Raw genomic sequence first — 144,179 nt, 5'->3', positions numbered from 1 at the left:
TAGGTAGTATGGACATTTTAACAAAATTAATTCTTCCAATCCAAGAGCACTGTGTATCTTTCCTTTTATTTGTGTCATCTTCAATTTCTTTTGTCAGCGTCATAGTTTTCGGTGTACAGGTCTTTCACCTCCTTGATTAAATTTATTTCTAGGTATTTTTTATGCAATTGTAAATGAGATTTTTTTCCATTTCTCTTTCTGATAGTTTGTTATTAGTGTAGAGAAATACAACAGATTACTGTATACTAGTCATGTATCCTGCAAATTTATTGAATTCATTTCTTAGTTCTAATAGCTTTTTGGTGGAGTCTTTAGGGTTTTTTATATATTGTATCAAGACACTGAACAAATTTCTTACAATTGGAGATGATAGTATCTCCTCCTGGAATTGTTGTGATAATTAAATAAAATAAAGCAAGTGACATGCTTACCAAAAATTCCTGGCACAAAGGAAGCATTTGATAAAAGTTAGTTTTCATTATCACTTTTTCCAGGAATTTGATTTGTGCTAATAAAATCATCATGCTGTAAATCACAGCAAGATCCTTTTTGACTCACCTCCTAGAGAAATGGAAATAAAAACAAAGATAAACAAATGGGACCTAATGAAACTTCAAAGCTTTTGCACAGCAAAGGAAACCATAAACAAGACCAAAAGACAACCCTCAGAATGGAAGAAAATATTTGCAAATGAAGCAACTGACAAAGGATTAATCTCCAAAATTTATAAGCAGCACATGCACCTCAATAACAAAAAAACAAACAACCCAATCCAAAACTGGGCAGAAGACCTAAATAGACGTTTCTCCACAGAAGATATACAGACTGCCAACAAACACATGAAAGAATGCTCAACATCATTAATCATTAGAGAAATGCAAATCAAAACTACAATGAGATATCATCTCACACCGGTCAGAATGGCCATCATCAAAAAATCTAGAAACAATAAATGCTGGAGAGGGTGTGGAGAAAAGGGAACACTCTTGCACTGCTGGTGGGAATGTGAATTGGTACAGCCACTATGGAGAACAGTATGGAGGTTCCTTAAAAATCTACAAATAGAATTACCATATGACCCAGCAATCCCACTACTAGGCATATACCCATAGTTCAAAAAGAATCATGTACCAAAATGTTCATTGCAGCTCGATTTACAATAGCCAGGAGATGGAAACAACCTAAGTGTCCATCATCGGATAAATGGATAAAGAAGATGTGGCACATATATACAATGGAATATTACTCAGCCATAAAAAGAAACAAAATTGAGTTATATGTAGTGAGGTGGATGGACCTGGAGTCTGTCATACAGAGTGAAGTAAGTCAGAAAGAGAAAGACAAATACCCTATGCTAACACATATATATGGAATCTGAGAAAAAAAATGTCATGAAGAACCTAGGAGTAAGACAGGAATAAAACACAGACCTACTAGAGAATGGACTTGAGGATATGAGGAGAGGAAGGGTAAGCTGTGACAAAGTGAGAGAGTGGCATGGACATATATACACTACCAAATGTAAAATAGATAGCTAGTGGGAAGCAGCCGCATAGCATAGGGAGATCAGCTCGGTGCTTTGTGACCATCTAGAGGGGTGGGATAGGGAGGGTGGGAGGGAGGGAGATGCAAGAGGGAAGAGATATGGGAACATATGTATAACTGATTCACTTTGTTATAAAGCAAAAACTAACACACAATTGTAAAGCAATTATACTCCAATAAAGATAAAAAAAATCATCATGCTGCTATTTCAAAGTATAACCACCTCTTCACAGATCATTACCTGAACTTCTGGTTTGTGTTTTTTTTTTTTACAGTAATAGCAATGATTTAATAATGCATTGGGAATTTTTCTCTTAAATTTGTATTTGTCTATTTATCCATCACTTCCGATCTTAGTTTTATCCATCTATTTTATTTCTTTCTCCCCTAAATCTGTTTATCCCATCTGAAAAATGAGTATTTAAATCATAATATGCCAAAAATGCAATCCGTTATAGCTTATTGTGTTAAAATAATAAATGATAATTTCATGATCTGAACTGATATTAATGTGGATGAGTTCAAATCTTAATTGTGTATGGCTGACCTTTGCACTAAGATTAAACAAAACTGAATTTTGAATCATGAACACGTGAACAGAACTGATCCACATAGAAATGCTGGAGTAGAACTCTGTTTGATAATTCTAGCTTCCGCACAACCTGCACAGCTATATGGGTGGCCATGGGTCCAAGATACTTCATTTCTCTCCTGGACCATTTCAGTAGCCTCCTGCCTCCACTCTTGCCTCCCTCGAGTCTATTCAAACAACAGCCAGATAAATCTTTTAAAAACAGCAATTAAAACCCTCAGTGTCTTCCCTTCATGTTTAGAATAGAATTCAATATTCCTACTGGGACCAGCAAGGTCTCCCATGATCTGGTTCTTTCCAACTCTCCCAGACACATGTCCCCTTCTCTCTCCTCTTTCACTTTTTCCCAGATGAGTTTATCCTCCAACACACCAACTCTTCCCCTTTACATTGTCTTCACACTTTCTGACCCTTTGTCCAGAATCTTCTTCCCCCAGCTCATCACATAACTAATTATTTCCTATCATTCAAATCTCCTCAAATATCACCTGCCCAGACACACTGGGTCTAACCCCTACCTAAAACAGCACCCCCAACCCTAATGTCTTATCTTGCTTTATTTTTCTCCTTTCTATTACAACCTGACCTCGCATTTATTTACTGTCTGTCTCCCCTCCTAGAATGTAATCTCCATGAAGGTAAGCATTTTGTTTTGCACCTCTCTACATCCCCAACTCCTAGACATGTGTCTGTCACATAGTAGACACTCACTTAATGAATTCATACCACAGTGGTGAAAGCTGGTCACAACACAATCACTGTGATGTTTTGTAGAGAGTTGGGAACCATCCTTATTTACTTATAATGTTTGCAATATAATGTCTGTTATATAGATGATGTTATTATTCTTAAAACCCTTTCAAAAGTACCACTGAAATTTCCAGTGTTCAAAACAAACACAAACGGTTTCTAAGTCAATCTAAAATATCAAAGAAATTATTGAGCAAAAGAGTTAGACAACCTGATACATTGAAAATAAATACATGTTAGATATACCGTGCTTTTACATCAACTTAATCAGTATTAAAAATATACTTTATTTTTTACATTCATGGGAATAGCCTGTGGAAATAAATGACCATTAATGGCCACCAATGAAAATCAGAGAAGCACTCGTGTTGTAAGATTTATGAATGTTTTCAAGTCATGAAAAGGAAAAACGTCAGCTTTCAGCTCCTAGCTTTCCAGTAAAAGGATATAAAACAGCAGAGTAATTATGTTCTGCAGATGTTGTGCTAATAAGTTTCCCGTTGCATATTAACTCAACTGGGTGCTGGGGGGCAGGGGGCAAGGAGGGAATTGATATATTCCCATATTCAGTGGTATTAGTTCTTAAAGAAGGGTAAAACATGTTCTGCTATACTGCATGTACTCCCAGAGTTAATTCCCAATGAAAGCAGAAATGCATGGTCTTTATAGCCAGAAATATAATAAGTGACAAATTCCTTCAAACTGTTCACCATACCTGATTTGAACGTTTTTTCTTCTTTTTCTGTCCATAACTTAAAATAACACAATCCAAAACATTCCATTACAGATGTCCCATGATGAATTAGTGGCATGTTAATAGTGACTTATAAAAAGAGAGAAAGCCATTATAAGTTATGCTGCTTCTTGAAAACTCTTTTGCAAATAAATCAGCTTTTTAGAAAGTCGGTCTTTTTTGTATGTTTAGGCAATAATTTGGCTTTTCAGGCTGGAATTAGCTGCATAAGGTGTCTACGTTCCCCCTGCGATAGGAGCCTTCTACTAGTATTTAGCACAGTATCCTTGTTTCAGTGTTCAAAGAAGACTTTCGTCTTCAAAGTAATAGTTCTCCGCCATGGAAGGGTCACATTCTTGTTTCAATGCTCACTCTCATTGAACTCCTGGTAAAGATCTTTCTTTGAAATGGCTTTCTTGGAGCAACTATAACCCAAAAAGACAGTTAATGCCAGGAAAGAGTAAAACAACATGACAAAGAAAATGAAGAAATAGGCGTTGTCATATGGTTTGGATTTTGGATTTTTTTCTCTTCTGTAGCATTTTTTACTTTGCTTTCCAGTTTTCTTTCCAGTAGTTGAAAAACACTGAGAGATGCAAGAATCCAGTTCTCTTGATTCATGCTGTAGCTTTTCTCAAAAATGAAAAATGGTAACATCAACTTGAGATCAAACTAGTATCCTGTACGTTTACTCCTTGGAAGATAGCAACTTCCTTACTTGCTGAATTCTGGCTGATTGACTGTGCATGATTTGCCCTAAAACCCTAACTACACTGAAAAGAAATCTCAGTTTTAAAACTGAAACTAAAATGCACTTACAGACTGAATACAAATGTAAATATTCATTGCAACTTTAATTAAAACAAGTTTTACCATTAGGGTAACATGCAGACTTGACTTCCCTTTTTTTTCCCAAGAAAAATAAATTGAAGTGGAAAAGGACACATCGGTTTTCTATATAGTTCTTTCAAACAAAAATCTGAGTCATACTTTTTATTTCATACATTTGCCCTTGAAAAAAATAAGAGATAGAAAAAGCAAATTCTAAAATCTTCAAGATAGACCCAAATTTTAATATTTTCACTTCAGTTCCTTTACAAACAAAACCATGTTCTAACTTCACTCCCAAGAAAAGGAAATGCTTTCATAAATTTCTAAGAAAATGAAATCCTTAACTGTCCTGAGCAAGGCAACCGCAGGGGGACGTTTCAGATATCTTTTTGGTGTGGTTTGTCCTAGATCAAGTCCCCTTGCTTGATATTAGTGACCTGGGCTTCTGTGGACACTAACTTCCTATTGTGTTTCACCAGCACAGCCACCTAAAGTAAATTGTTGTTTTACAAAGTAGTGAAACCCAATCTCAGCTACAAACATGCTCAAACACACACAAACCTTCCATCTCTGGACAAACGACAATCCCAGCTGTTTCTGCCTGGGATCTAAATTCTCGTGGCCAAGCACGCCCCCTTTGAAGTGGAGAGCACCTCTGCCGACCTGCATTTTGCAAACTTTGCACTGTTTCTCTAAGCCTGACCCCTGAACTGATTGTCTGATGACTAATTCACATGCTAAGCTCGCGGTATATCAGTATCACTGGCCTGCCTGCGTTTGTCATTAAGGGTTTGTAGTGAAAAGAAAGATGAAAGAGAAAGGTGTAATATTAGACCAGCAGCCAAACATCTTATGAGTGTGTTTTGAAAATGTGACTTATAAGAGAAATAGGCAACTCATTTTAAATAAGTCTTTCAAGTTAGGTGAAAGGCCTGTATATTTTTATTTGTAACTTCCCAAACTTTCATTCCTTTCTTTCCAAACTATTGGCTACTGTTAAAAGTATACCTTATACATGAACAACTTCACTGCTATGTGAGTTTCAAAATTGCATAAGAAAGTAAAGATTAATTCAACAGTGCTCGCATCTGAAACTAAACTGCCTTTCTGCGACCGTCGTTGTCACCAACGTAGTCTAACAGAAATTAAAAATGTATATGGATGCTCCTGATTGAAAAAGCTAAGTGGCTTGTTAAATCAATTACCAATTTTTCTGAGTTGTTAGGATAACCTTTTGTCTTACACGTATATACAGAAGATGAAAAATCTAAAGTATTTTAATTTTTTGTCACAAAAAGTAATTTCACTGAGCATCATTTTGTCCACAAGATTTATGTGCTATTAATACTGTGAAAGATAGTCTGTTGGGACAGCTTGGCAAGTGCTGCAATGAAATTCTTTAGAGAAATAGTAGGGCCTCTAACTGTGGATAATGGCTCTTTGAACACCCTTTAAAGACCCATTTCCATAGACTGGACCAATTCTTTGAAAGGAATACATAACGAGAAGTCAAATAAAAGGGGTGGGGCAAAATGAGAAGATTAAAAAGAGTAAAAGATTAAAAGAGAGAAAGAATATAAGGAAAATTCAAAAGGAAAAAAGATCAAAAAGAGGATTAACCATGTTACTTGTTGTTTTTCAGAAATTAAAAAAGTATGGAGGATAAGGAATTTGTTTCCTTTTGGCCCAAGAAAAATGCCAATTATGGTAGCTAAACTGCCCGGATCACATATCAGCATGCTTTGGAAATGTGAGAAATGGATGGGAAATATAAACACGGAGCAATAGCTTACAGTTATGTTATGAATTAAGCCAGAAAAATATCAAGATTTAGTCACTGAATAAGCTGCCAAGGTTAATTTTCCCTGATGAACTTGAGCAAGATCAGAATAGAAGCGATAGCACTGTAGTTGCATGTTTTGTGCAACAGCCCCGCTGCCTTCTAGATTCAAATTCTCCATTTTTTCATTTAAAAAAAACAAAAACCTCGGGCTAAGAGAACATAGCCAACAATAATGAAGTCATGAAATCCCTTTTCATTTCTTGATTTTTATTTGATCAGTGTCCTAAGTTCTGAGTTGAGATCTCTGATATAGTGAAACCAGCTAGCCAACACTGCCATGCAGAATCATTTAATAATGGTCTTTGTATATGACTACCTTTTCGCTTTTTTATTACATCATTTTGGTATCAGGAATTAATCCTTTAAATTCACTTTAAAATATAGAAAGTGTTTCAGGATGTATATATTAATCAACTTGATAAAATTAATTTGAACATCTTAAAATGCAGTATTTACTTTATCATTGAATATGTGTATGTGTCAGACTATTTAGTTTATGTATGTGTCAGACTATTTAGTTTATTTTAGTCCTGGTGAATTTATAGCACTTTTTTCATTATGTTTTTTCCGGTTCACATATTTCTTTTGGGTTTGACTTTTTTGGTTGTTGTTGTTGCCTTTACTTCAGTTAACCTAAAACTAAAGATTTTTTTAACCACAAATTCTTTTAATTGCCAAATATTAATTGCTTGAAAAATACAAAAAAAATAAATAAATAACTTAGAAGCTCTAAAAGATAAAGCAGAGAACTAGGAAATCATGAAAAAGAAGCTAGGATGAAGAGAAAAAAATCAAAAACCTGTTCTATTACACTAATGCCAAATGAATTCTAATAAAAATACAGATTTAAATTCTAAACCATGTCGTGAATTTATCTAAAAATCTGTTTATTGCATTAGGTACTCTAATGATACGGTTAATATCGTCTTTCTTAAACTCTCAGGGGTGTATAAACCAGCAACACAATTAAATGGGACTTTGAATAGTAGCATCATTATTCCCTCCTCTTTTATGAACTATGTAAAATTTTTCCAAACTCCCCGATGTGTGTAGCTTCATTCAAAGTCCTCTTAAAGGCAGGTAGTACAGAATACAATCCAGAAAAGGGCATGAATTTTACATTAATTACTCCCTTTGTCAGTGGTCAAAAGGAGCAGACTGCCTGCTTCTGAGGTGGGGGTCACTATAAACAAACAACTTAGGTCAGGAGCCACAACAGCTACTTTACCTCCCATGGTCGCCATCTTGTGTGCACTTTGGTGGGATGGTTGGGGGTGGGAGCCATGAGCGAGCTAAGGCAAGAAGGGTGCTAGGTTGCTGAAGGGCTGGGAAGTTGACTGAAAATGAAATAGCTTACACAGCAGTCCCACTTCTGGAAATCCATCCTGTAGAAGCAAAATTGCCAACATGGAAAGAGATACGAATAGAGAGAGAGATAGAGACAGAGACAGGGACAGAGATAGAGATATATAAATAAATTTACCCCAGCATATTTACTAGCAGGAAAAATCTGAATGTTGGTCCTTCCATCAGAAAACGGTGTAATGAATTAAGACAGATCCACCCTCTGCAGCATTATGTAGCAACACAAAAAAATAAAGCACAGTAATGTGCAAAAAGCAAACTAAAAACAACTCCATGTGTGCAAATATAGGTTTATATATTTGTATAAGCATAAAGAATAAGTGGAGAGATACTGTTAATTTGGGGAGTTGGAGGGAGATACACAGATTCTTAACTTTTTATATATATGCCTCATTCTAGTTTGGTTATGAAAAGTATAGAATTTTATATACATATACTAATAAAGGATCTTAAGGAGAAAAAATACATGGGTTTTGCCCCACATCCATTTTCTTTGGATCCTTTGCCCTAGAATCTGATTTTTTGAACCAACCTTTAGGCCTCTGAAAGTGACAAAGAAAATGGGGAGAGGGTGTCTAAGTAGGTAAAGGAAACTGAAGTTGCAGAATATCTGGATGATCAATGTTTCAGCATGAATAAATATAAAGTGCAAAGGTCCTGAGGTAATGGGTGCTTGGAGTGCTAAGAAACAGCAAGGAAGCCAGTGTGGTTAGAGCTGAATAAACAAGAGGATTACAACAAAGGAAGCTGTAAAGGGATCCAGGAGCCAGATTATCAAATAGATTTGCAATTTTTTTTTTTTTTGCTGCAACTCAAAGTAAGAAAAACACTTTTGCATCACAAACCAGCACATGCTTGCATACATGTACACACACAGAGACAGACAGATCACAAACCACGGTTGAAAAACATTGATTGCATTTTATTCTAGGTGTGAGAAAACATCACTAGAAGATTTGATCTACATTTAAAATAATCACTGTGACTGCTGCATGGAAAACAGACTTGGTGGGGTGCTAAGAGTGGAAACAAAGATCACATTTGTAGAGTACTGAGGTAGTGGTCTAGGTATTGAGAGAGAGCAATGACTACATTAAATTGTTAGCAACAGAAATACTAAGAGGTGATTGGATATGAGATATATTTTTAAAGCTACTACGATGTGCTGGTAATTTGGATGTGCAGCATGAAAGAAAAAGAAGAGTCAAAATGACTCCCAATTTGGGGGCATGATCAACTGGGTGAATAGTGATGCAACTTACTGAGATGAGGGGCAGCATGGTTGAATCAGACTGTGATAGAAGGGGAATGAGTGGTTCTACTTGGGATACATTAAGTCTGAAGTGAGAAGGACCATGTGGTTTGCTTTGGCCAATGAAATATGAGCAGAAGTGAAGTGTGTCACTCTGTTGAATATGTAAATTTGGGTGGCATCACAATCTAGATCTAGACGGCTAGCTAGTAAACAAAAGGAAACAAATGGAAGACTTTGAGGGCAGGATTTTTCAAACTGTTAATCTTGGCCATGAAATTAATGTAGGGATCAAGACCAGAATTATTTTCATGAACTGGAATAAAATGAAATTAATAGAATAGGACAGGACAGGATAAAATAAGATAGAGCTGAATCGAACCACATAGGACAGGAGAGGATAGGATAGAATAGATCAAAGGACACCATATGTACACTTGGCAAAAAACTGTAGCTTTTGTGATGAGCCATGTAAGAGAGACAGTTTGTAAGAAAAATGTAATGAATGCTTGTATCAGAAAACAGTGTTTTATCTTTTGCTCACCTGCATCTCATTTAACTTTCCAGTAGGTAATGATTTACCATAACAGGATAGTTAACATTGTACCTATTTTCAGTTAGGACATAGGAAGTCAGTAGAGAAAATCCTGAGGTCATAACCTAATGCTAGACCTTCCCTCACTGACCCTTTTCTGCCTTGTTCTCTTTCTTTATAGCAGTTTATAAATTATATGAGATACATAATATTAAAAGGACTGAAGGGCCCAGTCACGACCACCCCTTCCATGGTTATTTCTGTGTGTAGTCAAGGATCTTGATGATGGTGTCATTTTCCTTGTTAATGTCCAAACCTCTATTTGTATTTGTGTGTCTTGGAAATTTAAGATCTTAAAATTAATAAATCGCAGTTTCCTTTCTGTTCTTAAAAATTCAGGTTTTATACAATAGAATAGAGAAAAAAATGAGAGAATCTCCATGGCATCTATACATATGAGTGCTTACTAATGGTTACCTACTATTATAGTAAAATTCAGCATGAATAATCCCTTCAATTCAAGTTCAGTGACTTGTAACACTCACCCACCAATTTTTATTGAAAGGCCATTAGGTCACAGGAAAATTACCCCATTTATTTCTCATGACAGTGCCGTAAGGGATGCGTTAATATCTCCATTTCATAGCTGAGAAAACCAAGACTTATGAGGCTTGGATGAGTTGCCTATTCAGCTAATCAGTGGGATTTAGGATTACAAACCAGATCTTTCTGAAGCCAAGCCAGGTTGGTTCTTACTACCCTACACCACAGCAGCTTCATCGAAGTGTGCTGCTAGCATTGCTGTCAAAGGAGGAGATTGGAAACACCCTACCATCAAAAAGGAAGTGGTTAAGTAAAGTATGGTGCATACAGCAATGGCCACTAATGCAGGAGAGCTATATGATAGATAGAGAAAGGTTTTTTTAAATATATTATGTAGAAATAATCCAACAACCAAGAATAAAAGACAGAAGAGTGTTATTGAATATTCTTATTTGAGTACCAAAAAAGGGATGTATGCATACATCCATATACACACCACATGTATTTTCATATGAAGAGAAAATTTTGAGTATGATATACCAGAGCCTGTTAGTAGTGGAGAGGCTGGAGAGAAGGATTGGGAATCTAGGTTAAGAAACAGAATTACTTTTCATCATTTACCAAGTGTGCTATTAACCCACATAGTCATCACAAGAGCTCTAGTTGGAATAATTCTAGATCTCTTTCTAAGCACAAGGTGGGAACGCATATCCTTCACCTTTTTTGACGTTAGCCTGTGTGGCTTGCTTTGGTCAATACAATGTGAACAGATATAAAATGTGTCTCATCTGGGCAGAATTTTTTTGTTTGTTTGTTTTGTGGTACGCGGCCTCTCACTGTTGTGGCCTCTCCCAGTTGTGGCCTACTCCCGTTGCGGAGCACAGGCTCCAGACGCGCAGTCTCAGTGGCCATGGCTCACGGGACCAGCCGCTCTGCGGCATGTAGGATCCTCCTGGACCGGGGCACGAACCCGTATCCCCTGCATCGGTAGGCAGACTCTCAACCACTGCGCCACCAAGGAAGCCCTGAGCAGAAGTTTTAAGAGCCAATGTTCAACTCATCTATTCCCTTCTCCTGTCCCAGTCTTGCTGAAAGCATGTGCAAAAATAAAACCTCCATCAGCCAGGGTTCCTGAGTGACCACGATAAGCAGAGCTCATTAGACATGTAGAGAAAGTTAGAAGTAAATCTTCATTGTCTTAAGCCACTAAGATTTGAGGCTGTTAAGGCAGTGTTGCCCAGCTTATCCTGGCTGACACAATATCAAAAGAAATGCTGATGTAAAGAAAAACATAAACCTGGTAATTATGATAGAACTTTTTAGTATTTTTAGATGTTTAAGAGGAAAAAAAAAGATGTGTTTTAAAATATAAGCCAGTTCATTCATTAAATTAGGCAAATATTTATTGAGGACCAAATATATCCTAGGCCATTATAGGCGCAGGAGAAGTACCATTAAGTAGGACAGACAAGATCCTTACTGTCACAATTAACACAAATAAGTGAGCAAGAAAATATCAGGTAATGATATGCCCTCTGATGAAAATAAACTGCATAACGTTATTGACAGGGAACGGGTAACTAGCTTGAGAGGTCGGAGAGGCCTCTGGGAAAAAAATCACTTCAGCTGATGGCTGCCATTGTGATGAGAGTTCTAAATCCACAAGGAAGTTTTCTTTTAAACTTCTTTGTAGTCTCCAAATTTTTTCTATATTTCATTTCAAATCAGAATAACACCATAAAATAAATAAATAACAGTGAATAAAAGGATGGGGTGATAGAGCCCTCAGTTAGAAAACCCAGGAAGTCCAGCCTTCCTTGGGAAAGCGAAGGACCATATTCAGTTACACCTGCAGATGGAACTGATAGAGTCCTAAGTGGATGCAGAAGCCAATGTTGGCACCTCTCTAAGTGGAGGAGGCCACCAATTGAAAATTTATCCCATAAAACATCAATCAAGATAGCAGTAAAAGGGATGAAATGTGTACACACGTAAAAACAATTGAAAACATATTTGCCTAATTATATAGACAAAGATATCAAGATGAGTGCTGAAAGGGGATGAAAACCTAGGAGATGCAGAATCTCTGCTCTGATGGAACCCAATTCCAGGGCTAGTAACATGGCCTCAGGGACAAATGCCACCAATTACAAAAACATTAAAGAGTTAATAAAGCCTGTGAAGTGTTTCCAAAGAAAGGAGGATCTGAAAGAAGGAGGCCACAGTTCCGCTTTTATCAGCAATTACTCTTTCATATTTTTGTATCAAGCTAACTTTATTAAATCATTCTGCAAAGGTCAAGTGGGATGTGTCTTTCCTGAACTATTTTCATATTTCATGACACAGACTGAGTAACTGGATAATATACACTGTATTTCCAAAGACTGAAAGACATTTATGCCCAAGTGCTGATTTCCTGTGGTGTGATATTGGTCACTTAGACAATGGGGATTTATATGATGTTGTGTGTGTGTAGTAACTCAGCCAATTCCTTTTTTGTGCATGAAAATCTTCCAGTTACCAGCTGTCAGAAATACAATTTAATTGCTTATTATTAGAATAATGAATTAATTCCAATTCATCTCTTCAGCAATAGGGCATCATATCCTCAGTTTGCCATAGTCAACACGTTTTCTTAAATGAAATAAATTACTTACAAGGCATAAAATCCATTTAGCTGCTAGGATAATAATTTATGAGATACCAAAGTTACCTTCCTCAAGATGTCTTCTTTTCCCTAATATTGGGGAAATGCTTGAGACTGTGAAACGCTAATCAGTCCAAAAGAGGACCCCAATATTTAAATCTTTACAATCATTTTGAAAGTGACAATGAAACAACAGTGCACTATATTTATATAGTATCCTTTGTCCAAAATTTTTTAAATTTTCATGGATACCTCGTCTTTCTTTCAGCACTGCTAACAAGTAGACATTGTCTGCTGTGTTATCCTCGGTGCAAAGAGGCTAAGAAAACCAAACTATTACCCGTGGTTATGTTTGGGTTGTGTCTCTTTAAATGAGTTTTTGTTTGTTTGTTTTAATCTTTCTAGTTTTCTATGGTTTCTAATTTTTCTTTAATGGACCTTTAGTATTTTTACAATGAAAACAGAATTTTTAATGTTGTGAAGTAAATACTAACAGACATCACTACCCTTATAATAGACCCCATAGGGCAAGGATTAACATCTTTTCTCTGTCTTACTTTCACCAACCCATTGGCCTCTATGCAGCACACACGTCTTCATTAAGAAGTAGAGATCAGGGCTTCCCTGGTGGCGCAGTGGTTAAGAATCCACCTGCCGGGCTTCCCTGGTGGCGCAGTGGTTGAGAGTCCACCTGCCGATGCAGGGGACATGGGTTCGTGCCCCGGTCCAGGAAGATCCCACATGCCACGGAGCGGCTGGGCCCGTGAGCCATGGCCGCTGAGCCTGCGCGTCCGGAGCCTGTGCTCCGCAACGGGAGAGGCCACAACAGTGAGAAGCCCGCGTACCGCAAAAAACAAAACAAAACAAAACAAAAAGAATCCACCTGCCAATTCAGGGGACACGGGTTCGAGCCCTGGCCTGGGAAGATCCCACATGCCGCACAGCAACTAACGCATTACACGCACCACAGCTACTGAGCCTGCGCTCTAGAGCCCACAAGCCACAGCTACTGAGCCCGTGCACCACAACTACTGAAGCCCGCGCGCCTAGAGCCTGTGCTCCGCAACAAGAGAAGGCACCGCAATGAGAAGCCCGCTCACCGCAACGAAGAGCAGCCCCCGCTTGCAGCAACTAGACAAAGCCAGCGCACGACAATGAAGACCCAACGCAGCCAAAAATAAATAAATAATATTTTTTTAATTTCAAAAAAAGAAAAAAAGAAGGAGAGTATCAGGTCTTTTATCTACTCCCAGTGGGGAGGGAAAGAAAAATTAATGTTTCTTGCAGTTCACAATATGCACCAAACCTGTGTTGACACATAAAATTAACTCAGTTAATCTCACCACCCTATGAATTATTACTCACTTAATTTTGAAAACGGCAGCTCCGAGAAACTACTGCCTGGAAAGCATAAGTAATTAATCATAGGAGATTGAATGAGGGTCCAAATCCACATCTGAGTGATTCCACAGCCATCCTCCCTCCAGGAAGACACATGCAGGTCAAGTCTCATCATGTTACTGCCCAGGATTTCCAGTCCTGTCTCCCTCCAACACAACCTTCACGGAGGAAGGAAATTAGATAATGTCCCTCCTCTGCTTGAAAGTCCTCAGTCACTTCTCCTTGCATAGAGAATCAAATCCAAACTCCTTACTGTGGCCTACAGGGGGCCGGGCATGACCCAGCCCAGGCCAGCCTCATCTTATGCCATAGTCCGCCTCTGCAAAACAGATGCAAGGACCTAATTTCAGTACCCCAAACAAGCAAAGCTCTTTCTCAAATCCAGGCCATCACACATTCTATTCCCTCTGCTTAGAAAACTTCTCTGTTCACTTCCCAAGACTCATTTTTTCTCATTCCCTGTCAGACCTTCCCTACAGACTCAATCTAGGTAGGACCCATTAATCTCCCTTTGCATCTCATTCTGTTCCTTTCCAACATTCAGCACTATTTCTAATTATACGTTTGCTTCTTTACTCCTGTAGATCTATCTTCCCTACATGAGCTTCCAAAGTCAGGAACCAAGTCTATTTGTTGAACAAAACATCAAAGACACTAAAACAATTTCTGGCTAGCAGAAGATTCTCAAAAAGGTGTTTACCAAATAAATGAATAAAAGGCTTGGAACTCAGTTCTCAATGACTCCCAATTCACGTTCTAATTGTTAGCATAATATTGAGTATGTTGGGGAGAGTGGGAGGGAGGGAGAGGCAAGAGGGAGGGGATATGGGAACAGATGTATGTGTATAACTGATTCACTTTGTTATAAAGCAGAAACTAACCATTGTGAAGCAATTATACTCCAATAAAGTCGTAAAAAAAAAAGAAGTGGAAAAAAAAATATTGAGTATGTGCCTCACTCTCATCTTCAAGAGTGTGCTGGAACACAGTTCTTCCTTCCCTCCCCATCTACACCTTGGATTTCACTGGTTTCACCTGATCCAAGGACATGACTGCAACAAAACGGAACAAAGTTGGGGCTCTTTCAGCAAAGAAGACATATAGGAATCACCATTTAGGTAGTCAAACACTAGACCACCTTCTGCCCTGGACCATGAGGTTAAAAGCCCCTGGACTTGTGCCTGCAAAACTCTACTCACACTTTCTCCTCTCCCCCCACAAATACACATTCCTATAAAATCCAACCCAAAAAGAACTAGAAATGGTCCTCTCCAGCAGTGAGACATTCCTCTGTGTGTCAGCACAGGGGGTGGGGTGTTGGAGACCACTGCCTCAGACTGACCCTTACTGTATTTCCTTTGCATCTTAGCAACAGACCTGTTTCCATGACAAAAGTTGCCTTGATAAATAAGCCATCATCAGTAAGGATTCTTTGGGGCAGAGGTCAGGTTATTATTTTGTTTGTGACTTCAGTCCCATTATTCTGGGAATTCTCAGTGGTAAGAGAGAATCATTTAAAAACTATGACTATGTATGGCAAAGGAAAAAAAGAAACTATGAATACATCTGCTCAATAAGTTATATTCACATAAAAGAGCTATTTTTTGACTTCTCCATTCATGGTCATTAAAAATAATTCCTCCATCATTTTAGTAACTGGGATAGCTTAATGTGCAAGTTTAAAAGCCCAGGAGTAGGTTTTACAGTCTGAATATTATGACCAATGTGATTAAATAATAATATTTTTTTATTAATTAATTTATTTATTTTTGGCTGTGTTGGGTCTTCATTTCTGTGCGAGGGCTTTCTCTAGTTGTGGCAAGTGGGGGCCACTCTTCATCGCAGCGCACGGGCCTCTCACTGTTGCGGCCTCTCTTGTTGTGGAGCACAGGCTCCGGACGCACAGGCTCAGCGGCCATGGCTTACTAGGCCCAGCCGTTCCGCGGCATGTGGGATCCCCCCAGGCCAGGGCTCGAACCCGTGTCCCCTGCATTAGCAGGCAGATTCTCAACCACTGCGCCACCAGGGAAGCCCCAAATAATAATATTAATAGCTAAAATTTATTGATTGCCCACCTTTAGCCAGGCATATGCAAGATAACATTTAACCCTCAATAGAGTCCAATAAGGAAACCATCACCATTTTTCTTTCTTTACAGTATTTCAAATTAGTTTAGAGAAATTAGTACAAATTTTTAAACTGCCCATGGAGAATTTAAAACCTAGGTCTAGAGTCCTTAAAATCTATAGCATTAGGCTACACTGCCTTCAGAAAATTACTTTCAGAGCAATACGTCATTCTTAAGGATGTGACAATGTAAAGGCGTGGGAAGAGGTTTGTCTCAGAAGAATGTCCCCTACACTTTATAACCCTGTCAAGTCCAGGAGCTTGGGGTCCATTTTCAATGTCTCTCTGGAATCCCTAGGCAGAGATGATGTCGTCTCTTCTCTGGTGTGCAGTGAATCCCATCTCAGCTCTTGTCCCCAGCACCAAACAGCAGCTCTCCAAAATGATCTTTCCAACAATGTATGTCAGGTTGTGTTTCTCCCTCCTTTAAAACCTTAGTCTACCAGCCTCATAGGTACTTAGAAGGAAACTCTTACAATGGCCTTCAAGGCCCTGCAAGACTCAGCCCCTTCCATCCCCTCCAGTAGCCTTTCCACCACTCACACCTAGCTGGCGATGCTGCAAATCTCCCCAAAAGAATCAATCCAGTCTCCAGTCCACTCAATCCCTTTGCGTGAGCCACGAAGCACAGCTAAAAGAAGTCATCCTGCCCTCTCCTGGTGCTCAAGGCTGCTCCACATCCTCTCCGTGTCCCAAGACAGATCCCTCACTGCTCCCCTGAGGCCATTTTATTTATTTTATTTTTTTAAATCTTTATTGGAATATAATTGCTTTACAATGGTGTGTTAGTTTCTGCTTTATAACAAAGTGAATCAGTTATACATATACATATGTTCCCATATCTCTTCCCTCTTGCGTCTCCCTCTCCCCCCCATCCCACCCCTCTAGGTGGTCACAAAGCACCGAGCTGATCTCCCTGTGCTATGCGGCTGCTTCCCACTAGCTATCTATTTTACGTTTGGTATTGTATATATGTCCATGCCTCTCTCTTTGTCACAGCTTACCCTTCCCCCTCCCCATATCCTCAAGTCCATTCTCTAGTAGGTCTGTCTTTATTCCTGTTTTACCCCTACGTTCTTCATGACATTTTTCCCCCTAAATTCCATATATATGTGTTAGCATACGGTATTTGTCTTTCTCTTTCTGACTTACTTCACTCTGTATGACAGACTCTAGGTCTATCCACCTCATTACAAATAGCTCAATTTCTTTTCTTTTTATGGCTGAGTAATAATGGATAAAGAAAATGTGGCACATATATACAATGGAATATTACTAAGCCCTGAGGCCATTTTAAATGCTTGTCTCCTTCCCTTGCACTCAGCTTCAGAGAAAACAGAGGCAGCAGAGGTGGACTCCTGCAACTTCGTGGCCTCCTCATCCACCTGCCAATACATCTGTGTTCTTCCTTACTTCCCTTACTTAAGTAGAAAATGTTTTAAAAGCTGCTCATTTTCCTGGATAAAGCCGGTACCTCCAAATACTTGCTTCATCTTATTCCCTTCCAACTACAATTCACACACCCTTCAGGTGGAGATCCTTCTTCAGAAGAGCACATTAGGACAGTCTGAGTCACTCTTCACTCATTTATTTATTCAACAGGCAGGCACTGAGTACTCATTTTGGGTCACACCTGCGACTAGATACTTGGGTTACAATGCTCTGCAATACAAAAGAGTAGGTCTACGAAAAAGACAGAACTAACGTATATCACTGGCATTTGGCAACAACCCTAAATTGAGTTCCTTATTCCTATAGTCTCATGTATCATCTAACACTGATTCCAAATCCATGAGGCTCGTCTCTGGATCTCTTTGCATAAGTACTGCCACTTGTCACTTGTTCTGCTTCTTGATGTTTGACACCAGCTCTCCTTACCCATAAGTGATTAAACACCAAAACATCGTTTACTCAGAATGGTTGAGGCCCTAGTCTTCATCCCCCAAATAGATTTCCTCCTATAGAGATCTTGGTTCTGGTTCCATGTGGCAATGATGTAGTTTGAGGAAGGATTCTTCCATGGCATGTCCACACAAAGGGCATTAATTAATCCATCCCTCCCCCATTTAAGTCTCTTTCTTTTTTTCTTTTTTTTTTTTTTTTGCGGTACGCGGGCCTCTCACCATTGTGGCCTCTCCCGTTGTGGAGCACTGGCTCCGGACGCGCAGGCTCAGCGGCCATGACTCAACGGGCCCAGCCGCTCCGCGGCATGTGGGATCTTCCCGGACCGGGGCACGAACCCCTGTCCCCTGCATCGGCAGGCGGACTCTCAACCACTGCGCCACCAGGGAAGCCCTTAAGTCTCTTTCTAAACTCACAACCATAAGCCAGTGACCTGGTCCATTACACTGGTTCCATATGCCAAGGTTAATGAATGTCCCTCCTAACATGGAACGGTTCCCCAAGTATCCAAGTGTGTGTGAAAACGCATTTCCAAACTGGGCTACTTAAAATCCTAAATCAATATGTTTGTTTCCATCACAGATGTATAATACACCTATTTCTAGGAAAATTGCTGTCAAGGTATGACTCAGCAGCTGACATTCGTACATGCACTATTCAATAATTTTAAGCTCTAATTTTCAGTTTTTACGTTTAAAGTTTTCGAATTAAATTCTATAAGGGGCCTCCCTGGTGGCGCAAGTGGTTGAGAGTCCGCCTGCCGATGCAGGGGATACGGGTTCGTGCCCCGGTCTGGGAGGATCCCATATGCCGCGGAGCGGCTGGGCCCGTGAGCCATGGCCGCTGGGCCTGCGCGTCCGGAGCCTGCGCGTCCGGAGCCTGTGCTCCGCAACGGGGGAGGCCACAACAGTGAGAGGCCCGCATACCGCAAAAAAAAAAAAAAAAAAAAAAAAAAAAAAAATTCTATAAGTACACGAACAAAAGGGAAGCCCTTCACACACAATCAGGTTTGAACACAGTTGAATGCCAAGAATTCAAAGTCCTGAGGGATGCCTGTTCCAGGGGGTAAGACTAGGGACCCCGACTAGGGTTAGGACTGGGGAAGTCAGATCCCCACTCCCCTGGGGATGGATTAGATACCCAAAAGAAAGTCAGGGGAAAAAATGATCTACAGAGAGTTTCAACATAAGAAATATGAGCAGAGCAACAGATCTCAGAGACAGGTAGAAATAAGAGAAGGGTATAAAGAAGTATATCAAAAAGAGGTATGAGCCACACATGGCAAGTTCTGAGATCAGGAGGGGAGGGAAAGTGATATGTAAGATCAGTTTCTACTGAGTAATGCCACATCCTGGTAGCATTTCTCTCATGTGTTGAGAGTGAATGATTTTTCTTTTAAATGCTTGTTTTCAACTTGAGTTTGGCATGAGGACAGCTTGACATAATGAAGTGACACAGGCAGGATTTGCAGAGGTAAAGCAGTGAGTTCCACCATCAGGCTGAACAGAAGTCAAAGCCTGCTTCTGCTATTTCTGACAGGGTGTGACCTTGCCCAAACTAATGAACAACTCTGGACCTCAGTCTGTTTATCTGTAAATTGGGGCTAATAATGTCCAGCTCACAGGATTTTGTGAAGATTAAGCAAGATAACAAGAGTCAAAATTCAGTAAGGATTACCTTCCTTTCCTCTTCTTATTTTTGGAATAGATAATTGTCAGAAAAGGGGCAACATATTTGACTAGAAGGATGAGTGTATTGCTAAAAAGACCTTAAGGCATTTAAAGAATTTGGACATTTTTATCTACTGCACTTCGAGTCCTTGGAGTTTTTAAAAGATGAGCTCAGGTGCTTTAGATCAGCGCTGAACAATAGAACTTTCCATGATGATGGGAATGTTCTTTATCACTGCCCAGTATGGTAGCTTCTGGCCACATGTGACCCTTGCACACTGGGGATGTGGCTAGTGCAACTAGGATCTGACTTTTAAATTTTATTTACTTTCAATAACTTATTTAAGTAGCCATACATGACTAGTTGCTACAAATTAGACGGAACTCCTTTATTATAAGGTTCTCTCATACCAGTCTGGGAAAGCAGAGAGAGTTTAAGCTCACCGGCTCTGAAATTGGACCTCCTGGGTTCAAATCTCAGCTCTGCCCTTGGGTGATCTCTCGTAAAAGAAGTATGCTAAAGACATCACCTGCCTCATGTAAGATATTGAGAGGAATAAACAAGGTAATACAAGTAAGACCTTGAAAGAGCATCATGATCATTTCCCCAATAAAGTGTCCTCATGCTTTACTGTAGCCATGTATTTGCTTCCCTGTCTTACCCACTACATTATAATCACCGCTGTAACACCAGGGCCAAGCACCATGCTTGGCACATTTAGACTCTCACTAAATAAGTGTTGAAGGAACAGAGGGAGGGAAAAGAAGAGGAAAGGAAGGAGAGAGGATGGAAGAAAAGGAGGAAGGGAGAGGCGGAAGAAGAATGAATAAAATAGGCAGTAGGGCTTCCCTGGCGCAGTGGTTGAGAGTCGACCTGCCGATGCAGGGGACGTGGGTTCGTGCCCCGGTCTGGGAAGATCCCATATGCCGCGGAGTGGCTGGGCCCGTGAGCCATGGCCGCTGAGCCTGCACGTCTGGAGTCTGTGCTCCACAACGGGAGAGGCCACAACGGTGAGAGGCCCGTGTACCGCAAAAAAAAAAAAAAGGGGGCAGTAATGCCTTTTCATGAAGTGTAAAGAAAGCTTCTAAAACAAAATATGAGAGCTTTCAATAAAAACTTCAGTGGATATGACTGTTGGCGCTGAAGATGGAATTAAGTACTCTGAGGGAAAACACACTTCCAGGTGACAATGAAGAGAGCTGACAGCTCTGTGAAAACCAGGGAGATAGGACGGTAGGCTTGAAGGGCTTTTCTAGATTCCACATCTATGAAAACACAAGCTGCAATCCTTAAATGTATGTTCAGCCAAGCTTCTTCATGAGAACACAAGTGTGGGTTGTGTAACCTTATTCATCCATGTGACAGTCTAATCTAAAAGGCCAATAAAAATTAATTTTAAAAATATGTATCTATAGTTGTGAGGCAACCTTTGTTATATTACTATTACTGAGTTATGCAGATGAACAAGGTGAACATGAGGTTGATTTGGTCATTGGAACATCCTGATAATTGGTGGATGAATTTTGAGATTGTCTTTCCTTCTTATTCCAGAATAACCTTTTGTGATAATGATAAAGTATATACCAATATTTGATGTAGAATTATTTCTAGGTAAAGAAATAAAAGAAATTTAATATTTAAAAAAATAAGTTAAAAAAACAGGGCTTCCCTGGTGGCGCAGTGGTTGAGAGTCTACCTGCCGATGCAGGGGACACGGGTTCGTGCCCCGGTCCGGGAAGATCCCACATGCCGTGGAGCGGCTTGGCCCGTGAGCCACAACTACTGAGCCTGCGCGTCCGGAGCCTGTGCTCCGCAACGGGAGAGGCCACAACAGTGAGAGGCCCGCGTACCGCAAAAATAAATAAATAAATAAATAAATAAAAGACATTAGATTAGAAGTGAAGTATATGCTTTGTTGGTTCCCCATTTCCAAGTTTTTATTAATACTGTGTTCACCAGTTCCCCCAAAAAAGCAGTGTTGGGCAAGTTTTCATAACTGTTTATTCATTATAAATAGTAAATATTTACTGCACTTTTTACAGGAAAGACATTTTTACAACACATTGTTGTTGGCTGAGGCTGCAACACGAAGATAGCACTTCTCTTGATCCACCACCCCCTAAGACCAACGTAGGAACTAAACTCAGTACTATGTCTAGTCTCACTAACTCACTATGTCATAGTTCTTAACTCTAAAAGGAATGTACTTGTGCCTACCTCGTTCATGGTTCCAAGAATAGAAAGAAATAAATAACACTGCATTCCACCTTCCTGTTCCTCTTAACATCTCAAAAAACAAATTTATTGACATTCTAAAATGTCACCACACAAACGTATGTAAACCTCAGTTCCTATCATCTTTCAATTTCAGGTATTATTGTATAATTTAAAAGTACATGACAGCCACATGGACATTTCTGGTGTTGCCCTGCCTCTCATAGAAAAGAGAAGAATGTAAACGAAGTCATTTTAAAAGCATTATTCTCAAACATGGTCTCTAATCAAAAGGAGCAAGCCGGGTATTGGTTGTCCAGCAAATGGCAAACATCACTGCATTCTACCACAATGAATCATGGGCTGCGAAAATAAAGCACCTGCAAAAATATAGTTCTGATTCTGTTTCTATGGCCCTGGCCAATGCCAAAGCATCCATGAGGTACACAGTATTGCACACTGATAAGCAACTGTGGGAATGCACATCACTTCTCCACCATGCCCTCCCCCCGCCCAGGTTGGCTTCCAAATGAAAGTAAATTGGGCAAATGTCACACACCTCTCCCACACTGAGAAAGAAAACAAGCTTTTCTTCTGGTTCCCCCATATCCTGTTAGCAAGACGTGTCCATCCAGGACATGTATTGACAACTGAATTACAGATGAGGATAAGATAACAAATAATTTATTTGGGAGGTCCTTTACATCTAGTCTAACTTCCTAAAAATGGTGGCATTTATTTTTATATCCATTTCCAGTGTGTAAAAGTCAAGGATTCCTCCGTTCCTGCTTCATGGCGTGAGCAGTTTTAAGGTTATAGAAGTGTCAGCATTGGACATCAAACTTGTTATACTTTATTCTCCGACTATATTTTCAGAACATTCTGCTTGCCCAAACTAGTCAAGATAAATCACACACACACACACACACACACACACACACACACGCATGCACACAAATGGAATGTTTTAGCTCCTTGATCATCAGCACTAGAGAGTTGGGATATTTGATATGTAGCCATGTTAAATCATTGCCTTAAAATGTTGCATTTGTCTTTTATTGTTCCGGATCTTCCTTTTCTCCACTGCTTTTGTCCAACACGTTCAAAAGAATTTGAAACCAACTACTGGAGAAAGAAAAGCAATCATTCTCCTTTGTCTCCTGTCAAGACTGCCCCCCAAGAGGGTGATTTTTTTTTTTTTCTGAGAAGATTCTTCACGTCTAGGCTGTGGAGACCGGAAACAGGGCCAGTTTAAGCTCCAAGTGGACAGTTCACTTATGCGATATCTGGCTTGAGATAATGAAAGGCACCTGTAAGGAAACACATGCAGCTTTTCAGGTCAGGCTGGGACAATTCACAGCAAGGGGCAAAATCAGCTACAGGCCGACAATGTCATATTTAATACCAAGGTATCAAAGGATCGAGACGAATATTTTTATTCCTAAGACAAGTTTGACAGAACTCTGTGTCCTTGGGATTATACCCCATATGATCCTTGAGCTGACCTCATTAAGAACATGTGTTTCTAATGCCAGAGGTTATTTCATTTTGGCCAACCCTTGTGTTTTACCTAGTGGCAATCAGCTTTCACGTCTCAGCAATTAATAACCGCAAGATGTTGCTGACATTGGTTAAGAAAATAATTATACTGGGAAGCCCTTGCTGGAACAACCAGCTGGCTTTGCCACAAAATTGATACCAGGATGGAAGGCTTAATCATGCTGGCAGCTCCCCTTTCTCAAGGAAGAGTTAAAGTGTTTCACCCTTCCAGGAGTAATTACCCCCTAGAAAGTCCAAGGCTTACTTTGTCCATACTGCCCATATTGGTAGCCTGTGACAGGGTCCATACTGTAGCCCGTGGTGCTATAGGTGGGTGGACAATAAGACTGAGAGGTTGGCAGACTGTCCAAGCTCTTCATATGGTCTAGTCTCTGACTGCAGCTGGCCGACACCGTTGTGGTAGGTTCCAGGCCCCCAGTGAGAGGCGAAAGCGCATAGTCGGTCTGGGGCTGATGGGGTACCCCACCGTGGTTGGTCAGGAGTCCCATTACCTAAAATAAACAGGCAGATTAGGAAGAAGTGAGAATGCAGGGAGGACCAGACCCTAGCCTGTAGCTGAAAGGATAACTGAAAAAGGCCAAGTTTTACTTCTTTGGAAATCTACTGTTAAAGAGCTGTCCCGAAGACGGTGACCTCCATTCAAAGTGGCAGAGATATTACATCATGCCCAGTGATAACATCTGACTGCAGTTTCAGAAAGAAGGAGAGGGGGAAAGGGGAAGGAGGGTGGGGGAAGAAGGGAAAAGAAAAAGAAGGAAGGAGAGAGGGTGGGAGAGAGAGGACACCGTGCCCCTAGTGATAAAATCATAGTGGAAATTCAAAGGAGGGACACAGGGACAGACGGTTGGAAGGAGGAAGAAATTCTATCTGTTTGTATTGAATAATGTTTAACCATGTATCACAACTGGGAGTTTCACATGTCATTTTAAACAGGCATTTGCTTAAATTGTTTTTAAGTTGAATCCAAATCAAATTCTTTTTGTGTATTTTGAGATCTCTGTGTCTTTTTTCATAGAGTTCCCTCTCACAAAATCTCCACTCCCCATCTTGGCCATCCTTCAGTAATTAGAAATTAGTACACCCTCCCTGATATTCCCTTGCGTTTTCCTCATCCCTCTTACTGTGTAATTAGTACTTGGTCACCTACTTTGAATTATGAGAGCTCTGAGGGGAGTCATCTACCGATTTTCATATCATCAGCACCTAACAGAGGGCTGGCACATATTAGGTACTGAATGAATGAATGAATGGTAAATGATTCTCCAAATAACTGCCTCCATTACCTAATCCTTTCATTTCTTCTCTAAACTAACATTTTCATAAGAAGTGTTTAAAAAAAAAGCCTGAAATACAAACATGTTATAAAAAGTCTACTCGGTTTTTTAAATAACCCTGGAGAGCAAGCAAACTTTTACAAAAACAAAACTGTGATAACAGAACAACTTTCCGATTAGCACGGTGACAAGTTTCACAAACACAGGCTCACTGACCCTTACAACACCTTGTGATGGAAGCAAGTAGATAATTAATTTTGCATCTGGAAAACTGCCACCCAAGAGAGGAAGTGATTTTTCTCAACTTCATGCAAGTCAGTGGCAGGACTCAAAAAGCAATTGCAGGGCCTCCCTGGTGGCGCAGTGGTTGAGAGTCCGCCTGCCGATGCAGGGGATACGGGTTCGTGCCCCGGTCTGGGAGGATCCCATATGCCGCGGAGCGGCTGGGCCCGTGAGCCATGGCCGCTGGGCCTGCGCATCTGGAGCCTGTGCTCCGCAACGGGAGAGGCCACAACAGTGAGAGGCCCGCATACCGCAAAAAGAAAAAAAAAAAAAAAAAAAGCAATCACAGAAGAAATCGACTGCTGAGTGAAGAGCTTCCAGAAAACATCACCTGCTTACAAAGCATTTCAATGCAGGGACCCACCACAGCACAATATTTCCATCCTAGTCCTGTTGTATTTTAAGACGTTTGAAGCATATGGAGATTAAAGTGTACAAATAAGAGCAAGATGAGAGGGCAGTCATGAAACTCAACCCTGATTGTAGGTCTTGGGTTATCCACCAAGGTAATTCAGGCCACAGAATCCTGGATGGAGGCGTACCAGCAAGGCAGGAGGGAGGGATGAATCTCGCATTCCAGAAAGCTTCCTAAATTAGATTCCAAAACCAGTGAGGCCACAATCCCCTTTGGGAAGGGTTTGCATAATCCTCATAACTAAACAAAATCTTCTTGAAATAAAGCTTTAAACTGATCCATCTTCAATTAACCCCAAAAGACCAAAAGAAAAAAGAAAAAGAGAAAACAGAAGAGAATCTGTTCACCACCTTCTATGGATTACCCTTTCTTCCTCCATTTTAACAAGCCATGATTCTCCTCACCATCCCACCCCGGCAAGTCTCTATTCTCCATTTCCTTGTCTCCCTTTCACTTGAGTTCTTCTCTGTGTGAGCAGATGGGAAGGCGGGCTGGTGTGGGGAAAGCAACACAGTCTTACTCACATTTTTAAAGACATTCCAAGGGATCAAAATTTTCTTGAGCTTGAGATTTTTCAAAATCTCTAAAAATTACTTATATTCCAAAAAAAAAAATCGTATGTTTCAGAGCATACTTTTGTTTTATTGGGGATTAGGGGAAAGTGAGGAGTCACAGAGTAAAGTAAGAATAGGAGTCACAGCTAAAGGAGGATGAAAAGTCACCAGAACGTGGGGCTCTCATACGCTGCTGATTACAGTAAGTTAATTACTTCATTTTCTCATTTAAAAAACCTGAACATAGCCCCAAATGCATTTATTTCCTGAATGTTCTTCCATATATATTTTTTTTCTTTTTTGCCTTTCTTTGAGTTCATGTAGATGATTTTGCAGTATATACTTGGAAAATTCATAAATGTCAATTGATATACTAATTTATTAAATATTTTCTTTCAGCCCAAATTACGAATGTCTATTAGAAGAGAAGTCTTTAAAGTAGGGGTTGTTCAGTGCCAAACGCAGTCCTTTCAAATCAGGAGTACCTCTCTGTGTACTGGTCTAATGGGCAAGAATGGACAAGGAAAATTAAAATATTAAAAATGTGATATTTTTAATGAAAGGGGTATTATGGCACAGGGCACAAATATTTTACTGTGTAAATAATCTGTGCTAAGTTTTTTTTAAAAGTACTTAGAGGGCTTCCCTGGTGGCGCAGTGGTTGAGAGTCCGCCTGCCGATGCAGGGGACGCAGGTTCGTGCCCCGGTCCAGGAAGATCCCACATGCCGCGGAGCGGCTGGGCCCGTGAGCCATGGCCGCTGAGCCTGTGTGTCCGGAGTCTGTGCTCCGCAATGGGAGAGGCCACAACATTGAGAGGCCCGCGTACCGCAAAAAAAAAAAAAAAAAAAAAAAAAGTACTTAGAAAAAGCAACTTTGTAACTGTATAAATTCAAAGAAAAATATCCAGTGGTACTGGATAAAAAGGAAATATATTTTTAATAGTATCCTTCATGAAGATACTTACTTGAAATTCTGTTAATGGTATACCTCTTTAAGGAAGAAATGGAATACTCTATACACAGTCACAGTTGAAGAGTAATAGTAGAATTCTATTCAAAACATGAGCACTCTCCCATGAGCTATATGTACATTTTTGTGATAAACTTTTTTTAATCCTCTGCCATATATTTCTTGTTTGCATAACTTTGAAGGCTGCAATAATTCTGTCCATGGGAGGAAAAAAACATGAAGATCCTAAAAGAGAAGAAACGAGTCCTTCCTATAAGCAAAATTCAGCTGATGATGTTCACGTAGCAACTTTTTGCAGCTGTTGAATTAGAAAATACCTTAGGACAGGAAGACCTTGAAATATATTTGTTGGAGGATGGAGAACATACAGTACCATCTGCCAAGGCTATATTCTAGGGCAAGAGAAAGATAGCTCCTTAAAGGTGCCAGGACACAGTGTCCTAAAGACATCCCAGCTCATGATCCAGTCAGGAGGGATGGCTGCTGTGTGAATGGAATAAGAGGGATGCTTGATGGATCTTTGTGTCACTATTATGACTGTCACACACCGGAAGCTCGTGACAGCTCCTGCTTTAGCAATTGCCCTTAGCTCAGCAGCCCAATACTTGCGGAAGCTAATGTGAGGAAATAAAGAGGACCAGAGGCCCATTATCTTGCTTAGAGACAGATATTCTCCCACGAGTTTTTCTTTCCACTGTGATGGTCACACATTGTAATCATGACTTCTTTCTCAAGAATTGGATGAGGATGGGAAAAGAGGCACTAATACTTCCCTACATTTGCTCTGAAATGGCACTGAATGAATAATGACAACTAACGCAATTTATTTCAATATTTCACACTGAGAAAACTTGAGAAATGTACATCATTGTAACAGCTTCTTATTTAAAAATTAAAAAGGAAATTTGTGTTGGAAAAGAAAAATAACTATATCAATACAAAATGCATTACTTTCCCCTAACATAATTTAAAACCTCAAATCTCTATGGAAGGGTCCCATTACATTTTTATGTACATTTCTTTAAAAGCAATTTTGCTATTTAATGTGGTTCAAGGGAAGCTATGGAAATTTCTTTCTGCTGCACAAAGTTGGTAAACAGACTTCTTAGAACTCCCCCAATATGGTCATGGAATGTCTTCCAGTCATATTTTCTTTTTAAGAATATTGTCAGGATCTCTTTCATATAAGCTTTTCCTACAGCAATTTGTAATCCAAAGCCTAAAATAAAATCTCCATTGGTTGCAAAGTGGGGGATTTTTCCTCATAAGCCATTAATAAGCTATTTCTATTACAGGGCTGACATTTTTGCCTGATTTTATTTTATTTTTTAATTTGAGGTAGGAGAAACACAATTGCCTGGTTTTCACAAACAATTTCACAGGAAAAGAAATAGACTCAGGGCTAATCAGTTCTGTCTACTGAACATCAATCACATTCTTATTAAATGTCAGATGAGTCCAGGAACTACAATGAACCAGAAAAGTTTTCCTTTTATAAAGATCTCTGTCCTGTCTCCTTGGGAATGGAGGTGGGAGGAGGATTTTTTTTTTTTAACTTTTTTTTTTTTTTAATTATTTATTTATTCATTTATTTATTTTTGGCTGTGTTGGGTCTTCGTTTCTGTGCGAGGGCTTTCTCTAGTTGCGGTGAGCAGGGGCCACTCTTCATCGCGGTGCGCAGGCCTCTCACTGTCGTGGCCTCTCTTGTTGCGGAGCACAAGCTCCAGACGCGCAAGCTCAGTAGTTGTGGCACACGGGCCTAGTTGCTCCACGGCATGTGGGATCTTCCCAGACCAGGGCTTGAACCCGTGTCCCCTGCATTAGCAGGCAGATTCTCAACCACTGCACCACCAGGGAAGCCCTTTTTTAACTTTTAGTTGAGTACAACTCTTAGGTGAGGCATCTGGAAAAAAATCTATTAAGTATATCAGTAAATTGTTACCTCCAAAACATTTCCCAGACACCGTTTCTAAATTGTTTTATGGCTAACCTTTAAAAACAAATTCAAGCCTTAGAATCGTGAACTGGGACTTCTGCTGGTTCCTCAGTCATTCCCTTTATTAGAGACTTGATTGAAGATCTTTTTAAGCTCATTCTCAAGTTTCAGAATTCCAAATAAGTTGTTTATATCTTGATTGGAAGATTATATGGTTCAGGAAAAACTAACTCTTTACAATTGCTTCATGCCATATTTCTCTTGAATTAATTTTCCTATTGTAAGATTAAATATAAAAGATAAAAAACTATGAGTCAAGTTAAGATTTACATTTAAAACAATGTGTCTGGAAAATATCCGTCTTGGCTTAAGTGTTATGATTTTGCCATCAGTTGAAAGTACTCAGAGCTTATCAGAAATCTAAAATGATTTAGCAAATTATGGTGTACGTCTAGGCGCTTCTTTTTTTTCCTTAGCAGGAATCCTGGTTCATGTCTTTATTTACGTTTTTGCTCTTAAGTAATCAGATGTTTTTCTGATTTAACATTTAATAATACACATTTAGTTGCATTTTAGAAAACCACTGTGAATTACAGCTTTGTATGACATAAAGGGGGTTTTTTATAGCTTCTACAAAAGGCTAATGATTATACACTTTTAAAATTTGGATATAATTTATTCCCACAACCAAACAAAAAATTCAAATGTTTATGCAAGTGTTTTTTTCCGATACGGGTACTACTGGAGTTACGTTATGCTTAAATATCAGCGACTGTATCTTTGAGGCTGTAACTAACCCTAAACTTGAACAGCAGAGATTTTCCTGAAAATGTTGTCTTCAGATTCAAATGCCTTGGGAATTATCCTGCAGTTGATTAGCATCTAAATAATTAGATTTTTTGGCCCTGTCTGTTTGAAAGCTGTAAGAGGGAAGTTGCCTGAAGGCAGAAGTTTCTAGCAAGGTAAGGATGGTGACCTTCTCACCCACCCAGAGTTACGGGAAGGGCATGGCTGACCTTTACCTAACCAGATAGAAAACCAGTGCATGTAAAGTGTCCAGCTTATTTTTTATTTTAAACCTTAGCTAACATTTTAAAGTAGCTATGTTTCACACATGATGAAAAAGTATGCGTGTCAGACAAGTGTGGTTCATATGGTACATATATTTCCAAGTTTTATTTGTAAAGAGCACAGTCAGTACCTTCTCAGTTAAACTCTAAGTGTTATATGTGCTTTAATCTCCAGCTCTGTGACAAGTTACAGAATGACTTTTACTTTATTGATTCTTTAGAATACCTATTTCTCAATAGACCTAAGCTGTCAAATGGATAGCAATATTCTTTAGAGACTGATGACTAAAATATAAATCTAGGCAAAAAAATTAGCATAGAAATGGCTTGCAAGAGACATATATACATATACACATACAGAGTTTACTTCTAGACAATGATGAACAATCATATTGTGTCCATCTATTATCAATAAAATAAAGCCCATTAAGAAAAAGCTCATTTCACCTAAATGAAAAAGTATGGTTAATACAGTTTGTATTTGACTATGTTGGACCCACCATGGGCTGTAATAAAATTCTCATATGTTTTAATTCATTTACGCATGCCTGCATTTAATATGCTTTGTGACCATGTCTACAATTAATATGATTTATGAGAAAAGAACATGTGTGATATTGGGGGGGTAGGGTGTAGCATACATATTTTTTCTTCTATGAATGAAAAATATAGCAAAACGGCTCAAGGAAAATTGTTGGCTGTTAGCATATTAAGATGGACTGACAGAGCCCTGAGTAAACTTGGGGGAGTTAATGATATCCTCTTATCTGACCCTGACACATTTGCAGCATGTAATTTACAGAAGCTCTGTCCAGGGAATCTTGACAAATGCTCCTAACGATGTCAGGGCAATGTTCCATTCTAATGTAAAACAGATGTGGGTCAGATACCCTCATTCATCACTTAACACAGAGAGTCTCAAACTCTTTCTGAGAGGAATGACATTACCTGCTGTTAACTCTTCTCATTTCAGGAAACAACAGCAGCCCTCTAAAAAGTAAGCACTCAAACCTATCACCATTTCAAAAACATGACTGTAGAAAATTAAGCATATATCTCGGTTTAATTTTATGACTACTTCTGGACCCGTTTGCTAAATATTAATTGACCTCTTGAGACCTAGGATTCCAAATATAGAAAGGGAAAAGCTCTACACTTGGTCATCCCACAGTACTTCAGTGAGATGGTGTTTAAAACTTTTATCTCTAATTGCCCATAAGCTAAGCCTGCATTCAAGAAAATCCAGGGCTGATTCACCTAATAACCATTCGTAAATGCACACCTTGCTGAATCTTAACTGCCCAGTTCTGTCTGAGATTCACGCAGAACTTTACCTAGGTGTCCACGTTACCTTTTAGAAAGAAGGACCTCCACACTGCCCCTCTGAAGCATAGGGGTGCTGGGCTACACTGTATCTTCACTCCCCAAAAACTTCCCCTTCCACCCAGTACTACAACTGTGTGGAGGGCAGACATTCCAGGCTACTGAGGGAGGAAAAATTTGCCCGGCTCAACAGTGAAATTTCTTCTTTCTTCCAGATCATGTGTGATGCATGTGTGATTCATGTGTGATGCAGGCAAATATTTCTGTGGCTGCCCGAAGTCCATGGCATAAGACTCCATCTACTAAACGCCTGAAGATTACAGAAGAGAAACTTCCCTACACTTCTCTTCATGTGAAGGAAGATAAGTTCTTAGGACAGAGAAAAGAGCCAACTGAAAAGATCAAGTGGTACTGATTTAACGAGTAGATATCAGGAAAATTGTTTCTATTAACTATGGGAAAGCAGTGCACAGCCTTGCAAAAGTCTGAGAATGAACTTACCCTTCAGGAAGTGTTTTCTGCCCTGTTTCACAGGTTTTGTGTTAAGGCAGAATAAGCTTTCATTTAAGATGCATGGAAATTTGTAACAACTCTATACATATGGGACAACATCTCAGAATGCAGCCTTCTAAGAACCAGAAGCTACTATTCCAGTAAGCTAAAGTCCTACCTACTTTAATTCCCCACCTTCCCGACTCCAGGGACACTGGACCAATAAAGATGTTGCAGTGCTTTTCCACCTGAAAACTTACTTGTGTTCTTGATCATAAATTGGGCAGTGGCTATGTCTCCTATTCCCAGGCAACTTGAAGTAGCTGGCAACATCCAGGACCCACAGTGAGGCCATATACATAGTTCTTTGACCTACAGAAATTAAATCTGCTCCTACAGATCTTGACAAAATAGAGTCTTTGTAATTTAGTGATAAAAGGAATACTCCCCAATCAGTTAAATCAAAATTACTTAGATTGCCCCTTACTTTCTAAAAACTTGCTATTGCACCTGTTGTTTTAGCTACCTTTCTCTTTTGCTGGTGAGAGAGAAGTATAGCGTTCATAAGGTTCTCCTGCCTTTGAGGTATCTAGTATCATAAAAGCTAGACTGTAGATTTTTTAAAAATGAGTTCATGTCAATATTTTATTTCGAGGGGCTTCCCTGGTGGTACACTGATTAAGAATCTGCCTGCAATGCAGGGGACATGGGTTCGAGCCCTGGTCCGGGAAGATCCCACATGCCGCGGAGCAACTAAGCCCGTGAGCCACAACTACTGAAGCCTGTGTGCCACACTACTGAAGCCCGTGCGCCACACTACTGAAGCCCGTGCGCCACACTACTGAAGCCCGTGCGCCACACTACTGAAGCCCGTGCGCCTAGAGCCCGTGCTCTGCAACAAGAGAAGCCACTGCAGTGAGAAGCCCGCACACCGCAACGAAGAGTAGCCCCCCGCTCACCACAACTAGAGAAAGCCCGCGTACAGCAACGAAGACCCAATGCAGCCATAAATAAATAAATAAATAAATAAATAAATAAATAAATAAATAATTTTTAAAAATTGCATTTCAATAAATCAAAACAAGAACAAGAATAGGAAACAATAGGACAACCCTGTCCCCTCCCTACTCTTAGCCCCATGGAATGAAGGATGGTTGCCTCTTCTTTTCGTTGTAGTGGGTTCTCATGTTATTGTGATCTGAATTACTCAAACAAAACCAATTTTTGTACATTGTATTTCTGGGGAGTATCATATCCCAAGAGCATTACAATGACTGCATTCTGAATGGACACCAATATGTGTCCTTAGGTCTTTAAACTGTCTGAGTAGAATACCTTAAAATACTCCAATCCACCAAGAAACTGCTTTTCCTTTGATGGTATTCAGCTTCCACATTTGTCTTATTCATCAGGGACAAAGAAAAGTATGTTTTTTTGTCAGACGCCTGCGTGATATTTTTCAGCAAACAATAATGAGAGCTCTGTTGCAACAAACAGTATTATCACTTTATCAAAATGAGTTTAATCCAAAAAAATGCATTTAATCCTTTTAAGTACTGTGTTTCTCTGCGTAGCTCTATAGGGTGACTCTTTTTCAATATCTCCCAAGTTTAACAGGAGGATGAAACAGAAGCTGAGATAGTTTAAGCACCTTGCCTGAAGACACACAGCTAGTGAGTGGCTGTTAAGTACTGGAATCTAGTGCTTTTGACTTTGGGGATCCTGCTTAGATCAATAAGTTATACCCACATGGCCGTCAGTTCACTAAACAGGAATTCTCTCTGTTTTTACTCCCTTTTTCTGCCTATCTTAACATTATTAAGCAGTTTATAGCTTCTTCTTTAAAATTACTCTTTTTCCTGCTAAGGTCACTTGTAGAGGGTGACAATGTATTGAAGCAGTAGATAACATCAGACATTAAATAGAAGAAACATTCACTAGTGAAAAAAAATTAAAGAACAATTCTAGAAATGGACAAATCATGAGTTGGGTCTCTACCCATTTTTTTCATTCAGCACTTCCTAGGAAATGTTCCTCAAAACTTGGTAGTCTGATACTCAACAAAAGGGATCCCCAGTTAAATTAGAGAACACTGAGTTAAACAAACATGTTTCTATACTGCAAGACTTGTCAGAGCCTTTAGTAGGCTAATGTGCACTGGGACTCTGAAAGGTAAAGGGATATAATTTGAAATATTTACCAAATTGTTGACTCAAAATCCTTTTTCTCCAAACCACTATTCCAAAGAGCCCACTTTGGGGAACAAGTCTTTATTATGAGACACTGTTTGGTTTCTGGGTGTTCAAGGCTGATTATGACCTAGTATCATGCCTCTAGAAGCTCATGGTCCAAAGGGGGATGGATATGCTATAATACAGTGTGGTATGTATTTTAACAAGGTATAAACACACTAATGTGGCATCAATAGAGACTAAAACAAGAAATATTGCCTACAAGTGTCATAGAAGGGTTCATACTGAACTAGAAATTTTCCCTTGGCATCTTATATATAGAGGGTCAGCTCTTTAGAGGGTTTTTACACTTGATCTTAGCCAAAAGGCCAAGAAGTGATATAGAGGGTTTTTTTAATCGGCAACTGTTTAATTAGATTTTGTGATGCAAGCTGCCCAAAATGAGACATCAGTATTTTGTGGAGGGGGAAAAGATGGTTATTTCTTTAAATAATGCCTGCATCCTTCATTAGTTCAGTGTTGAGGACAGCCTGCCCAGTCATCTCACAGCTCCGAAATATTCCCTGCAAGGTAGAAACACAACCCTTTGATTCTACAAAATGCACTATCTCAAAGGGTCTCCCAATTTACCATCTTTTCCATTGATCAGCAGAGACAATACAATCACTAAACTCAGAAACTCTAGTTTACTGAACTCTAGCTAAATGTCAAGAGGAATTTTTAAATATTACACTATACATTGAAAAATATACACCTCTGATGAGACCCAGACTGTTTTGCAGAGACAGATTCTTTAAAAAAAAAAAAAAAAGTGTACAACTAATGACTGAATCCAGTCTTCTGTGTCTGCAGTACAAAGCACACATTCAGCCTCTAATTGAATAAATATGCAAGTATTGAGATTTCTATAGATATTGCCATTTTGCAAATGCAGTAATAAATTAAAAGCTTTACATTGCATTCCAACCACATATAAAGGGTTGATTCAGACCATTGGCCTCACACTAGAATTCAGCACGGCTTTCCTGACTGACGAAAAAGAAAAACTTTTTATTCCGGTAGCTTAGTTATGGACCAAGCAATCACACTCAATTTTTTCTCTTCAATGGCTAAAGGAATTCAAATGGGCCTAAATACCTTGGGGTTGTTACATTTTTTGTCCAATGTACAAGAGAAAGTAGCTGATGGAATTTCTACTTAAATCAATTTAATTCACAAAAAAATTTTAATTCAGCAAGAAAGGTTTTCTTGCGGCTCAATTCAGTGACGTGATGTAAGATTCAGTCACTGGTGGCTGCTGCTCCCTCCTTTTCTTTAAAAAAGAGATTTTGGCCAAGTACTTGTTTCTCTCACAATTCTCCAACTAACCCAAGAGGCTGTGGCTAGAGCTGACATAAACCAGGGCTCTCCTCAAGCTCTTTAAGGGTAGCAACCACAGCCTTCGGAGAAAAACCAAAGGCACCAGGTCAATTACAGCCTGCACTGATTCAACAAATGGATTAGCAGCAATGTTTTCACCACCAAGCAGAATATCTTGAAAACCTAATATGGCGGAATGGAAACATGCAAATGGCCAGTGGTTACTCTGGTGTAGCTGAAATGGGCTTATTTATGATCATAAACATCCTTGAGCCTTCATAAACATGTAAAAGGCTTCTGCAGCCCTGGTTTTGAGCTCATGAATTGCTTTAGAAATGAAACAGAAAGAGGCTGAAGCTTTGGAGAGGCTGCCACTTTTGTACAGAATGTCTCTCTGTCCAAGCTTTGTTTGACACCCAATCAATCTCTTTAATCAAAAGCACTCCTTTTTCTTCCACAGATGAATTTCTGGAAATTGTAAAGACGTAGTGCCTTTGTTTGGAAATGAGTTGGTGGCAGGCCACCTGTTTGTCTGGTTCTTCACGATGATAAAGATAGGTTGAGGGCACAGGATCTGCAACCTGTGTGTGAAATGGCCAAAACAAATGGCCTGGCATCAAGTAGCTTCTGGATGTGTGCCCAAAATGTCCAGAAAAATAGCCCTCCTGAAACAGGAGCTGGCCCTGCCATCAGGGTAAATCTTACTGCTTTTACATGTATCAACAGTACTAAAGAAGACCAAGGAATTGCTATACCACAGTGAAAAGGATATTCTCTCTATACAAAACAGAAAAGTACCCATCACAACCATTCTTAATGACTATACCCCATTCGCATAACAAACTGATGTGTAGTAAACCGCACACCTTCGATGGACAAAGATCATCATTCATCTTGCCTTGCAGCTAAGGAATTTGAGATAATTGTGAACACTGTGGTCCAGGAAATGACAAGCAAAATCAAAAGCAGTCTTGAGTTCTGTGTACACATATTAATGCTTAAATGCTTCTCCCTAGTAAGTTTCAGGAGTAACAAATGTTTGTCAAAAGAAACTGTGCTGAGCAATTGAAATCTGATTTGAAATGGAACCACGACAGTCTAATACATATATGCATGAAATGGAGAAGCTGCCTAATAAGCGTAGCTGACACCAAATATGCAATTTACATACATTACACACTGATAATCTCAATTTTAATATAATTCTTTAAAAGTAACTGGATGGGTGATGGAGTTAAAATTTTTCTTTTATAAAATGTGAATAAGAACAAAAGACGTCTTCCACCATTAACCACAATCTCCTTAGTGTAAAGATATATCTGCTCTTTCTTGGGTCTGTTTCAGAGGCAGTATCTCATCCCCACAAAGCTGTGATGATTCAACCAGACTTAACAGATGAATGGCCGATAAACTTGATGAGATCTGCAGACCTGCTCTTTGTTCCTGAGGTGCTGAGTGGTGAGCAAACATTCAGGCATGTTTAAGCCTGGTACACAAATCTTTATGAGAATTTTTTCTTTCCTCAGTACATTATCCATGAAATAGGACAGGTGTACTGGTTATTCAATTACATCTTACACAAGACCTGGCCAAAATTTGAAATGAGGCCTCTGAGCATAGATCTTACTGTGGGGATTTATTAATAACAGTTAAAAGTTGTCTATAACAAAACTTTTTTTTGCAATTTAAGCCTATTTTCTTATTTTATCATTGGTTTCACCCATAAACCAGAAACGAAAATCTGCCCATCTGTCCTAAACATAAAATGTGTTCATAATAATCCAGATTTATACCAAATGTATTTTTAAGTATTGCTGAATTGAGAGAGTACTCAAAATTTATAGCCTCTGAGGTTACAAAGAGGACTTCCTCTTTTTAAGGAGGAAAATGCTTAAAATGAACGTAGGAAAGGCTCAGAAAGCTTCTTGGATATCAAATGGCTCCGTAGGAAAAAAAAATGTCAATGATATAAGAGTAAATGAATCAAAACCATATGGATCAAATTTTCCCTAAAATACACAGTTTGAAAAATTAAGGAGGAAAAGTGCTTGGCAAAATGTGTTTTAGGTTTTACCAAACCCAAAACATTCCAAGAATCATTTGCAATGGCTGATGAACCCTAAATGCAGCCAAGTTGGCCCATTTTTGTATACTACATAATAATAAAAAAAAGCTTCCTAGATAACTTCCTAGTGTAACCCACTGATACTGTACTTCACTCAAAAAATCATTAGAAGCTGTCACCAGAAACCATGGCGTTTGTAGGAGTAGGGGGGTGTTGAAATGATATAAGTTTGTTCATTTAATTGGCCTTGTTTTGGGGGTTTGGCTCTGCGTGTTTTGGAGGTGGGGGGAGCAGTGAGGGTAATGTTTCTTGCAAAGGAAAGTTAATTAGAAGAACATGGGCCAAACATTAATTAGTCTCACGTCTTGAGCATGAGCATATGGTAGTATTTCCTTGGCACTCCGTATTCCAAGTCGGCATTCCTTTTTTTCTCCTGCACATGCAGGAAGGTGCTGGGAACACACCAGCTGGGTTTGGAGGGGAAATACGTGGTCTCTATTTCCCTTTGCTCTTTCTGTGGTGTTCCCACACCAAGAAAACACAACTTTTCAAAAGAGGGTGCTACTGCAGGGTAGAGGGAGTTGAATGGTTTTCTTCTCAGATCGTGTTTTGTCATTCATTATAAAAGCCTCATCTCCTGAAAGGGTTATATAGTTCAAATGGTCCTAGAAATTCAGAGACAGTAGAAGATTTCAAGGGAATTAGCCTATTCCCAACCCACCCATCCCTGAGAATCTCAAGTTCCCTGACAAATCCAGCTTTTGAGGGAGTGTGAAGCCCAGCCCTCCATCTGTGAAGGCTTTTGATGGTTCCTGCAGGAAAATCGAGCTGAATATCACTGCCGGAGCCCATGGAAAACTTTCTGCAACATTAGGCTTCTTCAGCAAGTGAAATGTGTAATTTGGTTTATTAAAGAACTAGTAATAACTGCAAGAGAGGTAGACTTGGATTTTAACTCTGCCAGTGACTCTAGCTGTGTTGCACTGGCCTCAGCTTTTCCATAAATAAAATGGGAATATTCCCCAGATACAGTTATGGATTCCCTCAGAACAAGATACACTTTTCCAACGATTCAGTAACACACAGATGCTTTTAGCAATTTGAGGAAGGATACGACCAAAGCTTCTAAAAGTTTTCATCAGGATTCTGAGATTTAGAATGTCATAGATGCCTGTCAGTCTACTACTACTCTAATCCCACCAGCTGGACAGTGTAACCTTTTCCTGATTCACTGCTTCACACCCATCCCTCCCGAAGCTGAGAATTTCTCTGGGAAAAGCACTGAGGGAATCTAAGAAACACCATTTGACTAATGGCTCTGATTCCAAGCTTTTTTTTTTTTTTTTTTTTTTTTTAGGCCGCAGGTCATGAGAGATTTTAGTTTCCCGAACCCACGGCCCGGGCAGTGAAGCATGGAGCCTTGCCCACTGGACCACCAAGGAAGTCCCTGATTCCAAGTTTTAAAAGAATCTTTGCTCAAGGGAGCAGATATGTTAGAGACCCCAAAGGAAAATCAACTACCTCCCTCACACAAACAGAGAAACAATTTGCTTATCATAATGGTGTCTATTAATTGTTTGACAAGAAACTAGAAAGCCGATTTTACAACAGTTCACATACATTCTAACTCATGCAAGTCTGAATGGCAAACAATACATCAATTTCAATGACACTAAGAAAATAGTCAAATAAAATGCACAAATAAAATAGCATCCACTAAAGAGATTTACAATGAATTGATCATAATGACTCAAAAAACTTTAGCTCCAATTCAATTTAAATTAATAGGTATGGGGCTTCCCTGGTGGCGCAGTGGTTGAGAGTCCGCCTGCCGTTTCAGGGGACACGGGTTCATGACCCGGTCCGGGAGGATCCCACATGCCGCGGAGCGGCTGGGCCTGTGAGTCATGGCCACTGAGCCTGCACGTCCGGAGCCTGTGCTCCACAACAGGAGAGGCCACAACAGTGAGAGGCCCGCGTATCGCAAAAAAAAAAAAAAAATTAATAGGTAGGTAAAGACCTATGATGAAGGGTAAAGGCAGGGAATACGTAAGATGCAAAGTTACATATTATATAATATAGAACATGCATACTATCTCAATTATATATATATGTGTGTGTGTGTATATGTATGTATATATATATATATATATATATATATATATATATATATATATTTTTTAAGCATAAGACCCAAAAAGAGCTGAAAGGCAATATGCAAAAATATTAACAGTGACTCCCCAGGGGAATTCTTTTCCTACTCTAGAGATACCTTTTTAAAATTTTTTCCGTTTTCTACAATAACCATGAAGTACTTTTTATTATTGGGGGAAGTTAAAAGATTGATAAGAAAAATGTGTAAAGCAAAAAAGCATGTAAAGAGTGCATTAGCAAAAAGAGTGTTAATTAACCCAAATCCAAAGTTTAGAAAACTAGTTTCTATAAAATGATTTTAAAATATGAATAAGACCCCCGCCTCTATTTTTTATGAAACCTGTCTCCTCTTCACCCAACTGGGTGCTATCATGAAGGAGATTCGAGAGTAGGAGCTGGGAATCCTCTGTCCAGTCCCAGCTCTCTCACTATTAGTGCTGTGACCACAAGCTCTCTGAGCCTCAGTTGATTTGTCTGTATATTAGACATCCAGATAGAGACAGAGGAAGTGGAAAAGTTGGAGAAGAGGAGAAATGGCAGTCGCAGGTTTAGTTCCATTTTTAATATTATATGATCCAGTATATTAATAAGCACTTCTCTATAGCAAGCAAAAAGACTAAGCCATGACCACCCTTTCTTTACTCTCTTCTTTAGTTAACAGGTAAACCAGCTGTTAGACGTGGACTCTTTTCTTCAAATTGTCTTTACAATATTTTTAATAAAGCCAAACAATCAAAACCAGGGTAGTGCACACCTCCCCACCTTGCTTAAATAGAGGCATTCCTGAGAAATGGTCAATCTTAAAGGCTATAGAAATCTGAGTTTTAATTCCCAACTCTCCTAATGTTCCTGTTCCATCTTTTTGTAAATATGTCGGGCAAGATATTGATTCACTCAGCCTTTTTTCCTCCAACTTTGCCTAAGGAAATAAGGAGGAGCTTCATATTATTTGTTTCTTTTCTAACTCACTGGAGATGCTAGAAGAACTAAGACAACATGGGTTCCTAGTGGTAGGTTGAGGAGGAAATATATGGTAGAAATACAAAATGTCCTAGATATTTGCAATTTAATAAGTGAGGAGTTAACATAATGTGTAAGAGCATAGTAAAGAAATACAGAAGAAGCTGCCTGTGGAATTTTCCATGGCTTGATATTGGAATGATTCCCACCCTACCGCCAACTCTGGAATCATAGCCAGGCTTCTTGAAATCAAGGATTAACAGTTTCAAGGTCAAGTGCTAGTACCTCCACTTATACAACACTGTATAATACACTTACACTTCCTATAACATACAAGAGCAGACATCTATATAATACAAGAAACTAGGAGCTTCACTTAGAGAATACAGGTTTGTGTCATCATTTTTATTATGCTCGAACACTAAGAAATGCCAAGAGAATCCTGGGTCTCACCTTACAGAAGTGGTTCGAGTTGAAGTTTACTTTTATGCAAACTTTCAACTAAATCATGTTCATAAAAAGCTCTTCTATGGCCCCAAATGACTTATAAAACTGCAGAGATAACTACTTCTGATGTTACTTCTAAACTGTGGAAGAAGCTTCTATGCTATAGATCCAGACATTTAAAGATGAATCTATTAATATAAATCCATGATTTTCATGCAAAATCACATTCACAGATGCCAGCACTTGGAAATTAAATGTATTAAAGTCCTGTAGGAAGCACGTCCATTGTTTTCATGTTGTTATTTTTCAGCTGAGGCTTAAAGCCACCTCTTATTTTTTATCCCAGGATGTGCTATAGGAATCTATGAAACTTAATTACATTCACTGTTACAAAAAAGGATTTATGAACTTTTGCCTTTAGGCAGAAATGTTTATTTCATTGCCTTTGCTATTCATTCTTTTCAACTCCAACGGCTTTGAACTTCTCAGCTGCTCGGAGTTATCACCGTTGTGCAGAGCCCAGGAACTCCACTCCCAAGACGCAGACCACAAGTTGAAGAAAACGAAGCAGGCGAAGATATACGAGTCGTTATTTTGGCCACCCTTTGTGCCATTAAAATCTCATTTTCTGCCTATTAGAATGCCCTCTTGGTGTTTAGGCAGCAGTGATAGTCAGTGATTAGTGTGTAATTGAGTATAATTGTCTTTTCACTTTTCATTTGTGTCATTCTGAGCTTCTCTCTGTTTTTCTAACCACCAAGAGGAAAAAGGGGGTTAAGAAAAGATAAAGCTGTTAAAACTCTCACTCTCAGCCCTGAAGAGATGCTCGATTGCAATTATAGATTGCAACCCCTTCGTGACATTTCTCCAAATTCAGCGGGCAGCTCTCCTCGCCACCTGGGCCAAGTGCTCTCTAATAAAATCAAGTGATCTGTATTTAAACAACTGCTAATAATGTCAACCTCAGACAGATGCCACATGTAGGAAATTTAACCAACCCTCTGACATGCAATTATCAAGGCAATTTATTAATATAATCTCTCAAGAAAAGCTCATAGTCCAATGCAAATTAGAAAAACAATTACAACATTCAAATATCTATATATTCCCAAAGAGCAGTAATTCTCCTAATCTGTGCGTTTATAACTCATTTATCCTAGAGTTCTGTAGTCATCAGCTGGGTCTCTCTCCACACAACTTGTTAACCTCTTCTCCAAATATCGTATAAAAGCTTTGGTGTTTTCTTATTAAGTGTTCTTGCTCACAACCCTATCAGCTGACCAGATACCATTAAAAAAAAGAAATGTGTGTGAACCTCTTACCCAAAACCCTGAACAAGGAGTGCAGAAGATGAATGCCTTGACAACTAAGTATAACATAAAATCTCTGTGATTACATTAAAAGTCACTTGGATTTTAAGTCTAAGCTACAACTTTTGATACAGCCCGTAGGAAGGGTGGAGAGAAAGGAAACTAGAAAACTGAAATCATGTGGCTTGTATAAAGAATACATTATGGTTTAAATTTGGCAATTCATTATATGACTGCCTCGGGGAATTGACTATTTGGTTCTGGTATACAGCAAATCGTCTGTCTGGAAACACGGGACTGACCTGAGGTGAAAGGCCATTGCCAATGGCGGGGTTCATGGGGTTGGAGGGCCCGGACGGAGGCACAAAGCTGTCTGTATAGCTGGAAAATCCATGCCTGGTGCTGGAGAGGCAGTAGGCAGAGCTGCTGTCCGGGGTGGAAGGGATAGTGCTTTGGTGTACAGTGCTTGGAGGAAGCGGCTGAGGTCTGTGGACCGTGCTGCTGGGATCCGACACGGCTGCAAGGAAGAAAGTCATCAGCCATAAATCTCCTTTGGAGGCCAGCAGAGAAAGTTCAGTACAAAGGTTCACAGTCACCAAGCCATCAGCAGTATATCCTGGTCAGCCACATGTACATTTCAAGCTGTCCTTCTTGACACTCAGGTCTAGAACCACTCATAACAAATACAGCCACATCTCTGCACATATGTGCAAGTACATAATTTATCTACATACTTTCAACACACACTCACCCAGAAGAGAAATTCAGAAATCACATCAACAGTGCGAACAAACCTATTTTGGTAGTGAATGTTATTAATCAACGTGAGGATTAACCCATGTAAGAATTGCAAGTCTCAAGATTCTGATCAAATATCCTTCCAAAGCACTTGAACATTAGTGTGATAGTATAGTTTCGAATGCCTGCAATGCTATCTTTCATAACGCAAACTAATTTAGTTTTATCATGTATCCCATTCACCTCTATGCATTAAGACAGAGGGACTTTTTATCAAAGCTTACCTTCCCTCTATTCCTACTGCAGTTAGGAGCCATCACAGAACTTCAGTTAATGGCAGACTGGAGTATAAATGTAAAGTTTTAACAAATGAAAAGCAAATTGCATGCTTATTTAGGGAGGCTGTTATTTTGTTTTAAAATACTGAAACAGTATTATATTACAACACATTTATCTAGAGAGATTCAGACAGGTCACAGAACAAACTATGTTTCTGAAATGTGACAGGTATCAGTACTTTCAGGACAACCTCATGTAATGTAATGAACATACAAACAGCCACAAGGACACCGCAGAAGATTTCACTGCATAAATTAAGCAGCAAGGAACAAGATTGGGAGTTGCATCTTAACCCCCGACTCCATTCCTCCATACCTTGCGGAATAGCTGTGGGCTGGTAAGAGGTCTCGGACAGCTGGTATGTTGGCAGAGTCGGCATGGCCGTGGGAGGGAATCCCCCCGGAATGAGATGGTTGAAAGCCATCAGTTGATTGGCCCCAGCCTGCTTCCTCCATCTTGCACGGCGGTTGCTAAACCAGACCTATGGATTTAATTTAAAATTTGAGGATTTCACTGATGAAATAATAGTACAGTCTTAATGAATTTTTCATGCTAAAACAGATTAAAGGCCCCTTCCTGACAGGGCAAATAGACACAAGAGCCCTCCACCTTCTGGGTTGTATTGTCAGGGAAGAAAGGAGAGTTAGATGTCAGGGGTCAGTAGAGGGACTTCGAGGGCCTTCCATGGTCCTGCAGAGCCCCCACGAGCCTGGGGGTGACCATGGGGAGGGATGGCTAAGCAGGGACGGGAACAACGGAAACTCCCTGCCATCACCATAAGCACCTCCCACCTTCATGTACCGCAGCAAAACGGGGAGGATCCAGGGGTCTGTTTGACCCCCGCGTGACATGTGTCCTAATTTGGTGTTACCTATCACACCAATCCTTGTTTTTTATAGTCCTATCAATGTGTTTGTATTTCTATGGACATTATGTGCACAATTCCTGGAAAGTCATATAAATTAACCAGAAGGATAAATGGAGCTCTTTTACCATCCCTTCCAGAGTGTGAGACATTGTGCTGATCTTCATGGAAATAGATGCTGAAGAGGTAAGTATTTCAAGAAATGAAAGCATTTTATCTATGAAGCTCTTTCAAATAGTGGGTTTATTTATTATTTCTTTCAACAGCAGCTATAAGCACCTATCTTTTCAACAGAGGGCTAAAGGGGTGGATAAGATAGGACCCCTGTGCTCAAGTAGCTTACTGTCTCTCCTCTAGGAACTCACAGAGTAATCAAGGTCACCAAAATAAGTGCTCACAGGAGGTAGAAACTCCACGTTTGAAAATGCAGAGAAATCAGGAGAAGTTTAGAGTGGAGACGAAGTTTCAACTCCTTTTAAAGCTTGGATATGATTTCGAAAAGTGGTCATGCCAGTTGGAAGAGATACAAGAGACCAGCATGTCTACGAAAAGTTGAGACTTGATTTCCTTATAGAACAAAGTTAACAATTATACAACTTAAATGTAAATTTCAAGTCACAAAATTTTTAAAAGAGTGGAGAGAGGAATGTCTCCCTTCTGTAGCAAGAAAGCCCAGTTTAACAGATACTTTGCCAAGGTATCTGCTTAAATTTATGCCAGTCACCCAAGCATTTGTCTGGAAAAGAGTTTGGTCATCTCTAACCATGATGCAAGACAGTTGTAAGGAAAGCTGTTTGAACTTCCTCAGAACACTAACATTTAATACTCCTTGAGTTTCCAACAGGAAAAGAAGGGAAGTCAATATTTTCCCATGTTGATACATAATTGAATTAGAGTTTTACTTAACTTAATAAATTGCCACCTGGGATAATAGAACCATTGACAGTACTCAATTTCATGTCTGCATCAGTTGTGTTTTCTCAGTGCAAGTCTAAGCGTCTGTTACCAGGACTCCCAAAGGCATCAGGGTAAGAAAACTGTTTTCAGGGAAGTGCTTGGAACAAGCTGGTGAGCCTGAGGAGGCTGGGGGTAAGAAATTAGGGTTGTTTTCATGCCTGAATGCACCGTACTATACCATGCACTGTGTCATATTTTATAGTATAAAACCTCCAGATTAATGAGGCACACCTGGCTCAGGTGATGGGTTGTTTTTTTGTTTGTTGTTTTTCTCCCCACACTTATCTAGACGAACCCATGTGCAGTGCATCTTCAGCTTTATGTACTAGGCTGGGAGGAGAGTTGAATTTCCAAAAGTTCTGATGTGACTTCACTCATTCAGACTTACTGTCTTCAAATCTACTGGTGAGATCCCTTATGAAGAACTCAGCAGCTTGCCACTTCTGACATTATCAGAGCATGTTGCCAACCTCTCTGTGCCAACTTCCTGCTGTAACTTTTAGATAAGTAAACCAAATTTGATTTATCCAGTGGGTGGGCTCTGCCTGGTTATTCCATCAGTCTTAACCTACTTTTGATTTACATTCATGCTAACACCTCCATAATCCATTTTTTTTAAATCAAAAATGATCAGATAATAAATTAGAAGAAACATCATAACTACAAATCCCATCAAAACATTAAATCCAAAAGGCTAGGGGTATAAAGTTTTGGGGGTTTATTTCCATTTTTCCAAAATGATACATGTAAATATTGATGACATGGAATAAACCTACCAGGAGTTGGATAAAAATTCTTATAGTTACAATACAGCATATATTATAACTACAATATAAGATGAAGAGAAATAGTTGGGAAGCAAATCTTTACTGAAAAACAAACCTTCAACAGGACGTTTAAGAGTTTCCCAAAGGAAGGAATTTAAATGTTGTTTAAATTTAGGCTAAATAAATCCAGAGGGCTATTCCTGAGGGAAGCAGGGCTTACTGAAGACTGAGCTGCCTGTCTCTGACCATTTAACCAGATTTTTCTATCATCTTGCCCCTGCCAGCCTCTGCATCTCCTAGAACCAGCTGAAACTGCCAAAAGAAGCACTAAAGGAAAAATATATTGAAGTTGCAAAATGGGAAATGGCCCTTGCCTTCTTTATGCTTTGAAACTCATAAACATCTATTTTTAATAGAAAAAAATGCCCTTGAAATCACCTTCATTTTAAGTACCCAAACTGGCTATACAAAGTGATCCTGGGGTACTGTTATTAGCCCATCTTTGACTGAAAGACATTCCCTTGGTCCTCAGAAGTCCTACCCAACTCTTCCAATATTGTCTCTCTAATTCCTAACAGACAATCAAGGAATAATCTACTGAATGGCATGTGTAAGTGCAGAATACTGAATAAGTTCATCTAAAATGGGTGGAAGGCATCTATGATTCAGTTACTATCACAAGAAACTTTGTTTTGAAAAGGGTAGCAATTGCAACAGAGACAAACTGGCCTTTGATGTTCTGGAGGAGAATATGAGTGTTCCACCAATTTCTTAGCCAGAAGGGCAGAAAGAATAAGTTTTACTAAGCTATCTACCTATTAAATGTCATTCTACGATCTCTAATTCAATGTGATTTCACTCTCCCCACGCAGCATTACCTGGCCTTCCACATCACACTTAGAAAGTGGGGCGGGAGACATACATTGGTGGATAACTACTACCAGGCATGGTTAATTGCTTACAATTGCCTGTATAATATCACACTACATCAGAACCTTCCCTCGCACCAAGTTTTTATTTCATTTGATGAACTGCAGCCTGGTTCATTTTCATCTGCTCCTGGATCTTTCCCTACTCGTAGGTCTCTCTTCAGAGCCCTTCTACAAAGTCATATTCACGCTTTTGGAAATGATATTTAGACCCATTCTGGAGTAATATGATATCAAATGATTTTTGAAGCAAAATTTAAAATATAACATCATGATAACTAGGGGGAAAAGGTAATGAATCACAAACGAATAGGTTTTTATAAATTTTTCTCTTCACGAGTAAAAAAAGTACTAATTTGTTCTCAACAATGAAAGTTGTAAAAAAACAATATTTTAAGAAATACGGTAATACTTTTCATTCACATGGGAGCAGTGCAGACCAGGCAATAGTTGAATCCCACCTTTCCCCACCCCTCACTACCTCTGTGATCTTGAACAATTTGCATAATATCTGTGGGTCTCTGTTTTCTCATCTGCTAAATGGGAGAAATAAAAAACTCCTTCACAAGATTAAATGAGACAATATAATCAGTTAAATGAGAGTACAATCAAAGCTTGCAAAACACCTAAGAGATACTGTGTTCAGTAAATGTTAGTTATTAAATACAAACGTCACACTGAGAAATCCAAGAATTAGAGACTTGCTTTGTTTTCTAAGCTCTCTGGTCTACAGCCAAAGCCTTTTGTGCCCCTGAGCAAACAGGAAAGTACCCAAATAACACCTCAAATAATTGAACGCTAGTTTGGCTTGAATGGAGACTTAGTCCAAATTGCTTCCAAGGTTCATGGATTAGTGTTAATTGTCCCATGGTGTAAGCCTAATTTTGCCCGTCAATAAATTACTGGTTCACATTTTTGGCGTGGTCCTCAAAGGCAATCTAACCTACATTGTTCCAGATGGGTTATTTCAAAAAGGCATTTAAAAAATGGGAAGAGAATGTAATCATTAATCCTTAGAAAGAGAACTCACAACAAGATTATAAAATGTTTCATTAAATACTAGAGCTGATACTAAAGTGCCAATTACAGTACTTTCCAAGTAGGTAAATTCAGGACAAGCTGCTTGTTGCCTGGACCTTCCCACTCACTCCACTCCCCCTCTCCCATATCACAGCCGCCCAGCCCTCTTACCATTGCTGCTACCCAGCCTTGACCACTGTATGGAGAGCAGGTTGGGGAAAGGATGAGCAAGGCTGAAGAGGAGAAATGCCACGCTCCTGTGAATGTCAGAGGATCACGACACACATGAAAGCGTACTTAACTGCATCTTTAAATACCCCAAGAGCAAACTCCTGCAGAGAATTGTAGGATGACCACATTTTTGCTTTATTATGGAGTTCAGGGCCAATATTCCGTACCTGTCTTAACTTTTAAACTATACAGATCTGGGGCTTCCCTGGTGGCACAGTGGTTTAGAGTCCACCTACCACTGCGCCACCAAGGAAGCCCTAGGAATATATTTTTTAAAAAACATACTTCAGGGGGCTTCCCTGTTGGCGCAGTGGTTGAGAGTCCGCTTACCACTGCACCACCAGGGAAGCCCTAGAAATATATTTTTAAAAAACATACTTCAGGGCGCTTCCCTGGTGACGCAGTGGTTGAGAGTCCGCATAACACTGCACCACCAGGGAAGCCCTAGAAATATATTTTTAAAAAACATACTTCAGAGTGTGGTTGGGAGTCCGCCTGCCGGTGCAGGGGATGCGGGTTCGTGTCCCGGTCTGGGAGGATCCCGCGTGCCGCGGAGCGGCTGGGCCCATGAGTCATGGCCGCTGAGCCTGCGCGTCGGGAGCCTGTGCTCCGCAGCAAAAGAGGCCGCGATAGTGAGAGGCCCGCGTAACGCAAATAATAATAATAATAAAATAAACTATACAGATCTGTTAGATGGCTTTAAACTACCATTGGGCTTCCCTGAGGATCACAAATTACTGATGCTATAAGGGTCCTGAGAGATCATGCATCCTAGGGATTTTTAATTAAAGGAAAGAACGTGGTGGGGGGCGTGGAATTCCCTGGCCGTCCAGTGGTTAGGACTCTGCTCTCTCACTGCTGAGGGCCTGGGTTCAATCCCCGGTCGGGGAACTAAAATCCCATAAGCTGTGTGGTGCTGCCAAAAAAAAAAAAAAGAAAGAAAGAAAGAACAAGAGGTGGCGATTTTTGGGAAAATGATGAGAGCTAGGGGTCCTCTCTCCCTATTTAACACTTGTGCACGCACACACACACACACACACACACACAGGCAAAGACACAACATTTGTGCACAAATCTCAAGTTTCCCAGATCTCCTGAAGTCCATCCATGATTATCCTGGTCATCCATGGACCCAGACTAAGATCATCTGATCTAAACCCCATATTTTCAAATTTATATTTAAAATTTTAAAAACCTGCAGTCCAGCAGGATTACAGCAAAATTGTGACTTGCTCAACAAAACATTTTTGGCAAAGCTGAAACCAAAACCCACATCTTCTGACTCCTAGTTAAATGCTTTTCCACAAGCAGCTTCCTTTCCTGTGTTCCATTACCTGGGTGGTAAGAGAACAATACTTGCCTACTTCTTGGAGTTTTAGGTGGAATATTTACTAAAACGTTTACACATCATAAATGTCTGCAAGTCACCCTTCCTTACAAAACTTTAGTGCTTGCCATTATTTGCATAGTAACAACTACCCAGGAGGTGAATCAGGCAAATTAGTCTTTGCTGTACAATAATTCTTAGATTGTGTACTCAGATTTGACTCTGATAAATATAACATGGCTACTGTCTAAACAAATTTTTATGGAATACTGACATAGGTCTAATTTATTAAAGATTTAGTCTCATTTTTATCCAGAAGGGTTTAGAAGGTTTTTTTCCCCCCTCTGGGAGGAAAAAAAAAAGGAATGTAGACACATTTGGGTTTTTTGTGGGGGGGGCGTTGGTGTTGGGTTTTCCCAGGTGCCCCAAATTAAAATAACTCACACTCTCTGGCTATCACTCAAACTGAGTTGACTTTGCTACTGCTTTCCCAGATCCTTCTAAAAACTAAAGGATTTTGTTCTGGCATTTTAATCAGTGATTAACTACTCCCTTCTTTTTCCTGCTGGGTTAAGTAAAAGATCCATATGCCGGGTGTTGTAGGGAATTTGTTAGGCTGTAGATCATAGCTGTGGTGCAAGACGTGATGTGTCTCAAGGGAACTAATGAAGCCATAAGGAATGTAAAGAGTCACCGGGTTAAAGCCACATTAGGACAGCTGTTAGGTTAATGAGGGCCCCGCTTTGGAGAGGAGGTCACTGTATAGAAAAATATGAACCACTCTTTATTGGTTTGATCCCATGTCCTCTGGAAGTTAATGGGCCATTCTTATTCTCCTTTGACGTTCACTGAGCCAGATGCGAGTGCCGGGCACTGTACAAGCTGCATGCGGTTGAGATTAACTCTGTCCCCCCATCCTTGTCTTTGGCAAAAGCAACAATGAACGAGGTAGAGCAACACAGCACACTCTTTTCAATTTTCCATTGCTCCCTTTGTTTGATTTCTTTACAGCCAATGTTTATTTTTTGACTCTGAGTTCAGAACTGATCTTCAATCTATCTTAAGGACAGACCCAGTATGTGGGCTTGGCCAGCCAGAGAGGATAAGGACCAGATCCTGGAATATAGTGGGCACTCAATAAAAGTTTGCCAAAACAATGGAAGAATGAATGGACCTCACTTTACATTTAAACCAGGTGATCACAGAACTATAATAAAAGCAAATAGATTTGATATATGTAATATTTGTAGCATTATTATATATATTATAATACATGCACGGTATATATTACCATAAAATAACGTGATATTTACATATACATATATAAATATCATCATGATTTGCGGTTAGCAGTGGTCATTTCTGGGAAGGAGCACTATATCCCAATGTAATAGGCAGAGGGATTGAATAGCTCCAGCTGTAAAACATTTGTGCTGCAAACCCCAGTGTATCTGTGACTCTTCCCTACACTCACCTTTGCACCCACCTCCAGCTCACACAATCAGCTGCCCACATTCCACCTTTCAAGGCAGTTCTCTCCTTTCCCTTCTCACTGCCACTGACCTACTTCAGAAACCACTCAAAAGTTTGCTGTTGTCTAGTTACCACCCCTAAACTCCACAGAGTGCCTGGTACATAACAAGGATCCCTGAAATGATGAGTGAATAACATGAATTGACCCACTTCTGTATGTTATATCTGATATAATCATATTCTCCCCATAATGATATCCAATGTTAAGAATGAATATTTTCATAAGTACCAAAAAATAAACACTAAGAATACAAAGAGAGCAAATAGATTTTCAATCAATCATATTCCTTCCTACCACCCTAGCACTCCCTAACCTTAACCAACTTGAACTATTCACTGTGTGCTCAACATGACTAGAGTGAAAAATGAAAGGTCAACTGATATGCAACTCATGTGCTTCCGACTCTCTGTGCTTTTGCTCATTATTCTGTGTTACTAAAATACTCTCCCAACCTCCCTGTCCAATGACTATCTATCTAAACTCAAAAGGCCATCTGAACCCTCCCTTCTTCATGAGCCCCTCTTGTTTACTCCAATAAAATCTCACCCTTTCCTCTTCTCGACTCTCCCTGCACTTCAGCTCTCTCTAACACACTTATCATCTCGGCTTTGTTTTTAAATTATTCATGCATTTACTTTACTACCCTTTAAACACTAGTTCCTTGAGAAATGTGTCTTAATTCATCTTAGTGTTCCTTGGCCTTCCTAGCACTGTGATGATCAGAAAGAAAGTCAAGTTGAAGAAAACAATCCCTCTGACTGGGCTCTGCAGGCTACAAGAGGCTATTCCAAAATAGTCTGTGATAGGAGAGGTAGTTCCATGCTTATGGGAAAGTGTTGATCAATCTGGAGACCACATCAACTGTCTAGTTCGCTGCTGAGTCCCCAGCCTCACTCTAACTATGAACATCAAGTATCTGGCAATAACATGACATTTCCAGATAAGGTAACTTCACTCCTGGGGCAGTAAGGGGTTCCAGGATACCCTGAGGCATTTGTAATCTTTCCAACCATGCTTTACTACCTTGAGAAGAAAGTTCATTATTCATAATGAAACATGATTCTATCACTCAATAGAAACATATTACACCAAAGTAGCCTCTCCAGAGGGTTCAGAACACTTCTGAGTTGAAAAGATAATTTAAAATGTTCTTAGTTACTTGAAATGCTCCTAGACTTAAAGGAAGGGATTTTACCTTATATAACTTTGCACATCTTCATAATTGAAAGGCCATAGGGAGGAAGTGTATGGAATCCAATTACCTCGATCACTTACTAGCTACATGACTTTGGGTAGCTACTTACATAGTCTGAGTCTCAGTTTCCTCATCTATAAATTGGGGATATTAATAGCATCAATCTAGGGTTTTAATGGCGAGTAAATGAATTAATTCTTGTAAAGCATTTAGAACAGTGCCTGGCACAGAGTAACCACTCAAAATTTTGCTATTATCTATGTACCACCCCCAAAGTCTATACAGTGCTTGGTACATAACAAGGATTCCTGAAATGATGAATAAATAATGTGAATTGACACCCTTCTCTGTGATATATCTGATATAATTACATTCTCCTCGTAATGACAACCAAAGTGTAAAATAAGAACGTATACTTTCATAAATACAAAAAAAATACTAAGAATACAAAGAAAGCTAATTAAATGGATCACAGTTTTAAATCTATACATATAAAATACTTGTATCAAATAATATGATAGAAAAGAAGCCAAATATAGCCATCACATCAATAAATTTAATTGGACTTATCAACCTATTAAGAGGAAAAGGAAAACTTTCTGACTGGTTAGCAAAGTAATATGTTGCTATATACCACAGACATACCTCGGGGGAGATGGCGGGGCAGGGGGCGAGGGGGGTGTTGGCAGGAGGTACTTGGACCAAGCACATGCAATAAAACGGAAATGGAGATCATGATGTTATCACGACAAGGCGAAATATGAAGGAAAGAAATGAGAGAGAAAGGAAGAACTTTATAATGTGAGAGGCTGCCGTTCACAATGAAGGACCATTCCTGATATATTTACTTTCTTGGACTGAAATATGCTTTAGAGGAGAAGACACTCTTGTTTCCTGTGTGGGTTTAAGCAGGACGGGGATGTTTGGACGTCAGTACCTGTACTCGGGCCTCGGTGAGCTTTGCCCTCTGGGCCAGTTCCTCCCTAGTGTAAATATCAGGATAGTGAGTTCTTTCAAAAGCCCGTTCCAGTTCTTCAAGCTGCTCTGCTGTGAAAGTGGTCCGGCTCCTGCGCTGTTTCCTCTTGAGCGGTAAATCTGGTTCAGAGTCGATGTCAGAGCCTTCATCTGATTGGGGTGCCGAGGCTAAAAGCACAGGAGAAAAAAAGTGATCAAATGTGAATCAGAAAACAAGTCTGGGGAGTTCACTGGTGGCTGAGCGGTGAGGATTCAGCACTGTCACTGCCATGGCCCGGGTTCGATACCTGGTTAAGGAACTGAGATCACGCAAGCTTCTTGGAGCATCCAAAATATGAAAAAAAAAACAAAAACAGTCTGACCAAGCTATAATGATTCAAATCCTAGTCTAAAGTACATTCCCAATGTCCTCCCACTGACACAAAGCCCCTCCTTGCAGTATTACATTATTAAATGGTATTTAATCTCTTCCCCTATCCCATCTCCAAGGCCCCCAGGCAGAAATAATTGCTCTCTGCATCTGTCATTCTAAGCCCATTATGAGCTCTTAGAAAGCAGAGACAGGCCTTACTCCATTTTTCTGGCCCATGTCCTTAGCCTTTAATGGGTACTCCGTTCTTGTCTAATAAATGAATCACATTTAATTTGGTTCCTGATCAATCTTCACCAGCTTTTAGACCAGGAAAAAATTTGTTAAAAAGTGATTTTTTAAAATTACTATTCCAAAACTGACTTCGTATCTAAAAAGGCAATAATCGTAAACTAGTGCAGGATTCCTATAAATTTGTAGACTGTACCGCTCCTATAAGAAACACCGTGTTAAATTTACTATCTCATTGTCAGATATTAGGAAATGCTTTAAGGAGAGTTTAGATATTGTTAAAGCAAATCTCAAGAACAGACTCAGGAAGAAGCAGGCATAGTCTACTGAACTGTTTCTAAACAGAAGTTCAGAATCTGGGTCTGATAGGCAGCTGCTTAGGACCGCTGCCTAGTTTGAGGAGTGCAGTGCAAAATAAAAACGCAGGACCCCCGTGTTCACAAGTTATCACGAATTTCAAGATGGCAACTACAGAGCATAAAACTAAGCACAGGGCCTTCTGCACATGGGGCCCTGAGCGACTGCATAGGCCACACGTCCCTGAAGCCAGCCTTGCTACAGGCGCCCTCCTCACCAAAGCTTGAATTTGCCGGTATGAGTACGCATCAAGGAAGGAGACCTTCCAGTTTTAGGTTTTTTTTTTTTTTTTTGGCCGTGCCACACGGCATGCGGGACCCAAGCTCCCCGACCAGGGATTGAACCCGCGCCCCCTGCAGTGAAAGCGCGGCGTCTTAACCACTGGACCGCCGGGGAAGGCCCGACCTTCCAGTTTTAGTATGCAGGCGCCCAAGAAACCGGAGGAGGAGCTGGGAAATTAAGTAGAAATTTGCATTAATGATGCAATTTGGTGTCTGTGAGTTGTGGCAGTAGAGACTACCTGTTGGCCAATAGCAGGTTCTTCAGCTTGAGGATGCACCAGACACAGGGCTCTCCGTAGGAGAGCAGCCCCCTCCCAGAGGCCTGGACCTCAGGACAGTGGCAGAGGTTGTCAGAGGGCTCCCAGGCCACAGACTCTGAGTGTAGCGTGGGAGCCAGAGCAGCCTTGCCCCTGAACACATGCAAATGCTCTCAAAACTTCCAAATAACTGGAGGATCCTCTGGGGAAGAGGCTGAGGTGTGCTGTCAGCAGATGAGGAGAGAAAGCCAGAAAATTGTAGATGACTAATGTCAATGTCAAGGTAACTCATTTGCACCCTCAGGCTGGTAGAACCTGGGGAAATGCAGGAAGTGCTAGAAGCAATCCTAAAATGAAGTATCTCCTATACTACTAATTCTCTTTTCTCTTAAGCTCAAACTTGATTCTGCCCTATAGAAATTTAAAATTTCATTTTACTTCAGTATAAATTCTAAGCTGCCCCAAAAGGTACACATCCAAAATAACCCACAAATATAATTTTAAGTCTTCTGATATTTTAGTACTTCTACATTTTATTCACATTCAAATACTGTGAAATTAAGAGAGTGAATTAATAATATATATGACAAATCAAAGAAAACCAATACTGGCACGTAAAAGCAAAAGGGAATTATAATATGTAATGCTCTACTGTATGTTAGCCATTATGCTTGGCTTTTCAATTATGTTATCTAATTTAATGTCAAATGGTCTAATTTAATATAAATCTTATTTTAGGAAATTTTAGTATTAACTGAAAGAAAGAAAAATAGACTTTAAGTATGCTAACATTTTACAGGAGTATTAACATGCTAAGAAATGTCATTCATTGCATTATAAACTTCAAAAGCAGCCAATACAACTTACATGTGTATACCTTTAATAAACGTGAACCAAATTAAAAGAACAATAATTTGTGCCTAATTGTAGGGCAGTGGTTCTCAAACCTCTGGAGCATCAGAATCACTGGAAAAACCTGTTAAAAACCAGATGGCTGTCCCCTCTTCTGATTCCATACTACGTCTGGGGTGGGCTCTGAGAATTCGCATTTTTAACACATTCCCTGGTGATTGACGCTGGTGTTACTGATTCTGGACAGACACCTTGAGAACCCTCTCTACAGAATATTTCAGATTAATTATTCACTTCCCCCTCAAAATTCCCAAGTATATAAAATATTTTCTGCCACAATTTATCCAAAAAATTGCTCCCACCTGTATTTTTTTCAGTTATAAATAATGTACTCCCCAAGAAACAGATTACTCATTCCCCTAAGAAGAAAATAAATTTTTATAAAATGTTTTCCTTCCATGCTTCCAGTTTCTGTTGCCCTGACTTTTCGGTCTAAAGTGAATTCAGGTGAAAAACTCAACAGCATTTAAGAACTGACCAAAATCTCTCCTCTGCCTGTGAGAACCTTAAATCTTTGCTTGCACTTTCTCTTACTATGATCCCATTAGGATAACAGTATGTGGAAATTTTCATGTTCCCTTTGGGAGTCTCTGGGGCTAGTAAATCCTCCCAAGTAAATATGATGTGCCATGCACTGTCAGGTCAATTAATCAAAATCATCGCTGGTTTCTGGAGAAAAAGGGTTGCTTAGATGTACAAGTACCAACCAGAGTTAATTTTGAGGGTCAAGACCACTGTTTCACCTTAACAATTGACATCCCCCAGAACAGAAGCTCTATGAGCTCAAGACCCTTCCTTTGCCTTGTTCATTGCTAGAATTACTGCTGGAACATAATAGGTGCTCAATAAATACATGCTGAATGAATAGAAGTACAGGAGAAAAATTAAGTTTTGAACCAAAATTCACTTTTCTATCACCATTTTACATCTTTAAAATGGAAATTCTGCTCTTATGAGTCACCCAACTACCATTTATAGATGAGCTTTGGGGCAGGGGTTGTGAATCCTTGAAAATTACTTGGAAATTCTTGCAAGTACTTGCATGCCTGAATTTTTCTAGGGAATAATTACCAATTTTTTCAAAGAGGATTGTGATTTTTAAAAAAAGATGAAGAACCACCAACAGCCAGTGATAAACAAGACTAAGAATATCTGAGTTCAATAGCACAGCCTTTACCACTAAAAATAAATTTTTCTTTAACAAGCTAGGAAATTACTACTTTTATTCCGACTGTTTATTCAAAAGCAATCCAAATGTTCCATCTAACTAGGAAAAACTCCAAATAGCATCATTTTAAAGACACCGAGGAAACGATTTGCCTGATTTTTCTGCTAGAAAATTATCTGAACCAACTGATCGTTTTTGACACGATGAAGCCACAACCTTACAAGTCAATTCTAACTTTTCCCCATCTGTAAACTCCAAAAGGATGTGGGCTTTAAAAAATGTTCAGTCAGCAACCCTAGATTAACCTACCAGCTAGGAAATACTTGCTCTTTCTAAAGATGGAAACACTACCATTTCTTATACTACTCAATAGAATTAAAATATTTTTTGTGGTTTTTTAAAATTTATTTTATTTTTGGCTGCGTTGGGTCTTCATTGCCGCACGTAGGCTTTCTCTAGTTGCAGTGAGCAGGGTCTACTCTTCGTTGCAGTCTCAGGCTTCTCATTGCGGTGGCTTCTCTTGTTGCGGAGCACGTGCTCTAGGCAGGTGGGCTTCAGTAGTTGTGGCTCACAGGTTCTAGAGCGCAGGCTCAGTAGTTGTGGGGCACGGGCTTAGTTGCTCCACAGCATGTGGGATCTTCCTGGACCAGGGCTCGAACCCATGTCCCCTGCATTGGCAGGCAGATTCTTAACCACTGCACCACCAGGGAAGCCCTAAAATGTATTATTTACACAGAACATGGTTCACAATAATGTCCTAAATTTGAATCATTCAGTTTTTACCAAAAACAAGTCTAAAACTTAAATCCCATTTTAATAGCACAAATTAAATCAATCTGTTGAAGTTCTATTTTACATATTTAACTTTACTCAAGATACTGGAATAAATTCGATACTAGATACCAAGTATGTAATCTTGCTAAATATTTCAGCAAAGTAAAAACAAGGCCTTTCTTTCAGACAGCTTGACAGAAAGAAATTATTTTTTTTCTGTGAATAATATTTAAGCTATGACTTGAAAACTACAAGCAGTGTTAGCAAGACAGTTATCTAAATGTTAATAAATTGCCAGGACATAGCAACTAGATTAAATATAATTTCTTCAGCCTATTTATACTGTCTGGCCTTGATATTAAAGGGAGACTTTCATACATTTAAGTTGCTCAGTTACATTCTACACCTGCCTTCACAAAGTTTGCTTTACTGTTCTTTAGAGATATTGTCCCCTAATTTGAAATTCCAGAATAGTTCTCATAAGAAAATCCATATCAGTACATAATACATGGTCCTTTAAGTGGAGATTTTATTGTTTTAATTGCATAAAAATTCTCAGATTTTATCCCAATCCATATTCTTATCAGACTCTGAAAGTTTTGACTCTATTACCAAAACCCCTTCACAATCCATTCTCTGACTTAAACATTTGTTTAACTCAATGTCGCCAATGAACCTGGAGCAAACCTTACCAAGAGGTGGAAAATTTCTCTCCTTTCCTTACATAACTACACAAAAACCCATGAAGTAAATACTCACCCCAGAAAAAGGAAAGAAAGATTCAGAGAGGTTATTCAGGTCACACAACTTGGAAACTGGGATTTGACCCAGGTTTATGGGACTTCAGAGAACTCTCTCTCATCTAGCCTGGAGTGTTCTAAATAGGTGTTGAGTTTCTTTATCACACACACACACACACACACACACACACACACACACAAACAGTCCTTTTGAAGAGGAATACCGGAAACACACCAAAACAGGAATCCCAATGTAAATCATTTAGCTGATTGCCACTACTATTCTTATTTGTCCCAAATTTTCAAAACTTCTTAGAACCAAATGAAATTGACAGAAATACAACAGTTTAATCAATAGTATATGCCAAATCAATTTCCCAATTGAATTTAATTCAACAGATATTTATTGAATTCTTTATATATTCAAAGTATAGATGTTTAACAACAATAAAGCACTAAGAAATGGATCAATTTTCCAAGATATTGAATGAATTTAAGAAATTAAAGCAGTCAGTCTGACCATGTGCAGTCTCCATTAATAATCATCACAGACCCTTAGTTCTAAGATCCAGGGTCAATAGGGAAATACTATTGTCCACAAGCAGTAGAACTGATCGCTCTGTTTATATCTTTATTAAAGTCTTCTTTTTTGATATTAAAGGCACCTTAGTGAAAGGATATCAAGAGCTGTAAAGTAACCTCAAATTCTTTTTAGGCAAAAGCGCAGGAATAAAAACTTGAAACCTGTTGGGATATTCACAAGTTATTCAGCAGAAACCTCAGCGTGATCACCGGGAAAATGTCACCTCTCACCCAGGTGCCTGAGTGTTTCGACTCTGTGCTTTATTCTTAACTTTAAAAGAAGTTCATTTCTTCTTTTTCTATGTTAAGCTAATTCTAGGTCTTAGGAGCAAAATTTTTAGTTATCCCAATCATCTCACATTAACTGCCCAAATCAGCCTTGGGAAAATGGACATTTTCTGCTTAAAGAAAAAAAAAAAAAAGATCAAGCATAGGCAACAATCATACCCCATAGGATTACAAATTCTTCTTTCGGAAACAAATCAAACTGGGAGGAGAAGGCAGAAGTATTACCACCAGCGGACCAACCATGAAGTTTAATTAAAGAAGGAATTACAGAATTAGAGAGTATGTCTTTGTCCGTTAACCCCTTGTGACCTCTTCTATAGCCTCAGGAAATATTTCATCCTAGTTAATGCTATTATACATGAGATCTTACCTCAATTTTATAGGGATTTAGTCACGTGGAATTCTATAATTATTGGTTTCCAGACCAGTATAATTCAGAGATGGGAGACAGGCAAAAAATGGAGAACCCAAATCATTCACAAGCATGCGTTTGGCACACTGTCTTTCTTCTCAGCAAGACTTTTCATTTGAATAATTAAAGAATCAAAACATGACAACCATTTAAACTCTATGTTTTCCCCAGATATAACACAATGCAATTTACAGACACGGGAGGAGGTGGGGGGAATCTCTCTCTGCAGGTTTCGAGGCTGAACTTCCTTGGTCAACTGTCATTTATTCTAAGACAGCCTCAGACCAAATCAGATGGTCGTCCCATCTGTACTAACCTTTCTGAGCTAAACCTGTCAGCGTCGGCACTCAAAGCTATGTTTCACCGATGAAAGAACAAGATAAAAATAAAAATCATGCCTAAGAGCCCCACAAGGTGGTTTCACCCTGTGTCAGACAGCATGAGGGTATTTCAGAAGTATATCCCATGAGGTCTTTAACGGGTCAACTTGAAGTTGGATGTACTTACTTGGCTAATTGTAGAATGTCTCCTGTGTTTGTGAGTTTTACCATTCAACACGAAGGGGACAATGGGACAACTAACTGTTTTCTGATCTGAAATAGCCCTTTTACACTGAGAGAGATGTGAATGACCTCTCTCGTGTTTACTCGGGTGAAAACCAGGAAGAGTCTGATATTCCCTCACAGACCCAGAGTAAATGACAAATGACACTTTCCCTTTGTGATCTTTGGGATTTTTGTTGACTTATTTGGAGGCTTTTGTTGGATCCCAAGAAATGGCCTGTGGCCGAGGCCTATTCTACCGATTTCCACGCTCCATCTGTGGAATCCATCAATGGAGCGTTTACCCTCATTCAGGGCTCTGACACCTGCCTGGCAGGGAGCAGCAGACACAAAGAAAGCCGGAGTGGATGAGAAAGGGGAGGTTGGGTGTTTTTTTTTTCCAGAGGAGGGAGGAGGGGGAGGTTGAAATGGAAGCACAGTAGGGGTTAATCCAAGCCAGTTGAGAGACTTCAGCACCTGGAAGCTTCTCTGCCACATTAATTCACAAGCTAAGAAGTAATCGGCAACATTATTTTTTTAATGTTTTTAAATTGTATATACGTCAAGAGAAGGAAAAAAGAAGAGACCCCGCTGAAAGGAACAAACCAAAGATTTACAACAAAATCCTAAAGTAGATCTAGAAAGCGTGTGTGACCTAACAAACTCTCGAGCTATCTAATGAACTTTCCAGAATTCCTAACTCAGAACTAGGATTTGAGTAATTGTGACCATGATGGTTGATAAACTAGGAGAGAGAGTTTATAACCTGATCAGTGGCCTCTTGGGTGTGTGTGGCGGGGGGGCGGTCAGGGGGTCTTGTTTTGCTTTTATTGCCTCTACAACTTCTCCCCCAATTTGCCAGCCCAAAAATCTTTAGCAAGTGCAAAAAAAAAAAAAAAGCAGGACAGTGTATGGCAAGGATATTCTGGGCTCTCTCGGAAAGGTTCTTTTAAGAACTCTAAATCTAATTAAGACCCTCCAGCCATTCACCTACTCTTGTTCCCGCCCAGCAGTCCCCATTTGGGGGCTGCAGAAATGTAACGCCGGTCCCCTCCCCTCTGACCCAAGCCCTTCCCTCGGAAGCCGCCTTCTCACAGCACGGGGTCATTAGAAGGAAAATAAGCTCCTGCCAGGTTGGTGCTAATCAAAATAGCGCAAATAAACCCTGACACTCAACAACTCCCCGAGTCCCTGCTGCCCTGGGAGGAGAGTACAGATTGGTTATGAATATGGCCGGCCGCGGGGGCAGTCCAGGAGGGCCGTGTGTGCTCCAGGGCCCGAGAGTGACTTGAAATGCACAACATGGACCATTGGGTGTTTATTTAAGATAAGGGCTGACAAGCAGAGGCTGGCTGAACGGCCAAGCTGCCTCCGAGGCAATGAGCTGCATGGCCCTAAAGACCCCGGATCCTGAGGTTCCAATAACATTGAATTTCAGGTGCGTGTTGGATCTCTATTCACGTTACACTGAGGAGATGTTACACTGAGGAAATGTAATCCGGTGGAGTTCTCTCCTAACAGCCACTACCTGACCATTAGTCACTTAAAGGGCCTCCTTTGTAACAATACAGCTAGAAAAAAAGGCTATTTCTCCTTACTGCGGCCCCCGCTAGTGATTATTTTTAGTAGCTGTATTCATTGATGTGTTTAAGTAAAAACATGTTTGTGCCCTTTCTTTTCCCCGACACAAGCAACATGTTGCTTAAAGGAGTCACAAAATCCCAACCAAACTACTGTTTCAGCACCTCCTTCCAAAGGCATAAAGTGAAGAAGGAATCATGACTACTTTGGGGGACCCTGACAGTGACCCAGATTAACCCAGATTTACGTGTGTGTAACAAGAATCCCTTTAACGAAGTGAATCTCTCTCATCAAGCAAAGATGAGGCCACACTTCCCTACCTGACCCCTGCAAATGATTTCTACTCGCAAATATCTGTTTTAAATGGCTTTTTGAAACTTCGTGGTAACCACCACGAGCGTATTTCAAAGAGAAAAAAAGAGGAAAGCCCCAAGAAAATGTGTTGCTATTCAATTAGGAACACTGATGAGTTAAATAATTAGTCAGCGAACAGCTTTCTAAGAATAGTCTCCCCTGATAAGAACTTTCCTCCCTCAAGAGCTTAAAAGTCCGTCATAATTAAAATTAAGAGCCAGAGGCTCTCTCTGTGCTCAAGTCTCCGTGTCTCTAAAAGCACTAAGCTAGGTTTTGGTTTACTGGGATTGTATTGCAGGGAGCAAAGAAAGGTAATTTGCACACTGAAGGGGAACAGGAAAACAGTAGTTCTTGTGAAAGGAAAAGGGCCAAGTGACTTTTATTTACAATTGCCAAGAGAGAGGCCATTATTGACCATATGTACCACAATTGCCCTCTTATCACGGGCTGGCCATCATGTCCTTTGGGAGCTGTTAATGAACTGGGTAATTGAGCTGCTGACATGTGTTACCAAAACAAAACAATAGGAAGAAGAGACAAATGAACATTTTATTTGCCAATCAGAGTAGGTTCAGCTTTTCAGGGAGCTGCAGCTAAGTAACTGACTGAATACATAAAACAGTGCATTGAAAGCAAGCAGATGCAGACACAATAATAGTTAACTGACAGCTTATGGCCCATCTGTGCTTAACATTTTGTTAGAGAAATTACTTGACTTGCTAAAGAGACAAGTCATACATCTGCCCCAAGTGCTGCATTATAAGAGATAAATCATTAGCTAAACTGTTTCATGGCAATGAAAATGACAATGCTTATTAACAGTTATGCTGGGATATTTTGTCAGCACAGCTTGACACAGTTATTACTTACTAAAAGTGTGACAACTCATAGATAGTCAATGGAATTGAGTTAGGAAAGAAAATCAGGACAGCAAACATTTTGAAAGAACAATAGGCATTTTTAATCTCTCAGGATTAAATATGCATTTCTAAGATGTTATGAATGAAAAAAATAAATCCATGAAATAGAACATAAGATCTTGTTCCATATAGTAATTATATATCTTTCTTCCATTTACACCTTATTTATGCACAACTGTAGAATATTGGAAATGCTCTCGTTCTGGGTTGCTTACCATTCATATCACCAATGATATCAGTTTAAGAAATAATTGTGGCTAGCCATTTTACTTTCCCAAACATACCTTCTTTTCCTCCTTTGGGAAAATATTTCTCTAACAGGGAAAGAAAAACCATGTTGCAAAACACCCACTTTATGAGGAAATTTAGCTTATGTTTTTGTTACTGCATCTGAATTGATACCATATTTTTTGGTCCAAGTGTAGAACAGCTTAATTCTGAAATCATTTTTATGTAAGCTGGTTAATTAGAGGCAGAACATGGATCTCTCAAAGCCCTTCTTGTGATAGTTGCTTCAACGTTCTGGCAAAATCACCTCCATAATAGTAATAATGATATAAGAAAAGCTGCTATTCACTGATTTACTGACAGCTTACTAAAGCCAACCACTGCTTCCAGCGTTCTTTATGTGCATTTTCTTTCATCATTACCAAAACCCTATTGGAATATTGTCATCCCCATTTTACAGATGAGAAAAAAATGAGGTTTCAAGAGTAATGTAACCTACCTGATCAATGAGAACTAAGAGAGGCTACCCAAATATAAGATCAATGATTAACACTGTTATTTGAGGAACAGGTCCGTTAAACCATTGATGTGGGTTGAAAAAAAAAAAAATGGCCAGTATCGTCACATTTTTCTTCCAAGTCACAGTCAACCCTATAAATCCGTTGTGAAAACATGACCATAAAAGGTGAGTGATATTTTCCATGGTGGTTGGTGTATGTGAAATTATGTTACATACAGTTACTAAGAAAGAATTCTGGCTATGAAACCCAAACCTTAACTATATTTACAGAGCTTTAAATAAGACACAATTGACAGAGAACCATCCTGCCTTTGTTTTCCACTATCGAATATTTTTGCTATTGTGTGCATCGGTCATTTAAAAGTCAACAAATAAACTAAGGCTGAATATATGAAAGAGGTGACCAGTTACACAAAGAGCCTTTCAGCAGGTAGAAAACAAAAGAATGCTTTTGCCACCCTTATGAGGACAAGATAACCCAAGACACACAAAACCTAAACAACTAAACTTTGTCAGGATTAGCATGACTTGGAGATGTTTGGAAAGGAGAAGAAAGGCAGATTAAAGAAGAAAGTTAAATACTACACTTTTTGTGCCAGAAACCAACCAAAGGAGTTAAGAAGATAAATGACTAAGAGACCTGAAGTACCAAAGCAAAACATTTACAGAATTTCAGAATCAAAGGAAGCAACTTTTGGCCAGTCCCTTCATTTTGCAGTTGAAGCTCAGAAAGAGCAAGTAGGGTTGCCCCAAATCACACATCTTTCAGTAAACATTTACTGAGTGCCTAAGATTTGGCTGATATCGTCCTTGGCACCAGGCATGCGAATATGAATAATGTATGGAGCTTAAACTCAGAAAGTAAAACTCAAATCACCTTACTCCCTCTCCAGTGCTCTTTCCAGTGAGTCAAAGTAAAGTATCAGTATATACGGAAGATAATCCAGCCATGCCCTGCAGCAACAGGAAGATTAAGTGGTCTCTCAAGGCTGAAAAACCTAGATACATTATTTACTAAATAACAGAGCCATAGATTCTGTGAGCCTGTGATCTTTAATACAGAGATCAAATTAATACATAAATGCTTTAACTGACACCTCCCATATGGTATTTCAAGATTGTTTCTTTGCTTTTCGTTTTCTATTGGTTCCAAAAGGAAGAAAAGAGGCAGTACAGGAAGCTTGTTTTGAAAATCCGTATCTTATCTGGGTCAATTATTGCTTGTTGGAAGATAGAAAGAGGTAATAACTGAACATAAATGAAAGAGGAAACTTTTCCTGGAGGCAAAAAAGAAGGCTGAGCTTAATTCTCCCTGGCAAACGCATTAGTAGCAACATCAAGGTCATCATCAGAAATCACTCATGGGAGACCTACTGTGCAAGTAGTACTTTGCTAGAGGCTGGGAGGAAAGGGATACTGAAGAAGAGAGTGGGATTTCTCTCCTTCATCCTGCAAAGGTGTGGTGCTTCCAAATTAGTGTCATATCCCACCAGAGGACCCCAGGAGGAACTGGCAAACCAGTCGAGATGACTAAGCAGATAATGTAAATGATACATCACTGTCCTTGGTTAAATAGGGATGGCTGATTTTTGAAATTTTGTTTTCTTCTCTTTGCAACTAAGCAACAGTCACCATTGAATTCAGAAGAGATGATACCAAAGGCTTGAGCAAACTAAGCAGTAAGCCATGGTAGAAGACCCCCGGCTCTAGAGACACGCCAATCTACTTCAAATGCCCACCTGGCCACTTCCTCTCTGATTTGGGGCAAGCTGCTTTAACACTCTGACTCAGTTCTTTCATTAGTCAAATGTGGTTTAAAACATATGCTTCAAAGACTGGTTTTAAGGAAAGAAGAGCTTGTGAAGCACAGAACAGCTCCTGATGTGCCATATATCCTCCGAAAATGTAGCCCTCTGCATCCCTTCACCTTCACATTATCCAGCCCCACCGGGCATTAAAAATATATATATACCATGATAAAAATGCTCTCTAAGTTCTAAGACTCAGAGAGAAACACAATCACCAAAACTTTGAAGATGTATGTAGCATTTCCTGATTTTGTGAAATAAGAGCATCCTCCTATCTCCCATCTGCTTCCCCTTCTCAAGATCCTGCCCATCATCAACCAGTATACACGTATCCACTTAAAAAGGCTATTCAGTTCTTGCTCCATTTCCAATTCCCTTAAAAATCTAAAACGTAGCCCAGGATACTCTACGCCTCCTGGCCCAGGGCACAGGTCTGTGCTGTGGGATCAATGATTACGGTAGCGAGGAAAGTAAATAAATCCTGTGCTCCCAAATACCTCAAGGCTTAAACGAGAAGGCTGAGCTTAACAAAAATCAGGCAAACAGCCTAAAAGAAATTAAGTATACTTGACCCTCTCCTTTATGCCAACATTCATTTCGATTTCCATGGGGAAGAACCTTGAGTATGTCTGCTTGGAGGCAAATTCTCATCTTCAATTGTGTCTACTGATATGAATCTATATAGGCAAAATGAAGCATAGTTTTGACCAATTCACCATCTTCTCATTTTGATCAGTGGCCACAACCAATGTGAATAGGTCAGGTACCCAACTCCAGAAAAGAAAAAAAAAATCAAGAACTCCTTCAGAAGCAGGCTTCTGTGTGAATTGTTGGGCAACTGCCTTTCCTCTCCACATTAGCTTTCCAGGAACTATCTTGCAGAGCTGGAAGGAAATGAATAAGGAAGTTTTAGGTAGGAGAGAGTAAGGGAGGGGAGGACAGAAGAGGAAAGAACAGAAAAGATGAGGGTCAACTTTCCTTCCTCATGATGAAGAGTAATAACACAATAAGTGATTTCAGAGTTAGTGGGTTGACCCCAGGCACTCCTTTCTCCAAAAGGCTCTGATGACAAGTCTTGTTGAGTCAGGAAGGCCTGCTCGCCCAGAATGGGGAGGACAGAGGGTAAGGGTCTGAAAATGCGTCCTGATCTTTGGCAGCTTTGAATAAATTAAGGAGCCTCCTGGATGTGGACCAAATGTAGTCCTACTCACCTTCCCACCCACACCAGCCAGTAACTTTAACTGGAAGTCACCCCATCAATATGTAAGGATAATGCCAGCATTTAAAGACTATGTTGCCAATTTAGTTCAAAGTGAAGCCCTACTCTTCGTCACCCAATTGTAAGTTTATTCCCAAGAAGAGTTTCTTGGACAAAATACATTTTTTATTTTGTGGTGGATTTTTGACTTTACATTATAAAAGTAAATTACATTATAAAATAAAATTTGAGCAGTGTCTACATTTAGAGATTAGATTGCATAAATGGATGGGTGGACGGATGCATAGATGGATGGATAGATGGATGCATGAATGTATAGCTGGATCAAGAGAGAGATATACATTGGCCAGTCTCCTTTACGGTATTTCTTTCCATTCTTCTGTTCCATGTATATTATTAACGAAATATAAGTTTTTAATAAAAACCCTCTCCTGATTAGCTACACAATTAAAAAGTAAATAAATTTTTTTCCTCCAGCAAGTATGCAAATGAATTTGTTGTTTTAGAATAACAACCAAATTGTTTGGTTGGTAGTATTGTTGATATGTGAAAATTTCACTTGAGTTCTGAGGTTATGTAGGGTGCTTCCAATTTGCTCATCGGACACTTGCAGATACATTTGAATGTACAAATATAAGCATTTGCCCATATGAGGACCGAGATAAATGACGTGTATTCAAACTGCATTCACATGTGAATGCAGTTATACAATTCACTCAAACAAGCACTGAAGCCACTGTCATACATCTCTCTCTCCACTCTCACAGTAAGTAAGCCACAGTTTTAAGAAAGCTTTTCAAAGGCCTGAGTCATCAGAGGTGGTTGTCCTTACTGACCATCCTCCCAAATCCTCATCCCCATTTCCAACCATGATGCAATTATGTAAGAGGGGGCCCTTAAAATGCTTTCTTCCTGGTAGAAGAAACCAGAGCAGGATCAGTGTGTGAATGTCTGAGCATAAGATGGGTATAGAGACAGTGGCTAGAGAAGAAAACCAACAGAAGAAAACCAACTGAAACAGGAAGATGATGATCCAGGTAACTAACATGTAAATTGCAGGGGAAAAATTAGGAATATTGTTTAAAATATTTTTTCCACTACTTGCTAGAGATGTTCATGTTTTGTATTAAATGCGCTGCTTAGCGCAGAATTTTAAAAGCTGGAAATTACTTTAAAAAACATCACGCTTTACCTTACTGATAAAAAAAATAATAACTGAGTTTCAAATGAATGAAATGGTACCTCTATCATCATCTGGCTTGTTAGTGACAGAGTTAAATCTCAAACCTAGGTCTTCAAATTCTAAATTCTGTTTCTTTTCTCTGTATCACACTATCAACTCATAATTTTCTGTGGATCTGTGGGTGAAGCAACTTCTATTTTCTGATCAACTATGGTAGGTAGAAAACTTCTCCCAGATGCACTGAATCCAAAAATTAATGAAATGAGATGAAGCACTTTGGGCTCAAATTGGGCTAAGATGGAAAAAATATCTAGCAACTCAACCATTATATGTACATTTAATCATTATATGATTCTGTTTTTTTCTGATTATTAAAGTTCTTTACCTCATTATATCTTTGTAACAATTCTGTGAGTTAGAAATTAGTATCCTTGTTTCTCAAATGAAGTTGATACTCAGAGTGTTTAAAAGGACTTGCCCAAAGTCTCAGCAAGCCAATAAGTTTCCAGAATTAAGGAGATAATCACCAATCTTCACTCTAAAATGCATAAGAATGATTTCTAGATCATCTATTTCTTAGTATCATTCACAAATTTCTTTGCTCAAGTAACATGTATATTCAAATACCAAGCACTAATAACCAATTTTTACAAGAAATAATGACTAATATATTCCTGAATAAATCAGCTTCAAAATGTAGAAAACTATTAATTAACATGAAGTTGAACACGTACACGAATATCTACAAAGAGTTCACCGAGTGGAGTTTAAAGTTTTCATTGGACTGAAACAAATCTACTTCCCAGAATCCTTTGTGCTTACCAAAATGGACCAAGGATTGGTCATATCTTGACTTTTCCACCTTAACTCACTGTCTGTTCTACCACCTTTCTGCCCATCTTTACACAATGTCAGGTCTCAAAACCCAGTTCCCTTCCCTGAACCTCCCAATCCTAAATACCCCTCCTTTCTCTGTACTGCAGGAGCACTTCATCTTTTCCATTCCATCGACACTTTTCCTTCCTAATTGAACTATTGACTAAATTTTCAGGTCAACCCTTTTACAACCACACATTTCTCTGACCACTTCCTCGAATGTGTATAAATTTAGTTGTATGTCCCAATGGTGCTTTTTCATTTAAAGGGTCAAACAGTCAGAGGTCAGCAAACCAACTAATAAGTTTATACAGACAAATCTAACGAATGCAAACACCACCTTACTAAGAGCAGGTTTTAAGGGAACTTGGTTCTTTGCTTGCCAGTTGAGTAGTTGTGCAAGCGAAAAATTAGAGGCCATTTGAAGAGAAACAGCTTTGTGTGTCAAAGTTCAATGGTTATTTAGACTGCCCTGATGCTGAGGAATTCACAAAAGAAGAGAAATTGACAGATGGTGTCATGGCTTTATCACAAAATAAGGAAAGAATAATTAAGAGAAGCATGGAGACCTTTCTATCTCAATTTTTCACAGAATTCCAGTTAATTTTGGAGGCATCCAAAGGCCAGAAATAAAGAGACTCTTTCTTGGCTTCAGTGGTTACCAGTGAGAGAAAGTATATGAAAGTGTTTTGTAAACTGTAACATTCATGTAACGTATGTACTTTTGTCTTCATCATTTCCACCATATCATCATTATTATTGTAATAGATAATGCAGCACCAAACTTTATGAGCCAATATTAAATTAAAGAGGCAATATATTAAGCCTTTACTTTCTACAGAAAATAAAAAATATGAGTGTATGAGGTTCTTCTCTGATAGCTTATGATATCTGCCCTTCTTTTTCTCAAATATTCTGATTTTTTTAAAATACAGGAATACAACAGCAATGTCATTCCTGTCTCAGCTTCATGCCCCTTTCCCTGAGAAAAATCTTTCTTTTCACAATGTCTTCTTCAGTCTTAGGCCTTAGGGAAGATTTACTCTCAAATCCCAGAATTCTACATATCTCCCAACAAAGGTATTTTTCTTTTCCCCTTCCAAAAAGGTTTAAGTAAGTCCCAGCCTGCAAATACAGAGCCAGAAACAGATCCAGGCTTCGTGGGGTCTGAAGCTTTTACAATTTGGGGGGACAGAGTTCTTTAAAAATAACCCACAAAACTAGCTTATTTTTGCCTATTTTACAAAATCACATGACCATGTGACACATTTTGAGGGCCCTTTGCAAGGACTTGGAAGGACTCCTTGCCAGTAAGGGCTCTGAAGTTAGCTTCACTGTAAATCCACTTTTGCTCATAAACCTCTGGTAAAAGCAGAGAGTCCCTAAGTGCAGTGCACAAGAGAAGGACACTTTTTCTACATCCACACTTCTTGCCATGAACATTGTGTAAGCATCCCTAAACAACAGCAATGCAGCCCAGTTTACCCCCCAAATAGCAGGGACAGACAAGTCAATCAATACTCATGATTGTAAACTTCTTTCATGGGGACATGGGGTTTCTTCCTCAATTCCAGTGAAATCAGCCTTCAGGGGCAGCCACTTCATCAGCCTGTGAGCAAAGCCCATTCTATAAACTATAACAGAGTCATACAGTCATGGATAATACAGAGAACCTCATGATAAGTACAGAAAGCCATTTTGCTTTGTTTTCAAACCTTAAAGAAATGTCTTGGGAATCTGGGGCATGTCCTGGGTAGGGATCTCATGAGGCTGGTGACACCCTCATAAAATCACCACCATGAGTGTGGTTCTTCCATGTGCTTGTTCCTCACACTCATTAGCCTCAAAGCGAATGCAATTCAAATGACTTGTGAATTATTATTTAAATATTTTTTCTGCAATGAATATGTGTTACTTTTATAGTAATGGAAATAGTTCCAGTATTGAGAGGTAACCCCAAAAAACTTGGGTATTTTTATGAGAATTTGCAAACAACTTGAATCAATTCCATATTTTAACCAGGACGTGAAATCTTTTGGCACCTAAAAGATGACACTACTAGAACCCTCTTAAACTTGAAAAAAATCAGAAAAACAATCATAAGCACAATTAAAAATTCTATGCATGTTACTTAATATTGTCACATCTTGCATGGGAAATTTTGGCACCACAGAAACTGGAAAAAATTATTATGAAAAGAAAGAGGGAGGACTTCCCTGCTGGTTCAGTGGTTAAGACTCCACGCTTCCACTGCAGGGGGTGTGGGTTTGATCCCTGGTTGGGGAACTAAGATCCCACATGCTGCACGGTGCGGTCCAAAAATAGAAAAAATTAAAATTGTTTTTAAAAAAAGAAAGAGGTACTTGCACCAGATTTAGGCCAGATATAATACCCTAGAAATTGAAGTGGAAGAAATGGGGCTATTACAAGGTTACAAGGAAAAAAACTGGTTGGCTGTTTCAGGCACAAGTGCCTTATAATTTCACTTAAATATTACCTTGCATTTCTCCTTTAATTGCATCTGAAGATATGGCTTCATTCTCACCTGAGGTTTCTGAATTCTGAATATGTTATAGGACCTCACACAGTTTTACCCCAAATAACTCATTCAAGACTAAATTTCTTTATATTTCTTCACTTTAGATCAAGCACTAATTTTCACTGACCTCAGTAGTTCTAATACATTACCATCTGAGAAAGATTTCTTAAAGATGAAATTTTGCCAGGACTCCACAAAATTGAAAATGCACTTTGCATTTAAAGGACCATCTATCCCATCACTTCAATTGTCTACCAGAAGTGTTCCACTTTGAGGGTATAACCAGTCTCAGATGAATGAGGAAGGACTGTCGACACCCCATCACATGCTTTGCAACAGAACCAGATGTTGCCAACAGAACTCTAATAATGGGAATCTCCACAAACATAGATGTGGCAATAGGAGATAAAATAATACTTCCAAATTGGAGATGTAATGGTCTATAGCAGGGGTCAGCCAAACACGACCTACTTACTACCTGTCTTTGCATGCCCTGTGATCTAAGGATGGTTTTTACATTCTTAAAGAGTTGAAAAAAATTAAAAGAAGAAAAACATCAATGCATGAAAACTAAATGAAATATTAGTGTCCATAAATAAAGTTTATTGGAACATAGCCATGCCTATTCATTTATGTATGGCCACATGTTACAAAGGAGTAGTTGTGACAGAGACCAGTGGTCCACAAAACCAAAAATATTCACTATACAGTCCTTTATAGAAAAAGGTCTATACAATAGTACCTGGTCTATACAATAACCAACATCTTATGGGTACTTATTACACACCAGGTACCATGTCAAACATTTTTACTTGCTTTTGTTCATCTAATCTGCAAATTAACACCATTCCCCATTTTATGGATGAAAAAACTGAGGCACAGAAAGAGTTACTTAACTAGTATGAAGTGGAAGTAGATTTGACATAATAACTTTCTCAGGTAGATGCTTGTGTTTATGAATTCTGTGCCAAATTTCATCCTCACATTCCCTGTCACCCCCAAAGCCCACCACCACTAGCATCATCCAGGGGTAGGCAAAATATAAAACACAAACTCTCATTTTTCCCTAGCATGATGCAAGTCCCAATCCCTCTGCAGTATGCATGGAAGGATGCCCTATCCTATCTCCAGGGATGAATGAAGACAGAGTTGTGGGGGATTTTTTCCCATGAGGACCCATGTCCCTGTAATGTTACTCAGCTTTACAGAGCAAGTGCCAAACCTAATTCATGAATTAATCACACCCAAGAACCAAAGCTATTACTCAGTTCACAGGCAGATAGAGAACCAGGAAACTCTTTTAATTGATCAAGTTTCCCAGATGGTTTGAAGTCTTGCACCTATGGTTACTTTAGCTCAATGTTGACCTTGACTTTGACTTCAGACTCTTGGATTGTCTTGGATCTCCACATGAACTCAGTGACCTCTGACACAAGCCACTAGCTACACCCACAGAAATGCTAGAACCATAGTTGTCACCTGACTCCCCACTCCTATGTCCCGATGCCCCATACACAACTGGCATCCTTTTTAATCTAAGTGGCCACCACCGGGGCAGCAAATTTACCTCTTTGGTAAACAAGGAAGCTAGGGGCAGCACACACACACACACACACACACAAAGAACTGGTATTTTACTCCCAGGATTTATTCTCAACCCAGCCCTTCAGCTGGGCAAACAGTTGCCTAAATTGTATCACCCTCAGATTCACCATCTGTTAAGGGGTAATAAAAATCCATAGGTGATAGTAAGGAACAGATTTATAGGAGCATGAATGGACTTTGAAAAATGTGGAGAACTGAAGAAAGGTAAAATGAAAGTAAGTTATAGTTCTGAAGTATAAAATATGTATCCACATTGGACATGAGTATGCTAACTTTCTCAAACACTGAAGACATTCTAGGGTGTGATTCAGAATCCAAAACCTCATGCTAAGCAAGACCCTATTTATACGAGTAACCCTAGATGATGCACCACCAGAAAGAGCAATAAAACAAGTTGTCAAAGATATAACCAGAGTCCAGATAACAGGACAGAACCTACACCATACATATGTTTAGACATACGTTTTCTTTTCCAGGAAAAAAAAAAGGGATCAAAGTTTTTAATAACCTCATCACAAAATTTTTCTCTAATTCTTCAATTATTTATTCACCAAATGTTTATTTAGTGCCTACTCTACGTCCAGGTCTGTGCAAAGCAGTACACGCAAAAGGGTGAACAGAACAGAGCTCACAGTTTAGCAAATATCAAATTAAAAAAATATCTGAGGGCCTCCCTGGTGGCGCAAGTGGTTGAGAGTCCGCCTGCCGATGCAGGGGATACGGGTTCGTGCCCCGGTCTGGGAGGATCCCATATGCCGCGGAGCGGCTGGGCCCGTGAGCCATGGCCGCTGAGCCTGCGCGTCCGGAGCCTGCGCGTCCGGAGCCTGTGCTCCGCGACGGGGGAGGCCACAACAGTGAGAGGCCCGCATACCGCAAAAAAAAAAAAAAAAAAAAAAAAAAAAAAAAATCTGACATCCAATCTCCAGGAAATGCCAATTGCAAAGGTTTTTTTTCTTAATGCATAGTTTCACTTTAAGTTTTCAGTCAGACATATTAGATGGTTTACCAGATAATAGTTGGACTTCTAATCCCATTTTGTGTTCAGTGGATATATTATTTGCCTGTGGGGCGGGTAGTGATGAGGAGCTGTCACAGTCTTTTTTCACTTTACATGTTGTCAGTCTTTTCTCACCTTACATTTAGATTGTCTTTGTTGTACTGAAATATGTTTGTCTGTTCTGACATGCTTCCTCCTGCCATAAGCATTGTCCAGTGCTTCAGACATATATGGTTGCTCTGAAGGTCTGAAAGCCAGGGCCTCTTAGATACCCAGAAAAACCTTTGGAAATCTGGGTTTCCCAGAGTCTCTGAGCATTATTTTATCACAAAGTCATCTCTGAGACCCATCTCAGGGTCTGCCCCTAAACTGATGTCTCCATCAAGGCCATGATTATTTAGGATGCAAGAAAGTATCGTCGCTGTCTGAGACCACTTGAAGATCTCTGAGATTTTTTTTCATATTATTTTCATATCACTTTACAGTGTAAGCGTGTCGGACATCTCAGTTAATATCAACATGCATTTATCATAAACCCTCATGTACTTAAGATTTACTATTAAACTTTCTATTCTCAACTCAGTCAGTTGGATGAGTTGCAACTCATCCAATTGAAGAGAAATAGAGATTTTGTTTTGTTCAGTAGCCAAGCTCATTTACAGGTTTCATTGGGGAAAGAGGGAATGTGTAGTCTTCGAAAACATGAGTCATGGGATCTGATTTTAATACTGAAAATGAGTGAAGCAGTCCCACTCTTGAGGTTTTGTGATAGGAAATGTCTGCCCTGCCTAAATATGGTCACAGTCTCAAGGAGATGGGGGGAGGAGTATCAGGACCTCCTAGCTGGAGAGTCCTCATTAGGTGCTGAAGTTAGCACCACTATTACATGGGGATATCATGCAAATCATCTACCAGCATCCACATCAGAATCACCTGAGGTGTTTGCTAAAAATGATGATTGCTGAGCTCCACGTCAGATCTGCAAAATCGAAATCACCTGAAGATGATCCCAGATATATTCTCTTATGCAAGAAGCGCAGAAATTAACTGTAGTAATATCTACACTTATCTAGCACTTACCATATCAGTCAAAGTTCTGAGAATTTTTTTGTATTCTAATTCAGGTTCTCTATGTATGACTCTTAGGTTCTGTGAAGTTGGACCACTGGGCTAGATTTCAGAGAAAGATGCACGTGGAGTCAAATCCCAGATCTGCCATTTTTCCGGCAGTGTGGTTGCCGGCAGGTTATTAAACCACCAGCAACCCCAGGGAACTCATATGTAAAACAGGGATAATAATTCCTATTTTGCATGGTGTTGTGATGATAGCATTTCTTAGACACATAAAGTACCCAACAGAAGCGCACTAGAACTCTCCGCCGAGAGCTGACGCAGGACGCACTCTCTTCCAGGGGGCGCTCAAGTGCCCTTAAGCAAAGGTCCGCCCTTGAGCGCTAATGACAAATTCTTTACTCGCAGTTGTGAGATCCTCCCTTGAGAATGAGCAGCTCCTTCCCTATGGCTTGTGCCGGAGCCTGTCCTTGGAGGCCTCCGAGCCCCTGGACTCTTTTTCTTTCTTCCGGGATCGGGACTGTGCGGTAATCAATCACATTCCAGGGGGGCAAACAGTGGAGACAGAGCTCTTAAGCGTTTTCAGAGTTTCCACGAAGGACTTTCTCTGCTCACAGAAAACCATTCTCTCCCTCCGACCAGCCCCGAGGACCCGAGGACTGGGCTCACCATCGCCTGGAAGATGCCTTGATCCGAGCAGGACCCCCTCTCGGCCGCTAATACCATCCCTCCCTCTCAGAGCCCCCTGCGGTCCCTCCTTGATCCCTCGGGCTCACACCGAGGCAGGCACTTCCTGATCTTTCCCTCCCCCTCTCCGCTCCCACAGAGACAATCCCCCAGGTACAAAGACCCCCTAACCTCCTCCAGGCCCTCAGCCCGGGAGACTCGGAAACCGCGCTTTGATTTCTCTACTGCAAGGAATTAGCTTTTCTTTACTAGTAGCCTGGAAGTCTCATTTTCTCATGAATACAAAATTAAATATTGTATGTAACGACGATGTTTAAACTAATCATCTTTTAAATTTCCTTCTCCAAAAATTCAGAAAGTGAATACCAATACGGTATCCTTATAATGTTATGCTTCAACTACGCAACTTGTTTCAGGGAACTGACCCCATCTCGCAAAGCAGGCGTCGAATTGGATGGATTGGTTCTCCTCTCCATTTTGAAATTTTACGCTGTCCCTAGACCGACTCTACCTCTAAAGGTATTAAACTTCAGCTCAGCCTGCATCAGGGAAGTGGACCCTGCCACTGTGAGACAGTTTTTGCTTAATAAGGCAAATTGGAGACAGTAAATATAACTATTAATAGTTATAAAATGCTGTAGAGCCTGCTGGTAAAATCAGGAAAATATTCACAGAATGGGCACACACAGACACACCATGTCATAGGCTCTTTTTTTGTGTGAGGAAAAACTACTAAATGGGGAAAAAAAATAAAACCCAAACTGTCTACATTTTGCTTCAATGTCTCTGCGTGCCGTCCCTTAACAAGGACACAAAAAATATTTGCTTACTAAAGGGCTCAGCACTTTTAGGCCTTCAGATAATCTAATTCCTCACACTCTGTGCCTGACTATTGAAGTTATGACGTCATGGTAATTCAAGCTGTATATTGTTTTCCTTTGCTTTTAACTTATACAGCTAAACAGCCGATTAATAATAGACTTTTATGTTTTAAGCATTAGCAATATGCTAGAACAATTATTTTTCCGCAGGTACCAGAAAAAGTAAAACCAGCACAGCTTGTGAATTTTTAAAAATTATTATTGGAGATTTTATCACCCTAATTATAGAGACTTCTCAACGACTTCCCCTGGGCAACTGCCTATTTTCCAGACATTGTTTCAAAAACATCCTTCCATTTGTGTAGAAAAAATAATCATATTAACTACCTGTCTCGGTTCATCTTTTTGAATGCTGATCAGAATGCCTGCAGTCACTGGTCCAAATGCCCTCCCGCAATATTTTCCTAAAACAAACAACAACGAGGGATGCTGGAGAGTGGAGGGCCATTTGCATCTGAGAGCAGCGCAGACTTCGGGGCCTGCTGAGGCTTTTGTGTCCACGGGGTCTCCCCGCGTCGCCCGACCGCCGCTGCTGACCGCGTCCCCGTCCGGTCCTGGCTCGGAGTCCCCACACCACCACCACGGCCGGCCGGGCAACGTCCAGGCGGGGGACAGAAGGGGCTTTGTAACGGTATGGACGGCAAACCCTTCCGGGAAAAAGGGAAGAAAAAAAGAACCGCTTCAAGGAAGAGGAATATTCGAGAGACAACCTTCCATCCTAAAACCAACGTGATTTTCTGGAGTGCTCTCAAGAACATTTCTATTTCATGCTGAAGCAAATTAGGACTAATTCATATCACACCATCCAATTTGCGGGGGGACGGGGGCCGGTTGGCGGAGGGGGCGGCGAGGGGAGAACTGTAGTGGTGGAAAGAATAGTATATTTATCTGCCCCTTACTCTGAACTTAGAAAAGGCGTCTGTGTATCTAAGCTTCAATTATTTCATCTGCAAAGTGGGAATAATAATATATAATATAATAATAATATATATCTCACAGCATTGTTTTAAGGATTAAATTATATACTGTGAGGCTTTATTATTATTATCATTATTATTTCATAGTAATTATAAGTGAGAACAATTTTCTGATTTCATTATTAAATAATATTTAATAAACCTAATAGGGTAATTTTTTTAAAAAACGGAATACCTTGCCACAAATTTATTTAAATACAAAGCTTATATTCAGAACCTGAATGATGACCCTCCCCCCACCCTTTTCATTGACCTAGAGATAAACTTTGACCTGTTGTTTGATAATCACACTTTTTCTGAAGATGCCTTGTTCCTTTTAGGCACAACAGCTTGACCCCAGAATCTGGAAACTGACATGCATCAATATACCTCTTTCCTCCCTCTTTCACTTGCCAGCAAGAACCTTTAACCTTTGGACTTGATTCCTAACCCTTGCATATTGTTTGCAATTAGTGAATATTTGGGGCAGATGGAGGATGCTTTTTAAGCTGAGTTTTATTGGATGCTGACTATATCTTTCTAAAATGTGGATCTGAAATTTAGTTCTTAAAAAAAAAAGAGGAATTCTTATTGGTAATGCTGAGATTTTTTTTCTCTGAGAGTCTTATTCTCTTGGGTCACATCTGGGATTGACTGCATGGCACTGATTTTATACACACTATAAAAATCTCAAACCCTGAGGGATACTGTGAAGTGAGCCACTAAAATGGCCTTGACCAGGGAACTAGAATAAGAAAACTTCTTCCTGCAGATTTTCACCTCTGTGGCTTCCTTTTAAAAAAATCATCATCATCATCATCTTAAAATTTAAATTTTCCTAAACCAAATTTATTTTATCTTTTACCTCATCTACAGCTGCTGAGATCTACCTTCCAAGAGTGGTTTGTTGGGAGAGGAAAAACCTACTCTTACTGCTTTTCAATGAACATGCACACGTGTGCACACACACACACACACACACTGAATCAACCGAACACAATGTATCCATCAGAACATCACTGCTGAATAAGCCCACTCCTCACTTCCTGATACATTCTGAAATGGAAATTCCTAATTCCTGAAATCGTATTACATTAAAGGCAGGAATGACATTGCTTCTGCCTGTTTTATATCTAGATTAAAAGGTAAGACCAAAAGATTGTACAAAGCAAATAAGCACTTTGCAGGTACTCTATGATATATCAAATATAAAGACTAGGCGTAGCATTATACCAATCAACATCTATTAAGAACATCAAAATACAAGGGTTTATAACTACTAGTCCAAACAGAGAAATTACTCTGGGAAATAACACTGATTGTGTTTAGAGAAAGAAAAATACAAATGCCTATGTTTTTTGAAATATTTCAAAGCCAGAGCTGGTGCTACAGAATTCAGCACTTTTGTCTTTTTTCTTTTTGTTTTAATGGAAAAAATAAAAAAATATCAAATAACTTTTGCCATAGAATCCGAAATTCAGTACTTTGGAGTCATCCTTTACCTTATTTCACAGATATATGGCAGGAATTTATTTTATCTAAAAGTAAAATGCTCTCAGGAGAATGAGGTTCTCATGCTGATTCTGCTATTTACTACCAGCTCAGTGGCCTTGGATCAGCCACTTAACTTCTTTGAGGCTTGCTTTCATCTCTGAGGTGAGGAAAGCCATGCCAATCTGCAGCACATCACAACATGAAGTAGCAAATAAAAACTACACATAAAAGAACCACAGAAAAATAAAGCATTATAATTATCATTTACTGAATTGTGTTAGTTTTACTGGACTATATTTGTATCTGTTCTTTAACTAAGAAATCAAAGAACTTACTTTCATTTACATGTGGCTATGTTTCAACACCATAAGGTCTTGGTTGAGGAATGAAAAAAGTATTTCTGAAAACACAAAATTTTAAAAATAATGCTCTCCTTGTAACCAAAGAACCTAGAGCCACCTAGACTTCGTATAATTAAAATGAATTCAAGTAGCCACAACCGTTCAGCATCACACCCTTCAATGCAGTGCAGTCTCAATGCAAAATTCCTAAAATTGCTTAACTGACAAACTTTAACCTTGGATATTCATCTCAATATACAGTTTTTAAAGAGTAACCTGAGACAAGCAGACTTTATCTAACCCAAAGTCTCCAAAATTTAGATCAACAAACTGAACTATTCTGGCAGACCTGGTATGCACATAACAAGGTGCCAAGAGGTCCAAGATGACCGATTTTAACAGCATCCTTCAAAAAACCAAGAGTTTCATAGGCAACCTCTGCCAAATTTGAGATTTACTTGTTGCATCCTTAATTATAGTTTCAGCTCATTTTCATAATGCTCACGTTGACTTTGTAAGTGTTAAATGTTCATTCTATTCTAAATGTTAGAAAATGGGTAGGAAAAACATGCTAAATACCTGGCATACATGTCAATTTGTATAAAACATTAGGACATGGCAGTCAAAGTTCATTGGAACTTTGAAATAAAATTTTAGGCTCGGAGGAGAAGGTGCCAAGAAGATTGTAACATCTTTCTAAGTATTCTCTTCTGAAGCAGAGCAGGGGATGAATTTCTTTCTTCCCTCAAAGCAGAAAAAGAAAGCAAAACTTCTTACTTTCTATTTTCCTCCCTGAGTTCCTGATGTTCTAGTTTTTAATTCATGGGACAGAACATTGGTCTGGAAACCCTATAATACTGCACATTTGCAAATGTTTCTGAAAGGACCCAAAGGCCTAAATCTGTATAAATTAAATAAATTATACACAAGTCAAGGACAGGTTGACCTGTTTTTCATGAATATACATTAAATGTTTTATGTATGCCTTCCTTGTTCTCTGAGACTGATTTTGAGTGTTGTGTGACCAATTCAGAAAGCAGGTTAAACATGTGTAGTGATTCAAAGTTTATCTCTGGTGTAGACATGACTTTGCTCAATCTCTCTGACTTATAGCCAACCATTTCACTAAAACTGAGCACTTATATAGAGGAAGAATTTGTAATAGAATGGCATCCCCAATTTGGTAGATGATTTCATTAATTTTGCATGTAATAGAAATAGATTCATCTTATTATCACTCTCTGATTTCCAAAACTCTTCAAAACCAAAACAAAACATCTTTCAGAAAATAAACTGTTCCCAGCAGGAATTTTTGTAGATATAGGCTGATTCTAAAACGTATGTGGAAAACCATTAGAATAGCCAAAAACAATTTTGAAAAAGAAGAAGTTTGGAGGAATCACATTACTGGATTTTAAGAATTACCACAAAACTATGGTGATGAAGATGTGGTATTGGCAAAGGAATTGGCTTATAAATCAATGGAACAGAATAGGGAGTTCAGAAACAGACCCACACAAACACCACCAGTTGATTTTGACAAAAGTGCAAATGTGATTCAATAGAGAAAGGATAACCTTTTCAACAAATGGTGTTGAAACAACTGGACACCCGTATGCAAAAATAAATAAACCTTGCCCTAAATGTAAAACTAGGTATAAAAATTAACTGAAAACAGACCACAGACCTAAATGTAAAATCTTTTATAGGAGAAAATACTCATGACTGGGGCTATGCACAAAGTTCTTAGACATGATACTAAAAAGCACAACCATAAAATAAAAAATCAATAAATTGGACTTCATTGAAATCAAAATCTTTTTTTCTGCAAGAGACACTGTTAGAAGAATGAAAACACAAGCTAATGACTGAGAGCAAATATTTGCAAATCACATATTTGACAAAGGAGTTGAATCCAGAGTATAAAAAGAACTCTCATAATTCAACAATAAGAAAACAATATAAACAATTTTAAAATGAGCAAAACAACTGAACAGATATCTCAGTTATATATGGATATATGAAGGATATATGGATGATAAATAAACACATAAAAAGATGTTCAATATCATTAGTCATTAGGGAAATGTGAATTAAACCATGATTAGATATCTCTACACATCTATTAAGAATAGGAAAAAATTTAAAATACTGACACTATCAAGGCTAGCACCAATGCAGAGCAACCAGAGCTCTCATCCATTGCTGGTGGAATGCAGAATGGTATAGCCATTATGGAAAATAGTTTGGCAGTTTCTTATAAAGTTAAACATACATTTAACATATGACCTAGCAATCCCACTCCCGATTTACTCTAGAGAAATGAAATTTTGTGTTCGAACAAACATTTTACACAAATGTCTATGCCAGCTCTATTCATAATGAACAAAAACTAGATATAACCTAAATGTTCCTCAGCAGGTGAATGAATATACAAACTGTAGCACATACATTTGATAGAACAGTATTCATCAATATGGCTTGAAATGATACACACAATGATACACACAACCCAATGTTCACTGCAGCGCTGTTTATGATAGCCAACAATTGGAAGCAACCTAAATGTCCATTGACAGATGAACGTATAAAGAAGATGTGGTACATCTATACAGTGTAATGCTACTCAGCCATAAACAAAGAATGAAATAATGCCATTTGCAGCAACATGGATGAAACTGGAGATTATCACACTAAGTGAAGTAAGCCACACAGAGAAAGACAAATACCATATGATATTGCTTATACACAGAACCTTAAAAAAATGACACAAATGAACTTATTTATAAAACATAAACAGACTCACAGACGAACTTATAGTTACCAGGGGAGAAGTGAGGGGAGGGATAGATTGGGAATTTGGGATTGACGTGTACACACTACTATATTTAAAATAGATAACCAACAAAGACCCACTGTATAGCACAGGGAACTCTGCTCGGTATTCTGTAATAACCTAAATGGGAAAAGAACTTGAAAAAAATAGATACAGGCATAGGTATAACTGAATCACTTTGCTGTACACCTGAAACTAACACAACATTGTTAATCAACTATGCTCCAATATAAAATTAAAATTAAAATAAATAAATACATCCATTTTTTAAAAAGGAATGAAATATTGACATGTTCAATGGCTTGGACGAATCTCAGAGTAACTATATGGGGTAAATGAAGCCAGTCTCAAAGCGTTACATACTGTATGAATTTATACAATATTCTTTTTTTTTTTTTTTTTTTTTTTTTTGCGGTATGCGGGCCTCTCACTGTTGTAGCCTCTCCTGTTGCGGAGCACAGGCTCCGGACACGCAGGCTCAGTGGCCATGGCTCACGGGCCCAGCCGCTCCGCGGCATGTGGGATCTTCCCAGACTGGGACACGAACCCGTGTCCCCTGCATCGGCAGGCGGACTCTCAACCACTGTGCCACCAGGGAAGCCCTATACGATATTCTAAAAAGAACAAAACTGGAGAACATATCAGTGGCTGCCAGGAGCTGGGAGTGGGAGGAGGGTGTCAGTTCAAAGGGGCAGCATGAAGAGATCTGGGGGGTGATGGAACTATACTGTATCCTGATCGTGATGGTCATTACGTGAACCCATACACGTGTTAAAATTTCAAGAAAGAACAAATATATGTACACACATGTTCATAGCAGCACTATTCGTAATAGCCAAAAGGTGGAAACAGCCCAAAGGTCCACCAGTGGATGAACAGATAAACAAACGGTGGGTATACAATGGAGTATTATCCAGTTGTAAAAAGGAATGAAGTTCTGATACATGTTACAATGCGAATGAACCTCTAAAACATTATGCTAAGTGACAGAGATTGTCACTTATTGTCACATATTGTATGATTCTATTTATATGAAATAACCAGAATATTTAAATCTATAGAGACAGAACACAGATTGGTGGTTGCTTAATGGGTACAGGGTTTCCTTTCAGGGTAATGAAATAGTTCTTAATACCTTAGAACTAGGTAGAGCTGGTGGTTGCATTACATTGAGAATGTACTAAATGACACTGAATTGTTCACTTTAAAGTGGTTCGTATGAACTGCACCTCAATACAAAAAACAAAAATTAAGTCTATTTTACTATATGATAATTTCAAGATACAAACTTAAGTCACAAAATGAAGGAATCTAGAAAAAAATAGTAAGAGTCTGTAACTTCATGCTCAGATCACCTCCTTGAACACAGCATAAAGGAAGAGTTAGAGTTAGGTTGTTACATTCCCAAGAGCTTCCCACTTCCGAGTATCAGGCTCTGTTCTTCCCCAAAATGCTCCTGCAAACTGGTCACTCATAGTGGGAGAATTTTTGTCCCATTTAAAAAAGAGAACTCAAGTGTATGGAATCCCATTTCTTTTCAAACAACAATTACTTAATAACAAATATTAAAGAGACCTATTTTGACATGGATGGAGGCTTGAAAGGATTATGTTGAGTGAGATAGAGAAAGCAAATACTGTATGATCTGCCTTATATGTGGAATCTAAAAAAGCCAAACTCATACAAACAGAGACCCAAATGGTAGTTACCAGGAGCTGTGAGGGGGCGGCAGGGGAAAGGGGAGATCTTGGTCAAAGGGTACAAACTTCCATTTATAAGAAAAATAAGTTCTGGAGATCTAATGTACAGCACAGTGATTACAGTTAATAATACTGTATTGTATACTTGAAAGTTGCTAAGAGAGTAGATCTTCAATGTTCTCACCACAAAAAAGAAATATTCATCATGTGATGTGACGCAGGTGTTAGCTAACGCTTTGGTGGTAATCATTTTGCAACATACAAGTGTATCAAATCAACACATTGAACACCTTAAACTCACATCATGTTATATGTGAATTATATCTCAGTAAAGCTGGGGGCGGGAGAAAGCAGTCTACCTAGCCTTTTGAAAACAGGATTATGTTGTAGAGTATGTAGCTTGTTCATTTACAACAGAAGAAAGATGAAAAAGGAGTGCTTATTCTTCCTTTTAAGACTGAGGTGACAGGACCCCTGGTTGTCCTCAGCTGCTTGGCAATCCCCACATACAACATGTGTTTGACTGTTCCATGCCTTTGCTGCCCATGCTGTTCCCTCTGCCTGTAATGCCTTTCCTGTAGCCCTTCTTGTGCAGATCAACTCCGAGTCACCCTGTAACGCTTAGCTCTGAGATATTCTCCTCCAGGAAGCACCTCTGAACCTGGAGATGGCCAGACGAATTTCCCTGCATTGCTTCGGTGCCCTGGACTTTAAAAGCACTTCGACATCTTAGATTGGCATGATCTGCTCATGCAACTGTCTTCCCTTCCAGGCTATAGGCTCGTGGAGAGGCGAGGGGCATCTTATTCATCATTATTCTCTCCAGTAACTTAGCCTATAGTAGGCATTTGATGAGTGTAGCTGATTTGTTGGTTGTTGTATGTTTCTCACAAGATTGTCTGAATTGGTTTCTGAGCAAGTGCTGGTCTCTCCTTATTCATACAGGATCTGTCACCCTTGTTTTAAAATGAATTATAATTCCCTACGTTGTATACTTTCCCAGTTGTTCTAAGTTAGCCTCCTGTGGATTCTTAATACTTGGAGCAAGATTTTTCCTCCAACCTTCTCAGGATACTGGCAATTACAGCGTTAAGCAAACCAGATTTCAAACAATACCAGAATAGGACGGTGGTTTTGACTTCTCTAGTTCATGCACATAGAATCTGAAGGAACAGACAGAATTCACAGTTAATGCCTATGAATGAACTGAACTCTCAACTAACCAATCAGTAAAGCAACCATCTCCTACCTCACACCAGAACCTGGCTCACCAGTGCCTGGAGAGGGTATCTCTCCAAGGTTTTTAAAGCAGAGCCAACCCAATAGTGTGGCAGCAGCCAGTAACTGGTCCAGGTTTGGGGGGACCTTCTTAAGAAGAATATAAATTTACAATTACAAAAGCCAGGTACAAAGTGAATATTTGTTTAGAATGGGGGAAAAGTACAGTAAGTTACTGGAGCTACCTTTTGTGTTTATCTCTCAAGGCAATTTAGTAGGAATTAGTACACGGAAACACATCCTGATTTCCTCTGCCCACCCAGAACACTCTACAGCACCCAGCAAACTCCCAAGGTTTCATGCATGCAAGAGTCCTAAAGTTGAAGCTTTATCACCTTCCTGGGAAATCCACCTCTGAGCCACAGACAATACTTGATGTTTATTGAGGGGCACTTGTGCCCTGTGTATTCTCTCATATAATTTTTATCACAATTGTATAAGGCAAATACTATTATTGGCCCCATTTCATAGACCTACTAGCTGCAGAGTTGCCTGGCACAGTCACTGAGAACAGACCCCCTTCTCAATACTTTCTTAATGTCACTTGCCTTCCCAGAAGCCACAAGCCAGTTACATAGTGTGGCAGTTACAAGTGCATGTTCTGGAATCCAACAAACCTGGATTCCAAGCCCAGCTCTGCCTTTACAAGCTGTGTTACTCCTGCGTCCTTAGATAGAAAATAGGAAGCACATTATATTGTTGCTTTGTTGTAATCTGTCTGGCTCTTGAAGGACTGATTGTTGACCCAAGGATACATTCTGATTTGGGAGAATCACTTAAAACTGTAAGATCCCAAAGATCATACAGATTCCAGGAATTCTTTGTGTACCTCTAAGAAGCAGCTGAGGGGATGATAGAATGGGGCCCATTGCATTGTAAGCCTATGAAAGGATATGGCATTGAACCTGAATATAGCAGGAGCTACAAGTGTAATAATTGTAACACTGCACTAGAGTCAGCCATTTGGATTCAAATTCTCCAAGGTACAGGCAGAGCAAATGATAAACTGTATCTTGACTTCAGAACCAGTCTCACCTAGAGATTGTACATGATTCTGAGTTCAGGAAGGGGGGCAAAGTTAACAGAGGAGACAAAAGGGAACCCAAATTGCTCTTCCCCTCCACTGTTCCACAGCCTTCGTTTCTGGCAACAAAACTCAGGGGTTTGTGTGGGGAAAAAGAGGCTAAAAAGGTAAAAGTTGGTGGAAATTTGCAAGTCACCCAGGATTAGGAAAAACACAAAGAATAATGAAAATGCTCCCAGTCTTTCTTTCGACTTCGAGCTGATTTTGATCAGAAAGTTATGTCAGTGTTTCCGTATTCTAAGACCATGGACATTTCCTAATATTTCCAGATACTATGATTTTTAGTCATCCTGAAAAAGAACATAAAAATGAGCTCTGTAATTTTAAAACTAAAATAAAACAAGTTTTCAAAATTAGTCTGAAAAGAAGTCCTCTTTCTAAAAGTGGAAAAGTTTCCATAGTTATTATTGATGAAAATGTCCTAGATTTTTCTATTTCTATTCCCTGAGTTTCCCCTTATTTGACAATTACTATTTAAGTATGTTTTTATTATTATTTAGGCTATTTCTCGGTACTTTTCTCCCAGGACACCTAAGGACATTTGTAAATTTCACTGAATTCCAGTTCCTTAAGCAGCTACTACTCTCTGCTAACTTTGTTTCCAAGTGGAAATGGCTCCTAGTCCCTCAAACATTCTTCTGTCATATGTAGCATTAAACAGGACAGGAGAGAATTTATGCGTTGGCTCTACTAAATAGCTGAAGCGATTTATGTGTTCAAAAATTAACCATATAATTTGTTTTCCTAGCTTTGTATACAATTCACCCTGGGTGACCCACAAATCAGGTTTGTTTTTTTTTTAAAGAAGGAAGTTTTCAAGTGCCAGTGCATGATTGGTGTGTTAAAATGCAGAGCAATTGAGTACTTAGTTCAATAATGGACTTTTTACAAAGGCAAAAACTTCTAAGTTAATAGATACATTCTATTCTAACAGTATGTCCAAAAGCTGCATAACAGATCCTTCACATCTATTACTGTCCCTCCAAACAAAACCCATTATGCACAAACCCAACATCAAACAACAATCTGCAACAGCCCATATTGCAAATGATCTATATAGAGTCCTCAGGGGCCCTTTAAAAGGCGGCCACGTTTTGCAATTCAGAGACAAGTTCGACCTATCTGCAGACATTCCAACGGGTGCTTGGGGTTTCCTCCTCTCTTACCCATACACCCCTGAGAGAGTTAGAAATCTTTTTAAAATCAGTTTGCTCAGCGTTCAAAGAAGCGTGTGGTTGACGCAGTTCTTTCGTTTTTTATCATGACCGATAAAAGTGGAATCCAAAACTATCCGTCCTAACCGCAAGAATAAAAACCCATCCAGCCTCCAATCAGTCTCCCAGTCCTTCCTCCTTCCCTCGCTCTTGAGGATTTTCTGGCCACCTCCCTGCAAGGGTGTGTCAACAGTCAACAGCCAGGCACGATGGGGAAAGCTAGGATCCGAGTGCCGGCTTCACTCAATTTCCACGGAGGCAGCAAGGACTCTTAGCCCAATCCGTCCTATTATTTGAGCACAGCTTTTGCAGGTTAATTTTTTTTTCCTGAAAAAGAACTTTCTTGGATGGCTAAACGTGTTTATCTTTAAGGGTTGTTACAGGAGAAATCATGCAGATTTCAGCCAGCTCCAGATGAAACGTGTTCAGTGATTCTCCAGCATGCTAATGTTTGAAAATGCTATATTTGTGCCATATTTGGTCCTTTGACCAGGAACAGCAACTTCAATCAGCCTCCGCCCCCATCCAGCTCCCTCCCACCCCTTCCTACTCCTTTATGTATATATGTTGCATAATTATGGAGCAGTGAGTATTTATCACCTTTTTCTGGGCAGTAAGCAGAAAGAAATACAATACCATTACTTCCAGTTACTGCCTTTCCCAAGATAATTAGGTAACACAGTGCAGTGAGCTTCGCAAGCCTAATGCTGTTCAAGTTAAGTGATTGACATGGCTCTGTCTGGCTGCTCTATTAACTGTTTCATTTTGTTGCTATTTGCAGTTTGCTTGGCTAATACTCCGAACAAATACAGACTGTTTCTTTAGCCCTTTTTTTCTCTTTGACCTTCTCCTGCCCATTTTCTTTGACTCACTTCAAACTGTCTTGAAAAGGCCCGTTGAATACACACAGTCCATCAGAGGCCTAGGTTCATCCCTACCCTTGCCCTGAATGCCTTACTTCAAAGATGGGCCGCATTCTTTAATTGCCCTTTGAATTAATATCAAAGGGTCACAATGCGAGTGCCAAAAGAGAAAGGGGCTTTAATGAAGCAAAGAGCTACCATTCATTTGCAGATAAGCACGTTTTTGTGCCTGAACGGTCACCTCGGCTACAGGCTTCAGGAAGAGGGGGCTGTCCCGGAGAGGACTTTTCCTTAAGTAGTGATTAGTTCAAACAAACAAGAGTAAACAAATAAAAGAAAAAGTCTACAGACTGCGACAACATACAATAAATAATAAGATGAAAATCGGGAGCTGCACATCCCCATCCCCACATACTTCCCTTTAAAGAAAAAAGGAAAGAAAGAAAAGCTGCACCTAATTAGCAAATTCATTCACCATTTTTAATCCCATATTTCAACACTGAAATTCCAAGGATGGGGGTCAACAACATGCCTGAGATAAAGTATTTTCAGTCTGAAATTTTGTACCGTGGGTAACACAGAGGGACAATATTATGACTTTAAAATGCAGGAAAGAAATGGAACTTTCAAAATAAATGTCCCAGTGCTCAGGACATAATTACTTTTGATACGAACAGTTGTGCTTAAGTTACTGTCTTCACTAACTCTTTCAGTACAGAGAATGTCGTTTGAATCTAAAATAGTAAAACATGTCTGTGTATCTTTTTATTCACCAAACCCATATTTTCCATTTCTCCCAGAGGAATCACCATTTAGTGCCCAATGTCTTCGTGGTAGCTGCAAGTATAGAATGATACGCTAACAGCACCAGAGGTCATTGTAAGGTAAAATACCGCTCACATCATAAATGATTGCAGAGTGAAACAGTAAGCCATACTTCCCCTCTGCATCATTCTCCTTTCCGAGAGGTTGGTGATTAGGGAAGGATTTCAGTCCTGGTGAATTATCATCTTAGCTAAAGCTCAGACAACATTCTTGGTGCACAGCTACAAAGTAGATGGTTGGCTTCTGGTAGACATAATATTTGGACCAGCGCCTGGACATTTCTCTTCAGTGGATGCCTTGGTAAACAGAGTTTATGTTACTCTCAGTGACGTAACAAGGAAAGTCCTTGTTCAAAAGTTTCAATCAGTCGCCAAAAGTGACTTGCCAGTTTTGAATTCGTGCGCAAAAAAATTGCCACTGCTGTGTTAAAAGAAAGAGGGAAAGAAAGCGTTCTCCCTTATCTTTGAAGAAATCAAAAGCATCTTCTCTTCACTGGCCTTATTTTCCATGAGCTTGTCCATCTGGTTCAGAGTTGCCAAAACAGAGTGAGAAAAGGGCAGCAAATAAATGTCAGAGAGGCAGCCAATCTGCATAACCTCCAACTCCTTCCAGAGAAACTCCTTCCTGGCCTGCTGGGCCTTCCAATTTTGTGACATGAGCCAATGTGGAACAATGTGGAAATCAAAGGACCTATTTTGCACAAATCCAAACCCTTAAAAGCAGTTTCCCCCAAACCACTTTTCCACTAGATGTGCACCAGTGTGCTGCTCTGCAATAAAGCAATGTTATTCCAGCAACCAAGTCCCATATGTCCTGGATACAGAATTATTTCAGGGTATTCTGAGCTGACCACAGGAAGGCGCACTTAATTCTTGTTAAACTGTACTCAAGGAAAGCATTAAGGCAAACCAGCTACCAAATCTTATTTCACTGAGTACAAAAGCAATGGGCAGATTATAAGTAAATAATACTTTATACTTGTTCAGAACTTCAGATGTGTTCAGAGCCACTAATGCATCACAACAATCCTATGAGATAGTGGAGCATGTTATTGTCACCCCCGCTTTGGAGGAATCCAGCTCAGAACGGCTAGTGAGTTTCCCTTCATCACACAGCTAGCTAGACATTGAACTGGGACCAAAAGCAAAATCTTTTAACCAAAAAACCCTTCATAAGTCCACAGTTACATCTGGTGCAGAGCTAGATCAGCGGTCCAGTGTGCTGTGGGGTTGGTTTTGTTTCTTTGGTTTTTTTTAACCAAAATACTCAAGCGAAATAAACTTCAAGATGCTGCAGATCCAGCTTAATGAGCCACAAGAAAATTGTTCGGACCATATATATTTCAATGCTTCCCCAGGATGCTACAGTCATATAAATACAACCATTGATAAGCTCCATTCAAACACAGCAATCATGTTGGTACTGATACTGATGATAATGGTACTGCTGATGATTAACGATTATATCTTGCATTTCTCTAGGGCGTTACTCAGAGTGTTTTTCATAGCCACTGACTGATGGAATTAAATGATTCCTTCAGATGAGAAAAAAATTTTTTTCACTTTAATTTCAAGTGCCAAGGAATACAGCAATGTAAGTCTCTAATATGCCTTGATGCCAGGTGAAGTAAAGCAATGTGAATTTTTAAAATCTAAACAGCTAGTCACTGAAGCTACCCAAGTAATAGGTTTCTTACTGCCTGTGTAACTCTCAATGAAACTAAGGGGCACTTGATACCCAAGTAAAATTTGTATTCCCAAGGGACAAATCTTTCATGACAGCCTTCTCTTTTCTAGACACCTTCTCACTTGCAGCTTCTGAAATTCAGGTCCCTGTGAAAAACCCCTATCTGAAGCTTAATTTGCAAGCTGAAAAAATGCAACAGGAAAGGTATTGCAACTTTACGAATAGCGGTTTTATTAAGGGGCTTTCTAGACTTAAAAGAAAGCTTTGTCCAGATGCTGGCTAAATCTCTCTCCTGTAGGTTTTCACTTTCTCTGTGTCACCAAGTCATAACCAACAACGCAGCCGGCGTTGCATGCAACCCTTCAAGCAGACAACATTGACCTGGGATCTGATGATTATTTAGTTTAGGAAACACTGCCTAGTAGCCTCCACTGTTTATCCCCATTAGGAATCGAAAGCACACTTGCAAGAATCTCTCACCTTCCATGAAGAAAAAAGCAGAACAAGCCGTCCTGAAGTCTGTAGATTTACAAAAGCGGTATTAGCTTGACTTCTTCAAAAATGTCAGTCCACCTCTTCTGTTCTTGCTGCCAGTTCTCCCAAAAACCAGCACGGTGCCCAAGCACGGCGTAAGTGTTATGTCAACTAAAGAGGCTTAAAGGGGAAGAAAATGTGATCTAAACAAACCTCCCTGAGCAGACATCCTGCTGTAGGCTTCAATGGGAAACATTTGTTATGAAGTAATAAGAATTTGCATAATTTTGGGGAAGACTTTGTTTTCAAAGTAATTCTATTTTTCACCTGCTTAGCCCTTTGCCGTGTATGGCTTTGGTTAAGTTTTGTTGATGGAGGCTCATGTTTAACCAACTGTTTTTAATTTACAAATTAAACTTGTCAGAAGTAGAAATCCTTCCCTTGGAACTCTTCCAATATGTCAAGAATTAATTCTAATGAAAACGGCATTGCCTAAATGCAGGATGGCCAGTCACTTATTTTATTTACACAAAGTCCCTCTCAGTTTCTTTGATAAAAGCAGCTAAATCTTTTTCCTCTTTCATGTTTTGTCAGCACTTGATTCCTTTTGTCCCTTGGCTATTTGCCTAGCTGTGGACAATAAGGCAGGAAGAATAGAAGCAGATTGTTGGAATGGCCCTCAATAAACCTAATTATGACATGTTGACTGCCCTCACCATGACACAGTCAAGGGACCCAGGCTTATTCAATTACCCTTGCCAGGTTTCTCTTTCAGACCTAAAGTTATCCTTTGACTGTTTGTATTTCTGAACAGTATTCATGTTCATTGTGAAAGAAAATCCCCTGGACTTTGAGGGGTTTTTAAGTTGATGCTGTTATTGTAGCTAATTTTTATTAACTGAATGATAACATGATAAAGAAATAGACTTTTGTTATGTAATAAGAACAAATCAGTGTGTGCTTAAAAGTTACACCTCTCTTTCCTTTCTCTTCCAGCCAGCCTGGCAGGACATGTAACCTGAATTAATAAACAAAATAATTTCTTCAACCTGCATGTCCCTTTCAACATGATACTGAGTCTAGCTCCACAGAACGGGACTGTTGCTTCGATGTGATTCTTCTTAACTTAAAAAATAATAATCACGTGATTGGGGGTATTTTGGAGGTGTTTTTTTTTTTTAACCACCAAGAAGGTTCCTTGCCCTATTAACACCAGAGAACATAAGTTCATTGGTACCTTTACGCCAACAGTTATTTCTTCAGCTGTTTGAGATAGACAGGATGCACAGTATTTAATTAAATCCCTGGCTGCTGGTTGGAGGAGCCCTTTCCTCCTCCAACAGATTGTTCAGATCACGCCAGTGGTTCCTGCAAAGCCAGTGTATAAAAGCTGTGTGTCAAGTGAACAAAAGAGTGGAAAAATGAATGAATGCCAAAAATCAGCTACTGATCCATCCTAGCTTTTAAATCAACTAGGTCTGATAGAATTAACATTCAATTGTATTTAAAACTGCACAAGCCTAGCAGGAAAGATTGTTTTGTAAGTTGCAGCATCTCTGGGTAATTTCTTTTTCCTTCTTTTTTTTTTTTTTTCTGTTGAGAAACTCATTGTTCACTTTAGGTAATTTGACAGCTCTTGGGACTATAATAGAATAAAAATTCAACCACATTATAACAAAGTAGGTGCTGTAATTTCTTGAATTTGTTCCTCAGTTCACTTCCTTCATTAGAAAATTCCCATGATTCTAACAATAGCACGTCTAAATTGTAATGTGCTCTGCAAGTGAATTTGGAGTTTGGTGGGGTTTGGTTTGGTTTGGTTACCAAGGAAATTACCTTTGTAATCTTAATGTGAGAAAGAGACGTCACAAAGGACTTATGAAATAAAATATACAGAATCCTTAGCGTTTGAAGAATGTTTGGAATAAGTACTCTCTAGAACATGTTCTGCTCTGCTGGTCCCTCTCCTGGCAAATAGCAACAGTTTCAATTTCTCCAGATTCTAAAGGGATATTTTTAATCTCAAACATCCAAGCTGAATTGTACAACAAAGTCTTTAAGTATTATTAATATAAATACTTCTAGTGGAATGTATATTTACTTTATATTATAGAATATCATTCTACAGTTTAGTTTTAGCATTTGTTGATTTCATTTTCTTTAATTTGTATAAATTTACTTTAACACTGATTTTTAAAAACAATTACAAAACAATTACAAAACTGTTTTGCAATTGAACAATTACAAAAATAATCATAATGGTACTCTACCTATAAATAAAAAAACACTTCTTTTAATAGTAGCATGGAAAACAGTAAATGTCTTACCACTAGAAAGTTAGTGCCCTTCCAAAGTGTTCAAATTACTTTAATCAGCAAATGTAACCTCATGAATAAAGTTCTAAAAAGTCTACTTTTGCTACTTTATAGTGGAAATGTTATTAAAATATCCAAGATGTCTCACTATCTTAACCTGAAGCATATGTATTTTTGCATTCCCTAAAATATTTTAATGTTTTTATATAGTTAAACAGAATAACAACTCTTCTTCAAATCTCAACTAGCACTTCCCTAAGAAAACATGAAAAAAAAATAAGTAAAGGAAATCAAATACTCAGATCGACTACTGCTCACCACCCCAAACTTGGCAAAGCATTATAAATGCCTGTCATTTTAAAAGTTATACTGTTATCTTGCTATTCAAACTATATTAAACAAATGAATGCCATAACTCTCACAAATTCGACTTCTTCATACCTGTTGGAACCCAATTCATGTGGAGTATAAGTCAGACGTCTGCTTATGGGTACGGAAAGGGAGTCAATAACTTAAATTGTTTTGATTTGTATGGAGTTACTCAACAAAAATTCTAATGTTGACCAAAAGTAGCTGAGATCAGATTTCTTCTTTAATCTATAGGTCAAGTAGTGACTTTCTCTCTTATCAAATAAAAATTTTAATTTGCGATTCAGAGTTCAAAATTGCAATACATTTGATCTGAGTACAGGATAATCACTAAAAAAAATAGAAACAAACTCTTTCATATGGTAAACAGTAGTGCTTATTATTCTGAATGTATAAAGAGGTATAGTTTCTCTTCCTGATGTTCTCATTTTATAATGTTCTGCTTCTATTTTTAAAGATTGGTAGATATTTTTTCAGTATTTGCTTACAAAATCTGTTTGTTTAAGATAAAGAAAACTACAACAAAATTTAAGCCACAGATATCAGATATATAAGAAAAATTATGCATGCATATATTAGATTGGATATTTTACATGCTCTAAAAATTCCTCAAACAAAAAATGACTTTCCACAATACATTTTACATTGTTAATTTTATCCTTTAGTCTTTGTAATTAAGGACTGTAGCATTTGAACCATTCTCTATTCTCAGAATATATATTAAAAACTTGATATGTAGTAGATGTTGACTTCTGAAATAATTTTCCGCCACAAAAATAAATAAGCGAGAGGAAAAATTTATTAAAATCTTCCCTTGTTAGGCTACGACATCTTGCTTTGAGTTGTTTTCAATGTAACGAAAAATATTTCTTACATTCTCCTCAAGTTTCTAAAATGCTTCATAGCAAAGTCCTTGAAAAAACAAAAAAAGTTTTCAGATTTGAAATTATCTCCCATTTAATCTTTACAAGTTTTCTCACAAACTCTGTTTCAAGTGGAAAATTTTGATTGATTCAAATATGATTTTTTTTATTTGTAAGTGTATATTGCATGTATTTTAACTCAGAGGCAAAAAAAAAAAAGCAAATCTTGTTTATCCAATTGAGTTTCTGAGAACTACTAGTGAGGGAGCTAATTTAAGTTTAAGATATGACAGCAGAATCCGATTAAGTGAATGCACCATTGTCTGATTCTCTCTCTCCTCAAGCCCAGACAGTTCCTAGCTTTGACTTCATCGGTTGCCAGAAATCTCGTGTGTTCCTCTCTGGGCACAGGAAAAAATGTCTAGGCACAGATGATTTGAAAGAAGGAATGTTACCGTCCTGCTTAAGCAACTCTCACTTAAGGAGAAGTTCTCTAACCAATACCCCCAGGCCTTTCCAGCCTCATCTGGAAGCCACAGCTATGACAGGAGGTACAAAAAAGCCTGCATTTCCCTGTGTGGATGGGGAAAAGCCAGGGTGTCTACCTGTTCAATGGTGCAGCAAGTCCCCACCCTCACTATTCCGGCACCTAAGGGCATCCTTCCCCCCAGAGATAAGACAAGTAGGAGTTGCTCACCTCCTAAGACATCAAGGGGCCACCAGGGGCCTCTCCATTCTTGCCCCGATTTCCCAACTGCCTGGAGGCCCCACTGTTTCCTCAAACAGCTGCCTGGGGCCTCCCAATGTCTACCAAGAGCCGGACATGGCCGCGGCTGCCACAGCCTGCCAGAGCTGGGAGAGACTGTTGCCTTCACCTGGCCAACACTTCCATTTTTCAGAGGAAGAGAGAATGAGGTCCGGAGAGGGAAAGCAACCTGGTCACAACGATAGTTTCAGAGACCTACAAGAAACATCTAAAAATTGCCTCATACAACCTTTACAGCGGAGGGGACAAAGGCCCCCCAGAATTAGGGTCTTACCCACCTGCCTGTAACCAGTGAGTGGATGGAGGTTCCTCAGCTTCCTGTGAGGAGTTGGTCCATGATCCCTCTAAGGGGCTCCTTGCAAGGACTGAGGATGCTGTGTAGCCTAAAGGTCACATGGGTAAATGCTCAGCAGCTCTGGGTTGCCAGACCCAGACTTTGGCTCCAGAAGTAAACAAGATAAGGCATAAGAAATGAGGAGGGGCTTCCCTGGTGGCGCAGTGGTTGAGAGTCCGCCTGCCGATGCAGGGGACACGGGTTCGTGCCCCAGTCCGGGAAGATCCCACATGCCGCGGAGCGGCTAGGCCCTTGAGCCATGGCCGCTGAGCCTGCGTGTCTGGAGCCTGTGCTCTGCAACAGGAGAGGCCACAACAGTGAGAGGCCCACGTACCGCAAAAAAAAAAAAAAGAAAAAAAGAAATGAGGAGGTATCCTAGAAACCCTAAAGTCCAAGATACAAGTGGAGGGTAACTGAGTATCAGTATTATTATTATAATATCTTTATGCTCTCACACACAGCTGTGCCAGGCCCATACTCCATGCACAGGGAGCCCATGTGTCTTAGCCTCTACCTTTCCCACCCTAAACTGAATGAGGACAAGGGTAGATGCATTTTTGTGGGACCTGAAGCTTTTATCATTTAGGGGTCCCCTGGAAGGGATACACACAGGTGAGGGGCCCTGGAACTGAAGGTTCCTCAGCTCTATGGTAAACCCACCTCTGCCCAGGACTCCTCTTTCATCCTCCACTTGAGAGGGCCTGGGGGGAGATGTGGGCTGTTTCTAGATGCTTGTATCTACTGTCATTACCTAATACTTACAAAACATCAATCGAGTCTAAATGCCAACTATGGGAGCTCAGCAGGAAACCAAGATCATCAGAGTCCACAAACACAGCGGGCTGTTTCTGAGCCCCATATATCACAGGTGGAATAAATGCCACCTGTCCCTCTGGGACCCTACTGGCTTACATCCTCCAAAGCAATGTGTTTCTGAGGCTCTCCAGGACCCTAGCACTGAGAGTCCAGGAGGCTCTGGCCTTCCAGAAGACTCCTGGAAGTGCTTCAGAGCACTTTCCAGAAGCTCTCCTAGCCAGTAGATCCACCATGGATGCCCCGTGGGCCCTACTCCTTCTGAAGAGGAGAACCTCACTTCTTCTGACTTCTGACAATGGTCCAGGCACCACTAGAAGCATAAATATTCAGATCAGATATCTGCTCCTTAGAAGGTTTTAGGCTCAGAGGCAAGATGGGCCCCAAAGTGCCCTCCCTGTCTATGGCTCTAAGCCAGAACAGATGCTGTATGTCCTTCCTCTGGCCCTGCTTTTTGCCAAGAAACCCAAAGGACACAAGCCAAGTCCCTTCCCTAGCATCCAGGAAGTGTGGAAAATCCACCTACAGGAGAAATGCTCTTCGTTCCCACCTGCCTCTGCCTACCCCAGATAGCTCAATGGGGTACCACGCCCTGGAAGGCCATGCTCACCAACAAAGAGCTTCCTCGGGCTTCCCTGGTGGCGCAGTGGTTGAGAGTCTGCCTGCCGATGCAGGGGACGCGGGTTCGTGCCCCGGTCCGGGAAGATCCCACGTGCCGCAGAGCGGCTGGGCCCGTGAGCCATGGCCGCTGAGCCTGCACGTCCGGAGCCTGTACTCCGCAACGGGAGAGGCCACAACAGTGAGAGACCAGCGTACCACAAAAAACAAAAAAGCTTCCTCATAGCAGAACTAGTCCTGCCCATTCACAGTGAAGTTGGGATCTGCTGGAGTGTGATTTGAGGGGCAACAGAAACCTATATACCTTGCCCCAACCAAAAAGCTTTCCAACATGGGTACCTGGAATTCTGCCACTGGGGAGTCATTCCTCCATGCCAGGCAATCTGCTCCCAGGCAATCTGCTCCCAGGGGCCTTTTGGAAACTGCATCCTTAGGAAGGGCAATTGGTCGAGTCAACGTGAATGGGGTAGAGCTCGGTGGAAGCCATGGTATGTGTGTGTGGAGTTGGAGTGCACAAGGGGAGGGTAAGCAGGACAGGGGTCGGGGAGACAGGAAAGAAGAGAGAACAGCAGCTGAGACTCCCCCCTTTTCACCCAAGGTCAGCCCATAGAGTCCTTTGTGAAAAGAAAGTGAGAGAAACATTTTCACAGGGTTTGGGAACGGAAGATTGGGGGCAGGGAGATTATCAAACAACCCTGTACAAAACCCAAACTTGTTCCGGTAACATCATTTCCTATAAACTACAGTCTGAGTGACCGTCTCCTAAAGTTTTTCCAAAAGGATTTTCCAAGTGCCAGAAATATCAATGTGAAAGATAGTCACTGTCTTTCCTAATGAATTTAATTTGAGCTTTCAATTTTAAAAATAAATAAGTAAAAAGGATCCATTTCAGGGGAAAAATCATTACTTTAAACAAGTAACATTAAATTATAGTAATTCAATAAAACGATGAAAGTTCGCCAGCCAGCAAAGAGTCAGACCAAATTTGGCTCTCTATGTCATTTGTATTTTGTAGTAAGGAAAGTGTTCCTCTCCTTATCTGCCCCAGGTATATGCTAGTACTCCACCAGGAATGCAAGCCTGTGTAGCGGCCGTTGGCTTCAATTTGTCTAAAAAGGACAAACCACGTGACACAAAGCTGTTCCAGGGAATGAGTACTTGACCTACAGAAGATCTGTTTGTCTCCACACCCACTTCTTGAGCCTCTGATGAAAACGAGATGAGGTGGCCTTCCCAGCTCCCAACTGGCTTTGTACTCAGGATGCCCCGAGAAACCCTAGCTGACACTTTCCACAGGCAGGAAGAAGACAGACAGAAGTTGAGGCCCCAAAAGTTCACTGACAAAAGCCCGGAAGCTAATTCAAAATAAGCCAGGCCTTGAGTTTCCACCCTGGCCTTCTACCTGGAGCTGATTCCCTGTAGAATGGGGGACATTCCCAGGCACCCCTCTTGCCCCTGCACTCTTAAGCCAGGCTCTTTGTAGTTTCTGACCTGTTGCTAAATTCCCAGTGCTCCATTTGCCTTCTTCTTTCAGACAAAAATTCAGCAGTATTCAGAGCTTGGCAGGGCCAGTGACCACAAGCAGACATTGGCTCCTGGTAAGAAGCTATAGAAATTGCCTTTCTATTGCCCTCTGATAAATGTGTCTTGCATGCATACAAGCCCCGGATGTGTCCCATCTGCGTAAAAGTCAAGCAAATCTACCACCTGGAAAGTTTCCACCCTGGAGAGCTTCCCAAATCATATTCTGCCCTGGCATATTGCAGGTTCCCTGGATGCTCTGTGAGGAGATCCAATTTATTCACTCGACCTCCTGAAATGGACTCCCAGCCCCCTTTAGAAATGGTCTGAGAGGATTTTATGTCTTAAAAATTTCCAGAATATAACCAATAATTCCAGACACTGAGATCCCATTCACTTGGGAATCATGCAACGGAAACTTGAAGTGTTTTACCAGATGAATTCATGGGTCTCTTTTTATTTTAAAAAGTTACAAATCTAAGAATCAGAAGAGAAGGGGCAGTTCTCCCACCGCAACCCCTGCTCCCTGATGCTGAGCCAGTTCCCTAGAGAACGCCTCCGCCCGCTGCCTCCTTCACCTGTGGGATGAGAACGATGTGAGGATGTGGTGAGAATCTAAACAGTGGCAATTCTGCTGAGGTGGACCTGAAAACCACTGATTTTATATGGTCTAAATTTCTGCTGAGAACCTCACAGCAACCTGACAAACAAATCACAATTTACCTCGTTGGGATTAATCCTCCCAAGACCCTCCTTCCTACATGGAGAGCCGCATACTTTTGCAGGTAGTAATCAGATGTCACAAATTATGGGCCTGATTCAATCCAAATTATGCACAGAGCCAGGAAAGGTGGGGGGGGGGAAGCTGCTTTTCATTCTTCTCAGCTCTTTGCAGATGCTCTAAATGCCAGGCCTGTTTATATCCCCAACTGACTCCTCTGGAGTTCCGTAAGGCAGTCAGAGGGGAAACAGAAAGAGAACCAGGGTTCCCAGCTGGCTGTTTCTATCGAAGCACAGACAAAAGTTCTAGCATTAGGAAAACACACCTTCTTGCCTTGTGTCTGGCTGAATAGTGCTACATGCTGTGGGGCTGGCTGCAGGAACAGTCAAGAAAGAAGACTTGGGCCTCCCTGGTGGCGCAAGTGGTTGAGAGTCCGCCTGCCGATGCAGGGGATACGGGTTCGTGCCCCGGTCTGGGAGGATCCCATATGTCGCGGAGCGGCTGGGCCCGTGAGCCATGGCCGCTGAGCCTGCGCGTCCGGAGCCTGCGCGTCCGGAGCCTGTGCTCCGCAACGGGGGAGGCCACAACAGTGAGAGGCCCGCATACCGCAAAAAAAAGAAAAAAAAAAAAAAAAAAAAAAAAAAAAAAAAGAAAGAAGACTTGTTTTTGTTTTTCTGTTATTTTGAGAAAAACGAATCAAGATTTTGATTTTCAAAAATAAATCCTTAGCCCCTAACTTGTTCTCCTGTTTCCAAAAGGCCCAGTCCTAAGAAGGAATGACTTGAAATATTGACTTTAAAATATGTATTGGTGGGCTTCCCTGGTGGCGCAGTGGTTGAGAGTCCGCCTGCCAAGGCAGGGGATACGGGTTCGTGCCCCGGTCTGGGAAGATCCCACATGCCGCAAAGCGGCTGGGCCCGTGAGCCATGGCCGCTGAGCCTGCGCGTCCGGAGCCTGTGCTCCGCAACAGGAGAGGCCACAACAATGAGAGGCCTGCATACCGCAAAAAAAAAAAAAATATATATATATATATATATATATATATATATACACACACATATATATGTATTGGTGTTCACATCTCCAGTTTTCTCAGGGGGCTTTGGAGAGTGTTGTTTTCTCATATAGTTGGAGCCCAGTTCTTTCTGGTTCATTCCGCAGACTTGAACTTCCAGCTTAGGTAAGCCAGGTACTCAGCAGCATCAACAACTGAATTCCTGAGCATCAGATTTAAGGGAAAATGGCCTGAAATGATTTGAGGGAGGCAAGCTATGTGCAAAAACATAAAAAGTCTTCTGTGCCTAGAAGGGAATGGATACATACTCCTTAAAAGTTCATAAAATTAAAAACTAACCTTTACCAAACTCAAGAAACCCCTAGAGAATCAGGCCAGCATTTTTCAAAAATTAGAAATACAACACCATGTTTTATTAGACATAATCTGCTTTCTTACTAGCTCAAACCTAATTTGGTAACCCTGAAAGACAATTTCTCTTTTGTAACTAAACAATCAGAATAAGTTGTCTCTGAATTGTTCTAAAAACTATCCATAATTTTTCCAGCGCAGAAAGAAAAATAAGAATGTTTAACATAAGTGTACCATTTTTGATGGAGGCGAAGTGAAATAAACAGTAGATAAGAAAAAAAGAATAAAAAGGGGAACCAATAAGTCAAAGCAAAAAGCTTTCCTTGGATTTAGAGAATGTTAAATTTGGAGAAATACCAAAATATTGGAGGAATTTCCTAAGCAGAAATTTCAAAACCTATGCTCCTACCTATGTACAGTGGTAGAAGGAAGTGTCTCTTTTTTCTTGTACAAGTGGCCACAGGCAAACACGCACACACTCCATGTTTAGTGAGCATTCCTTCACCATTTGTTCTCAATGCAGAACCCAAATTCCACCAAAGCTATCAAAATCACAAATGTCATTCCCTTTGTCTCTACCACAGAGGAATTACTTTACAAATAAAGTCACACATGTGCCAAATGGTACTGTTGGATTGGAAACACTCTAAATGCTGTTAAATAAATCATCACTTGCCAATAGGATGGAATACTATGCAGCTATACAAACAGGCTGAGGAGACCCTCAGCCTCTGATGAGGAGTGATTGCAGAGATATATTCCAAGGTGGAAAAAAAAAAAGCAAAACGCAGAACAGTTTCTACAGTGGGCTACCATTTGTGCAAACAAAGAGGAGAGAATATTTTTAAGAGAGAAATACAACTGCTTGTTTATGCAGACTCTCTAGAAAGACAGCCAAGATACTGAGGGTCCTGAGTGGGAAGAAGACTTGTCATTGTATGCCCTTTTCTATATTTTGAATTATGTACAGAGTGTAGGGTTTACCTGGTCAAAAATAAATATGATTTAAACATACAATCTGACAACGCATGTATTTTTCACTTGAGGGGATGGACAAGAGGGCAATCCTCAGAATAAAAGAACGCTTTCGTTTTTTAGGCTGAGAGTTGGCCCCCATAATCCAGGAGTCCCCTTGCCTCTAAAAGCCTTCAGGGGGCTAGCACAGTCCAGAAGGAAGGCCCAGGGCTCACCAGCGAATTTTTATCAATTCACTGGGGGGTCGACGGGCCAAGGAGCCGGGCTGCCCGCTGAGACGCCTAAGCCGTGACAGCTGCGTAAACTGGCGGTGCCCCAGCCTGACCTATTTCAGAGACAGGTCAGCCCAGTGCATGCAGGGATAAGAAAACAACCTTCCTTCTCTCCAGTGGCTGCACTGGCAAGCTGCTCCAGCAGGAGAACCATAGGGCAGGAGCTCTCCAGCCCCCCGCAAGTCTTACAAGCCAGGCTACTTTCTTTTTACCCTCGCTTTGCACCCTACTCATACAGAAGTCCCAAGCTTTGGGGGCTGGATAGAGAGGGAAACTGAATAGAGAGGTCATTGAAATGTATCCTCCAGCTTAACAAACACTATTTTGGAAAGTTTCCTTAATATTTCTGAACTCCAATTTTAAAGGAGAGGGATTAAGAAGAATCATGCAGAAAGAAAGAAGAATGCACACAATCTCACGTGCGGAGCCATAAAGACATTTAAGAACAAGGAAGCAGGCTGGAGAAGGGACGCAATGAGAAATTATACAAACACAATTCCACAAAATGAAGGACTGCACCAGGATTTCAGGAATAAGAACGTATGTGTGAGATTCATTTTCAAAAAGCAACTTATTTGTCAGTTCAGTGGAGGAAAAAAAACTTGTGCAAATACACAAACAAAACAAAGTTTGATTTGGAAGAGTTTTAAACAGCCAAGTTAGTCTAAGAGAGAAAAGTAAACTACAGAACAGGAGAAAAAGTAATTAAGAAATATCTTTTGACATCTCAGCAAATGGTTTCCAAATTTTATTATTTTTCAAACTATTAAATCAATATAGTCTATTACATTAAAGAGTTTCTTATAAACTCAAATTTCTGGAGTCAGTGAAAGTGAATTTTTTGGTGAGTGTGTGCATGCTTGTGTGCATGTATGTGTGTTGGTCTTCATTGTTGCTCCTAAGCCTGAATTAAGCTTTTATTTGCCCTTGGGCAGAGCCCATCTGCCAGTAGGCTAGTCACTTTCTTCATGTTCAGAGGGCTTTTTTCCCCACAAGATTTTGAGTTTTCCTGTGAGATAGGTGTAACTTGCACATAACTTGCATCTCTTCATTTTATTCTCATATCACCCTGGGAAATTGGCATAATGTGCCCCCATCTTACCAGACATCAGAACTCAAAGGGCTCACACCCAAAATGTGTTGTTCTCAATTTTAGAGCAAAATCAGTGATGCAAGACAGACTACTTTTACCTTGGGTGCTATGCTCTTATAAGGCAAGCAAAGACATGAAAAAGGACTTTGGGGTGTGTTTAAGTCAGACAAGAAACATTCATTTGTATTAGTGAACTTCAGTCAGGAAACCAGCCAAGTGGGGATTCAGAAAGAAGGAACCTGTTGCTTTTCTTATAATAAAATGAATTGGGCCAATTAATTTTCTTTAGTTCAGGTTAAGCTCAACCATGGTAATTGGGAGACACACACACACACACACACACACACACACACATACCCTGTGGCCAAGATTTTCTTAATCATGATAATATGTTTGAATACTGGAAGAATTTTAAAATATGTGTTTGAAGACAGACTCTATGAGTCTATAATTGTTTAAAAACAAGATTTTTTTCAAAAAGAAGATAGACCCTATAAAGGAAACAAAAATGATGTTAATACCCTCAGACAATGCTGAAGTAAGTTAATGCCTATATTAGGGTGTGCCAAAAGAAAAAAAAAAGATAAAAGACATGAGGGGTATGGTGGCTGTACTCTTAGTTTATCTGTGTACCTATAAAAATCACAAGCCTACAAATGTAAGCTTTCTGTTAAAAATGTAAATTTGTATGTGACCATACAAGCATTGACTATGAAAGTATACAAAAACCAATTCCATGTTGCTAGATAAATTGCACACAGCCATTAACTTTCCTTTCTTAGCTATTCTACCCTAACTTACTTATTGTTTGCATGTAATGACATAAAACCAAGTACATTTAATTCTGTAGTTGTTTCCATAAATATGCCTACCATCTGATTATAAAATTTTTTTAAATTTACATTTAAGCCTCCTTAAAACTATACTATTTGAATTCTCAATATGATCCTGGAAATTTTTAATGCTGAAAAATCAGTGGTATTTCCTCTCCTTCAATCCTATGTTAGTCAGCCAAGAAGAGTCTCCCATCCTTGTCACAAAGCATTTTGATCAGCTATTTTAAAATAGAATCCAATGGAATCAGATCCAGAATGAGTGGGAAATTGCTCCTCCAATCAAGAGTTTATATTAATATGCTATTGTAGATACAGTAAAGCTGTCCAAATAAAAGTACATAAGGATCAAATCACTAAATGGGTTTAAGGAGACAAATATATGGCTAGTTTGTTATTGCCTGTCATGAGTTCTAGTTTGTTTTACTGGGGAAGATTCATTTCCCAATCACTGCAGTAAGAAGGAGGACATAAAAACTCAGACTACTTACTTTGATTGAGTTGCTTCACCGCAAAGAGAAGGGGTTCTTTGTTGTTTGGGGTTTTTTCAGCTTAAAATCCTGCAGCTAAAATTTAAATGCTATGAACTTTGTTATATGCAATGTGCAAGGTAAAACTCTTTCTCAGGATTTTTTTTTCCAAGTGAAATGTGCTCCAAATCAAATTCGAAATGTTACACCACTGTTCTTTATTAAAATACAACTACTTCTTTAAAGAAAAGTGGCCATTTCCAGGGCAGAAATTATCCGTTAGTCTCTTCTCAGTTTTTATCAGGAAGGAAGGAAAACAGACATTGAATATATGAATTCATAAGGCCTTTTATTGCTCAAGTGTCTTCAACAACTAATTTCCATGTTTTTCATAGCTCCCTTTGACAATGGTGAAGCTTCTAACTCATCTCTCTTAAATAAACGTTTTATAACGTTAACGGCCATTTTGATAACTGCTCATTTTCCAGTTACAAACTGGAAAGTACATATATTCTGTTCCTTTGAGACCATCACAGAAATGTGGGGGAAGCTTTCTAAAAGGAGAGACGTCCCGATTCCAGCAAAAGTTCAACACTGTTGGAGCTCAGTGTTTGGCCCAACACTGCAAGACAGAGCTGAAAGCTGAGGTGTGCCACTCTCTACCCGAGACTGTCACGAACGGGGCGAGAAAATCTTTCCTAACAGAGCAGAGGATGGTCCTCTGTTCCCACTTTTGTGTGTATCTTCCAAGAGAGTGGCAACTTCTGAAATTCCCTTTCACTTTCTCTGATCGCAATTCCCCACTGAGGCAGCCAGTGGTTTTTTTTTAATAATAATATCAAATGTTTATTTTTTCCAGCCTTATTGAGATATAATTGACATAGCCCGTTATTGAGTCAGTAATTCTGCCTTGGTACTGACATCAGGCCCCACTCAGAGTATGACTCTGCTGTCCCCCCTGGCAGATATGAATAAATAGCCTGATATCCAAGGCGGGAAAGTCACTTTAACTCCACATGTAAATGAAACATGAAATATACATATATATGGAAAATGCAGCAAAGAACTCTCTAGCACTGCATCTGGACCCAGGACAAGGCAGTCATAATAGATCTGCACTGACTCACACTTCCAGCTTAATCTGTGTCAGGCAGTTGTCCCACACTGCAATGATTGGGACTATTTCAAAGGACATTTGAGCACAGATAGATTATTAATTAATTGGGAGATTATAATACAGAATGTTAGAAAATACCCACTAATGATTCTGACTCTGTATGTCAAGATTCATCTTGTTCAAGAGTGAATAAGGGGACTTGCCTGGTGGCGCAGGGGTTAAGAATCCGCCTGCCAATGCAGGCGACACGGGTTCAAGCCCTGGTCCGGGAAGATCCCACATGCCGCGGAGCAACTAAGCCCGTGTGCCACAACTACTGAGCCTGCGCTCTAGAGCCCGCGAGCCACAACTACTGAGCCCACATGCCACAACTACTGAAGCCCGCGTGCCTAGAGCCCGTGCGCTGCAACAAGAGAAGCCACGGCAGTGAGAAGCCCGCGCACGACAACGAAGAGTAGCCCCCGCTCGCCGCAAATAGAGAAAGCCCGTGCACAGCAAAGAAGACCCAATGAAGCCAAAAATAAATACATAAAATAAATAAATTTATTAAAAAGAGTGAATAAGAGTAAAATAAAATAAATGAAATAAAAATAAAACCCTAAGCACAGTTATTTAGTAGTGAAATGAACACAGAGAAAGGGATTCAGAAAATCCCGCACATAGGCAGATCTATGATGCTCAGTTGAATATTCAAAACTGAACCTGGCATAAATTTCACAACCTCAGAGTGACTTGTTGGAATTTGCAAATTAAGCACAGAGATGGTATTTCCAAAAGAGACTTTGCATGCATTTTAGCTCTCATAATAAAAGAAAAATCTATCCAAATATATTGAACTCTTAAACAAAACAAAACAAAACAAGCCTAACAGTTCATCAAAAAATCAACAGCCAAAAAAGTCATAAAATTATTCAAGGAAATATTTTTCCTAGCGTTCAACAGCAGTGCTGAATATGAATTGCTAAGCTGTGTTGTTACCTCAAATTCTGAGGACTCTAGAAAGTGTAACCTACAGGAGAAATAAATCTGTGTGTGTGTGTGTGCAACTGGGTATAGTTTACTGCCAGCATAACTCATAGTGACCGACTTATAAATAAACTTTACACACAAACACATATCTGCTCCTACACTGTAGGAAGTTTAAAAATATACATGGGACTCATCTAACCATCCATAAACACAAAAATTGTGAAAACATATGTAGAGAAATGCAGTCAATCTAACTCCCAGTTTCCTGTGTATTTAATTGTTCTCCAGCTAGTTTTACACAAAACTCTGACATCTTGCCTTTACGTCATTCCAGCTTGGCAGGTAACTTCAGTAAAACCTCCATATTTAGAAATTTAGTGACATTCAGGATCTTAGCTTCCACGCCTCTCGTCACCTCCCCCAAATGAGAAGTTATTTGATGATAAATTCACCATCTTAGCCTAAGTTCTAAACAAGAAATCACCATAGGATAATTAAAAACACCCCATGAATCTCTTCTCTGCAAACTTAGGACACGTAACTGGTTTCGGTTCCTATTTCTTAAAGAGCATTCAGTCAATCCTCCTTAGAGGTTTCAGAGGAAAAGGAGGATTTTCCAAGACAGATAAGTTGAAATGATCCCGCTTTGATCTCAGTGGTTAAGAATCCCTCACAATGGAAGATGGCCACTGAGAGGCCGGGATCCCGGCCTTTTAATGCGTAACAATGGTATCAACAAACAGCTACTTAATCAATATTTGGCCAGAGCTGCTGAAAACTTCCTTTTCAGATTTTAATTCCTAGTTGTAAAACAACCCCAGAGCAGCCAGTGAGATAAGGCATTAAACTGACTGCTTAATTGCCTTTTACTGTCTTGTTAGTTATATATGTACATTCTTAATGGTTCTTTAATCTTTATTTACTCACATAAATAAGTTACCTGCCATAGGACTCCACCGAACTGAATCAACCTTCTCTGCCCCAGCCCTGGCCAAACTCTCTCACCGTTTATTGCTGTTGTTGAGGCTTTTAATATTCATTGGCTATTTATTTACGTACAATGTGAGCATTTAACCTCATAGTTAGGAAGGAATTTTTTTTCCCTTAAAATATATGTATTCATGAATGTTGAACCTGAGTTCGGTGGCAACGCTCGTATTCACCTGATTAATTTCCGCATATTCTACTCCCTGAACTGACGCGCCCTTGCTGGTTCCACCTCACCGCGCCGATGGCTTTTACTGCACAGCCCTGGGGACTCTTAAATGACCCTTCAGTAATTATTACCCACGTGAAGCCCCTACGTCCCCGCTCCTGTGCTATCAACAAGCAAATCAAACTTCAAAATAAACATAGAATTTCAAGCATTAGTTAGAAAATCTGCATGTTTTCAATAAGACTAGAAAGTGAGCCTACAGCCGTCAACCAAACAAAACAAACCCTCGAAAAATAAAACTACGATCCGAACTCGGGTGTTTCCTTTCAAATCGGTCCAACAGGAAAATCGTTACCGTTATCTCCTTGAAAAGAACACAGCGAGGTGTTTTAATTTAATGCAAGTTTTGATATTTCCAATACATTTTTAAACGGGTGATATTTCCTTGTTGAGTATTGTAAGGGCTTCAGAAAACATAAAATTTAACCCCAAAGACCAGAGACGACATTGGGGTCAAATTCGTGATTCTGACAAATGGACTCGGAGAGTGGGCCGTCCACTTTAATAAAGGTTCCGATGCCACAAACCTAAGATCGTATAGCCCGTGATTTTAATCTGTGGGAAAGTTCCTCCCTCCCCCGCCCCCGCCTGTTCCCCGCCCTTTGCCTCGCGCCAAAATGTCCTTCCCTGCTAACTTGAAGGCTTGCGGGTGGTGGGGGGTCCGGGGGGGCGGGTGAGGGAAGAAACGGTCTTCCGCTCCCCTCGATGTCAGTAGCACTCCCGTTAATGATAAAATGTTCTTTTCATGATTCCACTGGAAACGAAATAGTTCCAGGACTTTTAAAACTTCTGTACGTTTTTAATTGCTTAATCTTATGTCCCGCTGAAAAGTTGATGCCGTACTCGTTAATTTTAGAAAAGCTCCTAAGTTTACAAACTCAAGCAAAACTTTTGTCACCTTTACTTTCTCAAATTAAAAAAAGAAAAAAAGCACTGTTTTTCGTAAACATCAAATTGAAAGGGAGCGTTCAAAAAAAAAGGAGGGTAAGCTCCAACCTACCTATGCTTGGGGTCTCTTGGCTCAATCTTTGAAATTGTTGCAAACCTCCCACGCTCACTGGTGATTCTTAAAAGGGGTAAAGTCCTATGAAAGTGTATCTCCAGCCCCAATCAAAACATCAATTTGGCAATCTGGCCTCTCTCCCCCTGCACTCCCGAGCTGCCACTTCAAAGCCGCAGCAACAAGTCAGTAATTGTAACTTTGCATCTAAATATTTAAGCGAGAGTCTTGCAGTCGCGTGTCCATTTACAGTCCTCATCTGTGCTCTAATTCCATTACGGCACAAAGCAAAAATGTTTCCCAAAACTCACAAACAGGAAAAAGCGTCACCCTGCTGCTGCTGCCGCTGGAGGAGGAGGAGTTGATGAAGGAGCAGTTTCTATTGATTAGTCACTGCTTTTGTGTTAAGGGCTTTCTTTAAAATAAGAAAAAAATGGGGGGAGGCTGCAGAAATTTCACTAATGTGAGCCTCAGGCAAGGAAGGGGGAAAAAAGAGGAGAAGAAGAGGGCGGGGGAGGCGGGCTGTGTCTAGATGAAAGTGAGAAGGACATAAAGGAGGCAATTGAGTCGGCTGCAGCCCGGCGAGCTAAGCTTCGAGCCGGCCGGAGCGCAGGGGAGGGGGCGGCGCGGCGCTTTGGCGCAGGGCGCAGGAGTGGGGGCCGGCCCATTGTGGCGGCGCCCGCGGGCCAGCTCCGCAGCGCCGGGGGAGGAACAGAGACGCCTATTGAGTGGCCGCAGCGCGGGCCGTGCCCACAGCCCCGGTTGCCGCGACCGGGGCTAGGTTCCTACCGCTGCGCCTTCTCGGCTCTTGGGGAGAGGAAGGGTGTGTGGGGAGGGGGGAGGGGGAGAGATGAGGAGGGTGCTGGGGGTGGGTGTGTGTTCCTGGTTGCCCTACCCTCTCCTTCCATCCTGGCAAAAGAGCTGGAAGCAAAGATCCAGGAGGGGCGCACAGCATCTATTGCGCGCCTAGGGCGCACAGGCCTGAGCGCCCCGCGTCGGCCCGAAGCGAGGATCACGGCAAAGTTGGGAAGGTGAAAGAGGCCATCCAGAAGAAAGGACAAGACCCTGGAGAGGAAAACGAGGGCCGTTCTGACCTCTTTCGGGGGTACCTCTCTCCCTGTGTCCCAGTCTCTGACAAGTAGAGAGAGGTACTCGGGAAAGCCAGTCTCAGAAACATCCGGCAGGCCGGAAAGGAAGCTGGAACCTCCAGAGAGAGCGCGCCGCCCTGATCATGACACCTAAACGTCCCTCCTCAGCCAGGCTCCTCCTGCCCGGCCTGGGAGCTCAGAGCCCTTTATCAACTTTCAGTCTATTTTCCAAGCGGGGCAGCCTGGGACTTTTGCGGCCCAAAGGATAGAGGGAATTTTTTTTTTTTTTGAGGTTTCTAAACTTCCCTTCAAACTACACTCCACTCTGTCCTTTCTCTGGGCCCCTCTTGTCCTCCAGGGCTCATCTGGAAAGGGAGCTAGAGGCACTGAAGAGATTGACGCTGCATCTTCCCTGACAACCCCAAATTAAATTAGACTTCAGCCTCCGAGTTGTGTGTATGTGTGTGTTTTCAACGGTTCAGCCCCCTCTGGGGAGAATACTCTGATTTTAAAAATGGTAGCAATTGCCCTTGAATGGCAGCGGGCCCAGCTAGACGGCCCAAAAGACTAGAAACATTTTGTAGGTGAAATGGCCACTTTTTCCACGCTGGAAAGTCCATAAAACTTCCTGGCGCAGCAGCTATTGGGGCTCATTGAATAATTCATCCCTCATTGCAAGCCCATAATGTCTATTCTCGGCCCTTTGTGGGGCTGTTTTCTCTTCTTTTCTCCTTGAATTATAAAAAGGTTGCCTTCCTTTGTTCACATCAAGCTGCTGCGAGCCGGAGCTTTGTCTGGGCCGAGCTAAAGTGTGAGTTTCAATGGACTCTCCAGGCTTTGTCTCCCAAGTTCATCTCCAAGTGTAGATTGTGTAGAGAAGGCCTTCTTTGTAAAAGCTGGAAAAGTTGTACAAATGTTTGACCAGCTCATTTGGGGCGTTTTGTCTCCTGGGCCTCGGTTGCCGGTGCTGAGAGGGAGCTGTCGAGCTGCGGAGCAGGCGCCTCCAGCAACAAGTAGCAAAGCCTTGCCACCCTTCACCCCCCCTTCCCAAGCCTCTCCTACCCTCTGGGCTCATCGCCCCGCTGCCTGCAGGGCCCCGTTAGGTTTGGGGTTGGCTGGTTTCTTGCCTTCCTCCCTCCCCAGCACCTCCATGATGCATCTAGACCTAGAATAAAAGCTGGGTGTCTTCTCAGAGACCAGGGCAGAAACGCACCCCTCCAAAAGGAAGGGCTTAAACTGAGTCCATGTGAGGCCCCTGCTTTAGAAGGAGGGAAGCAACAGCACATGTATCTCCCCTGACCAACCTGCCATGGGTTTTGGTGTCTTTTCTTGATTGCCTGTGTGTGCCGGGGCTTCTAGGCACCTGTTTATCGCTGAAATCTGTGGTTCGGATTTATAACATTGAAATCTGGGTCCCTTCGAGGTTGTGTACAGAGTTTGCATTGATTTGTAAAGCTGCCGCTCCGGAGGGCCAGCGGTCCGCCCCGGAGCTGAGCGATGAAGGTAGAAGAAGCGACCACTTTCCCGACCCACAGTCCTACCCTGGATGCCACCGGCTGAGGGCTCAGGCCCAGCTGGTCGAAATGGGTGACCGCTCCAAGCCCACCTGGAGAGCCGCCTGCCCTTCTAGGGCAACTCAAAAGTCAACTCAGCCCAACGAAGTCCCGGCCCCGGGCAAGGGAACGCCACGCATGGGGGAGGGGGTCACCTGGCAACTCCCGGCCCTTTGCGCTTTGGAGGAGGCGCAACCATCCCCAAGGCCAAAAGTGCTGAGACGCAAAACGGCTGAGACTCTCCTGCTGCCGTGAACCCTTCCAGGTTCAACTCCCACGGGGTTGGCTTTCTTTTGTGGGAGTGGGCGTACCTTTAGAGTCTGAAGACAACCCGCCGGCTGCACTTATGACTCCGCGGGGGAGATTTCCTCTTGAGGCTGACAGATCGCAGCCAACAAGAAGACAATGGTCCGCACCCCTGGGCGGAGGAAGGGTGCCGGCATTGCGAGCCCAAGAACCCAGAGCCCCTCGGTTTGTAACCCAGAGCTTAGGCTTGTTTTACTTCCCAGACACGCACAGCTCAAACCCTACCGCATTTGAAAACCAATTTAAAACAGACAAAAAAACCAGCCAACTTACAGATATACATTTATAAGGCAATCAATGTGTTGCAACCTTGGGACCTCACTACCTTAAAGAGTTTTGAGTCTCTCTCTCTCTTGTCCTCGTTCCCGTCCCTCTCCCTCTCTCCCTCTCTGCGCCCCCCTCCTCTGATGTGGAAACCCCTTTGGAGACCCGGGCCTTTCCTAAGGGCGGAAAAAGTTCCTTTAACCTCCGGAGGCTCACGGACTGCCCCCAGCCTCACAACCGCTCAGAGACGCCCAGTCCCGTACCCCAGAGGGCAGCAGGGTGGCCCCGCACCCAGACTGCAATTTGCAGGTCTGCCTTCCGTGGGGCTGCGAGTGGTGTGGAGGAAAGGTTTAAAGATAGAAGGAAAAAAGAAAAGAAAAGATTTTTGTGTTCACTGTAAGTGCGTCGTCTCTGGTCTTTCACTTGAACGCTCTTACCCGGGTGCAGGGGACATGAGCGAGAAGGGACCTTGACACGAGCGGCGCCGCGCCGCCCTCAGGACCCCAACGTCAGAGCGCGGAGTCCGGGGAGGCGCCGGTCCCCAGGGCGCCGCCCAGCGCGCCGCCGCTTACCTCGTTCGCTCAGGATGCCGTCGATGCTGTGTTTCGCCTTCTTCTCACTCTCCTCCGCCTCCTTCCTTTCCAGGTCGGCCTCCTCCTCCTCGCCTTTCCCGAATTTACTCCTCAGGATGCGGCTGATGGAACTCACTGGGGGCGGAAGGAGGAAGGGGGCGCTTACGACTGAGACGTGCAGGGCCGCGCTGCAACGGGCCCCCCGGCCCCCGGTCGGGGTACGGGTGGGGGGCCTAGAAGGCCCGCCCTGCACAGCTTGCTTCTGCCTCCTCCGGCGTCTTTGGGTATCCTCGTCCTTCTGCACCCACCCCCTCACCCTCCCACGCATACCCCCCATCGCATAATCGGCCTCTAGGGACAGCGAGCCGGGAGCCTGGAAAGCTCGCACCTCCAGGTTAGGGCCGGGAACCGCGGTCTCGGTCCGCTCTCCCCAGTAGGAAGTTTCCCTCCTAGACTCCACAGACGGGTCTCTAGGTCTCCAATCTAAGAGATTTCTCGCGCCAGCCACACTGCACCGCCTCAACCTCAAGGCATTGCGCCCCGTGGTTCGCGGTAAAGGCAGGAAGAACCAGAGAGGACCCGTCCCCTGCAATTCAACGTTTTTCTTTTTTCTTTCTTTCTTTCTTTTTTTTTTTTTTTGAGGCCATAAAGGGTTTAAATTTCAACTGCAGGATCGTTTCCTATTGTAAAAGTCAAAAGAAAATGCACTCTCCCCCATTTATTTTTTCCAGATTCCAGTCTGGTAAACAAATCCATGCTCCGAAACATCTCGTTCTCGCAGGGGGGAAAAGGGAGTTTCCTTTTAATTAAAAACAAACCCGCGCGCCCTCGCCCTCGCTTGCACTCGCCCCTCTTCTCCCTCCGCCTCCCCCTGGCCGCCGGGGGCACCGGATGGGCCCTGGGACTCTCGGGAAAAAATCCCGGCCGTTGCCGAAGCCTCCCCTCCTTGGCGCGCACGGTGAAGTCTCGGTTGGCGCGGCCCCATCTCCCTTCGGTTAGGATTACCAAAACATTTGTTTCTTTTTAAGAGGGAACATCAATATTAATAAACGCTTGGCCTCCGCCTCGCGCTTCCTGCCCTGCCTCTTCGACAGAAATCCTCTTTGGGGAGCCCTCAGCGGCGGTCTCTCACCCCCAGGACAAGCAGCTCATCACTCCCTCCATAAAACGCCAAAAACGTCTAGCTCGTAAATATTTCAGAGCCCTGGGAGGGGCCGTCTTCCGATCGCCCAGATCGATCATTGGGGTGATGATGGTTCAGATGGCCCGCCCGGATAATAGCGACTCACGCCTTGCCCCAGGAAGACGTTAATGAGCCTGGTACCTGAGGGTACGGTGTTTCGGTCACAGACCGCGTCCTTGAGTAATTTGTCTCGAATTTCCCAGCTGAACATGCCTGGGTTCTCTCTTTTGTATTCCTCAATTTTCTTCTCCACGTCAGGCGTTGTCACCTGCTTTAAGAGAACAGGCAGGCAGGCGTTGGTACCCAGTCCTCCGGGCCAGATGTGGCGGCCGCACCGCCTCGGGCCTGGAGCCACGCTCCTTCTTGCGCCCCCTGGGAAGGTCCCTCTGCTTAGCAAAAGGACCCCTGCTCTCTGGGGCAGTGTACTTTAGAAAGGGGCAGAGAGGAAACCATACCACCCGGAAGCAGCCTGGGAACTCTTCTCCCCAGATCAGCCCCTCAATCGGCTTAAAATAAGAAGAGGTATGACATATTGGAAGGGGTGTACTTTCTGATCCATGGAAATAAAGAAAGGCAACCCCTTACACTGAACCAACACGAAAACGAAACTAAAAAAGGAATGCTTGAAAGAGGAGCAGAAAAATCAAGTTAGATCTGCAACTTGGGCCTTTCCAAAGAAGCACAAGATTTTAGCTAAGGTGAAGACCAAAATGAAACGCAAAAGGTGAGTGTCCAGGTTTTTAAAAAATTAGAGAGGATAGCAAATATGGATAATTTTAGAGACTGGCTCTTTTTTTCCCAATAAAAAGAGTTTCCAGAGATTCTTAGAGAGGTTGCAAAGGGGACTGGCATGGCAGGAGGAGAGGCGGTTGTCTGGAAGTCTTCAGTTTACCAGAACCCTCCTTTTGGTTTTGCCCTGTGGCAACTAGAAAATTATATTGGATTTTCCCCACATCCAGAAGAAAAGGCAGACCGTATACAATCCCCTCCCACTCAGCCGTAGCCAGTGTGATTCTCTTTCCTCTTTTAAGGAGAACCAAAATAATTTGAGGATAGCACCAAAGTACCTTTTAAAAGCCAAGTCATTGGCTCATTACAAAGAAAACAAATCACCCTGGCTTTTGACTCCTTGAAGACAATTTGGACTGGAGGCGACTGGGGATGGGAGTTGGGAGAGAAACCATTAAAAACCAAAAGTGGCTCCTTGGATTAGTTTTGGAAAAGGCAGTGCAGTGGCTGGGAGCTGGGATGATGCTTGGGGAAGAAAGCAGCAACAGGTGGCCACATACAGCTTGCACACTTTGGGTGTTTGCCTATTAAAATAATTTGATGGGGATTCCAGGACTCTGAGGCATAAAAAACAAATGCTTTATCACCTTTGCAAAAAGGCTGGAGTTTTTCCTTAGCATTTATCAAGGAGCGCCAGCTAAGACAGCACTCTAGCCACTTCCCTTCAACCCCCAATACACACACACACACACACACACACACACACACTCACACACACACCTTCTCAGATTTAGAAAAACTCCTCAGAAAGCCCCAGATGGCCATCCTTGCCCCCTGCCCATTCTTCCCTAACTCGGGACACTGAAGGCAGGAGGCCTCCAGGGCCAGGACCACGCGCTCACCTTGGGCTTGCTGCCACCGATGGCGCCGGGACGGATGGAGCCTGTCTCCTGATATCTACACAGGATCTTAGAGACACAGCCGTGGGACACACGCAGCTGGCGGGAGATGACACAGGGCCGGATGCCATGGTGGGCCATCTCCACGATCTTGTGACGGATGTGGTTGGGTAGTGGCCTGCCGTTGATAAATACACCGCCAAGTTGGTTGACCCGGCCCTGGCCGAGGGGGGTGGACACTGAGAGCAGAAGGCGAAGAGAGAGACGCACAGAACGTCATTTCGGGAGAGCAGAGAGCAGCCCAAAAGATGAACCCACCTAATTTCTCACTCCTCTGGCCAATCGCCATGTTACAGCCTCAACACCGAAACTGCTCCATTCAGGCTCCCAGCCCCAGACCCTGTTTCAACTACACTTGTTCAAATTATTAAGCAATTCAGGGGCACATAATCTTGTGTGAAGGGAACAACCAGGGCAAAATAACTCGCTCCAGTGAAATTGTCTTCCCTTTGGGCCCAGGAAAGGGGACAACTTGTGCAGGAAGACTCTGAGGCTGGAACAGCCTCCTGGCAGAAGGATGCTCACCCAGGCCTTCTCGAAGTCGCACTAAACCCTGTCTAATTGGGGCAGCTTTCTTTCTAGGGCAGTTGGAGGAGCTGACAGCCCTTCGGGTTTCTGGCTAAGAGGCCCGCAGCCAAAGGTCAAAGAGGGTCCTGAAAGCAAGCCGCAGGTGTCAGTACGTGTCACCTGTTACACCTCGGGACAGAGGCGACAGTCGGGTCTGCTCGCAGGTCCCCTCGCCTCCGCTGGTGCCCTGGATATTACATCCTACTCTGGACCGAGGGCCAAGGCTAGGCGCCACCCGGTCAGCATCCGGCTCGGGCGCCTCAACCTCTCCAATTGCCTAGAAAGTTTCGGGCTTGCAAATCCTCTTGCCTCCCTGGGATTCCAGAACCTTCAGGCTAACTGAAAGGCAGTTCCCCAAACAGGTGGTGGAAACTTCGAGATGCCGCTGGAGATGAACGGAATTCTAATTAATGAATCAATTAATACTACATTTTCCAAACTCCACCACAACTTTGCCGCGGCAAGAAATTCCTTCCGGAATTAACAAAAGTTTAGCAAACATGGGAGCAACCGAGACAGTTTTGAGATGCCTTCGGGTGGACAAAATGCTGAGGAGTCGCTTTCTGGTGCTCAGAAGCCGCCTGATCCTCTCCCCACCACGGCATTTCCAAAACAACAGAGGAAAGCGGAACGGCCCAGGAGCAGGCCTGACGGCCAAGCTCCGCGTGGAGTTGAGAGAAGGGCGCTTCGTTTGCCCAGAGAAAATCGAGTCGGGATCTCGCCCGAACGTTCCCTCCTGGGGCGGGGGTACCCCGGGAATGGGCTCCTGGACGCGCCAAAGGAGCCTGTGGAGACCCGGGGCTGGGTGGAGCAGCCCCGCCGCGGCCCCGGGATCTGGGCGGCGCTGAGGCCCTTTCTTACCTTCCAGCGGGAACCCGCTGCGCGGGTAGTTCTGCCCCGGGCCCGGCCGCATCATCCTGGGCACAGCTCCAGCCAGTGTGGTCATCCTGGGGACAGCGCCGCTTGGAAATTATATCCAGGTGAAGGCGAAATAGAAAGACGAGAGAGGCGCTGGTGACCCTCGGCAACTCCCCCGAGCGTGGAGAGCCCCTCCCCAAAAAGACTGGAGCGAGAGGAGGGACACGGGGAGGGGGTTGCTCGCTCCTAGTCCAAAGAGAGGCTCGAGGTGGAACCGGGGAAAGGGGCGGGCAGGGAGGGCCCAGAGTCCAGGATCCCGAGCCCAGGGCGGAAAAGTTTGGTGAGAAGCTGGGCGAGCGGCCCCGCGGCTGGGAGCGCTGGGGAGGGGGCTCGGAGCGCCGCGACGAGCCGAGGCGGGGGGGCCGGGGGCGGTGCGCGGCCGGCCTGAGTCTCCTCCCGTCGTGACACCGAGTGCGGGGATCCGGGCTCGGGAGCATTTATTAGTTCTTTCACCCAAAGCTTGGTCAGGAGCCCTGAGCTGCGATTGGCCGACGGGGAGACCGTCCCGGGTGGCGGAGACACGCGCTGATTGGGCGACAGCGGCCACTTTCTTTTCCCATCCCCGGCGGCGCCGAAGCCTCAGCAGGCCCGGAGAGGAACCTGCGCTGCGCCTCTTCCCCGGGAAGAGAAGGGTACACCCACGGAAACAGGGAGAGACAGTCCGAGGGAGATGGCAGCTGCTGAGACTGGAGAGGGGTCCGCGTCTGTCTGTCTGTCACTCTATGTGTGTCTCTCTCCTTGACTTCCTATTTCTCCGTCTCCTTATCTCTCGGTGTGTATCTCTGTGTGTCTTTCTCTGTCTCTGACTCTTCCTCTCATTCTCTCTCTCTGTGTGTCTCTATGTCTCTGTTCTTCTCCCTGCGGCTCTGCCTCGCGCCCATTTTTCTTGGCTTACTTGCCAATGAAGGGGGTGCAATTACAATAATAAGGCATTGGAGCCCCCAGACGTCTTTAGTCTTCCTTCCTCTGGTCCATGCCCCTTGGCATAGGCTTATTATGAGGGTCTTCCCTATGGGGTTCCTCTCAGGAAGAGTCCAGAGTGTGCTGATAAGTTCTTTTGTCTTCACAGTCTGGGGGCAAGGATGGTGTGAAGCTTAGGTAGTGGCTGGAGGCCCCAGTACTGGTTGGTTGAAGGCTGGGGAAGGGAGGAGAAAGAAAAAGGTCTCCTCTTCTTGATTAAAAAACCCTCTCTAGGAAGCCCCAGCTCTAAATCTGGAGGTATAGATTTCCCAATGCTTTGGCATTGGGGAATGCATCTATATGTTAAAGTTTTGCCCGGCTGCAGCATTTGTTCTCAGGAATTTATTATGGTATTCAGACTAAACTGCTGGAAAAATAAAAGGAGCAAAGTCTTGGCTAGGAGCTGAAGTGTCCCCAGCAGGATATGACGCCAGGAGTGTTGTAAAGACTGTCTGTCCTTAGAGAAGGTGCTATTGTGCATAGCCTTTTATTTATAACTTGGTAAGTGCCAGCGAACTCGCCTCCTTTACACCCCCGAGTGCCAGCCCCGCGCTCAGCACTGCGCTTTATTCGCTCGAGTCTATTCAAGGACTGTCACTCGGGGCCTGCGAGGTATTCAGGGCCTTAATCAATCAAAAGGATGAGAATCAGGCAGGTTTTTCCCTTTGAAATAAAGGAAACAATGACTTCTGGGCTTCAAGTTCCCCCTTTTCCTTTTACGATTTTTGAATTTTTTCTGCACTGGAGTTCTCCACCCACTCTCTCCTTCCCCTTTCCCTTAACTCACTTGACAGTTTTTACATGAACTCGGGCCCCCAAACCCAACTCGCCACCCCCTAATTAAGGCAAACTAAGAAGGCAAGATGGAGGGGGGAGTATAGCTGCTCAACCGACTGCGAGTTGGCTCTTCAAAAATCCACTCGCAAGTGGGAAAAGCAGGCAGCTTTCAGCTCTGCCCAAAGTAAAAAGGTTTGGTTGACCCTCTGAGCAAGGGGAGACCAGCCTCTGGAGACACCAGAAAAAGTCTGGACATGCCCTCACCCACCCAAGTGGGGAGGGCCCCACGTGCATTCATAGTACACAGGAGGGACACTGCTTAGAATGCAGCCCTGTTTAACCTGGTTTTACATAAAATGATTCAATTTGTCAAGGGGACAACTTTCTCAGTTCCTTTTTGCACACTTGAGAGCCACAAAAGCCTGTGTCCTGTTTCCTAAGCTACTTCTCGAGCTAGACTTTTTCCAAGTTTTCTGTCTCCAAAGACTGAGTGGAGCGGCCAGAGCACTTTCTAGGGTCACCCGTCCTTGTTGAAGGAGGGAGACCCCAAAGTGTGTTTCAAGAGGGCAAATACAGACTCAACTCACAGTTCAAAGGAACCCTGGGACCCGCGGCAACGAGGGTTTAAAGAACGTCCAGGACTGAGTCTCATTTGTTTGGGAGCCGAGGGCTACGTCTTCAAGCCCTCCCCATGGACCCGGTGCTCTCCCGCGGGGCGTTCTCTCTCTCGAGAGCCTGCGGATGCGGGAAGGGATGCGCTTGCCGCAGACTCGCTCTCCCGGGTTTCGCATCCTCCCAATTGTAGAGCCGGGAGGACCTTTGAATGGAGGTGCTGCAGGTTGAAATGGATTTCTTCCGAGGGCCCATAGGTGCCCATCCAGTAGGCGCATCCATAAACCGACCACCACTTGCTATAAAAATGTACAAATGGAGACGGGGGCGCGGGGGGGCGGGGAGGGGAGGCTGGCGGCCGGCAGCCCGGGAGTCTCTTTGCTGGCCTCTCCCCTGCCAGACCTCTCTGAGGTATATATGTAGCCAGAAGATTAACTCGGCTCTTCCTCGGCCTGGCAGCAGCCAGAGGACCCTGGAGACCCAGAGACGGGTGGGTGGGCATCCTCAGGCTCCTGGCAGCTGGGCCGGTCGGGCTGCGGGGTCACTTCCGAATTCCCCAAATTCCCTGAGGTTGGTATCCCCGAGGTCTGACTTGGGAGGGCCAGGACAGCGATGCTGGCTGAGACTCCCTGGCCGGTGGTGCCCACTCGTAGTCAGGCCAGACCAGGAGGGGCGGGGAGGGGGAGGCGGGGCGGGGAGGGGAGGCGGGGTGACCAACAGGTCACTGGAGGGCGGGGTAGTTCCCGATTTCCCAGACTGGTTTCTAAAGAAAGCACCCGATTCTACACTCCAGCCACTCCTTCCCTATCTCGGAAGCTTGGGCCTCCCCTTACTTCTTTCCAAAGTCTCTCTGGAAGCCGAAGCTACACCCACACCTGACTCCCCGGAGGAGGAAGGGGATCTCCACCAGGGCACCTCCCCTGCCGGGAACCTGTGGGCCCTGGAGTCCCCATTCCACTCGCGGGCAAAGGAGTAACCCTGCAGTGGGGTTTGGAAGGCGGGCGCCTGGCCCTGCAGCCCTGAGCCCAGGTTTGGGAGACAGTATCATTTCCTCAGACTGACAAATTACCCAGAGAGCAGCCAGGAGAGTCTCCAGCACAGTTCTGTGAAGGAACTGTGGTGTCCACCCGCACGTGCACTTGCAAAATGAAACTGGATCCCTGAGGACAACAGTAGGATAATTCGACCCCAAAAGGAAAATAACTTGCAGCTGCTTCCTCTGCCCCCAGTTTCAGAGGCACCTCAGGTGAAATAGATAGCGGCTGCCCCTCCAAGTCTGTGGGGAGAATGCCCGGTTCACTAGAAGTCCCTCCCTCCCCGCCAGCTTGGATGCGTGGATCTGCAGTCCAGTCAGGTTGAGTGGAATCTGCTTTGGGCCAAGTGACACCCTTCAGCCCACAGCCCCGCACTTGTGGACCCCAGGCCACAAGCGTTTCATGGCCCACGGACTTCTTGGGCCTCCGAGAGGAGAGAGACCACTTCATTCTAGCCAGACACAGGCCTTAGGAGGAAATTATGAGCTGTGTAAAATAATGTCCCTGAACTGGAGGTGGGGGTGCCTTATCTGGAGGGTGTAGCCTCGCGGGGATGCGTCCCAGGGTCGCAGGCATCACTCAGGACGCAGTCCGAGGTTCGAGCAAACGCGACGGGAAACCCTCAATTCCGCGGAAAGGTTTTCCCGCGTTCACCGGGAGGAAATCAAAACGCCAGATCCTGACCACGCGCTTCTTGGCCGGATACCAGATTGGTGATTGCTGGGCTTAAACCCGTGGCCCATCGCAGCGCCTGGCTTAGCGACCGTGATCAGGCCCCCAGCTGTTGTTTGTCCAAAGCTTTGGCGCCGCTATTCTCCCCCACTGGAAAATTAGTCGGGATGGGGTCGGATTTAGGGACTGGATGGGGATCTGCGCATCGCACTGAAATGTGGTGTGGGCCAGCCGCAGTGGTTTTGTCCCCGCGGTGCCCCTGTAGCTAGGGAAGCGGCCCCAGAACGTGTGACCGGGTTCTCAATAAAGAACATATGGTTTGTGAGAAAAGAAGGAAGAAGGAAAAAGAGGAAAGGAAACAGAAGGGAGAGGAAGAAGTGAGGTGTAAAAAAATATTTTTTGAAAGGCAGTGAGGGAGGGAGAGAATGAATCTCACAGCAGCTTGTCTCCTACAAGATGTTCATTTGGTTCTGCAAAAATTATTTTTATGCAAATAAGGAAGACAAGATGCCAGAGTCTGGGAGAGGGGGGAGAGGTGTCTCATAAAAAATAGAATACATACTCTCTAACCTTCAAAAAGTGTTTTGCCCAACTCGGAAAGGGTGTGTGTGTGTGTGTGTGTGTGTGTGTGTGTGTGTGTGTGTTGGGGGGGTGGGTGTTGAAGTTTACCAAGAGAAATTCGGTAACTGCTCTGCTGGTTTGTGTATGAGATGCCAGCACACAGGGCCGCGTTTGAAGGGATCCTGAGGTGGGAGAGGGGAGGTAAAGATTTAGGGGTCTTGGAAAGCGGGTACTGGCTGGCATTGGGGGCAGCCTGGGCCTTGAGGAGGAGAGGAAGTGCACAGGCCAGATCTGAAGTGGGGTGGGAGCCAAGCTGGGGACGTGGACCTGAGGGCTGGGGGAAGCGGGAGGTCTTCTGGGTTTCCTTGACGTCTGGAGCAGAACGAAGAGCAAGTGACCACGCCAGGAACTCCTGCCCCAGGGTGCCTGGGGGCGCTTCTGGACACGAAGTGCCCGGACTGTGTGTTCCGCTGGTGTGGGGCGGGAGAGGCGTGGAGGGGACGGAAGGGGAAGCAGTGGAGGGGGTGGACTGACAGGCCTTTCGCTTTGATCAGGCCAGGTCTCTCTCGGACTCCGCCGCGGCCCCGGTGACTGCGCCAGCGCCATGAGCCGCCATCGCCTCTCGGCCTGAATCCCTTCAACCCCCGCAGCAAGTTTCTCTGCCAGGTGGATTTTAGAGGGAGAAACGGGGGGCGGGTGACACAAGGAGCAAGAAAGATCTGGGAGGCTGTTCAAACTCAGGGTATCGAGCTGAGCCACAGTGAGGTCCCGGGAGCCTAAGGCGGCAGAGCTGTGAGTGAGTCCCTGACCTGCGGTTCCCAGGTTTTAAAAGCGGGTCGGGAGCGGGGACTGCACAGCCAACTCGGAGGAGTAAACGCAACAGGTGCGCGGAGCTGGAAGACACCAGGTTGCCGTGAGCGGGAGACCGGGCGAGACTTGGCTAAAGCCCGAGGAGGGCTGGCAGGGACGGAAGAAGATGATTAGGAAGTGTTGTGCGCAGTCCGCCTCCCGGCCACGCCCCCCCACTTCGGAGCGGCCCCTGGGAGCTCACCTGGTACGAGGAGAGGAGGGGTCCCTTGCCCTGGGATACGTCATTTCCTGACCCCCTCCACCCTTTCAAAGGTGGAGGGGAGGAGGAAAAGAGGAGGGAGAAAGAAAGAAAGAAAAGAAAGAAAGAAAAGAAAGAAAGAAAGAGAGAGAAAGAAAAAAGGAAGGAAAGAAAGAGGGAGGGAGGGAGAGAAAGGAAAGAAGAAAAGAAAAGAAGTCACCACAACCAAAATAGGCTGCCTCAGCCCTTCCAGTCTCTAGATAGGACTTACACTAGGTTCCTTCCTAGGTCTTAAACTTTTTCTCCATCTCCCTTCCCCCAGGAAAACACCTATTTCTTCATCTAAACAAAGTTTCTCTTTTGGGGGATGAACCTTTCATCTAACCTTGGGTTTGCGGACAAGGAGTGGAAGAAAACTTTTGATTTAGAAGTTTAGAGTAAGGAGAACCCTAAGGGAAACCCCTGAAAGGATGAAAACTGACCATCTCGAACTCAAAGTGATGGGAAGGGGCGGCCAGGAGAAGTCTGAGCTGGAGCGAGCGCTGGACAGAAGTGCAGACCCAGCCCTAATCGGCTGCCCAGAGCCCTGCCACAGACAGCTGTCCCGGGTCCCCTCGGTGGTCCCAGGTGCAGGTCACCCTCGTGGCCTTTCTTTTTTTTTCCCCAAGAAAGCCCCGCGAGAGGCATCCTGGTCCCCAGACCCCCAACGCCCAGCCCCGGCCAGGAGTTAAGACAAGTAGCCCCGAGAGGAATGAGCTTCAGAAAGCCTTTCTTCTTCTTTTCATTTCTAAACGAAATCTAATACTATCTGGCTGCAAAAATATATGTCACTGGACCAGAGTCTGAAAGGTTAACATTTGGATGTGTAGGAAATGTAATCTGCATGGCTAATTGATTCCCAGTGTATCAGTTTAAAGGATAAAGATCAATATCTACATGATGGATATTGTATTAATAGGGGCATAAATAAAGGCCGAAGAGTCGTTACGAAAACCTTTGAAGCCGCTTCCCGGCTCCTGGGCCCTCCACGCTGCCGGCCACTCGCGGCGTCCCCCACCCGCCCGCCCCCAGCCCCTGCTGGGTGGGAAGCACTCGGTCCCCACACCCGGAGGAAATGTTTCCGGCTAAAGCGGGAGTGTTTTAATGCAGCGAACCTCAAGAGAGAGACGGCCCTTTTCTCCTAGGCTGTAGCAGGTGGACAGTAAGGCGGGAGAGAGGGAGGTATTTTAGCAAAACACACCGCTAAGACGCTTAGAAACAGACACAGAAGACCCACACAGGGACATACACAGTCACACACGTTCGCACACGCACAGGCACATAGAAATCCACGCACAGGGATACATAGCCACACAGACACACAAACATCCATCCCGAGATGGGTTCACACACGCACATGCCCACGCGCGGGGTGGCTTCCCAGCCTTTCCTGAGCGCCTTTGGCCTTAGGGATGCGGAGCTGGCCTCTTCTTCCCGCAGGCCCCTCCCTGAGAGCACCGAAGGGAGCCCCGGCCGAGCCCCGGATCAGTGATCCCCGCCTCTGGAAGCCCCCTCTGGACGGGAGGGGGAGCGGTAAGGAGGTGCAGCGGGGAGCGAGCCGGAAGGAGCAAGAGAGGGGAGTGCCCGCCAGGTCCCCAACGCCCTTTGAGGAAAGGGAGGGCCCCCCCGAGCTAGAGTGATGGCAGACTGTGGGAGGGGGTGTTGAGTGCCAGGGAGTAGGTCCCCGAGACAGCGAGGCGAGGGGAACAGGATGGGGGACACCTTGATCCGGAACGAGAACGCCTCAGTCCGGTGGTGGCCTGGGTCCCAGCGGCCGCCTCCACAGGGAAAAGCCCGCACCGCCGAGCGAATTTTCCACATGCAAATAAATCACCCTTCGCGTCCTCCTCTCCATTAATTAAGAGGGACGTTTCGACAAAACGGGCGTAATCTTTATTAATTACGCAGCCCTCAGTGCGCGGGGCGCATCAATCAGGCCCAAAGCGAAAGTACAGCGGGCGCCTAATCCCTTCCCGGAGCGCCTTTGGGGAAGGAGCCGAGAAGCCGGCGAGCGGTGTCCTCATCGTGTCCACCCTTCCCGGCTGGCGCTGCAGTGGCGGCCGGGGGAGACGCGGCCCTCCGGGCCACGCCAGGCCTCTCCCCGAGCCCACAGCCTGCTGAGCGCGCGCCCGACGGTTCCCGGAGCCCCGACAGAGCCCGGTGTCCCCCACTCAGGTCCCTCCCGCATCTGGGCACTCGCTCGTTTACTCACACAGCAACTCACAAGCAGACTCGTTCGAACACACCCCACGGCCAATTTCTTCGGCCCCCTGCCCCCCAGCCAGCTCCCCACCCTCCTCTTCCCTCGGATGCTCGCAGAAGGAGCCGGACCAAACTCGATTCTGCGGGGCCCGAATCCGTGCTGAGCAGCGTTTCTGGGAGGGACTCATTTACTCCTGGGGCGAGGAGACAGGGGTGGAGAGAAGAAAACCCAGTCCTGTCGCCCCGAGGATGCCCCTGAGAGCTGCCCTGGGGGGCGGGGCGGGGAAGACCTTAGAAGCTGTCCAGGAGGCCAAACCCTCCCAGGCGCTGGAGGGTGCAAGAGGACGCCTGCATTGGGCAGGAGAGCGTGGGAGGGGTGGGGCTCTAGTTCTTGGCAGAGAAACCCAGGAAAGCTCGAAGCCTCCAGATCCCGCGTGGGAAAGCTGGCTGGAGATGGGGACCGCCAAATTCAGCTTCCTTCCAGGCAGCCCCACTGCACTCTGTCCGCTGAGGGCAGGGACCCTTGAGCTCACTCCGGAAAGCGTCCTGCGGTGGGGTGACTGTGAGACCACCCCTCTCAACCTGGCCAGCATTATTCCCTCGGTCTGAGCTCCTTCTCACCCTCCCCCCCACCCCTCTTACACCATCCTAGCAGGTCCCTTCCTCTCTGTACCTTGAACCTGGAACATCGGAGCTGAGATGCTTCCGCTGGAGCCCCATAAAGAGATTCTGCCGTATTTTAAAAAAAGGGGGGGGCAATTCAGGGCACAAACCTAATAGGGTAATTATTTCCGAGGCCATAGCAGAAGAGGTGGGTGCTGCGCAAGCCCTCTTCGTGGCCTCTCTCAGATCGGACAGCGAGGATCCGACCCCGAAGGATGTAGGGTGCGCTCCTAGGTGCCTCTCTTGGTTTTGCAACCTCCAGCCTGGCGTCGGAGGTTGGGCCTTCAGCCTACTGTACCCTAAAGGACTGGTCTGCCCGCCCTTGCATCCTTCCGCGTCCTTGGCGGGCGGGCTTTTCGTAGCCTTCCCAGGAGGCGGAAAGTCTCAACACGCAATCTGAGCTTCTCTCATGAGCGCGGTGCCCGGAGCAGCCTGCTTTGGCGCACGCCCTGGGGACCCGATGGCCCGAGGAGAAGCGGGACCTGCTGTCCTGCTTTGGGCCGTGCTGGCGGAGCCCAGAGGTGAGCGAGGCGGTGGCCGGCTAGCACCCCCCTCCTGGCTTTAGCAGCACCTGGAGCGTCGCCCTCTTTCCTGCGGCTTCCTCCGTGCGGGCGCTGGGCATACTCCGTGTCCGACGCTCTCTCAACCATTCATTCCCCCTCCGAAAATTTTCATTAAATGTTCAGGCTCCTTTACTCACTGGTCACCTCCAGGGCCTGAGACACTTGCAAGCCTGGCCTTTGAAGCCTTTCCCTGGGGCAGTTTTGATTACCTTACTTTCCCCCTGCTCCCCCCACCACCATGGTCGGCCTGGTCTTCTGGCTGTGTTCCCAGAGCTATCTCAGAGCTTCGCATTTATCCCACATATACTTCTTGAGCGTCTACTACGTGCTTTTCCGAGGGCTGGGGCTACACTTGTGATGAAAACAAACCACAGTCCTCATCCTGGCAGAGCCTATGTTCCAGAAAATAACCAAAGAGAATATAAATGTAACTTGTCAGGAGATTGATTGTAAGGGTGCAGCTCAGCTCTGGCGAAGCTCGCAGGACTTAGGGGAAGAAGGGGTATTCAACCTTGGAGTGGGGTGGAGTGGGGCGGGGGCATTGCTATTTCAGCAGAAAAGGCCTGGGCAGGTTCAGTAGAGGTAGATTCCTGCAGAGAAGGGAGGTAGGAGGGAGTGATTGCTGAAGGAAGGAAAAGGGTGAAGGGAGAAAGTGAAAAACACGTGTAAACAGAAAACACCTTACGGAGTTATTACTGCCAGTGGGTGGAGCATCCTGAAGTCCTGGCATTCTCGGCGCCGAGCCTGGGCAGCCAAACCTGCAGAGGTGCTCTGCCTGGAAAGAGGTAGCTGTTGGGTCCTCTTGGGGCTTGAAGTCTCTCCAGATGTTTCCCACTGTCCTCTTTCTGAAGACACTTCATTCGGGATCCTAAAGGGGTGACAGGGGACTGAATCTTCCCAGCAACAGACGGAGGCTTCCTTGAAGCCATCCCTCACCCCACCTCTGGGAGTAAGGCAGATGTCACCGTTGAGGGTCAGGAGATCGAGATTTCCCTGTTCCCTCCCTTCCCACGTCTGTGGCTTAAAAATCCAGCAGGAGCTTGGGAGTCTTCCTCTCAGTGTCCATTGTCTGAAAATTGCATTATTATTTGAAAGAAAAGACAGGCCCAACTTCTTGGTATCCAACCCCCCAGTCACTGGGACCTGTCATTCCCATTCCCCAAACTGGAGAAAAGTCCTTGCAGGCAGGAGAAACGTTGGGCCGACTAGAAATGCCCTGCTCCACAGGGCGGGGCTGATGTGCGTGTCCCTCCTGAATGATTCCCAGCAGCTGCCACCACTCTGAGGGGAAGGGGAAAGGAAGGACTCCTCCAGAGGAGCCCTAGACCCTAGTGAATCCAGTCCTCCTTCCCCAGCTAATGGCCTTGTGAGGTAAACGTGAAAGAAACACGCAGGATCATTCAGGAGAGAATGTCTTCACAAGGCTTCACACGTTATTAATGGGAAGGCTTTGAAAACACCTTGCCCTGTGAAAGTCTGGGATCAAGGGAACCAGCAGATAAAGTAGAGACTACAGCATGCAGCCCTGCGGTGGGGGCTTGAAAGGAGGCCGTGGCTTTCTCAGAATGGTAGCAGAAATACTACTCAGCAAAAGGGAGCAGTTCTTACTTGTCAGAAAACTACTGATAAAGTCTTACTAGATTTTGGAGCTACTTAGTAAGGGAGAAAAAGAGAAACAGCGTGTACCTGCAGCAGAGGTAAGAAGGCCCACGTGGAAAGGGAATCCCTCTAGCACCTCAGACCTATGTTTTCTATCTCCAGAGCAGGCTGAGGAGGTTCTCCGAAAGCCCAGGCTGTCCTGTTACAATGAGATCATAAGAGTCATCCCTGTAATAGAAACAATAATCAAAGGTCCCCCCAAACAAGGTCACATTTCCAAGTAGGGGAGGAGGCATGCACTCTCCTCCTCCGATTGGTGAGGTAGCCCCACTTTCAGAAAGGAGCAAATGGTGTGGTTTCATGTGGGCAGGATGACCCAGGAAGGCAGGAGCTAGATCCTGGAGCATTGTGAACTCTGTGGAGAGATTGGCAAGTCACTCCAGGAGGGAGAAATCAAAGAAGATTCCTGAGCTCAAAAAGCAGGAAAGTACCCTAAAAACAGAAGTTTTCAGAGACAGACAAAAAGAGAAGAAAATGAAAAGTCCTGGAAGAAAAGAGGATTGCTTGAAGACTGAAAAGGGGAGGGGGAGAGAGAATAACAAAATACTGAAGAAACATTATGACTAAGATATTGCTGAGTAAAAAAATCCTAAGTGATGTTAGTCAGGGTCAGTTCATTGTAGACAACAAGGAATGACTGTTTCTAATTTGAAGGACACATTTGCACTGGGAAAAGTGGTCTGAATCTCCAATTTCACTGTTCCAGAATATGTGATCATGGGGGAGATACTTGTATACTAGGGGCTACCAGGATACAGAGAGTTGACTTAAGAATGTCATTTAGTTTGTTCCCAAGGTTTTAGAATTCATTTATGTTAAAAACAAGAAATAGAGATAGGACTTTGCCCACTTACACGTTACAGAAGTGCACGGTGATGGGAGAAAGGATGGATAAAATCAGCACTTGGAAGAAACACTTTTAAGGTACCAGTTATCAAAGTACCAGTGTAGGGAGGTCAGGCTGTTCTGGTGCCACCAACCTCTCCCCACCACTACAGGCTGCTAAGCCATCTCTCCATCACCTGTCCCAGGCTCCCTTCCAGGAATCAGACCACACTTTCCAGGAGACTTCTCAGAACATTCCCAGTGTCCTGGGGTTGGCAGCATGAGTGCTCAGAAAGCCTGGCACTCCTTGGTCTAGAGGCTTGGGCTCCCCATCTTGGAAGAACTGGGGAAATTGTGTGGCGACAACGGCACTTAATCATACTGGCACATTATCATTGTATAATAATAGTAATCAAACATTATATAAGAGTAATAGCATATATGTATTGAGCACTTCATAGGTACTGGCATTATCCTCAGCCATTTACAAAGATTAATATACTTACTGCTTAAAAAAACCTAGACTGTACCCAATTAAAATGAGAAAAAAGAAAGGACCAGAAAAAGAAAAGCATAGAAAAGAAAGGACCAGAGACATTACTTAACTTGCTCTAGGTCACACAGCTAAGAAGCCACAAAACTAAGATTTAAACCCCCCACAATGTGGTGTTGCCACTCCTGTTCAGTTAGAAAGCCCTACAGGTTTCTAATGCTGGCATCGAACCCCAAAGGGATGGAATCTGGGAGCTGGTTAAATACTTTACCTCTCATTGTTTGCCCTGTTCTGGTTGTAAATGTAAATACATGTCAACAAAAGTTACCTTTAATGCCTCTGGGAGGTACTGATCTATCTTATCTCGATTGAAAATAATTTGGAAATTTACTCCCTTTCAGTTCCCTTTTTAAAACCTTCCAATGAAACAATCCCACTTTAAAAGTTTTGCTTACTTTAAACAACCCTTTTTCTTACTCCCAGAGTTTATTAGCCTATATTTCCGTGAGGAGAAGAACCTGAGACACTTAGCATCATCCAGCCGCCCCTGCTTCGGGCCGGGCACGTGGCAGGCAGCTGGTGAGTGTTGGCAGAAAGAATCCAAATCTTCCTGCCCCCTGCGGATCAGCGCTATATTTGGAACGTGGCGTGGGCCGGGCTTCTTGAAGTCCTCCTAGGCCCCTAGCCGTGTGGCGAACCACTCCTCTTTGCGGACCGCCTCTTGGTGGTGGAAGGTCTGGGGTCGGATGCCAGCGCCCCCCACCCCGCGGGGAACTGCGAGGAATTTCCAAGAGGAAACCCGAAGATGCCCAAGGTATTTCCAAGCCCCCAACACTTCGCGTCCACGTCCCGCTGACCCGCCCCCCGCGACAATGGGAAGGTTTGTCAGGACACCTTTTGCGTCTTTGAAAGCCGTGGGGACAATGCGGAAGGCGGCGGGAGGAGGGAGAGGGTTTCGGAGCCCCGTGGGGCTGGGATTCGGGGAGAAGCCAGGTTGCGGACCAAAAAGCAGCAGAGAAATGACGGGACAGACAAGCGACTCCGCGCCCCGCGGCCACCGCACTCGGCGTCTCTTTCTTCTTAACCTACGTATTTGGGGCTTCTCTGCTCTTTTTAAGAATAGATGCAGGAAATTCCCTGGCGGTCCAGTGGTTAGGACTCCGCGCTTTCACTGCGGAGACGGGTTGAGTCCCCAGTGGGGGAACTAAGATCCTGCAAGCCCCGCAGCCGGGCCAAGAGGAAGGGAGGGGGCTTCCCTGGTGGCGCATTGGTTGAGGGTCCGCCTGCCGATGCAGGGCACTCGGGTTCGTGCCCCGGTCCGGGAGGATCCCGCATACCGCGGAGCGGCTGGGCCCGTGAGCCATGGCCAATGAGCCTGTGCGTCCGGAGCCTGTGCTCCGCGATGGGAGAGGCCACAGCAGTGAGAGGCCCACGTACCGCAAAAAAAAAAAAAAAAAAAAAAAAAAAAAAGAGGCAGGGAGGCAGGGAGGCAGGGGAGGGAGGGGGGGAGGGAGGGAGGGAGGGAGGGAAGGAAGGAAAGAAGGAAGGGAGGGAGGGAGGAAGGAAGATAGATGCGAACCGAGAGCTATGGGGCGGGCGCTGGGAGGGCCCGTGGACATCCAAACATGGTAAGGACACCACTGGATCATAGACCTTCAGACCCTGAAATCGGGACGTCACAGAATCCGGAGAGTTAGGGCTGAAGACCAGTTTCCATACGAAGACAAAACAAATAAACAAGCTAAGCAGCGATGTCGAGTGGCTGGGTTTGCAAGGCACCGTGCCAGCTGGTTCCCCCGCGCGCGACGAATGGGCTGGTGACGGCGTCCTTGTGTCTCCGACTTCTCCCCGGCCTGCCCTTCGGGATCGCAAGCTTGGGGGCTACTGGGCTGGGGTTTGGGGTCGGGGGCTGCGAAAGGGACACGCTTAAGGCGTTGTCATTGGCCCAGTTGTGCGGGGACTAGCCTGTCGCCCCGGGCGGCCTCAAGTTTTCTCCAGCCCAGGAGGCTGCGCGGGGGCGGCCACAGGCCAGCCCCAGGATGCGGATTCCACCCCGCCCGCCCAGGAGCCTCCCCGGGGACCTGTCGCGGTGGCTGCCCTCGGTGGTCCCCGCGCCCGCTCTTTTCCCCGGATGGTCCTTGCGCTCAGTTACGAGCCACCTCGGGCGTCCGCGTTCAAACGCACAGAAATCGAGGTCATCCCCCTCATCCCACCGCTGGCCGCTGGGTCTCAGCGCAAATGCCTTTTACACCTGGATCCAAGAGTGTGGAATTAATTTGTACGCTGAACGGCTACTCGGAGGTCTTTTGAAAGAATGTAGTAACTCTCCTAGCGAATATCTTAAAACACTACTCTCTGCTCTGGATCTGCTCGCACGTCCACACCTGTTGGTGACCAGCAGCTTCCCCTTCAGCTGTCACGGGCGATGACACCCACAACTGTCAACTGGAGAGGTTTTGTTAATTTAACCTCTAGACTTTCCTGGTTATCCATATAATCCACCCTCAAATCCCCACGTTGTCACTGAATTTTGACTTGGAAAGCACACCCCTATTTTGAGGGACCAAGGGGAGCCCACGGAAAAGCCCTGTAATGTGCGGAGACGCAGGCGTCATCCCCGCCACATTAGGAAAGATCACGAGCGCGCGCAATTAGGAGGCAAATATTTACCTAAATTTCCTGGGAATACAAAGTCAACAGTGTGAGTGTGTGTGTGTGAGTGTGTGTGTGTGTGTGTGTGTGTGTGTGTGTGTGTGGAGAGACAGAGGGAACAGTCAGAGCAACAAATAGTTATCCAAATTATGGCCGTTTCAAAAATCCAAGCATTAGTCCACAATCTCCTATTTTCTAAGAAACCTGGCGGCGTTCAGTTCGTTAAAGTGGGATTGGGGCGAACGTCGCATTTCAATAAACAACGTTGTGAAGTATAATGGCTTTCAAATCTTGCTGCTCAGTAGAATCACCTGGGGCGCCTTTTAAAAACTGCTGCGCCTCCCCTCCCCACCCCCACCCCTACTCCCAGACCAATTAAATAAATGTCTCGACCCGGGGGTGCTTCCGCGTTTTGTTTTGTTTTGTTTTGTTTTGTTTCTTAAGCGCTCCAGGTAATTCTAAACTGCAGCCAGAGTTGAGAACCTCTGCTAAGGCTCCAATCAGGAAATAAGTTTGCTGTGTGTGAATTGAATAAGAAATTGACTCTAGGGACAAATCTTTTCCTTGCAGAGTTCAGTCCCAAATTTTCTTCCAAGCAAAAACTGTCTGCTTGACAACTTGAAGTTAATCCTTCCCCTCCCCACCCCATCCACCGCCCCCGCCCCAAGCTGCAAGTCAGGTGCAATTGCTCTCCACCTCCCAAGTTTGACTAGAAACTATTTTTAAATGCACACACAGGAGACGTATAAATCCTATCAAAGTATCATTTCCATATGATAGAGAGTACTGTCACTGTGGTAAGAGATAGCTGAGCCACTCAATTATTACCATGGTTCTTGAAATAACTGCTGAAATAAAAGTGTCTCTTCTTGCAGCGATTAAACACTTTCTCTCCCGTTTATTTCAGAATGTGTGTTTGTAATACTAGGGGTTAGAAGAATTTTTTTGCACATCTTCTCTACCTTCTTTCTTCCTACTTCAGCACTACCCCCTCTTCCACCCCATGGAGATGTGGTATTTCTAAGCCAAAGATAATCCAATTTTACATGCAAAGACCATTTTTTCTAAAGGAAGTGTGCACATTCTTCCTGAGCTCCTAGGAATATTCTTGGAAATTGAACACTCTTACTTCCCTGAATGTATTTTATAATCAGGCATGATGGTGAATTTATCACAGAAGCAAACTTGCCTCTCTTTGGCATGTTTTAGTTTTGTGTAAGAGAAGGGAAGCTGCAAGTTTGATCAATGGATAGAAACAATGCTAATGGTATGTATTACAAAGCTTTTCTTAAATGCACGATGAAAAGAGATCTGGCAAAAGATAGATAAAATCTCATAGTTTCTTCATTCACATAACTTGGAACCAAGATCCGGCTACGGTCATTTCTGATACTCATTTCATAAATATTTACTGTAGTAAATATTTGATATTCCACAAACTTACGCTATAATATATACAATGAAAACGTATTGTTTCAATGGAAGAAGTATGCTATTTACCTTTAACAGGGATGCAGTTCAATGCCCACAGCATGAAGGTAATCATCTTTGTATCATAATAGAAATTTAAAATACAAATATTAGCTAATGGGAATTAAATGATTAAAGAGGATGAGTTGGATCACAGATTAATAGGGGATTACTCAGCTACTGAGATGATAAATTTAGCAAGTCTATGAAGGATAATTTATTTAAAGTGGCAAAGATTGAAGAATTAGTAAAACGGGGAGTAACACATAATGAGAAATTTAATAGCTCTTGCTCTCAATGTTGTGGGGAAATTTCACTGCATTGTAAGCTTATCCCAACTATGTAGGTGCTGCTAGCTTTGGAGGGGATGGGGCAGACATTTTTATAAAGAAGGTAGCCAAAAGGATTCATATCTTGAAATCTTAAAATGCAGAAAATGATCGGAAATGGAGGTCAAATGTCTTTTAGTCTCTCCACTGTCTCCTGTCACTGACTATATTGCAGTTAGAGTTTTGCTGTAATAGAACTGATTTTTCTCATAACTCCAGGTGCTTTTTGGTATGTTTTTTCACCTTTCAAATTTCCTTATGAAGTCGGGGGAAAGCAATTGTTTACCTAAGTCCCCCAGGGTCTCAGGAGTTATTGAGGGGAAGTGTGAGAAAAGGGAGCCAAGTCACTTAACATTCAGTCCAGGGTTTCCCATTAAGCCAAGTCAACAGACTAGTTATCTGCCACTTAGCATATGCCAAGAACTGGCTAAGGCTTTGTGGATAGAGTGGGTGACCAGACAAGGTTTCTGCCCTTGTCTTTACATTCTGGTTGCAGGAGATTGAGATAAAGCATATAACAAATAAATAAGACCACTGCAGATAGTAGTGTTAAGAAGAAAATAAAACTTCAATAGATATACCCTTGCGGATAGAGTGGTGAGGGCAAACCTCTCTAAGGAGGTGATATTAGACCCTTGCAAACCTGAATGAAAACAAAACTAAAGATCCACATAGGGCTTGTTTCCAAAGCATTTTCACCCATATACCCTCCTGTGTATACAAATCCTTATGCCAACCCCAAAAGGAAAGCAGGGCTGATTCTTTTTGTTCCCGTTTTGCAGATGAGGAGCCTGAGGCTCAAAGAGGTTAAATAACTTGCCAAGGTCCTTCCAAGAAAGGAGAGAGCCATTATTCAGACTCATATCTCCTGGGTGAGATTACTGGTCTTTAGAACCCAAACCAAGGTTCTTTATGGATGTGGACACTGTTCACCAAAACATATTACATTTAGATGCCAAGTATTTAATCTATCAAGAACTGACAAGATGAGTTTCTTTCACTGGAAATTTAGATTCTATAAAAGCCTCAAGATAATTCTAACCAGCAGCCTCAGAACCCAAGCAGAATCTGGGCCATGGAAACCACGAGTTATTGAGCAGGTATTCAGGCCAGACAAGGTCGGGCTTTTTGCAGTGATTTTACTAGTAGTTCATACTCATGAGCTGGAGATGTGCCCAGGGTTGAGTCAAGCTCTTCCCAGAAGATGAGAATTTCCATGAGAAGAGAGAAAATACTCCACTGTCACAGGAGCTCTCCAGACAATTCACTGGTCATTTAAACAATTTCTGCTAAATTCATGCTCTAAGATGCTTGTACACCAGGACTTTCCATGTGATGCAGGAACGGTGAAATCACATCTGCAAAATGGGGGAACAGCTGAATGCCAGAAAACCACTAGAAATTGGAAAAATGTTTTCCATCGCCTCATCCTGCCACTCAATTCCTGATAAAGAAGTCAGAAATTAGCAATAAAACAAAGTTAGCCAAGAAAAAATAATCTCTCCATGTTCAGGTACTGAGCTACTAATTATATTATTTGATTTTAAACTATTCAAATTTCTCATTACAAGAGATTTACATCTGCAACCTATGAAAGAAACAAAATGTGGCTTGTGTTGTGACTCAGGCAATTCAAAGATCTCTCTCATTTATGAGGAATAATTCAGTTTATGTCATTGTTGTACCTTCCTCTGTGGAACATAAATAAACTCTATAAGAAGCAAGCTGGTCCCCAGGTAACTTTAGACAAACTTCTAGGTTGCCAATTTAAGGGAATGAAATAACAAACACATGTGTGTGCCCACATGTACATGTGGTTACATCCACCAAGCCAAGTTCTGTTACTAGCATGTACATTCTAGTAACTACACATATATGTGTAATTGCACTTGTACAACTAAACAGTTGTGAATACTAGCACAACCTCGGCACTGGAGGTAAACAAAGGATACAAGATTAAAATGAATACAGAAATAAAAATAACACAAGTTATTTGTTGGAGGTAAAAGTAAATTAAAACCAATCTCTGAAGTGTGATTCTTAGTATTAGGAAACTGAAAACATTTTGCAGAAACTGAGAACAAAATCTGACAACAGAGTTTGGTTTTAGGGGAATGTTATAGTAGTGGATTGGGTAAGTCTTTAAAATACAACAGATCTCACTTGGCCTTCAGGAATTCCGTTAAACCCTAGAAGTAATTCCATGAAATGCCTTTGCAGTGTACTCCCACATGTGAGTTATTTCTCTCTCAGCCCTATTCAAAATGTGAAATTATTGATAGAATTTGGATGAGGATGTGTATTTCAGGAAAAGAAGTGCCACCAAAATAACTTGGAGCAATTTCCCCATGAAATAAGTTTCATGAAAACAGGGTTTTCTATAAATGCTTCTTGTTTTTATTGACAGTGCAGACACAAAACATACCATATTGCAATTCCTAAATTGCAGCCATACCACTTATCAATGGCCCATAAATTACTTCACTCTATGATAGATACAAATGCTCCATTCAAGTTCGGTTAATAGTGTCAAGATATCATGCAGACAGCTTGCATAAATACATGAGGAATAACAGCATACCCTCAGTAGCTTCTGTGATTTTTAGGCATGAAAACTTTGTCTTATTCCAAATTTCAAAAGATGGAATAAAGAATGTTTTCATATAAAATACATTTGGAACAATTCAGGGTTTTTTTCTTTAAAAAACATCTAATCCACCTGCAACATACACTCCCAATTCATCTTTTTAGTTACAGAATCGGATAGGTACGTATTCTTTTTCATCTAATGTGATCAGATGTGAACATTTCAGTGATTTCTAATAATATCAAACAGCTGAATTCAAAATAATATTTTTCTGATAAGTATAATATATATTTGTAATCAAAGGAAGAAAGACCTGTCAGTTGATTTGTCAGTTTCGTTTTTTGAGCAGTATTTTCTATTTGATCAGATAATTGAAAGTCAGTTGTTTCACAGTATAAAATCTTCAATCAATTACCAACACGCCTTTACTGTCGCCCCTACTTTTGAAATGTATTTGGACTAGAGGTACGGGAGAAATATTACTGCTTATCAAACAAGTTTTCCAGAAATCTTAATGCACAAAATTTCCAGATTTATATATTCTAAAATAAATTATTTAAAAAATGAAATTAAGAAAAAAGGCAGGGGAAGCCTACAATTTCTATTCCGCGTGAATAGCTTTCAATATCTTCCAGGTGGGGGCAACAGTAAGTCAGCTTTGAGAAGAGAGAACGGGCTCGTTAAGCTCCCTGAGCCCAGTTACAGAAGATGAAATGACTTCCTGGTAGCAACACCGTGAGTAAAACAATCACAAGTTTCCAGGAGATGGAACTTCTGGGCTCTGTCGGGCCGCTAGCAGACGGATCCACCGCCCTGTGCGCGCCACCCCTGCTGTGCTCCGAAGACTCCAGCGGCAGATGCGAGCGCGCACGCGCGCTGAGCACCTGCCCAATCGCGCACTGATGCGGACTGTTGGTCCGTGCAGCCCCCCAACTCAGGCCAGCGCCGTGCCCCCGGGGGTTGAACGTGACTCTCAGCGCTCCGGCTCACTCACTCGCCAGGGCCTCCAGGAAGCAGGGAAACCTTTCACGTTTTCATCTCATTCATGCTTCCTCTGGACAATTCAGGTCCATTCACAACTGCTGCAGATGTGAGCTAGCACCTATATACCCTTAAAGAAACTCGCAAGTCACAGCAGCCAGAAAACCAGCTTCCAGGCGGGGCAGCGGGCATCCCACTCCTCCTTCCTCCTCTTTTTGCAAATCCTCGGACCCCAGGGAGGGATGGCTGTGCACTCTGGCGAGGATGAGGGTGGTGCATGAAGCGGAAGTTGACCTTGCACAGTCCAGGGAGAGGGACTGCCACCAGCATCCCCGCCTCCTCGGTCTCCCTCTCTGGCCCAGCGCGGAAGCGTGGACCTGAAAGGCCAGAGACGCGGAAAACCGAAGCTCTGCCGTGACCTGGCGGTGAAGGGGTGAGCGGCCGGGGGCCGCCCTGCGCAGAGGGCGGAGAAGCTCGAGCGCACCGGGCCAGAGGCCCCCTCCTCTCGGACCGCGCTGGAGGTATGGGAGGGAGGCCAGGCGTGCGGCCCCACTACGTGTCGCTCCTCCGCGCGCCGCCCGCCTCCGCCGCTGCCCGCGCCCTCGGGCCGCCGCCGCCGCCCCCAGCCGAGCCTGTGGCCGCGCCCTCGGGCCGGTACTTGAGCCAGCAGATAACCCAAGTGACGACGACCGAGAAGAGCGCCAGGATGCTGGCCACCGACAGGCAGATGGGTCCCACGGGCGAAGGCAAGGGCAAACCGGCTGCCGGGGCCGCATCTGGGGACGTCCCGCCCCCCGGGGGGGGCCCGCCGCCGCCGTAGTGGTTGACGAAGATGAGGCCGGTGAAGAGCAGCACCACCATGGAGAGGAAGGAGAAGACGACGCACACGCAGCCCGCGGTGAGCGCGGCGCGCTTGCAGTTCTGGCAGCTCTCGTAGGAGCCCGGGGCGCGCAGGCCGGCGCTGGCGCTTGGTCCTCGGGCAGCGCCCTCGGCGGACGCCGGCGGACGCGGCGGGGCCGGGGCGGGCGACGGGGCCGCGGCGGGCGCTGGGTGGCGCGCGGGCAGCGGCAGGAGGCGGTCCTGGGGCAGCGGGTCATGCGCGGCACGTAGGGCCAGCGGGAAGGCCTCGGCGAGCTTGGTGTTATTGGGAAGGCCGTACACGCGGCTGTCGGGCAGCGGCGTGCGGTGGCGGCACACGGGGCAAGCGATGGCGCTGGGCGGCCCGTGCCAGGGCGGCGGGCGCAGCGGGCGCTCGGGCGCGGCGGTGGCGGCGGCGGCGGCGGCGGCGCGGAGCTGCAGCTGGCTCAGGCACTCCTGGCAGAAGGTGTGCAGGCACGCCAGCAGCTTGGGCGCGCGCCGGTCTGCGTCGAAGTAGTTGTAGCAGATTTTGCACTCGTAGTCCTCAAGCGGAGGGAGGCCGGAGACCGTCACCGATGCGCTCCTGGCTCCCACGTCCCGGGCTCCCGCCGCGGCGTCCCCGTCCCCTGTCGAGCTCCGGGGGCTGCTGGTTGGGCTCCGCTCGCCGCCACCGCCGCCGCCGCTGCCGCTGTGGCTCGCCGGCGCTGCCATGGCATGACCCGCCCCTCATCGGGGGTAAGGAGAGGCGCCTTCCTCCCAATGCGCCGCCGTCTCGGCTCCTGGCACGGAGGAGGCGCTTCTGCCTCCCCCTCTGGCCGCTGTTGCCTGGAGGGGGAGGCACCACTGGCTGGGCCGGGCGGGGGCGCAGCGGCGACCGCCTTCCCCCCACCCCCCCAAGGAGGCGCGGGTGTCGTGGTCCCTCCCAGTCCCCGGGAGCCTCTCTGCCGTCCCCCTTGGGCCTCTCAAGGCGACTTCCCAGGCCGCTTTGGACGTCGGTTTTTGTTGGACTTGGAATTGGGAGTTGAAGGAGGGTGGGGTGTGCGATGCGGGAACGGAATTTGGGGTGCGGCTGCTTTAAGGAGTCGGTGCCCGTGCAACACCCCACCCCATACACACGTTCAGGGTCGTGGTAGGAAACCTGGTCCTGCTTTTTCCTTCTCCTTCTCCCCCCCACCCGCCCCGTATCCTTGTTATTCCGTGTTTATCCTCCTTGGGCTGGGGCTGAGTCCCTGGCAAAGCCTTCTCTCCCCCCACCCGCAGGAGCTCACCGGTGATGTAATGCGGGACCCGTGCAGGAAGGGGAAGCAGCAGCCTCAGCAGTGGCGGCAGCGGCGGTTCATGTCCTTTGTGAAAATCGTGATCTCATTTCTCCGGCCAAGGGTGAAAGCCAGTCACCACCAAGCCATTTACACTTTCCGCTTTTATTAGCAAAGCCCAGGCAGCCCTGCCTCGTTCTTCTCGGGGTGGAAGCCGAGGGATGGCATTTTCCTTTCACCATCTAGAGGAAGTTTTCGAGCTGAACAGTGTGTTTCCCCCCACCCCACTAAATATTGCTTCCTGAGCTTTAAGGAGGCATGAAAACGCAAACTCATAGCCAGATCTTGCTGATTTCCTGACGCTGACTGTAGGGGATGGTGGTAGCTATCAGTACTTCGTGGGTGAGCATGCGGTTCCAGAGCCAGAGAGGGGACATGCAATTGTCAAAGCGGTTCACAGAATTTCAGTCCAGCTTAAATCTAGTCCCTGGCATCACTCACCCCCTTGGTCCACTTAAACTTTTAATACACAAATGTAGAGAGCTGGAAGCTCCATGAGTAACATGAGACAGATCTTCTTGATTTTATTAAAACCAAGAGAAGCCATGTGAGCAGGTTAGCAAGAAGTAGCACTTCTTGAAGGAACACTCAGTAGGGTACAGGAGTGGTGTGTTTGGGGACTATCTGAGAGGTGATGTTTAGATACTCCTAGTAATAAAGTTCTGTTCCCCTGTTTCTCCAGGTTGGTCCTCACCCTATGAAGAGAGAGCCTCCCCAGCCCCAAAAAGGAAGAGAAAGAGGATGGCTCTCTGGGTTCCCATGAGATGGGAATGTTCCCACTTTCTATCTGGATTCTCTGCAGAAGACAGCAAGATAACCCAGGGGATATTTGTGGAAAGGGTGAATGAATGGGAATCAAGCTGAAGGAAGAGAAAGAAGGAAAGAAAGATGCCAGTAAACCACCCATGTACAGACCAGAGGAGGGATTGTCATAAATAACGATTAGGTTTCTATGACATTTGAAAATAAATGTACTTTTTACTGTATGTGAACAGTGAAAGTGATTGATATCTTGTTTGAGAGACCTTAGGTGAAGCTCATTCAAAACCACGAGCTTTCCATTTCCTTGTTTCACATTTTATAAATGTGGTTTAGGGTGATACTTTTTTTTAAAAAGTATATCATTTTGTGATGGAGACTGTGATGAGCAGAGGGCAGGGTGATGGGACATCAGAAGAAGGCCCTAGTCTGGCCTTGGAGTATTACAAAGTTTCACAAACCAAACTAACCTGGAGGGAGTTAAGTTCCTGTCCTTCTCTTCCTGTCCTCCCTTCTCTTTCCCTCCTTTAGCTGTTAGATTGTGAAGAGCCTGTAACTGCATTTTAGGCAAAATTGGAAACTGGTTCTTCTACTTTAAGTCCTGAGTAACTCTGTGCTGAGAAGAGAAATAATGCTGATATAGGAAAAAATTTTAAGCAGGGCATGGAAAGGAGAGAAGTTCAGAGACAGGAATGGCTGGTGTGCATTTATGTCCCACCCACCCAGGTCCTAGGACATGTGCAACCTCCATGCCAAAGAGGACTGAAAGTGTTCTGAAGGTCTGCGTATTTGCATGTGGGGTGCGTTTGGGCAAAACATTTAAGATTTTGAAATTTCACTCTAGTATGCATTCTCACCATTGAATGGAAGAATTGAGAGATGGAGCACTGGGCCACACCAGGGTTTCTCAAAGCCTCAGCCCTGTTGACCTTTTGAGGTGGAGAATTCTTTGCTGGAGGTGCTGTCATGTGCATCGTCAGATGTTTTGCAGCAACCCTTGCCTCCACGAACTTGATGTTAGTTGCAGCCCTCCCGAGCGGTGACAGCCAAAAATGTCCCCTCGGGGCACAATCACCCCTGGTTGAGGATCTACACCAAAGTCACTGGTTTGGCTAACATGAAACCAACAGCAGAAACATCTCCCAACTCTTAGTGGCACAAAGTGAGCATTACCAGTCAAAGTAATTATTTAGTAGTTATGGGCATTTCTTCCATGGCTCACGGTCACTTAGATACCATGGACCCTTTGAGAGGTCCAGGTTTGGTTTCTGTTGATAATACAATACATTCTGTTGATGGGGTCATAAACAATTGCCAGAATTTGGTTAACAATGCTGGAATTTACTCTGTGTCTGGCTAGGACGTTAGCCAGCATCTCCAATTATTTTATATCCTAGGACCAGTCCCTCACTTTTAGGACTCACAAGGTGTCATGCGGCGTTTCCATCAGTGGAAGGAAGGGCCGTTCGTGAAGAGTGTGAGTTTGCGTGACGCAGGCCACAGGCATCAACCTTAACAGGCTGTAAGGCCCAGTGCTCATAGTGTTGCCCTTAGCAGTGTGTAGTGAGGTTTGGTCATTCAAGTAGGAATTAGGTTTCTACTGTGGTGAAGGGTGTGTTGAAAGAGATCTTAAGTCAGTAACAAGGAACTCAGTATTTATGTTAGGATTTGAATTGGCTTTGCAAGAATCCTGCTCGTGCCTTGAATATATTAGACACTCAATATTTGCTGAATCGTTTTCTTTTTGAGGACCTGAGTAAGTGGGAGACAGCAGAGGTTTTAGGTAATCTCTTGTATACATTCCCTCCATCTACCATCTAAAAAAAACGAATGTTTAAGTTTTTGGGACAGCTGTTTGACAAAGGACTTAGTGGGGAACAGATGTTCACAGAGAGTGTGGATTGACTGCCCTGAGTCTGAGTTCAAGATCTGCTCCTTACCCTCTCTGCAGCATTGGATTGCTAGTTAGCTTCTCTGTGCCTCAGTTTCCCAAACTGTAAAATGGGGATAAGAATAGTTACCTCGTAAGTCTGTTGTGAAGAGTGAACATGCTATACATATAACACACACAGAAGAGTCCCCAGCCCCTGTTAACACTCATTACTGTTTATGTTAAGATTTTCTATTTCTGATCTCAATAATCCTCTCTAACACCCGGTGAGAGAGGCCCAGAGGGTTCTTTAACCAGCCCAAGGTGACACAGCTGATAGTGACAGAGTGGTCAAACTCTTCCATTATTTCAAAGATAGAGATACAGGTAGCATCTCCCCAGAAAGGCCAGGAGGAGGCCTGACCTATAAACCTCACCACACATTACTGATCTGTCAGCTGTAATAAAGCTCTGTATAAAATACGAGGATAAAGTGAAATCTCATTGGTAGTGTTGAAAGAATAGATGTATAGACAGATAATGCCACTCAGAAGCAGGTAGTAAATGAGTCAGTCAAACAGCTGACATTTTCAAATAGAAACTGGGTTGATTCAATCTGACATTTATTGAGGTCCTATTCTGGAAGGCATTATTGCTGTGTGATAAGGTAACCTGGCCTCCAGAAACCAAGAATTTAGTAGAGGATATTAATCATGTGTGCAAAACTGGGAGGCAGAAGGAAGCAAGTCTGTTGTCCAGGGATAAGGCTCTGGTGGGAATAAAGAGGAGAGAGAAGTTATTTCTGCCATGGAATGTGGGAAGTTTGCACAGATTCACAGACAGTGTATTGGGGATTTAGGAAGATGAAGAGAGAAAGACGTTCAAGACAGCAGCAGGGAAAGCAGGTGTGTGGAGGACATGGTAAGCAGCCTGCTTCAGCAGTGACTTGCCATCCAGGAAAGCTCGGAACCATGGTAGCAGGGCTGGGCTTAATTCTGTAGACAACTGGATGCTCCACGTCAGAGCCGTGGCAGAAGGGCCTGTGGGAGTGCTGGGTTGGCTGGGATTGGAATTGTCTTCATCAAGAGAAAGCATGGCAATTAAGAGGGTACTTAAGGAGCTGGATCTCACTGCTATATACTTCAAAGATAAAACTTTTTAAAGAATTAATGCAATAGAACTACCATATGACCCAGGAATTCCACTCCTGGGTATATATCCAAAAAAACAAAAACACTATTTCAAAAAGATACTTGTACCCCAATGTTCATAGCAGCATTATTCATAACTGTCAAGCTATGGGAGCAACCTAAGTTCATCAACAGGTGAATGGAGAAAGAAGCTGTGAGATATATATATGTATATATATATATATATATATATACATATACATACATATATATATATATATACATATACATATATACATATATATATGATGGAATACTACTCAGCCATAAAAAAGAATGAAATTTTGCCATTTGCAACAACATGGATGGACTTCAAGGGTATTATTCTAAGTGAAATAAGTCAGAGAAAGACAAATACTGTATGATATCACTTATACTATGTGGAATCTAAAAAGTACAACAAACGAATGAATATAACAGAAAAGAAACAGACTCACAGATACAGAAAACAAACTAGTGGTTACCAATGGGGCAAGGTAGGGGTAGGGAATTAAGAGGCACAAACTATTATGTATAAAATAAGCTATAAGGATATATTGTATAACATGGGGAATATAGCCACTATTTTACAATAAAACTGTAAATATTATAAAAGATGTATAAACTTTAAAAATTGTGAATCACTATTGAACATCTGTAACTTATAATACTGTACATCAAATATACTTCAGTAAAATAAATAAAGAGCAAATGAAAAAAGAATTAATGTGCTCTGTTTATGGCAGTAAGTTCTGGCTCCTCATGGAGAGGCAGTGCGGTCTCATGGTTAACAAGCACTCTGCTGCCATGCTGCCTGTGCCACTTACTAGCTGTGCAATACCTGGACAAGTTGCTTAACTTTTCTGTTGCCTCAGTTTTCTCCTCTGTAAAATGGGAGACTTCATAGGGTTGTTGTGGAGTTAAAATGAGTTGATAGATGTTAAGCTTCAAACAGTGCTTAGTGCATCATGGTAAGTACCATAAA

At 42.7% G+C, this 144,179-nt stretch overlaps 2 protein-coding genes across 3 annotated transcripts; both read right to left on the bottom strand.

Annotated features, from left to right (window-relative positions):
- Positions 1-23,006: 23,006 nt before the first annotated feature.
- Positions 23,007-117,123, bottom strand: PAX3 (paired box 3). Of its 2 annotated transcripts, XM_060106501.1 has the most exons (10): positions 117,039-117,123; positions 115,554-115,789; positions 114,064-114,193; positions 112,740-112,874; positions 53,154-53,359; positions 43,707-43,872; positions 42,617-42,831; positions 23,756-24,002; positions 23,231-23,261; positions 23,007-23,073 (listed from the first exon to the last, which is right to left on the bottom strand). In XM_060106501.1, exons 1-10 carry the CDS (start codon positions 117,121-117,123, stop codon positions 23,007-23,009), a joined length of 1,518 nt encoding a protein of 505 aa, XP_059962484.1. The 2 variants fall into 2 exon arrangements, with proteins under 2 accessions (XP_059962484.1, XP_059962485.1); XM_060106502.1 differs by lacking the exon at positions 23,007-23,073 and having other exon boundaries at positions 23,227-23,261; positions 114,064-114,190.
- Positions 117,124-137,774: 20,651 nt separating this feature from the next.
- On the bottom strand, positions 137,775-138,791 carry LOC132494662 (RING finger protein 223). Its single transcript, XM_060105841.1, has one exon. The coding sequence runs from the start codon at positions 138,789-138,791 to the stop codon at positions 137,775-137,777; it is 1,017 nt and encodes a 338-aa protein (XP_059961824.1).
- Positions 138,792-144,179: the final 5,388 nt, after the last annotated feature.

Source organism: Mesoplodon densirostris, chromosome 8 (assembly GCF_025265405.1).
Source record: "Mesoplodon densirostris isolate mMesDen1 chromosome 8, mMesDen1 primary haplotype, whole genome shotgun sequence".
Taxonomy (NCBI): Eukaryota; Metazoa; Chordata; class Mammalia; order Artiodactyla; family Ziphiidae; genus Mesoplodon; species Mesoplodon densirostris.
The sequence above is the reverse complement of the archived record's forward strand: the minus strand, read 5'-3'. Positions and strand labels throughout refer to the sequence as shown.

Coding starts and splice junctions, on each gene's coding strand:
- PAX3 (XM_060106501.1), bottom strand. CDS start 117,123: ATGACCACACTGGCTGGAGCTGTGCCCAGGATGATGCGGCCGGGCCCG. Junction 112,875..114,063: donor CCGAAACACCGTACCCTCAG/GTACCAGGCTCA, acceptor TTCCGCCCCCAG/TGAGTTCCATCAGCCGCATC. Junction 24,003..42,616: donor GCAATGGCCTTTCACCTCAG/GTCAGTCCCGTG, acceptor TGTTTATTTTAG/GTAATGGGACTCCTGACCAA.
- LOC132494662 (XM_060105841.1), bottom strand. CDS start 138,791: ATGGCAGCGCCGGCGAGCCACAGCGGCAGCGGCGGCGGCGGTGGCGGC.